At 46.3% G+C, this 144123-nt stretch overlaps 1 protein-coding gene across 1 annotated transcript; it reads right to left on the bottom strand.

Annotated features, from left to right (window-relative positions):
* Positions 1–33978: 33978 nt before the first annotated feature.
* Positions 33979–135382, bottom strand: VOPP1 (VOPP1 WW domain binding protein). The gene is given in 5 exon segments (NM_001131600.1): positions 33979–36421; positions 55384–55520; positions 60807–60884; positions 84285–84343; positions 135277–135382. Coding segments are annotated over 5 exon segments (519 nt in total). The 5' UTR covers positions 135331–135382; the 3' UTR covers positions 33979–36230.
* Between the last annotated feature and the right edge of the window lie 8741 nt (positions 135383–144123).

Here is a 144123-nt window from a genome sequence, read left to right as displayed (position 1 = left end):
AAAAAAGTGGCAGTTGCTCGCCTTACGATGTTCTAGTTGCAGGTTTCTTTTTCTTTCCTTTTTTTTTTTGAGACTGAGTTTCACTCTTGTTTCCCAGGCTGGAGTGCAATGGCACAATCTCGGCTCACTGCAACCTCCACCTCCCGGGTTCAAGCGATTCTCCTGCCTCAGCCTCCCGAGTACCTGGGATTACAGGCGCGAGCCACCATGCCTGGCTAATTTTGTATTTTTAGTAGAGATGGGGTTTCACCATATCGACCAGGTTGGCCTTGAACTCCTGACCTCAGGAGATCCACCTGCCTCAGCCTCCCAAAGTGCTGGTATTACAGGCGTGAGCCACCGCGCCCAACCCTAGTTGCAGGTTTCTATCTATAAGTACATTCTTTTTGATTCCAACAAGACCTTTGGAACCCTGGGTAAGAAGAGCCGCATCTGTCAAGCTCCCGCCTTGTGATGGGCCCTTTGTTTTCACAGCAGCGCTGGGAAGGGGGACTGTTGTAATTAACACTTTCTCACAGACGAGACAGTGCCAGACTTGCCCAGCGTCTCACAGCCCGTGCTTGGGACAGTCGGGTCAGACCCAGGTGCTGCTCATGGTGCTAAGTTGCACCCACTCCCTCTTCCTCTGTGTGCTCGATGCAGGAGGAAAGCCATGGAAACCCAGGAGCGCCCTGCAACATGACCATGAGCACATGGCTAGTGAACAGAAAAGCAGGACGGACCATATAGGGTTGCTTCCTCTGGCCCTGTCATATCTACTACCCCACGGCCTTCTAGGTGGGGAGGGACCCTACAGCCATTTGTCGGAATTGAAACTGCTTTTTAACTTAGTAAGGCAGTTTTCACATCTGTTGCTTCATTTGCTAAATTTACAAAAACAATGGTCCAAGTTTAAAGTCCAGGTTCCCTAAGACGTCTTTACAAACCATCTCCACTCCCGCCCAGGCTCTGCGCTGCGACTTCTAGGGCCCTACCTTTCGTGAGCCTCATAGTCTGGTGAGAGACTGGATGTGTAATGTGGATGGGACCATTGGTGGTCCTCAGGAGGCGTGAGCCCACTACATTGCGTTCAGAATTCTGTGTGCATATGATTACTGACCTGGAGAGAGGGTTCCCAGTTTTCATTAGCGCTTCGAAGCGGTGTATGACCCAAAAAAGGTGAAGTGTCAGGTTGGGGGGTAAAGAATGTGTGTGGGCCAGCCGGGCTTCAAAGCATGGAGCCGGGGGTGCTGTGGGAGGCGGACATGGCAGCAGGATTGGATCAGGAGGTGCCGTCACATTTAGGAAGACCCCTCCTGTGGTGGAAGATGCGGCCAGCAGGTCCTGACTTTTCCACATCAGTGTCAAAGTCCAGTGTGACCAAGTCCCTGGTGCCTGTCAGCCTCTTCTCTGCTTCCTGGTACACAGCTGTGGGCATAGGAAGTGGTGGTCCAGGCAGCACAGTACGCAGCCCCGAGTGAGCCAGCCAGTGGGCTTCTGGAAGGCTATTCCGTCCATTGTCTCCTGTCAGAGGCAGGGCTCCTTTACGATCCTGTTTTAACCAGGCTGCAGCTCCCCAGAGGCTGAGGCACAGTGGCTCTCAGATGCTTGGGGCTATCCTGAGATCAGTCGGCTTCACAAATCTGACTGTCCCCAGCTCCCTCTCCCGTTTGGAGGTGGGAGGCTCGGTTCTTCTGCTCAGCAAATGCTTACGGAGCATCCACACTGTGCCAGGCATTGTGCTGAGTGCTGCGAGTGGAATGATGAAAAACCACCCTGGCTCCTGTCCTCAATCAGCATCACATCAGGCCTGAGGAACCTCTGCAGCACAGTAGAAGCCTTGAGCTGAGCTCAGACTCAGAGGGCCTCCTTCAGAAGGACCCCGGAGTGTTTCTCTGCAGTGAGGTGAGGACAGCTAGCTTCTGGGTGAAGGATGTTGTACGCCTCTTCCAGATAACAGCAGGAGGCAGACCAAAGGAAAGTGGGGGTCAGCTCAGCCTTGCAGTGTGACACCTTGTGTGCATGAAGGGGAAGGTGGTAGTCCCTGTCATCAAGGAGTATATGGTCTACAAAGAAAGTAATAAATACATATTTATATTTTACAGCCAACCCAGGGTGGTGTGTGTTAAGAGCAGAGACTCTGGAGCCTGGGAGCTTGTGTTCACCTCTGAGCTCACCTGCTCCCTGTGGGAACTTGGTCAAGTTATTTCTTGAGCCTCCGTTTCTTTATAAAATCAGGACAGTGGTGATATCTACCTGATTTGATTGGTGGGAGGATTTAAATGACAAATGGGAAAAGCCTCTAGCCCGTGTAAGTGCTCTGATGGGGCAGGTGAAGGTGCTGGTGATTGGCTTTCATGTGAGGAAGCAGACTCGCCTGCCTGCATCGTGGAGGGAAATGCAGATCTGTCCTGCTTCAAAGTCTCATGCCTCATCACAACCCCGTGTCAGTGCTCTGCCTGGCAGCCCTGGGCTTTCAGACAATTGTGCATGAGTGTGTGTGCGTGCGTGTGTGTGCGTGTGCGTGCGTGCACGTGCGTGCGTGTGCATGCGTGTGTGTGCATGCGTGTGTGTGCATGCATATGTGCATTGGTAACTGCCCCAGGATCCTTCAAGAGGAAAAGATGCTGCAGGAGCAAAGATGTCCTAAACCACAGTTTCGGGCTTATTTAAAATCCAGGAATTCAGAGAGACCAGAGACCAGGGTGTCAGCTGCTTTGGTGTTTTCTTGGGCATCCCAGGGAGCTTTCTCTGGTTCTGTGGCCCCCTCCACCCTCCTCATTACTGTACAAGAGAAACTTGTGGCTTTCATAGGATCATCCAGCACATGCACTGCTACTCACATGTTGATAAATATATTACCCCACTCTTAAAGTATTGCCCTAGGAGAATAAAATGTGTCCCGAGCAGCATAATCACACATTCATCTGTAAGTGTATAAGTATTCCTAAAGTTCCAAGAACTGACAAGGCCAGCCTTTCAGACCATTCCTAATGGAGGTGGCAGGGAAGTTACCAAACACTGCTCGGTTGCTGGAAACTAGGTGTGATCCCCAGGATAAGAGAGGGTGACCTACACACATCCTCTTGGCAAGCCAGAGGTGGCCTGGCTCCTGAGGAGTCCCCACAGAGGCCGCCTCGTAGCTGTAAGAAGGGCTGGGAGCTTCTGCAGTGCCTGCTCCCTCACGGCAGCTGAGGAACTTATTTTGAGTCCTTGTGTGCCAGAAAGATGTCTTTCATCTGCTCTGACACTGAAATCATAGTTTGACTGCTTAAAGGATTCTCGACTGGTTATCACTTTCCTACTGATATCTCAAGGCATTGCTCTGCTGTCCTAAACCTTCCATTGCTGCCTGTGGAGATTTCATAGCCATTGGGATTCTTGTTTCTTTGTATTTGATCTTGCTTTGTATGATTGCTTTGCAAGTTGTAGGATTTTCTTCATCTGATAATAGGCCTAGTCCTGGTTCTTAATGGGCCCTTCCAATCTGTAAATTCATGTCTTTCAATTCTAGCAAATTTTCTTGAGTTATTTATTTAATGCCCCCACCCACCCTCTGCCCTTGTCTCTTTTTCTTAAACATCTGTTATTTGGCTGTTAAGCCTCTTAATGTAATCCCTGATTTTCTTTCTTCTGTTTTACACCCCTTTGTCTTTTTACTTTACTTTCTGAGAGATTTCAACTTTATCTTCTAGTCCTTCCATTGAATGTTTCATTTCGTTTTTCTTTTCTGGAATTTATTTTTCATATCAGTGTATCTTTTATATAGTATCCTGTTTGTTTTTTTTTTTTTTTGGAGACTGAGTTTCTATCTTGTCGCCCAGGCTGGAGTACAGTGATGCGATCTCAGCTCACTGTAACCTCTGCCTCCCAGGTTCAAGTGATTCTCAGGCCTCAGCCTCCCAAATAGCTGGGATTACAGGACCCCCCGACCTCGCCCGGCTAATTTTTTGTATTTTTAGTAGAGACAGGATTTCACTATGTTGGCCAGACTGATCTTGAACTCAGGTGATTCGTCTGCCTCGGCCCCTCAAAGTGCTGGGATTACAGGTGTGAGCCACCGTGCCTGGCCCTTCTTTGTATTTCTTGGTTTCGGTGTCTTATCTCTCTGAGGATGTTAATTTATCCAACTGGTTAATGTATCCAACTGAGTAAGTGCTTACTCAGCACCAGACATTATGGAGGCACTTGGAATCCATCAGTGAAGAAAACAGGCGAAGACCCTCACCTGAATGCGTCTGCAGTCTAGCAGTGGGAAACAGACAGTACACATAAGTGTGCACATTTTCTTATATGTTATAAGGTAAAAATGATACAGAAAAAGGATAAAGTAAGCAGGACCAGGGAGACTGATGGTGGGAGGTACACAGGAGGCTCTTTCAAATAGAACGGTAACCATGACACTAAAGTCAACACTCGGAGAAAGTGAAGAGGCTGACAGGTGAATAAGTGCGGACAGGGCGCCTCACACAGAGCAGGACAGGCAGAGGCCCGGGGGAAGCACTTCTCACTCGCTGCAGAATCGCAGGCCTTGGAGAAGGCACAGAGGCTTCGAAGGCCATTCTTAGGAGTTTGGCTCTGACCATGGGTGAAACAGAAAGCTCTGGAGGGCTGTGAGCGAAGGAAGGCATTATCTGGCCCATGTTGTAAAGGGATCACTGTAGGAGCACAGGCAGGAGCAGGGACCCAGGCAGGAGCAGGGACCCAGGCAGCGGGTCCGGGAGGGAAACGGCTGTGGCTACGTAGGTGCAGGTGGTGAGCCGAGTCGGAATCTAGACAGATCTTGAACTGGAGCCAGCAGGACTTCCTGGCGGTCAGGGGCAGAGTAAGAGAGTTGTCAGCTATGGCTCAGGCACAGTGGCCGGACATCTGGCAGGGCGCCACAGGCTGAGGCGTGCAGGTTGGGCTGGGAGGGCCGGGCTGAGATGGAACCCGGTTGTACGCACATTGAGTTCAAGGTGGTTTATTAGAGGCGGGCGAGTCTGGAGTCTGGAGGGAAGCCTGTGATGGAGGCGTCACTTTGGAGTTGTTTGCTTATCGATGTTATTTAAAGGCAGAAGACCTGATGAGGTTACCAGGGAAGTGAGGGAGATGCGAGAGGGAAGGGAGCCAGGACACAGCCCTGGGCCACAGCGGCAGAGAAGAGGAGAAGGCGCCGTCACTGAGGTAGGGAGACAAGAGTCTGTTTCCCTGGAAGCCATGCATGGAGAAGGGAGGGGTCACCTGTGTCAGAGGCTTCTGACGCATGAGACAAAAGCCAAGCACTGGTCATTGGAGTCAGTGTGGAGGTCTGAGGGTGAACTCAGCAGCACAGGCAGCACTTGACAGGAGTTTCGTTGCAAAAGGTAGGACAAAGAGAGTCACAGCTGGTGAGCGAAATAGGGTCGAGAAAAACTTTAAGTTCAGAAAAATAACAGGATGTTTGTAATTTGATGGGAATTATATAATGGGCAGTTGGAAAGAAGGGGTGATATAACACAGGACACAGTGGAAGTGCTGGAGTGACGTCTCCAAGGAGGCAAGGGCCTGGGGGCCGGTGCCCCGGGACTAGAGATCCGAGAGGAGCGCCAACACCACTGTGGATGAACAGACATCAGTTGGCACAAGAGCGGTGGGCACTGCCTCCGACTGCTTCAGTTTTCAGTGAAGTAGGCGCCAGCTCAGCAGCATCTGCTGCCTGAGGATGGAGGAGGCGGAGGTGCTGGGATTGAAGGCAGAAGAGAAAGTGTGAAAGCACCCAGGAGGAGAATGAATGAGCTGTTCTCCAGCTGCATCCTGCCAGAGAGCACCAAGTGGATCTGCCAAACACAGACTGCTGGGCAGGCATCTGATTCATTAGGTCTGGGTGGGGCTCGAGAATGTGTATTTCTAACAAGTTCCAGGATGACACTAATGCCGCTGGCTGGGGAATCCCACACTTCCAGATGACACTGGTCTGGAGGCAGGTTGCATGGTAGCCTCAGGGGCTCCCATGGTCACCGCTGGTGAGAGCGGGTGGCAGGTTTGTGCGTTCCTTGCCAGGCGTTCAGCTTGCCATTTAGTTTATCCGACCTGCTTTTTCCTGCATGTGGGCTCATCAGCTGCCCTCGAGGGTACACATAGTGACAAGCTGCAGAACATTCGTGAGTGGGGACAAAAGCTGAGTGGAAATGCTGGCCGGGGTGGCTCATGTCTGTGAAGCATGATCTGGCTGGACCTTTTAGAGGGGCCCTGGCATCAGTTTCTGGGGTTGGCAGCTCCTGCTGAGCAGGCTCCCAGCCACCTGCCCTTCACAGTGGCACTCTGACCTTCACTCTGGGCAAGAGACCGTCCATTTTACTTTTTCTAGCAAAGGGCATCTGGGGGCTGACTGATATCTAGCCTGCCTTTGAGCCAGCCTCCTCACTGCCAGCCAGAGGCATGGGATCTGGGGCCATGCTTCCAGTGACTGACAGCAGCTGGGCTCAGGGCTCACCTGCTCCTCCGTCCTCCCACCACCTCACTGCTCAGCTGTTGGTCATCACTTGCTTCCTCTGCTTTTCGGCTTCCCCAATTGCGCAGCTGTCTCCTGCCCTCTTGCCCCAGGCTGTCTGTGGGGTACACTGGCAGGCCTACCAGGTCTCATGGACCCTGGGAGGGACCCCAAGCGTGTGCCCAGCACAGGCTGTCCCTGGGCCTGCACACAGACCTGCTGCCCCCATAGCCTGCTGGGTTCGGGGACCAGAGACAGACCGGATGTATTTAAGCCCATGAGGGTTTGCATCTGAGTACTTTTCCTGGGACTCTTCCTGAGCCGTACTGAGTATACGCCGCTGGCACAGTCATCACACACGGAGCAGAACATCCACGCCCCTCACTCCTCCTTGTCCTGTGCCAAAACCATGTTCAGGGATCAGAGAGGGGCATGGAACACACCCAGATGACTCTACTTTTCTGAAATTTTCTCACATGGAATTATTTGGCTAATATCTTCATTTTGTGATTCTATCCTATATGGAAAGCCTATATTCAGTCTTGTCAAATGGAAAAGTTCACAAATTGGGACCATTTTCTGTTTCTAAGACCCCGTAGCCTCTAGGTTGCTTGCCGGCACAGAGCCGCCCGCTCTGCAGATGGCTGTGTCTCCACAGCCTTCCTGGAAGAACAGCCTCAAGGGCTGCCAGCATCAGAAGGACGTGGCTGGGGAGGAAGTAGGAACTGCCATGGCCTGTGGTACAACTACAAAACCAAAAAGCCTTGCCCCTCTCTCCGATTTACCTCCTCCAACTTGAAAAGCATGAGGGCGTCACAGACATCATCTGCTGATGCCTGGAACTCCTGTATTCCACACCCAGAGACAAGTGCACAGTTAAAGTGCCTGGGCAGGTGACGGTGTGATTCACTCACCATGGCAAGAGTGGTCTCCGGCATTAGACTCTCTGGGTTCCAATCTGGGCTTTGCCACCTTCAATACTGCCTTATGGGGTTATTGGGAGGATTAAATAATTTGAGTAACGCACCTAGCATGGTACAAATGTTCAATACATGCCACTTTTAGATTAAATTAAGGATTAAGTGATGGACATCAGACAGTTTTCTAGGAAAAAAAGTTAATCATGGAACTGGTTGCTTCTGTAGCTGCGCCCCATCAGAGAGCAGTAGCGCACCCCCACCCTCACCCTCCCAGGTCATTGGTTCTTTCTGCCAGACCTGCCCCTCTTCCTTGGTTCTTCTGGGAATAGCAGCCCCTCCCTTCAGGGAACTGCTCTTCCCATTCAGATGAAGCAGCTTCAGCACACACATGCCTCACACATGGCTGGCTCTTCTGGGGAGATGTGGAATTTAATCTAAAATTAGCACATTTTGAGTCATCAGTAATGTTCCCAGTGGCCTACTCAAGGGATATAGCAACAGGGATTCCTCATTCTCTTTATTCTAAGCTCTGATACATTTAATGGGTTTAATTGCTTGAGTGCATTTCATTTCTAATGTATAATAATAATATCGGCCATTATTGAGCTGGGCACTGTGCAAAGCACTTGATAAGCATCATTGTATTCAATTATCCTGTTTGGCCCTGTTATAAGCCTGTACGTAGGCTTCTCAGACACAGTTTATGACATGTGAGGCGGCTGAGGGTGGCTAGAATTGCCCAGGGTCACACAGCTAGAGAGTTGTGGGGCAGAGGTTCCATCAGACCTTAATTTATGAGAGTAGCATCCAGACATTTCAAAGTCAAGGATAAAAAACGGAACTAATCTACATTCTCAGAAGGGTGGAGGAAGCCAAGCTATGAGAGTGGACTGGAGAGTGACATCATAGCATCAAGAGCTCTGTGGACAGAGAGCAAAGCAATGCCAGAAGACGTGCTAAAGTCAAAGCATTAAATTGTGTACACAAGCTATATATTCGTGTCTTATAGCCTGTTCAGGCAAGCGGGTTGTCAGTGTCTCAACCTGACAAGGATCTGAAGGAATAATAGAATGCAACTGGTACTGCTTTGTACCCAATCAGTTAATGAGTCTGGGCAGTGATCGTTGGTGGCTCTCTGAAGACAAGCAGACATGCGTACCTTCCAATGGAAATACACACCACTTCTGAAGTAGACCAAAAAAAAAAAAAAACCTAAATCTGATCAATCTTCTCTATCTACCAATTTATAAGAAATACAGTGGCAGAGGGCAGAGGAACATGCTGGAAAATACCATGAGGATGGATGCAAGAGGCTAGGCCCAGAGAGTGGGTGAAGCTGCAAGACAGACATGGTTTCTTTAGAAAATAAAAAGCAGGCCGGGTGCGGTGGCTCATGCCTGTAATCCCAGCACTTTGGGAGGCCGAGGGGGGTGGATCACGAGGTCAGGAGGTCGAGACTATCCTGGCTAACACGGTGAAACCCCGTCTCTACTAAACAAAATACAAAAAATTAGCCGGGCGTGGTGGCAGGCCCCTGTAGTCCCAGCTACTCCGGAGGCTGAGGCAGGAGAATGGCGTGAACTCAGGAGGTGGAGCTTGCAGTGAGCCTAGATCGTGCCACTGCACTCCAGCCTGGGCGACAGAGCAAGACTCCATCTCAAAAAAATAAAAATAAATACAATAAAACAAAATATAAAAAGCAAATGGATTTAAAAAGGGACAAAGACGGAAAATTTAAGTTCAAAAAGATATAGAAATCTCATGCCATGAACCTTATTTGAATCAGATACAAACAATTAAAAAAAAAAAAAATGTGGCCAGGCGCGGTGGCTCACGCCTGTAATCCCAGCACGTTGGGAGGCTGACACGGTCAGATCACAAGGTCAGGAGATCGAGACCAACCTGGCTAACACGGTGAAACCCCGTCTCTACTAAAAACACAAAAAATAAGCCAGGCGGGTGCCTGTAGTCTCAGCTACTCGGGAGGCTGAGGCAGGAGAATGGCATGAACACAGGAGGCAGAGCTTGCAGTGAGCCGAGATCATGCCACTGCACTCCAGCCTGGGCAACAGAGAGAGACTCTGTCTCAAAAAAACAAAAAGCAAAACAATAAAAAACACACACACACACACAAAACAGATAAATGTAAATACTGGTTGGATCTGTAAAGATATAAAGGAATTATTGTCCCTTTTTTTTTTTTTTTTTTGAGACGGAGTTTTGCTCTTATCACCCAGGCTGGAGTGCAGTGACACAATCTCGGCTCACTGCAACCTCTGCCTCCCGGGTTCAAGCGATTCTCCTGCCTCAGCCTCCTGAGTAGCTGGGATTATAGGCGCACATCACCACGCTCAGCTAATTTTTGTATTTTTCAGAGACTGGGTTTCACCGTGTTGGCCAGGCTGGTCTCAAACTCCTGATCTCAGGTGATCCGCCCGCCTCGGCCTCCCAAAGTGCTGGGATTACATGCATGAGCCACCACGCCTGGCCTATTGTAATTTTTAATTCAGATTGATATGTTGCCTGCTGAAATATTTATAGATGAAATGTTCGGGATTTGCTTCAATATAATGCAGGGAAGGGCCAGAAGGAGTGTAGATCCATAAAACAAGACTGGCCCTTTATCTATTGCTGTGTGATAAATCACCCCAATAAGTGACAGCTGCCATACCCGGCCGTAACTTCTTTATTTTATAATTTATCTACTGTAGTCTAGAGCTTTGATGATGGTTTGGAGGCTTGTCCCATGTCATCAGCTTAAGTTAGAGATCAACAGACAAGAGTCATGTTGGGTTATGGGCCCACCTTATTCCAGTATGTCCTCACCTTGACTAGTTACATCTGCAATGACCCTATTTCCAAATAAGGTCACATTCTAAGAGTCCAGGAAGGACATGAATTTTGAGGAGACACTGCCCAACCCAGTACATTCTTCATGTGTGCCTGTTCACATGGCTGCTTGAGTCCCTATGACATGGCAAGGATCCAAGAGAGTCCAAGGCAGAAATTGTACTCACTTTATCAGAAGTCACACACCATCACCTCTACCGCATTGTATTCAGTGTAGAATTGACTGCACAAGGGCACAAATATCAGGAGGCAGAGAGGATTGAGGGCCACTCTGGAAACTGGATACAGGACTCATATCCCTCCACCTGAAAAATACACTCTGCCCTCCCCAGCTCCCATGCATTCATCCCACTGTGGCATCAGCCTCTGCTCAGTTGCTGGGGCACAATGCCTGCCAGCTTCATAGAAACTCTTTTTTTTTTTTTTAATCTAAACAGTTGTCTGAGGCATGACCCCAGAATTTTCTCTTAACAAAACTCTTAACAAGAGATTTTACAAGCCATACCCTTGATTTTCTCTTTATACCATATTTTTCTGACAGTACCTTGGGTTTTATTTTTGCCTGGAAGCCATTTCTTAAATTTGGCATTATTTGCCATCTGGAAGGTCTGAGAATTTTCAAACCAGCCTGACTGCTTTATGTTTAATAGCCCTCTCTTTGGCTTCTTTCTCTGACATTTCTCCTTGCTCTTTATGTAAAAAGAGGAGGAGCCAGACAACATCTTTGACCTTCTGCCTGGAAATTTCCTCATAAGTCACTGGGTTTATTAGGTACATTTTCTATGTTCTCTCTTGGAAGATGTATCTTGCATAACAGAACAGAAGGGGGGAAAACCATTTTGTCATATCTGCTTTAGCACGTGAGGTCTGTATGTCCTCAAAGGACAGGGGAGAGACTGACCCCAGAGTGATGCTGCCACCTAAATAAGGAACTGAAGGCAATTCAAGAGGAGGGCTGTCTGAATGGTTGTTGGGAAGTGGATACCTAAGAGAACTACTATTTTCTCCATTCAATATATGTTTAATGCCATATTTAATATACATATGCATTTAATGCAGTATGTATGCTATAAATATATGTGTACATATACATATGTATCTCTAGTGCAATATTTCATATAAATTTTGTAAGTACAGATTTAATGCTATGTTTCATATTTTCTCCCTAACCCTCTCTTCTCTGTGACAGCTTAAGCCTGCCAGCGTTGGTTTTGCCAACCATGGACCCTTTCAAGAAGGTGGTTTGTGTAGGTGGTGAAGAACTCATGTAATAAAAGAACAGAAAATGGGGCTGATTTTTCTCACTTCAAATTGGCAATTATATATGAGCTAAATCATTATAATTACAACTCATTGTAATTATGGCAAATCACTGTCATTCATTCAAAAACCGTTATTCATTATCATTCACTCAAAATCATTATAATCATTATAATGATTTTCCACATATAATTCCCAATAATACACAGTGTTGGCAAAGACTGGCAGAATTCATAATAATTCTTCTGGAGGTAATATGTGTCAAAAGCCCTAAAATATGTACATATACTTGGACCCAGCAACTTAAATCCAGTATTTTATTCTGAGGAAATAAATGTGGATGTACATAAAACATAGTGACAAGCATGCTCAGCAAAGCATTATTTATAATAGAGAAAAATTAGAAACAGTGCAAGCAAGAAAACAGATTGGAGAAATGTATCAATATCATAAAGTTCAAAATGAAACAAAACACATGGTAAAATTATAAAAGCAAAGAAATTATAAACACAAAATATGGGATAATAATGGGAGTGCAATGAGAAAGACTCATAGGGACCTCATTTCTATTTCTGAAGTGGGATGGGCGTACAGTGTGTTCATGTTATTGTATTTGGTCTGCATCATCCACAATTATGCAAACAAACTGTGGGGCACCACAATAAAGGTTGATTTTTCGCTTGAGCCCCGGTCCTGGAAGTTGGCAGGAGATCTCAGCTCCACGCAGTCGGCCAGGGACTCAGGCTCCGTCATCTTGCATAGCCTGGAATCCTCCGCGGGATCCTCCACACCCAGGCTCCAGAAAGGGAAGGAAGAGCCCTTGGGGCCTGGCACCGCTGCAGGGCCAGATCTGGGGGACTCAGGTCTCCCGTATCCTATTCCAGTGCCCAGCGCGGCCCCAGCTCGCTGCCAGGGCGCTGGGAATGGTGGGCCCGGACGAGGGAGAGGCGGCGCCCCTGGCGAGGAGCAGCATTGCCACCGCAGCCACGCGCAGGACATGCCCACCCTTTTCAATGACATATTTTATTTAAAAGTGAAAAACAAAATGGAAAGAGGGGGTTAAATAAACTGGAACAGTTTAATCGCACTGAAATGCGATGTAATCCTTAGCAGGGAAGAGGGGACCCTTGAAATACCATGAAAAATATTGGAGAAAAACAGACTCCCGTGTGGGTCCCGGGCTGTTCGCCAGGGTGGCAGGCAGTGTGCATTTCCTCTCTCTGCTATGAGCACGAACTATTTTCATAATTAAATAAAAAATAAAGGCATGGGTTTGGTTTCGAATAAAGACCTTGAAGTGCTTGGCAGGTGTCCGCTCCCGGAGCCGCCTCGGGTCCCCTGCTCCTGTCGGCGCCCCTGCCTCAGGCGGTCCTGATCCGCGGCACAGGGGACGGCCGGGGAGGGCCCGCGCTCCTCCCGGGTGGACCGGGACGCCGGCCTTCCGGGCCCGGAAGGCCTCCCATCCCAGCCTCCTGCGGCGCCACTGCGGCCCCGCCTCGTCCGAACCCCTCTCCAGGGGCGCGCAGGTCAGGAACACCCGTCCACCTGCGTCTGCCATCGCCTCGGGGCCTGCCGGTGCCCGGTCCTCGTTCAGCTGCAGCGCCGGGCCCAGGCCTGCACTACGCCGGCATGGGGGGCCGGTCTCGGAGAAGAGCGCGGCCAGCGGTTGCAGGACAGAGAGGGAGACGACGCCCCAGGCCTTCCCTCCCCAGGCGCAGGGGAACCCTGAAGGCAGCTGAAGGTTGGACGAAAAGCTACCCCTCCCTGTGACTGGCTGGGGTCACCTGGAAGGAGCCAGCTGAGCTCCGACCAGGTTCCTGCAGAGGCGTTCTGGCCACCGAGCCTGTCCTGGGAGAGGAGAGCAGCCAGCAGCCTGGTCTCCCGAGGAGACAGGAGCCCTCCACCCCCGCAGACTGTGCCCTCTACCGCCCCTGCCTCGGTAGGTCCTGCCACCCTCCTGCGGCCCCTGCAGCCCCCTCAACACGCCTCCTTCTGGGCATCAGGGATGTCACGGGTGCCAGAGGTCCCAGAGACCTTTAAGTACAAACCTGTCACCCTTGAGGGGAGAAACTTGGGGTAGCACCCAGGTGGTCAGCAGACCTTTGGAAATGCGGTTGGATGAGAAGCCAGGATTTCTGCCCTCTGCATCTTACACTTCTGTGCACCCACGCTGACAAGGATGGTAATAAAGAAAAAGACTAGCAACGATTGCATTTCACCTGCTTCCATTTGCTGAGAGCATCTCACTCCTTCCAGGGACCCCTGAGCTTCCCCTTGGAGGTTGGTGTCACCGACTTGTGGCTGGGGGCACATTTGGGGCCAGAGACCTCAGGCTGGTCCTAGTGTTACCTCCCCGACCTGGGGGTGCTCTTGAGGTCCCACCAGTCCTCTGCCTCTTCTCTTGGGTGTCCCCAGCAGCACCTGGATGCCATTTCAGGGCTGACCACCCAGCACTGCATCTTGTTGTGTAACCACCCAGAACCCAGGAGCTGAGCATTTCCCTATGCACTCTGGTTCTGCGCTGTCCAGTAAATCACTCACCAGCACTACCAGCTCTTATAGCCCTTGAAATGTGGCCGCTCCAAGTGGAAGTGTGCATTGAGTATGTGTTATACAAACTGGATTTTGAATATGGAAAAAAGTAACATTTCTCATTCATATATTTTTATATCATTACATGTTGAAATAATGCTTTATTAGGCTGAATATCATTAAAATAATTTTTTTTGATTTATTAATCTTTGTAATGGAAATTTAAAGCAATGCACTGGTTCACATTATACCTTTAGTGGACAGCACTGGTAAAGAATATACATCTAAAAGCTTTTCCCCATGTAAGCTTTAAAGTAAGATGCAAAATTCCTTTCTTCTACAAAAACATGAAGGATTGTCATTAGTAAGGGCTGCGCCCAGGCAATTTTCACAGGTACACACTTGTTATCAATCTTCTGTTCCCATGTGCACTGAATACTAGGTCTGTGGCAAATGATACCAGCACTGTTTGTGATTTCTGGAGTCCAGGGAGAAAGACAAAGACAGTGCTCTCCAGCATTCCTGTCACTGTTGAAAACAGACCAAGCCACGTTGCTCCTCCTTCATTATACTCTTGACACCTGCACAAGAACATACGTCTTTCTTTGTAAAAGTGAAGCCTGGATCTTCAGGGCTGGCATCAGAGGGAGATCTCCTAGGGAGGAGATTCAACAGGACTCAAATCTAATTCCCTTCACCTTCTTCTTGGGGGTGGGGGGTGTCTTGACAATCATCCTTGCACCCACCACACCATTTGTAGGAGGGCACTGGGCCCCTTCCACACAGGCACAGGAGTGGAATGAGATCCTTTCTGGACACTTCCACACAGCCCATCTGAGACAGGAACATTACAATAAAAAGTTATGGGGTAGGGGGCAAAAGAAACGCCTGAAGTACAGGAATACCTGGGAAATGTTGCAGGTTCAGTTCCAGAACATCACAATTAAGTGAATATTGCAATAAAGTGAGTCATGCAAATTTGTGGTTGCCCACTACATATAGAAGTTGTTTACATTATACTGTAGTCTATGAAGTGCACAACAGCATTATGTCTAAAAGCTACAATGTACATAGCTTCATTAAAAAATACTTTATTGTGGCCGGACGTAGTGGCTCATGCCTGTAATCCCAGCACTTTGGGAGGCAGAGGCCAGCGGATCACAAGGTCAGGAATTTGAGACCAGTCTGGCCAATATGGTGAAACCCCCGTCTCTACTAAAAATACAAAAATCAGCTGGGCGTGGTGGCGGGCGCCTGTAGTCCCAGCTATTCAGGAGGCTGAGGCAGGAGAATCACTTGAACCCAGGAGGCAGAGATTGCAGTGAGCCAAGATCGTGCCGCTGCACTCCAGCCTGGGCGACAGAGCAAGACTCTGTCTAAAAACAAACAAACGAAAAACCTTTATTGCTAAAAATGCTAACGGTTATCTGGGCTTTCAGTGGGTCATAGTCTTTTTGCTGGTGGAGGGTGTTTTCCCATTGTTGATGGCTGCTAACTGATCAGGGTGGTAGTTGCTAAAGGTTGGACTGGCTGTGGCAATTTCTTAAAATAAGACAACAATGAAGTCTGCCGCATTGATTGACTTTCTTTCAGGAAAGATTTCTCTGTAGCATGCGACGCTGTTTGACAGAATTTTACCAATAGTAGGACTTCTTTCAAAATTGGAGTTAAACCTCTCAAACCCTGCCATTACTTTACCAACTAAGTTTATGATATATTCTGAATCCTGTGTTGTAATTTAAACAATATTCACAGCATCTTTAGTAGGAGTAGATTCCATTTCAAGAAACCACTTTCTTCACTCATTCATAGGAAGAAATACCTCCTCCATTAAAGTTTTACCATGAGATTGTAGCAGTTCAGTCACAACTTCAGGTTCCACTTCGAATTATATTTCTCTTGCTATTTCCACCACATCCACAGTTATTTCCTCCACTGATGTCTTGAACCCCTCCATGAAGGGGTTCAAGTCATCCATAAGGTTGGAATCAACTTCTTCCAAGCTCTTGTTAATGCTGGTATTTTGACTGCCTCCCATGAATCACAAATGTTCTTAACAGCATCTAGAATAGTAAATCTTTTACAGAAGGTTTTCAATTTACTTTGCCCAGATCCATGAGAGGAATCACTATCTATGACAGCTATAGCCTTACAAAATGTATGTCATAAACAATAAGACTTGAAAGTCAAAATGACTCCTTGATCCATGGGCTGCAGAATGAATGTGTGTTAGCAGGCATGAAAACAACAATAATCTTCTATGTCTCCATCAGAGCTCTTGGGTGATTAGGTCTTTTGTCAATGAGCAAAAATATTTTGAAAGGAATTTTTGCTGTGAAGCAGTGCACTTAAAATACTAAGCCAACCATGCTGTAAAAAGATGTGTTGTCATCCAAGCTTTGTTGTTCCATTTATAGGATAAAGGCAGAGTAGATTTAGCATAATTCTTAAGAGCCCTAGGATTTTTAGAATGATAAATGAGCACTGGCTTCAACTTAGCTCACCAACTATATTAGCCCCTAACTAGAGGGTTAGTCTCTCCTTTGAAGCTTTAAAGGCAAGCGCTGACTTTTCCTCTCAAGCTATAAAGTCCTAGATGGCATCTTCTTCCAGTAGAAGGCTGTTTTGTCTACATGTAAACTCTGTTGTCGAGTGTAGCCACCCTCCTCAGTGGTCTTAGCTAGATCTTCTGGATTACTTGCTGCAGCTTCTACATCAGCACTTTCTGCTGCACCCTGTACTTCCAAGCTATGGAGATGACTTCTTTTCTTAAACCACATAAACCAACCTCTGCTAGCTTCAAACTTTTTTTCTGCAGTTTCCTCACCTCTTTCAGCCTCCATAGAATTGAAGACTATATCAGCATTGTGTGTCACTGGAATAGCGCTTTTAATTTCCTTCAAGAACTTTTCCTTTGCATTCACAAGTTGGCTACCCAGTGCAAGAGGCCTAGCTTTCAGCCTGTTTCAGCTTTTGACATGCTGAAACATGTTTTCCTTAATAAACTTAACCATTTCTAGCTTTTGATTTAAAATGAGTGACATACAACTCTTCCTTTCACTTGAACACTTACAGGCAATTGTAGGGTTACTAACTGGCCTAATTTCATTATTGTTTATTGTGTGTCAGGGAATAGAGTGGGAAAGAGATGAGGGAATGGAGGGTAAGGCAGTCAGAATACACATTTATTGATTAAGTGCACCATCTTGTATAGGCATAGTTATTGGCACCCTATAGTACAACAGTGACATCAAAGATCACTGATCACAGATCACCATAACAGTTATTTATTAACGAAAAAGTTTGAAATATTGTGTGAATTACCAAATGAGACATAGAGATAAAAAGTGAGCACATGCTGTTGGAAAAAAAATGGCACTGATAGCCTTCCTTGATACAGGGTTGTCACAAACCTTCAATTTGTAAAAAACCCAATACCTACAAAGAGCAATAAAGTGAAGTACAATAAAATAAAGTGTGCCTGTAATATGAATGTACAAAATATAGTGGTTTTTGAGATCTTTTTTGGTTATTTTATTATTCATTTTAACTTATTATAAAATATTTTGAACATAAGAAGTAGAGAAAATAGTATACCAAATCCTCATTTATTCATCACCCACATCCTGTCCTTATTTTTAAAATTTTGTTAATAGACACATAACAATTATATGCATTTATGGGGTATATGTCATATTTTGAGGCAAATATGCAAGGTATAATGATCAAACTAGGGTATTTAGGGTATCTCTCACCTCAGTAATTTATCTTTCTTTTGTGCTAGGAACATTAAAAATTTTCTCTTCTAAATGGATAAATTTCTGGACACATACACCCTCCCAAGACTAAACCAGAAAGAGGCCAAATCCCTGAATAGACCTATAACAAGTTCTGAAACTGAGGCAGCAATTAATAGCCTACCAACCAATAAAAGTCCAGGACCAGAGAGATTCACAGCCGAATTCTGTGAGGTACAAAGAGGAGCTGGTAATATTCCTTCTGAAACTACTCCAAACAATAGAAAAAGAGGGAATCCTCCCTAACTCATTTTATGAAGCCAGCATCATCCTGATACCAAAACCTGGCAGAGACACAACAAAAAAAGAAAATTTCAGGCCAATATCCCTGATGAACATCAATGCGAAAATTCTCAATAAAATACTGGCAATCCGAATCCAGCAGCACATCAAAAAGCTTATGCACCATGATCAAGTTGGCTTCATCCCTGGGATGCAAGGCTGGTTCAACATATGCAAAACAATAAACATAATACATTACATAAAGAGAACCAATGACAAAAACCACATGATTATCTCAATAGATGCAGAAAAGGTCTTTGACAAAATTCAACAGCACTTCATGATAAAAACTCTCAATAAACTAGGTATTGATGGAACATATCTCAAAATAATAAGAGCTATTTATGACAAACCCACAGCCAATATCATACTGAATGAGCAAAAGCTGGAAGCATTTCCCTTGAAAACCAGCACAAGACAAGGATGCCCTCTCTCACCACTCCTATTCAACATAGTATTGGAAGTTCTGGCCAAGGCAATCAGGCAAGAGAAAGAAATAAAGAAATAAAGCATATTCAATTAGGAAAAGAGGAAGTCAAATTGTCTCTGTTTGCAGACAGCATGATTGTATATTTAGAAAACCCCATTGTCTCAGCCCAAAATCTCCTTAAGCTGATAAGCGACTTCAGCAAAGTCTCAGGATACAAAATCAACGTGCAAAAATCACAAGCATTCCTATACACCAATACAGACAAAGAGAGAGCCATATCATGAGTGAACTCCCATTCACAATTGCTACAAAGAGAAAATACCTAGGAATACAACTTACAAGGAAAGTGAAGGATCTCTTCAAGGAGAACTACAAACCACTGCTCAAGGAAATAAGAGAGGACACAAACAAATGGAAAAACATTCCATGCTCATGGATAGGAAGAATAAATATTGTGAAAATCCATACTGCCCAAAGTAATTTACAGATTCAATGCAGTCCCTATCAAGCTACCATTGACTTTCTTCACAGAATTGGAAAAAAACTACTTTCAATTTCATATGGAACCAAAAAAGAGCCCACATAGCCAAGACAATCCTAAGCAAAAAGAAGGAGGCATCACCCTACCTGACTTCAAACTATACTACAAGGCTACAGTAACAAAAACAGCATGGTACTGGTACCAAAACAGATATATAGACAAATGGAACAGAACAGAGGCCTCAGAAATAACACCACACATCTACAACCATCTGATCTTTCACAAACCTGACAAAAATAAGCAATGGGGAAAGGATTCCCAATTTAATAAATGGTGTTGGGAAAACTGGCTAGCCATATGCAGAAAGCTGAAACTGGGTCCTTTCCTTACACCTTATACAAAAATTAACTCAAGATGGATTAAATACTTAAACGTAAGACCTAAAACCATAAAAATCCTAGAAAACCTAGGCAATACCATTCAGGACATAGGCATGGGCAAAGACTTCATGACTCAAACTCCAAAAGCAATGGCAACAAAAGCCAAAATTGACAAATGGGATCTAATTAAACTAAAGAGCTTCTGCACAGCAAAAGAAACTATAATCAGAGTGAACAGGCAACCTACAGAATGGGAGAAAATTTTTACAATCTATCCACCTGACAAAGGACAAATATCCAGAATCTACAAAGAACTTAAACAAATTTACAAGAAAAAAACAACCCCATCAAAAAGTGGGCAAAGGATATGAAGAGACACTTCTCAAAAGAAGACGTTTATGCAGCCAACAAACATATGAAAAAAAGCTCATCATCACTGGTCATTAGAGAAATGCAAATCAAAACCACATTGAGAAACCATCTCATGCCAGTTAGAATGGTGATCATTAAAAAGTCAGGAAACAACAGATGCTTGAGAGGATGTGGAGAAATAGGAATGCTTTTACACTGTTGGTGGAAGTGTAAATTAGTTCAACCATCGTGGAAGACAGTGTGGTGATTCCGCAAGGATCTAGAACTAGAAATACCATTTGACCCAGCAATCCCATTACTGGGTATATATCCAAAGGATTATAAATCATTCTACTATAAAGACTCATGCACACCTATGTTTATTGCGGCCCTGTTCACAATGGCAAAGACTTGGAATCAACCCAAATGCCCATCAATGATAGACTGGATAAAGAAAATGCGGCATATATACACCATGTAATACTATGCAGCCATAAAAAAAGGATGAGTTCATGTCCTTTGCAGGCACTTGGATGAAGCTGGAAACCATCATTCTCAGCAAACTAACACAAGAACAGAAAACCAAACACCGCTTGTTCTCACTCATAAGTGGGAGTTGAACAATGAGAACACATGGACACAGGGAGGGGAACATCACACACCAGGGCCTGTCGGGGGGTGGGGGGCTAAGGGAGGGATGGCATTAGGAGAAACACCTAATGTAGATGATGGGTTGATGGGTGCAGCAAACCACCATGGCACCTGTATACCTATGTAACAAACCTGCACGTTCTGCACATGTACCCCAGAACTTAAAGTATAATAATAAATGTTCTCTTCTAGCTATTATAAAATATATTATTAACTATAGTCACCCTACTGTGCTGTTGAACAATATAAATTATTCCTTCTTTCGAGCTGTAACTTTGTACCCATTAACCAACCTCTCTTCGTGACACCCTGTCGCCCCAACCCCTGCAACTTCCCAGCCTCTGGTAATTATCAATCTTCCTTCTACTTGCATGAGATCACCTTTTTTAGCTCCCATATATTGCTGAGAACATGTGATATTTGTTTTCCTGGCTTATTTCACTTAACATAATGACCTCAAGTTCCAACCCATGTTGCTGCAAATGATGGAATTTCATTTTTTAATGTTGCTGCAAATAATGGAATTTCATTTTTTTAATGGTGAAACAGTATTCCATTGTGTAAGTATGTCTCATTTTCTTTCTTCATTCATTCATTGATAGACACTTGGGTGATTCCATATGTTGGCTATTGTGAATAGTGCTTCAGTAAACATGGAGGTCAAGTGTCTCTGTGATATACCGATTTCCTGTCTTTTGGGTAAATACCCAGTAGTGGGGATGGCTGGATCATATGGTAGTTCTACTTTTAGTTTTTTTGAGAAACCTCTATACTGTTTTTCATAATCACTGTAGTGATTTACATACCACCAACAGTGTGTAAGAGTTCCCTTTTCTCCATATTCTTGCCAGCATTTTTTTTTTGGTCTTTTTAATAATAGTCATTCTAATTGGGGTAAGGTGATATCTCATTGTGGTTTTGATATGCATTTCCCTGATGGCTAGTGATGTTAAACATTTTTTCATATACTTGGCCATTTGTATGTCTTCTTTTGAGAAATGTCTCTTCATGTCCTTTGCCTACTTTTTAAAAGGGATTTTTTTTTTTTTTTTTTTTTTTTTTTGCTGTTGAGTTCCTTGTATTCTGAATATTAGTGCCTTGTTGGATAAATAGTTTGCACATATTTTCCTCTGTTCTACAGATTGTCTCTTCACTCTGTTGACTGTTTCCTTTGTTTTGCAGAATCTTTTTAGCTTAATATAGTCCCATTTGTCTATTTTTGTTTTTGAGATCATAGCCACAAAATTTCTGCCTTGACCTATGTCCTGAAACATTTCCCCTGTGGTTTCTTCCAGTAGTTTCATAATTTCAGGTCTTATACTTATGTCTTTAATCATTTTAATTTTTGTATACGGTGAGACATTAGGGGTCTAGTTTCATTATTCTGCAGATGAATATTCAGTTTTCTCAGTACCCTTTATTGAAGAGGGTATCCTTTCCCCGATACATATTCTTGGCACCTTTGGTGAAAATCAGTTGGTGGTAAATATATGGATTTATTTCTGGGTTTTCTATTCTATTCCATTGGTCTGTGTGTCTGTTTATATCAATACTATGCTCTTTGGGTTACCGTAGCCCTGTAATGTTTTGAAGTTAAGTAGTGTAATACTTCCAGCTTTTTCTTTTTTGCTCAGGGTTGCTTTGGCTATTCTGATTCTTTTTTGACTTCATATGAACTTTGGTACTTTTGTTTTCAATTTCTGTGACAAATGACAATAGTATCTTGATAGCGATTGCTTTGAATCAAGTTTACTTTGGGTAGTATGGTCATTTTAATATTAATTCTTCTGATTCATGCACATGGAGTGTCTTTCCATTTGTTTATTTCTTTCATTAGTGTTTTGTAGTTTCCCTTGTAGAGACCTTTCACCTTTTTGGTTAGATCCGAGGTATTTTATCTTTTAATTATTGTAAATGGGATTGTCTTCTTGATTTCTTTTTCAGCTTTTTCATCATTGATGCATCAAAATACTACTAATATTATATTCTGAAATTTTACTGAATTTATCAGTTGTAAGGGTTTTTCTTGGTAAAGTCTTTAGGTTGTTCTATATATAAGATCATGCTATCTGCAGAAAGAGACAATTTGACTTACTCTTTTCCAATTTAGATGCCTTTTATTTATTTCTCTTGCCTAATTGCTCTGGATAGAACTTCTAGTGCTATGTTGAATAAGAGTGGTGAAAGTGGGCATCCTGTTCTGGTTCCAGTTTTTAGAAGAAGGTCTTTCAGCTTTTCCCCATTTAGTATGATGTCAGCTGTGAATCTGTCATATATGGCCTTTATTATGTTGAGGTATGTTCCTTGTATGTCTAATTTGTTGAGAGTTTTTTTTTTAATCATGAAGGGATACTAAATTTATCAAACAATTTTCTGCATCTATTGAGATAATCATATAGTTTTTTCCTTCATTCTATTGATGTCATCTATCACATTTATTGATTAGCATGTCTTGAACCATCCTTGCATCTTTGGGTAAATCACACTTGATCATAGTATATTATCTTTTTGGTGTATTGTTGAATTCAGCTTGCTAGCATTTTGTTGATGATTTTTATGCCTGTGTTCATCAGGGATATTGGCCTGTAGCTTTCTTTTTTGTTGTGTCCTTCTCTGATTTTGGTGTCAGGGTTGTGCTGGCCTTGTAGAATGAGTTAGGAAAAATTCCCTCCTCTTCAATTGTTTTTTAAACAGTTTGTGAAGAATTGGTGTTAGTTTTTCTCTATAAGTTTGGTAGGGTTCAGCAATAAAGTCATCCACTACTGGGCTTCTCTTTGTTGGGAGACTTATTACTGATTCAATTTCATTACCAGTTATTGGTCTGTTCAGGTTTTCTATTTCTTCCAGGTTCAATCTTGGAAGGTTGTATGCGTCCAGGAATTTACCCATTTCCTCTAGCTTTTCCATTTTGTTGGCATACAGTTGTTCATAGTAATCTCTGATGATCCTTTGTGTTTCTGTGGTATCAGTTATAATGTCTTTTTCATTTCTGATTTTATTTGAGTCTTCTTCCTTTTTCATGGTTAGTCTAGCTAGGAGGTTTATCAATTTTGTGTATCTTTTTTTAAAAAAACACACTTTTTGTCTCATTGATCCTTTGTATTGTTTTTTAGTCTCTGTTTTGTTTTTGTTCTAATATTTACTATACTTTTCCTTCTACTAATTTTGGGTTTGGTTTGTCATTGGTTTTCTAGTTCCTTGAGGTGTACCACTAGGCTGTTTATTTAAAATATTTCTGCTTTTGTGATGTAGGCATTTAGTGCTATAGACTTCCCTTTTAGCACTGCTTTTCTGTATCCCATAGGTGTGGGTATGTTGCATTCCCATTTTCATTTGTTTAAACATATTTTTAAAAATTTCCTCTCAATTTCTTCATCAATCCAGTGGTCATCCAGGAGCATATTGTTTAATTTCCATGTATTTGTACAGTTTCCAAAGCTCCTCTTGTTATTTCTAGTTTTATTCCATTGTAGTTTTAAAAGATGCTTGATTTGATCTTAATTTTAAAATGTGTTGAGATTTATTTTGTGGCCTAACATATGGCCTATCCTGGAGAATGTTCCATATGCTGATGAGAAGAATGTGTATTCTGCAGCTTTTGGATAAAATAAAATGTTTTGTAAATGTTAAGTCAAATTTGATCTAAAGTCCAGCTTATTTATTTTCTGTTCTTACTAAAATCCAGTTAAAATCCAATGTTTCTTTGTTGATTCTTCTGTCTAGGTGATCTGTTAAATGCTGAGAGTAGATTGTTGAAGTCCCCAACTATTATTGTATTGAAGTCTATCTCTCCCTAAGGATGTAATATTTGCCTTATATAGCTGGGTGCTCCAGTGTGGGGTACATGTATATCAAGCATTGTTATAGGTTGGTGCAAAAGTAATTGCAGTTCTCGCTTTTAATGTCAAAAACTACAATTACTTTTGTACCAATCTAATATATCCCCTTGCTGAATTGATCCATTTGTCATATATAATGACCTTTTTATCTTTTTATAGTTTTTGACTTAAAGTCTATTTTATCAGATATAACTATAGCTATTCCTGCTCACTTCTGGTTTCCATTTGTGTGAAACATGTGGAATATCTTTTTCCATCCTTCACTTTCAGTCTGTATGTGTCTTTACAAGTGAAGTGAGTTTCCTGTTGGCACCATATAGTTGGGTTATTTTTAAAAATGCATTCAGTGGCACCAACCCAAATGCCCATCAATCAACGAGTACATAAAGAAACTGTGTTTATATATACATACGTTATATATGTGTGTGTTATATAATATATATTTTATATATATGATGGAATACTACTCAGCCATAAAAAGGAATGAACTAATGGCATTTGCAGTGACCTGGATGAGACTGGAGACCTACTATTCTAAGTGAAGTAACTCAGGAATGGAAAACCAAACACCATATGTTCTCACTCATAAGTGAGAGCTAAGCTATAAGGATGAAAGGCATAAGAATGACACAGTGGACTTTGGGGACTCAGGGGGAAAGGGTGGGAAGGAGGTGAGGGATAAAAGACTACAAATAGGGTGCAGTGTATTCTGCTTGGGTGATGGGTGCATCAAAATCTCACAAATCACCAATAAAGAACTTAATAATGTAACCAAACATCACCTGTTCCCCAATAACCTATGGAAATTAAAAAAAAAAAACGGATTCAGCTAGTCTGTATCTTTGTTTTTTTTCTTGAGACGGAGTCTCACTCCATAGCCCAGGCTGGAGTGCAGTGGCGCGATCTCGGCTCACTGCCACCTCCGCCTCCTGGGTCCCGGTTCAAGCAATTCTCCTGCCTTAGCCTCCTGAGTAGCTGGGATTACAGGCATGTGCCACCATGCCCAGCTAATTTTTGTATTTTTAGTAGAGACAGGGTTTCACCATGTTGGCCACACTGGTCTTGAACTCCTGACCTTATGATCCACCCACCTCAGCCTCCCAAAGTGCTGGGATTACAGACGTGAGCCACTGTGTCCGGCCCAGCTAGTCTATATCTTTCAAGTGGGAAATGTAATCAGTTCCCACTCAAGGTTATTACTGATAGGTGAGGACTTATTCTTGCCATTTTATTAATTGTTTTCTACTTGTTTTGTGCAGCCTTTGTTCATTTCTTCCTCTCTTATTGGTTATCATTGTGGTTTGGTGGTTTTCTGTAGTGGTAACATTTGATTCCTTTCTTTTTCTCATTTGTATCTGCTCCACCAGTGAGTTTCATGTTTTCATGATGGAAATATCATCCTTTTGCTTTCAGATGTAGAACATGTTAAGCATTTCTTGTAGGGCTGGTATAGTGGTGATGAATGCCCTCAGTTTTTGCTTGGCTGGGAAAGACTTTATTACTCTTTCACTTTTGAAGGACAACTTTGCCGAGTATAGTGTTCTTGGGTGACAGTTTTATTTTTCCTTTAGCACTTTTAATGTATTATCACATTCTCTCCTGGCCTGTAAGGTTTCTGCTGAGGAATCTATTAGTCTGATGCGAGTTCCCTTATATGTGATTGGACACTTTTCTCTTGTTGATTTTAGAATTCTTTTTATGTCTGGCTTTCGACAGTTATAAGCTGAAATGTTCCTCAAGCGATAATATACCTTGGGGAAGACTTTTTAGGGTTCAATCTATTTGGGTATCTTTAAGCTTCCTGTATCTGGATGTCTAGATCTCTTCCAAGATGTAGGAATTTTTCAGCTATTATTTCATTAAATAGGTTCTCTATGCCTTTGCCCATCTCTTTTTCTTCTACAACACCCAATATCCAAATTTCATTTATGTTGTCTCATAGGCTCTTTCTCTTTTGTTCTTTGTTCTTCTTTTCTTCTTCTTTTTTTGGGGGGTCGGACTGGCTTATTTCAAAAGACCTGTCTTTAAATTCAGAAATTCTTTCTTCTGCTTGGTCTAGTCTATTGCTGAAACTCTTGATTATATTTTTAACTTCATTCATTGAACCCTTCAGTCCCAGGATTTCTGTTTGGTTCTTTTTTATGGTATCTATCTCTGTTGAATTTCTTAATCAGGTCATAAATTGTTTTTCTGATTTCTCTGTATTATTATTTATTTCTAGTTTTATTCCATTGTAGTCTGAAAAGGTACTTGATATTATCTTAATTTTAAAATCTGTAGAGATTTATTTTGTGGCCAAACATATGGCCTATCCTGGAGAATGTTCCATGTGCTGACAAGAAGAATGTATTCTGCAGTTTTTATTCTATGTTCTCTTGTATCTCACTGAACTTGTCTAATAACACTACTTAAAATTCTTTTTTGGGCATTTCACGTATTTCTTTTTCATTCAGACCTGTTCCTAGAGAATTATTGTGTTCCTTCAGAGGCATTCTGTTTCCTTGCTTTTTCATGTTTCTTGTATCCTTACACTCATACTTGTGCATCTGGTGTAACAGTCTCTTCTTTCAATTTTATGGACTGGCTTTCATAGGAAAAGACTTTTCCTGATAGATGTATCTATAGTATTGGTTGGGTAGGATGCTTTGGCTATTATTTTGGGTGGGGGCAGTAGTTTAGTTTCCATATAATTTCTTCAGCTATAATCAGTGTCAGTGGTATCTGTGAGTTCCTCAGTGGATTGGGCTGTGGTTGTTTGTGGAGGCTGTGGCGAGGCTTTGCGGGGGATGGGGATGCCAGGTGGGGCAGTCTTTGGGGCCCAGTGGTGGCAGTTGTGGGTCAAGCCTGATGATATTCCTCCCCCACCCCCACCCCCCAGCAGTGTGCATGACCTGCTCAGTGGGTGGGGTGGAATGATCCCCAGGACCCTGGACATTGCATGTGGTCACTGATAGGGGCTGTGTCAGTCAGGGCAGGCCTGCCCTTAGGCCCCACAATAATGCACATAGATGCAGGCTACAGCAGGCAGGGCTGGTCAATCCCCAGATGCCTGGACAACATGTGCAGACTCCGGCAGACTGGGCAGGTCTCTTCTCAGACTGGCAGAGGCATGTGCAGATGCTAATGGCAGCAGGTAGAGCAGACTGATCACCAGGACCCAGACAATGTACATGGCAACTGGCAGGGATGACACTGGGCAGTATAGACCTATCCTCAGCTCTCTCAAGGGTACACACAGGCACAGGCTGTGGTGGGTTGAACAGGCTGATCCCCAGGCCCTCAGATGGTATGTCTGGGTACCAGCAGTGGTGGCAGAGTAGGGGGCAGGCCTGTCGGCAGAACCCACAATGGTGCGTGCAGGCACTAGAAGTGGCAGGTAGGATGGGCTGATCCCATGGTCATCTTAACAACATGCATTAGTGTGGGCAGAGGTCGTGGGCAGGTGGCCTACCTGATGGTGCATGCACTTGCCAGCTGTGGTGGGCAGGGCGGGTTGATCCTCAGGTTCCCTTTATGGCATGTTTGGGTGCCGGTGGTGGTGACAGGTGCAGCAGACCTGTTTTCAGTTTCCAGGATGGTGCCTGGCAAACCAGTCCCCAGGTCCCTTGAAGGTATGTGCAGGTGCACAGTGGCCCTTCTGCTGGAGGTTAGGGGATGGGGTTGCTGTCGATGGCAGTGGCCCAACCCAGGCAGCTCTCAGGCTTTGGGGAGCATGAATTTCAGTTCCCTTTGTTCTAGTGACTGCCTCCCCCGTGCACAGTACCACTGATTCCCTGAGGCATAGAATACTGTATGAGTTAGAGTCCTGGGGATCTGGCTATACTGCTGGGTCCAGCCAGTGTTGTGATGCTGCAGCCTTCTGGATGGATGTCAGTTGGGGGATGTCAGAGGGACGTGGAGATACAGGGGCTGCTGAGTCCCAGGGAAGTCTGGTGGAGGCTGGACTCTCAAATAGTGCCATGATGCAGGTGCCTTGGTCTAGGGGTGTGTGGGGGACCCAGAGTGAAGTTCTTCTCTAGACTAATGGCATTGGAGGACTTGAGGATGCTCTTTAGACTAGTCTCAGGGCCCACAAGGGCTGAGGGGCTCTCCTGTGGCTAGGATTTTAAGAGTCAGCAGTGGCAATGTAGACTGCTGAAGATCTCTTGCTTACCTTCTCTCTGCACTGGGGAGTTTCTCCTGGCTCAGAGCTGATCGCAGCTGGGCCAGCTGCTTTGCTTCCCTCTCCTTCCAAGCCTCAGATGTTCCCTGTCACTTCTCTGATGAATTCCATTGTTCTCTTAGAAGCTCCACTTGATATGTGACTGTTCAGTTTTGGTCCTTTGTGCAGAAGTGCCAGGTGTCTCTAGTCAGCTATCTTGAAACTCTTCTCTCTGGATGTACAAAATATTGTTTACACTTTGAGGTTTGTTCTGGGATGCTCGCAGATCTCATCCCATACAGGTAGTGAGGGAAAAAAGAGGTGGTTGCCTAAGGTTTCTCCTTCTAGCTCTGATTGGCTCAACATCCACTGGGCAACACACATCAACCTTTCAAGACAAGGAGAACGGAAGGTGATGTGTGGAGTGGTGATGGTGTATGTGAAAACCCTTGGCTTCCTTTACATGATCATAGTCTGAAAGATGGAGACTACATGGAGAATGTCTCAAGAAAATTCCTCCTTTCACACTCCTCTGACTATACCACAGACCTAGACTCCTCACAGATGAGCAAAAGCTTGGGTGGGAGTTCATTTCTTCTCTGACTGTGCTTCAACTTCTCTTCTCAAGGAATTGTGGAATGAGAGAGAGCAGAGGATTTTTAATATGTACTGATTATCCACTATGTGCAAGCTTGGTATAAACAATAGGTAGTATAATCTCCATTTTAGAGTTGAGGAAACTGAGACTGGAGATTAAATCATTTGCTGGAAGACACAAAGCCAGTAATTAGTAGACTCAGGACTTGAGCAAGACTATCCATCTTCAGAGCCCATGGTCTTTCCATGACACCAGCAATGGACAGTTAGGTCCACAGGGACTCTCTCACATCTACTCTGTGCTCTCATTCTTGGCATCCAAAGAATGTTAGGCACTGAGAACCGACACAGACTGAATGTCTGTGTCCCCCCAAATGTCGTAAGTTGAAATTGAACCCCCAATCCAATGGTGTTTGAAGGTGGGCCCTTTGGGAAATGAAGTCATGAGGGGGAGGGAGCCCTCATGAAAGGGATTAGTGGCCCCAGAGAGAGACCCCCTCACCCCTTCTGCCAAGTGACTGTGCAGCAAGAAGACAGCCATCTACGAACCACGAAGCAGACACCCATCAGACACCGAACCTACTGCATTCCTGACCTTGGACTTCCCAACGGCCTCCAGAACTCTAAGAAATACATTTCCTTTGTTTATAGACCACCCAGCCTATGGTATTTTGTTATAGCAGCCTGAACAGATTGTCACAAGAATTCAAACTACTAAGGATCACTTTAGCTGAGAAATGCTTGGGCGATTGGGTAGAAAGGCTGGCGTAGTGCAAGTTGGGAGAAAACTTTAGAGTCAAAATGGAGGGACTCCTCTCCCCTCCTACAGAGTGACAGAAAGGAGGGAAGAGTTCTGCTTTACGACAAAGCATTTTAAATAGCACGCAGATCCTCTAGAAAAGGATGCAGAGCCACAATGTGGGCCGAGGCTCGGGGACTGAAGGGGAAACCAGAAGCTGAGTTTCTTTCCTCTAGTGCCAGAGAAATTTTCCAAGGTGGGATTGGGATTGTGGTGAATGACCTTGGATTGAGATCCAGGGGCTGTGGGAAAGCCATAGGAGCCCCAGACTATGAACATCTTATTTTTTTAATTTAATTTTTTTAAAAAGAGATGGGATGTCACTATGTTTCCCAGGCTGGTCTCAAACTCTTGGGTTCAAGTGATCCTCCTGCCTCGGCCTCCCAAAGTGCTGGGATTACAAGTGTGAGCCACTGTGCCTGGCCCAACTATGAACATTTTAATTGATAAATTAGAAAATGTTCAAAACACTTAAAATTGGGTAGTGATGCCAACAGCCCGCCTCACCCATGCCAGGAGCCTTACCATGTAAAGCAGTGGTCCCAGCCTTTTTGGTACCAGGGACTGGTTTTGTAGAAGACAATTTTTCCACGGACCAGGGGGTGATGGGGATGATTTCAGAATGAAACTTCCACCTCAGATCATCAGGCATTAGATTCTCCTAAGGAGCATGCAACCTAGACCTCTCTCCTGCACAGTTCACAATAGGGCTCACATTCCTACGGGAATCTAATGCCACTGCTGATCAGACAGGAGACAGAGCTCAGGTGGTAATGCTTGCTTGCCACTCACCTCCTGCTGTACGACCCAGTTCCTAACAGGCCACAGACCAGTACCGGTCTGCAGCCTGAGGGTTAGGAACCCCTGATGTAAAGCACCCCCTTTGTGAGAAAACGAGCTCTGGGCCATTAATTCCTGCAGCCAGTTGCTCTGTGCACATGGGGTGAGGGGCAGGAGGGAGTCAGGCAGGAGACCTCTGGTGCCTGGCACAGCTATTCTCGCAATGGCCATTGGTCAATCTCCCCGGTCCTTTCCACGGCCCCTCTGCTCTCTGTACCTGCTGGCCTCAATGCAGAGCCTCTCTGAGAAACAGCTCCTCCCTCGCCAGCCACCTTCTGTATACAGTTCAACTTCTACCTCCTCAGATCTCCTTCCCCATCAGTCAACCCACCTCCCTTCTCCTATTTCGAAAATTACTCAACATTTTTGTTCTTGCACTTTTTTGGCCTGTTACAGATTTTTTGGAGTTCAATGACATTTGGGAAGGACAGATAAAAGTGAGCATTTGGTTTGCATCTCAAGTCATGACATTTGCCTTGTAAATGACGTCTGCTTCCATTTTACTGGAGGAAGCTGGCCAGGTGGGGTCTCCTTTCCCATAGGTGGCTGTGATGTCAGGTGAGCTGCTCAGCCTCTTCTGGCTTACTTTCTGTCCACATGACAAGGTTCCTGGATGAGATTAGTATCCATCAAACCTGTTCCTGTAATATACCACTTCTATCAGGTAAAATTGATGGCAGGATTCCAGTATATAAAACAAACTAAACTGGCATTTTCTTTTACAGAATACGTACTTAAGTGCTGAAGAGTAACTAAAACATTTTTTAATAGGAGAAAAGGGGCAGTGGCTCACGCCTGTAATCCCAGAATTCTGGGAGGCTGAGGTGGGCGGATCACGAGGTCAAGAGATCAAGACCATCCTGGCCAACGTAGTGAAACTACGTCTCTACTAAAAATACAAAAATTAGCTGAGTGTGGTGGCATGTGCCTGTAGTCCCAGCTACTTGGGAGGCTGAGGCAGAAGAATCCCTTAAACCCGGAAGGAGGAGGTTGCAGTGAGCCGAGATTGCACCACTGCACTCCAGCCTGGCGACAGAGTGAGACTCCGTCTCAGAAAAAAAAAAAAAAAAAGAAAGAAAAAAAAGAGAAGGCCCTGAGAAGGAGACGAGACGTGATGGGGCCTTTGGAGCCCACAGCTCCCTTCTTCCCCTCTAAGTGGCCCATGGTGGCAGTGCTGGCTGCCCCAAGAGGAGGTAGGCAAATTGCAGAGGCACCAAGGAGCTTCCAAGGAAAGGCTGAGGCCTGGCCCTTCCCAGCCGGAGGTGCAATGGTCTGGAAACTCATGAGATGGATCAACGGTCATGGTTACTGGTGGCAGACACACCTCGGAGGGACCTGAAGGTTTGCCTGGATGAGCGACTGGATTGCAACTATGGGATGGGCTGGAGGATGGGCCCAGCAGGTGGCCCAGGATGGAACCCCTCTGGAAGTGCCTAGGCGGGGCCGCGTCAGCTGCAGCTGCAGGTAAGCATGCATGGGACCCCACAGGAGTGGCTGTCAATGACACCAATGTGGAGATAGGTCTGTGGCCTAAGGGCGCAGTGAAGCCCCAGGGTACCATGGGACAGGAAGGAAAATAATGTTTTCCTGCTAAAATGGGCAGGTCAGACCTGTGTTGGAAGGATTTGACTAGAACTGTGTTTAGGATCAATGAAAAGGGAGAGGCAGGTCACAGTATTTGAGGATAAACTAATTTTTACCTTATTCTGGGATCAAAGTGACTATCAATGCTTTAAAATACAGTATATAAAGTGTCAGAAAAGGTACACTAGTTTTTTCTTTTAAAGTACACTAGTTTTTATAGTATAAATAGTTGTAGAATCTAGGTAGCGGGTTTATGAGTGTTCACGGTAATTTTTTTTCAGCTTTTCTGTATGCTTTAAATTTTTCAGGACAAAATGCCTAGAGGTGGTCAAATAACATTTTATTTTGTAGTCGAGCATTTGAGGAACCCCTGGACAACTGTCGGGAAGCCTTCGGGTTAATGAAGCATGACAACTACTGGGCCTCTCCTGAGCCCTTTGAGCTCGAAAATCTCTGCCTTCCTAGGAGGCTCCTCAGGCTCAGCCCGGCCTGAAGCTGATGTATTTGAGAAGCTGATGTATTTTAGATGACTATCATCTAAAACCTCAAAGCCTCAAAAGCTGTTTACATCAGTGGGGCTGCACCTGTACTCTGAGTTAGTTTTATCATAAAAATAGGTCATTTGCAGCTGCCTTTTAAAGGTGAAAACAGATGCAAAATATATAAAAAAAATCAAACAGACTTTCAAAAACCACACACAGTGCCAAGTAGTCAGTGGATTTGTCGGCGCCCTGCCTGAGAACAGCACTTTGATAAAAGGCCCAGCTGCAAGGGTGCAGAATAACAGAGTTGGGAGCACTGCTGCCCTTTCTTTGTTCTGCCTTTCAGGGCAGCCGTCCTCAAATATGGGGTGGGCAGAAGTGGTGTGCTTACTGCCAGCACTGCCTGCTACAAGGAAAAGAACTGTATGGCCTACTAATTTGGGGGAATGTTGGATTAAACAGCATTAAGATGCTTCTCAGACTGTTCAATATACTGGTGTGCACTGCCAGTCTCCCGGGGATGGACACAATTGTGATCCCCAAATGCTCTACAGACTTTTAGGGGAGGGACCATGCTCTAGGACTTGTGCTTTAAGAAGGCAAAAATCAACCAAGCACTGTGGCTCATGCCTGTAATCCCACGGCTTTGGGAAGTGGGAGGATCGCTTGAGCCTAGAGGTTTGAGGCTACAGTGAGTTATGATTGAACCACTGCATGCCAGGCTGGGTGACAGAACAAGACCCTGTCTCTAAAAAACAAAAAGGAAGCAAACTAGAAAATGCTTCTTTGCAAACATTATGTCAATTAGTGATACATCTAAAATACAGCTTGAGAGGCTGGGGTAGGAGAATTGCTTGAGGCCAATAGTTTGAGACCAGCCTGGGAAACGCAGTGAGACTCCATCTATAAAACATATAACATAACAAACATAACATAACATAACATAACAATAATTAAAATGCAGTTTAACTGTAGCAGCTACACCTTTCAGTAGCATCTGTGAGAGAAGTGTTATTTCTGACCAAGCAGAGCTGTGTTTTAAAATGAAGGCTCCCCCCACCTGTGAAAAACAGCCGTAGCTCAAGGTTAACTAATAATATCAACAGTACATTACTTTAGCGATGCTTCTGTCTTCCTACCCACTGGGGACAATTGTCTCCATAGCTTGTATCTTACATTCTCAAATAACATCTAGTTTCTGGTTCCCCTGAGACCAGGTGCATCCTCCACCCACCCCACCCCACTGAACCAAGGATCTGCTGTATACCTTTCCTCATTAGAAACTTCATCGCCACCCTCTTTCCCACTCCCCCACAAAACAATCAAAGCACATGCCCAAATTTATTTTTATTTTGCACACATAGGAAACAGGATCCTATCAAAAGAGAACAAAAAAGAGAAATGAACCAATTGTTGCAGAGGAAAAGCATGCACAGATCTGCTTCAAGTTTACTCTGAACCACGGACGCTCCGGGAATTCCACACGCCAGGAGCTGTCTCACTCCAGGAAGTGGGCACAACCCACCATCCACACAATGGAAACAAGAATGGCCAGGAAATGTCACCGAAGTGGGACTTCCATATGCAGGATCAGCGTTCACAGTAGCACAATTCTAACTAAGTTCAAGGGAAAACAAAATCTGTCTTACCCAAACATGGGAATACAAAATCGTTGAACCCTAGCCATCACTGTCTCTTAACATAAATTTGCTATCAAAAAGACAAATGAAATTTAGTCACGGACCTTTGGGTGCCTATTCAGCTGCACCCGATTCCAGGGGCAGCTTAGTGTGCTTTTTCATTACAAAAAATAAAGGGAGAAACCGACATTAAAAATGCAAAACAAATGACCTGGAGGAAGAGGAGTGTTTGGACCCACGCAGTTGTCTTGGTTGTAAACAGTGAACGTTGTGCTTTGTTGTCTCATTTAGATGGAGGTCTGCAGCATGGGCGGTGCCACGCTGGCAGTCAGCAGTCACGCCAGGGTGGTCAGAGACACTGGTGGCAGCATCTGTGCTTGCAACCGCATTCCCAGGGGTTCTGTTTTGTTCCCAAGTGTTTCCCACAAAATTCCCCAGGAGGTTCTCCGATTCAATGTCCTCAGAGTGGAAAAGCACGGACACCAAATCACTCTGTATCCACTTCCATGAGATGTCTTGATGCTCCAGTTCAATGAGTAACAATTTCTCAAGAGGCTCTGATTAGTTCATTAAAAAATAAGCACCCCCACCTCATTCCCCATGATACAGCACATCTAGTAATCTAGGCACCTCAGCTAAGCTGCGTAGCTCTTAGCACACAGGACAGGTCAGCGTTCACACATCAACACTATTAACTATGCGGCGGAACTAGCTCCCCGCTAGTCGTCAACTACTCAGGAGACTACCTGTGAGATCCTGGGGTGAGCTGTGATTCCTATCCAGGAATGTGCATTTCCAACCACTTCTTCTTTATTCTAATTATGACAACATGGTCAGTGCAGTTGAGTCAGTACTTCTCCTCTCTTTTCCCAGCAAGCTCCTCCTCCTTGGAGCCCAGCACACACCCGCTTAGACCCAACACAACCTGAGAGAGAGACGCCTCAGCTAGTCTCTCTCCCTGGAAGGGTCCATGTGACTTCCCAGCCAGATGTGCCCCCTGCTTTGAAAGCACCCTTCAGAACCCACCACTGGAGCTGCCTGAGGGAAGGAGACCCCCGGGCCTGAGAATGCCCTGGAGAGGCGGTGATGTCCAGGGAAGACACACGCCCAGTCTGATTTCAAAGGACAGGACGCTCTACATGCACTTCCATAAACACACCGAAAAAACGGGTAACAGTCCTTTCTCCAAATCAGACCAAGAGCTCACAAAACGCAGTGTCTCAGTTTGGGGCAGAAAGTGATTTCCCATGAATTTAAATAAATTTGCTTAGTGGACGTCAGATCACTGTCAGGCCTCCGAGGCAAGCCTGATTCTAGGCCCCATCCTGCGGTGAGAGCTGCACGCGCTACCCTTCCCTGGCGGTGCAGGAGAAGTCTATCTTTAGGATATGAACAGAGACAGAAACATGACAAGGGGCTTGCTCTCTCCTGAATGTCTCTCCAACAGCTTCTGGAAGAGGAAGGCTGACGAGAGGACAGGCTAGAGCAGATGACCTGCTGGGCTCAGCTCAGTCGGCTGCTGCTTCATCGGCTGAGCCACCGATGTGGCTTCCTATTAATACCCAGCAGAAGGATGCTTGCCTGGGATGCTCGGCCTAGACCATCTACATGCCACCTGCACCTCCAGCACTGCCTTCTTCCTCTCAGTCTCTCTCCTGTAGATCTGGTCACGCCACCATAAGGACATCAGCCCTTGGGGACTGTCACCACACTACCACCTGAGAGCACAGACTGCGTCAGAAACAGAAGCAACAGAGGAGACACAGTGTGAGTTCATATATTGTCCCCATGGAAAGCCTGAAAGAGAGCTGTGCTTGCTGTGAGGATATCAGAGGAACTGCCCTTAGCAGCCCACGAGACCGTTCCTGGAAGTGAACATCAACAGCGACAGAAAGGCCAGGGAAAGGCCCTCTCCTGTCTCTCCTCTTGCACGTGGGCACCCCACTACTTGGCCTTCACTACCTGTTCGTACGGGGGCGGAGGCGTGTTGCAGTAGGCTGGAGGGGGCGGGCAGGCCACACTCCCCTGGGGTGAGTTGGGTGGGAGCTGGAAAGCCATTGCCATGGAATTCCCGACAGGGTTCATCCCCGGTCCTCCTGGGTCGGTGTAATAGGGCGGCCCCGGCTGCTGGGCTCCTGAAAGACAGACGAACATAGGTGAGCACATAAGGGAAAGCCCCATCACACCCCAAGTATGTGCAGGCTGCAGGGCCAGGAGACCACGCCCCATCGTTCACTCAGCGACAGTGTATGAAGGACCCAACATGCCTGGTAAGGGGGCACCTGGGCTGTGGTGACAAGCAACGCAACAGGCAGGTCCCTGCCCTCTCGGGGCTTTGATTCTACTGGACTACACTCCACGTTACCAGTTCCCACATTAGGGTGGAGGAAACTGGGCCACAGTAAGGTGAGGCCGCCTGCGGTGAACTATCGGAAGAGCTGCAAAGACCACCCAGGCTTCGTGACTCAGCCTGGCATTATCGCAGGAGCTCCACAACCCCTCTGGGCACGCCATTGGCTGGTGACCATTTCTGCAGTAAGGTCTCCATTCTCCCTGCCGGGCTAGCGTGTCCTCAGGGCGGGAGTTACTCACAGGCAGGGAGGCCGTGCACCTGGGCACACATAGCCGGGCTGCAGCTGATCGACGCTCCATGGGTCAAGAGCAGAGCTGCAGACTGACTCCCTAGTGACAAGCTGAGGAGCAGCACACGGGAGGGCACAGGCTGGACACCCGACCCCAGATCTAGCCCTCACTCTGAAGTGCTGTTTTTAGTATGCTTACTGTGATCATGCAGATTAACACTATAGAATTATGCATATGTAAATAAAGAATCAGACAAAACCGTGAAAGTGCTGGGTGTTCCCTGGGTATAGCTGATTTTGTGACAGGACTCAGTGAGGCTTCATTTAGCTCAGGGAGACACTCAAGTGTCAAAGAAGCTGCCCCTGTGTGAATATTGTGTAGGGTTCTTTTTTTTTTTTTGCAATTCTCCCCCTGACACAGTGTGATATAGTTCTGACTCTAGAAACATGCCCATCAAGGTACACAAGATGTCCCAAAGCCCACATAAGTCATACCATGGGAATCTGCGCATGTGCGGAAGGAGAGCATGTAGAACAGAAGCACAGGCCAGGCCTGCACTGTCTCTCACTGAGCGCTCTCACCTGCCAGGAGGGCACTCGGCACAGATGCCACCTGTGTAAGAGGCTGCCTCGCCCTGCACCTGTGCTGTCCCACAGACACCACCTGAGTGAGATGCCGTGTGGTCCCACAGATGCCACCTGCGCTGCTCTGATGCATCTCGCCCGCTGCCTTGGGTGTGTTCTATTTAGAAGTCGACCTACTGCCATTACCATGAGTTTCCCAAGGGCAGAGATTATGTTTTATTTAGATCTGGATCCTGCTATATGTTATACAATTTAAAAACCAAGGATTTTTAAAAAGAGGGCATTGCAATAGTGTAGGCAAGACATGATGAAGGCTTCTGAATATTAGAGAAAAAATGGAGAAGAGAGAATGAGGAACTGAGGGCTGTCGGCAATGACTGGCCTGGGATTGACTCGATGGGGAGCGCACAGTGGGGGAGACAAGGGCTGAGAAGAAAAGGCCCTAGGTTCTGGTCTCAATAAGGGCCCCCCAACAAGCAGGGCAATACAGGAGAACAGGGGCTCTGCAAGAATTAGCGCCTTACTAAGGTCACACTACTGCTACAGCAGCACCAGGACAAGGGCGGGGCAGATGAAAAAGTCCCTGCTGGACTGGAGAGGGCGGAGGCAGCTCTGGAGCTGGAGCCTCCTGTGGGAAGGTGGTGGTGGAAACATGGGCGTGCCCAGGAGAAGGCTGCAGGAAGGAGCAGCACTGAGGCCAGGAAAGGAGCATGGAGTGTCTAAGGCTGATGAGAAGGACGCACAGGCAATGGGAAGATGTGGCAGGAGGTGGTGCACCAGGAGCCAGGGCAGCAAGGGGTGGGAGAATTTTCGGGAAGAAGTCATGTTCTCTCCCCAGCTGAAGAGAGATCGAAATAGGCATGGCTGTGGCCTTGGGGTTGCCGTGCTCTTTCTCTGCAGTTTCACACCATGGTAGACACAGGTCCCTGCTGCAGTAGGGAAAAACAGTCCAGGGTGGGGGTGAAGACTGTAGGATGGGACGGGTGGCAGTTGGAAGGCACGCAGGGCAAGGGAAGGTGCCTTTGTAAGGATGGAAACGCTCGCGCATATGGGCAGGGGTAGGGACAGACACACAGGACAGAGAGAACTTTCAGGGAGAACACAGCTCGGTGAGGGTAAGGGCCTCTGGTAAAGCACTTGGAGCCCACTAGTTGGGAGCTGGTGCACAGGAAGGCACCCGAGACAATGGGCCAGGTGGGCAGAGCCATGTGGGGTGTGGCCCTGAAAAGCACAGCAAGGGACTTGGCCACCACGGGTTTGGCAGAGCGGCGGGTGAACATGGCCGGCAGCCTCCACTGCCAGGCGAAGCAGGTCCAGGTGATTCATTTGCTGACAGGGATGTGGGAAAGGGCAACAGGAGAACTGACCAAAAGCCTCAAGGACGAAGGGAGCAGTGCGTGACGGTCACAGATGGAAGCCAAAATAGTGACAAGGAGCGACAGGCCCACTGGTGCAGGATTCGATGTGGTGGGGACAATCTGCACAGAGGTGACAGCCAGGAGCAAGGGGACTCCACCACCCCTCCCTTCCCTACACGGGGTGTGCCCTGGGAGGAGCCCTTCAGTTCTGGTTTGTGGTTGACGGTTCGGTTAAAGAAAATACACAAAACATTCTAGGAAGAGGCTGGGGTTGCAGGAAGACTTTCTCCACAAGATGGGGTAGAAAGGGTAAAGAGAGGTGAGTAAAACCATGGCTGCCCCTCACGTCACCAGTGTCCATCAGGCCAGCCTGTGCCATGTGTGCACAGTGGGGAATGGCATGGGATGGGGATTGGGCGGGAGAACAGAGGCTCTGCAAGAGTGAGTGCCTCACCAAGGTCACACTACCGCTACAGCAGCACCAGGACTTGAACCCAGTAGTGAACCAGAAAGTCAGACTCTTCCTACGATGACAGGCGTCTCTCGAAACAGGATGGTGAAGTGGGGGAAGAAATTCAGGCAAGGGTGGGATGGGAGAGCCACAGGAGACTGGGGGCATCACGGGTCCCTGTGTGGAGCGCCGTCTAAGAATTAAGGGCCGCTACAGCCAGCCTCCCAGCCGGGCTGCACTCACACCCTCGGCATGTCATCCGTCTCCGGACAATGCTGGAGTCATTTTACTCTGAACGTCATCATCTCCTCCTCACTGGGAGTCTTGGCATGGTTTGAAAGGGAGCTCCAGGCTCAGCAAAGACTGGGAGGACACGCTGTGATGTTAACTGACAATCACCCCTTCTCAGTGAGCTGGCCCAGCTCCGCGGGTGCCAGCGGGCTGGCCAGGCAGCCTGTATTCTTAGCAGGACCTGCCACCTCTCTAGCCCAGCTGACTGGCCAATGGCGTGTCGGAGGGGGCTGGGCCAATGTTTCCTGGGGATGCAAGAGAGTCCAGCAGGCTGCAGAGGGAGGGGTGGAAATGCAGGGAGAGGGAGAGGCGGCTGACAGAGTATGTGGCCCAGGAGGGACAGAGGCCAGGGGCCCAGGGGCCTGACTCCTGACAGCGTTCCAGTTCCACCAGGATCCCCACATCATTTTAGTCAGCTCCTCCCAACCCAGGGCACGTGGGTCTCTGGTCTCACCTCTCCTCCTCTCCAGCCACGCCCTGGCTTCCCTGCTCTGTTCCCTCTGGCCCAGCTGCTCCTCCAGCCATGGGCAGGAGCCTCAACACAGGGCAGCAGGGGCAGAGCTCGTTCCTGTCACCCAAGCTGTGGCAGGCTTGGCCCTACACTCCTCCCCACCAATCACTCATGGGACAGTGAGCTCTCCAGAAGGACAGGGCCTGCTATGAGGGGCTCCTGCCCACTTCAGAGCCTTGTGTCTCACCGTCTGCCCTATTCTCCATCTCCAGCAGAAACCACACTGCCTGGATCCAGTCTGCCCTCCCTGGGCCCTCACTAGATAACACATCCCAGGCTTTCACCATGCAGACCGTGTCTCCTGGAATGCCTGTGACCACCTCATGCCAGGCTCCTCCTAGCCTCTGGTCTGGCTAATTCCCATGTATCTTTTAGTCTCAGCTCAGAATCACCAGACAGCCCCCTCTTGCTGCCTGTCACTGCCTTTCCAGCTGAGCAGGCACCCCTGTCCTCTGGTACCCAGAACAAGGCACGTCTGTGAGTATGCAGCAGTTGCCTAGTATGGTATGATTTTCTGAGCCTTCTGAACACGAGGACAGAGCATCACTCACCCTGGTTCCCTGAGAGCCCAGAATGGCTCCTTGCATGTGGCAGACGTTCCATAAATACATGGGAGGAGTGACTGAAGGGGGGGACGAGTGGTGACTTGGATCTGGACTTTGGCGCTGCCAGATTGTGCTGGGTGTGCATGGGTTTCCTGAGACACACCTGTTTCTGATATGACAGGAGTGACCGGCTGCCCCACTCAGCAAGCCTGTGCCAAGGCCGTGGCTCCTGTCGAGGGGAGGACCCCAACCCCCTGCTGCAGGTGAGGGAGGGGCGGGAGTGTGGTCTTTGTAGAAGAGAGGCAGCCAGGCTATGTTTGCAATGCGGCCACTCATGCTGCAGAACCAGAAACACCAGCATCTGCATCCAGTCTAATCAGTATCTTTGTGTTCATAGCCACAGTGACGGATCCTGCCAGGAACTGGTGGGATGGTATTGAAATATTTGAACATGGAGATGGAGAGGTATTTGGAATATAAAAGAGAATGGATAGAAAATGAATAAACTGTGTACTTGTCAAGAATATGAAGCCTTAGGTGAAAAAATTGGTGACCACACTGGAGAGGCTGCAGTTGAGGTTAAAGGGCAGCGGGGCCGGACGCCGGAGCCTCATGTGAGTAGCTGAGGGACCCTGGCCAGGTGGAGGCAGCACGGCGGGGGAAGCAGCACGCAGAGGCCGCACCCACCCAGACAGCTGCTCAGCTTCTGCTCATTTGGCTACAACAACTCCTCACAGGACACTGGCCATGCTTACCATTCAGGCTCCCACAAAGAAGAGCAACCGAGAGAAGGTGGACCCAGTTCTCACAGAGGCAGAGACTCATTTAGGAAAGAGAAAGCAAGGACACCTCATTCTCTGCATGAAGCCTGTGGACAGAAGACCAGCAGGGCCTGGAATGTGCCCACAGACTTCAGAGATCACAGCAAAGACGTTCCCACAAATCACGGATGATTCTATGGCACATGGCTCTGGAATCGAAAGCACCTTAAAGTCATAACCTCAACTCCTTAATCACAAATAAGCATGGTGAGAACAAAAATGTGAGTGTCCCAAATGAAGCCCTGTGACTAAAAAGCAAAATTACAAAATGAGGTTATTACCAGGAGCAAATACAGAATGAAGTCAGGAAAACAAAGCCCAAGGGAGCTGCAGCTTGAAGCAATGACTCTAACCAAAAAAGGGGGCTTTGCATGTGCACAGAGAATACAGAAGATTAAGAAATAAAACAAATAGCAAAAGACACTACCTTAAATGGTATTCTCTCCCAAGGAGAATGGTTTGCAAACTGAAAGGGAGAGAAAAAAAAATGGGTGAGGGAAAATGAAAGACCAAGATAAATGAGAACTGACCGGATGTTGGGGAGAGCATTCAGATTGCCTGCCTCTGACCAAGTACCTCTCAGTGCAGGAAGCGTGGAATAGAATCAGGACCTCAGGGTCCTATGACATGCTAAGTGCATTTTCCTCACAGATCCATGTATCTCACATACAGCCTGTCATTCTAGACACAGAGGAATGCTATAGGATACACACTATTTCATTTTTACAGATTCAAAAGCGGAAGTCCAAATAAATTACACAATGTGCTCAAGGGACTCTCCTTCCAGTGGACACTGTTGCATCTGTGAGGACTCAGGCGGACCTCTCTCATCCAGGAAGGAGAGCTGGAGGGGGAGGAGCTGAGGGGGGCAGCAGGGGCCCATGGAAGGAGCCCGGCCCGAGGATGCTGCTGAGCCATGCAGTTAAACCATGGCCCTTCCTCTATGTGACTTTCTAGCATAAGAGACAATTCTTTTTATTTTTCAAGCTGGCTGAATTGGGGTATGTGTTACTTGTAGCCAAAAGCCTTGAACTACCTCTTCCAGAGAACATTTTCACAAACAATAGAGGTGTTGCCAGCTCAGTACTGGCATTTCTGTGTCCTCTGAGCTTTCTAGTTGGGTTTGGTTTGAGGTTGTATCTGTTCATTTTGCTAAACTGTCTCAACTCTTAAAAATATTTCTGAGCTCATTCTCCAGGATTTTTAGGTAAGTACTGATAAACTGTTTACAAATAGTAATAGTTTTGTTTCTGCTTCCTGATGGTTGAATATTTTCATTTTAGCCAGAAATTTTAGAGCAATATTAAATATTATTAAATATCAGTTATGATACTAAGCAATCCAATTTTCATGGGAATTCTTTTATAGTTTCACTAAATGTGATATTAGCAAAGAATCTAAAGTGCATACTCAACAATTACTTATGCAACATTTCCCGTTCAAAAGGCATAGCTGGTAACATGGAGCACGCAGTGGAAGGCTTGAGCCTGGAACCCAGGAATTTACATGAGGTCTTTATTATATTAATAAAAGGCCTTACATGGCTAGTTTTGAGAAAGTTTTGATAAGGAATATATATCAAATTGTATTCACAGCCTCTTCACCACCTACTAAGACAATCATTGCTTTTTGATATAACTTATAATGTTAATTGCATGCCTAAAATAAAACGATCTTTTGTTAGGAAGATCATGGTTGGTTATGACGGTTTACTATTTTGACACATTGCTTAATTCAGTTTCCTAAATATGATTCGATATAATTTTATTTTGGTGTTTGTTCCCAAGTTATACTAACTTTACAACATGAATACGTAGCATTCCTATGATTTGCAGTAATTGATACACTCATTAAAATGAATTGTTTCTTAAAAGTTTCAAAAAAGCCATATGAATTTAAAGACATTCTGGGAGATAATTCTTTGAAAATGCCTTCAAGCTCTTGCTTGCCTTTTGAGTTATTGAAATTTTCAATGTCTTTACGCACTTTGGTATCGTACACTTTGCCATCTTACCAGACTTTCCAATTCATGAATACTTCCTGGTGATTTTCAACTCCTTTGAATCTGTACTGTTTTAATTTATGCTTTTATTTTTGTGTTCTTCTCCTTTATTGATTTATCAGGAGGGGAACAAGCAATGTAATTTGCTCTATTGCTTTTTATCAACTGCTAACTTAGATTTATAATTATATTTTTCTGATTTTTACAGTGAATTTGTATTTTACTTATAATTTCTCCCATCTCTACTTCCCGGGCTTAATTTTACCCACTCTTTATATATTTCTGTGACTTTATTAATTTCTAAGCCTCTTTTGAGGACAGCTCAGTTCTTTTGCTTTTTCATAAACTTTTAACAGAATAAAGCTATGAATCTATCAATACCTCTAAAAATTGGCTGAACATGTACTGCATATGCTGTTGCATTCATTTCACTGACGCCTGTGTCCATTTGTGTATTCAACAAAGACTGAATTCTCACTGAGTGCCAGCACTGTTCTGGGCACTGAGGATGTAACAATGACAAAAACATAAAATCTCAGTTCTCATGTTACCTGCAGTTTAGAGAGACAATAAGCAAGGTAAGAAAAATAGGTTAGTTGGTGATAAGTGCTAAAGATGAAAATAAAGCAGGAAAACTGAAAAAAGAAAAGCCAACAGGGGAGGGGGAAGGGCAGTGCCATTTTTCCTTGTGTCTGCAGGCCTCATGAGGAGGTGAAGGACCTCAAGGAAATGGAACTGTTGGGCAGAAGGGGCAGGCAGCAGGTACTGGAGGAGCGCGCCGTGTACCTGGGCGTGTCCATGGAGAAAGAGCCTTTCAGACAGAGGAATGGCTGCCTGGAGGGTCTCAGGACAAGCCACAGGCCAGTGAGTGGCAGCAGGGGAGTGAGCCAGGAGGGACCACAGGAGAGGTCAGAGCCCGCTGGGCAGCCAGGAGGGGTGCTGAGAGAAGAGAGGGCCTCCTTGGCCTCTCAAAGTGCTTCTGTGGCACAGTGGGCCCATGGGAGTGTTGGGAGCACAAGCCCTGGCTCCTGTTGTGACTCTGGCTGCCTTGCTGGAAGCAAGGGGCAGCAAGAGAACCACCAGGGAGGCTCTCATCAGAGTCTGAATAAAGGGTGGTGGCAGCCAGGGTGGTGTCGAGAGAAAAGGCCAACTGGCCTCAAGGCTCCTGGCTGGAGCCCTGCAAGAACAGAGGTGGGGCCTGGAAAGAGGGCGGAGGAAAGAACCAGCACTGCAGGGTCCTCCACTCCCACCTTTTTGACTCAATACATCATTTATGGGACTAGTCTTTTATTTCCAAGTGGGTACAGAGCATGCATTTGTTCATTTACAGACATCTACAAACTGCAGGTGTCCTACTGGGAGTAGTAACTACTGCCCCTCAGTGAGTGCTGACTCTCTGGCCCTGTGCTCAGCAGGGGACACAAAGGAAGTACTCTTAGGATCCCAGCTTCAGGGGCTTGAGGCTCAGAGAACTGAGCAACTTTCCCAAAATTGCCAGAGAGGCATGAAGTTTGAAACAAAGCCCCTAGTATCCGGAGGTATGCAGCTTCTACTTCTATAAACGTATTCAGACACCTTTGTAGTGCAAAATCTAAGCGCTTCTTTCAAATTTCCATTTATTTTTATATTTTGATCAGATTAATGGCAATGCATTGACACTCCTACAGTTTCCATCACTCTGTCATATTTTTACATTTTTGTTTTACATACTTTGAAAATTAATTTAAGACATGACTATTATATCTTCACCTTTTATAAAAGGTGATTTTTATCAGTATTAAAAGGACTTCCTTTTCATATGCATATATTAGTAAATCTACGGAATATTTCTCAAAGAATACACAAAAAAACTGATAAGTGGGAGGAAGGGAACTGGACTGCAGACTGTATATTTCTTCTTCCACTGTATACACTGTACATTGCCTCTTGAGGTACATACATTATCCATTACAAAAAAGAACCTCCTGCCTTTTGGGGAAGAGAGGAAGAAGGGAGGTTTTTTTTTTTGTTTTTTTTTTTTTTCTTGAGACGGAGTCTCGCTCTTTCGCTCAGGCTGGAGTGCAGTGGTGCTATCTAGGCTCACTGCAAGCTCCACCTCCTGGGTTCACACCATTCTGCTGCCTCAGCCTCCCAAGTAGCTGGGACTACAGGCACCCACCACCACGCCTGGCTAATTTTTTTTTTTTTTTTTAATTTTTAGTAGAGATGGGGTTTCACCGTGTTAGTCAGGGCGGTCTCGATCTCCTGACCTCATGATCTGCCTGCCTCAGCCTCCCAAAGTGCTGGGATTACAGGCGTGAGCCACAGCGTCCAGCCAAGAGGAGGAAGGGAGTTAAAAACATGTGGGTATTAGGCACCCAGCCTTCAGGCCGACCTGTTAGGGTTTACAGAGACCATACGCTTGAAACACAGCTGAGATGCATGTGAACATTGCTTTAAGACATCAGGGCCCTAATGTCCCACAAGAAAAGGCACAGACAAACTTAGTGAGCAAGATTAAGTAGAAAATGAAACCCCCACACTAAGTTTTCACTTTTTCTTTCCTAGCTGTATAAATCAGAAGCTGAGTGAAGATAACAGTTTTGCTTGCTGCTGCTGATTTTTTTAAAACAAAAGCAAAAATAACTGTGTTAATAAAGAGAATTCCAGTGCATCCCATAGAGCAGATCCTCAAGCATCTGCCAGAAATTAGAGTAAAAGCAGTCATGTTATTCCAAGAGACGAGCACTAACTTTCACTCCGGCTCTGCAGAGTTCACAGGTGCTCATGCTATTCTTAAGGCTGAACTTGTATGACTGTGGCCAGCACAGCCCATCCTTCAATGCTTGTGTCTTCATCAAACCTGTAGCGCGCTTCTCAGTGCAGGGGGCATCCTGCATCACCTATTTCATCATTCACCTTGCTGAAATACAGACCCTGACTCAGCGGCTCTGGGTGGCGCTGGGGTGAGGGAGAGCCTGCATTTCTAACAGGCTCCAGGGACCATGCATGTCTTCAGGCTGTAATTTGAGCAGCAGGTGCGAGGCACTTGGTAAGTGTCTATGGATCCTGATAACATGTTATGATTACCATCCCTCATTACAGAGTGGGAATCTGAGTCATGAAGGGTAGGTCCTTCCCTTCACTCAACCCTTCAGTAAGTTCCATGAGCTCTGGGCCCAGGAAGGACCCCATTCCTGCTCTGTCCTCACCACCCCAATGCCCCACCCTGGCCAAGTGGGGCAGTGCCTCTTACAGCTCTCTCTTGGGTTCCTTTGCTTAGGTTTATGATTCTCTCCAAAAGTTCTCTTATGCGGCTCTCAAGTCACCTTTGACCCCGCCCCTTCTTTGCTAATCCCTCCTGGTGAATTCCTGTTACTTTCCCATGTCATGCTCTTTAGCCTCTCTCATTAAAGCAGAATATACTTGGATATTGATTTTAACACAACATGTTCGTCCTTTTTTTTTTTTTGAGATGGAATTTTGCTCTTGTTGCCTAGGTTGGAGGGCAACAGCACAATCAGATCACTGCAACCTCCGCCTCCTGGGTTCAAGCAATTCTCCTGTCTCAGCCTCCCGAGTAGCTGGGATTACAGGCACATGCCACCATGCCTGGCTAATTTTTATATTTTTAGTAGAGACAGGGTTTCATGATATTGGTCAGGCTGGTCTTGAACTCCTGACCTCAGGTGATCCACCTGCCTCAGCCTCCCCAAAGTGCTGGGATTACCGGCGTGAGCCACCGCACCCAGCCGTCTTTTTCTTCTTACAGAGGAGTGTTAACACATTCCTCTTCACTGCCATAATATAGACTGTGGATGATCTTCCTCTGTCATGTTTTGTTTTGTTTCCTTGCTGTTTCTTATCTAGTCTGTTTCCCTGCCCTCCCCCCACTTTTTAACTTTTATTACTATCTTTGACAGTGGTTTAGAACGTGGACATGTTGCTTTAGATTTCAAGAGGAGCTACTGTAGAGACATCCCAGGAGCTGTCAAACACAACAGACTTGACTTTGTGGAGATTCATCCTCGTGAGCCTCGTTCCATCCCCTCGCCAGTCTTTCTTCACTGAACCTGGAGAAGCACAGGCGCTTTCCTTTGTGACCTCATCACGCACTTCTCCAACCTACAGTCGCTGTGGGGTGGGGGTGAGCAGCAGTGCCGGCTGGAGCTGCTGAGGACAGCACCATGTCCTCAGTGGAGTGGTCTCTGTGCCAGCCAGCTGGGTGTGGAGTAAGGAGATTATTCGCATGGGATGAGCTTGGGATGGGTGCCCTTGAGAATCCTATCCACCTTGAGATTCTTTTGGCATTTTTTCTTTGAAATAATATAATGAACATGTAGCAAAACTAATTAACAAAAAAGAGAGAGAAAAGGCACCCCAGAAATAGAATGGAGAGAGAAATAACTACAAAGACAATGCTTACTGTAAAAGACGTTTAGAATTCTGTGAACAAGCATGCGTTCATACTCCCTCAGAGTCTCCCGAAGCAACCCACCCTACTGACACGCTGACTTCTGGCCTCTAGAACTGGGGGAAGACACATTCCTGCTGTTTTAAGCCACCAGTCTGTGTAGTACTTTGTGAGGGCAGCCCCGGGACATGAATCCAGTACGCACCTTCTCCTGCTGTCAACAGCACAAGCCCACGTCAGCCCACAGCATGCGACGCAGTCTCAGCACAACAAAACCAGCACCGCTCCCAGAAGCATAATTACTGGAAACATTTTAAAACTGTGCAGGGCTTCTTTTTGTTTGTTTGTTTAGGATTAGCCCTGGGATTCTGTGACCCTATAATTTTTTTCTCCCCTTTTTGCCTAAGTTAGATCAAAGGTAATTAATAACAAATCCCCATGGCCACATGCCCAATTAAGCTCCTGGCTTTGTTTTCAGTAATCATCATCACGTGTGCAGGCCTCACCTAAGCAGCCAGCCCACCTCCCCACCCGCCAGCTTCTCCTCCACAGGGAACCAAGGCTGAAAATACTGATACTCAACAAACAGCAGACAGAAAAACACCACTTCACATCCTTTAAAAGTGTTTTCCCAAGTCATTAGAAGTCTTCTAAAAAAAAGAGAAAACGTGACAGAGAACTGAAAGTTGCTTTAAGGTTGAGAAGGTAAAAGGCAGATAGAATGGAAATGCATGTCATATTTTTGCTGAATTTCCACAGGCAATCTGAATGTGTATGATAAAAGGGACTTCCAAATTCAGCCTTTCACTTTGGGTGGTGCAGCACCCACGTTTTTCTATGAGAGGAGGTCGGAAGTCACTGTTGCCCTGTCCTCATCCCAGAGCTGCAGGCCGGGGACAGCTGCCTCATCACCCCGGCTGTCCTGTGGCTGCACTGTGCTGCCACACAGGGCCCACACAGGGCGCCTGCACACGGGACGTGCACACAGTACGTTCACAGAGCACTTAGTGACAGACGGCAGGTTGGATGTGTAGGCACAGGGACCTCACATGGGGCTGCAGGCCTCATTGCAACAAGGGGCCTCCGGTCTTGTTTGGCCCACATTTTCCCTCATCCGCCCCTCGGAAGGGCTGGAAGCAGCCATTTCAAATATTAATACATTTAGGGAGAAAAGTGCAATGGTAGACTTGGGAGCCAAGGGATCTCAAGGAGGCTCTGCTTCCCAAGGGGAGAGGAATGCAGCCAGCGAGGCGGGGCGGGGGGGCCTGTTGGACCCAGAGCCCGCGTGAGCAAATGTGAGGGAGACCCTTGGTACGTGCAGTGTGTCCCTCCAGATGCAGGTACCTATGAGTGGACCAGGACGGGCCAGGGGCTTGGGCTCCATCTCAGCCCCATCACTGGCGAAGCAGAGGACAGTGGGCAAGGGACTTAAATCTGCTGTAAGTTTCTGTTCCCACTGATCAAAGATCACACATGTGCAAGCTTTGTTGTGAGTAATGTAACAACAGGAATTGCCTACCAATAGGGCAGGCTGTAAAAAATTCTTTTTGAAATACAGTCTGTGCAAACTGTGTTATCTGTCATTATTTATAGTGGCTAAGGACATTAAATGTTTCACATGGATAAAAAAACAGCTGCCGCTTTTGTATGGCAGAACATTCTAGATGTATCCACTTTATGCAAACTGGGCTGTGCAAACCGTAATAGCAAGGCAGACGTCACAGGGAGGGGAGAGGCGGCACGGGGGCTGGAAAGAGAAGTGCTGAGTAAGAATAACGGAGACAGAGACAGAATGTCAGATGGACAGAGCTGGAGGACTTTGTGGAAACACATTCCTGCTGGTGAGGAGGCCCGCCATATTGGGAGGCCATCTCAATTCCTGGGCGTCACAAGGTAAGACAGTTCCCACACCCACACCCCCTCACCCTGACCCTGATCAACCAGTTCCCTTCTGCCATCAGGGATGAACAGGTAAGGAATATTCTGGTAGCTATGAGAACGTACGAATAGATTGGCATTTGTGATTTGTAAACAAAAAAGTATTTCCAGTTAATTTCTTTCAGCAAAACCATAAACTCAAAAATCTCTATCCTGAAGGCCGCTGCCCAGGGCAGGCAATGAGTGTGAGACCCCACAATGCAACAGACCCTTACAAACCCCCCACGGCCACAGACCCTGGGTCCATCTGCCCTGCTGTTTCCAAATGCTGGAGCCCCAGGGGCTGGAGACCGGGGGAGAGGTGGCCTGCAAGGCTGTCCCATCATCATCCCCGCACGTCAGAAGCACCGTCGTGTTGGAAAAGAATGACACTCATTCCACCAGTTCTGAAGCCAGATGTCCTCACAACCGAAGCAGCCCTGTTTGTGCTTGGGCTATGACTTGAGGGTAATTAAACTGTCAAAACACCCTCCCTACTATTTCCATTTTCTTGCAGTTGGTGTCATTTAGTCACTGCAGGCTGACAGACTTATTACAGGATTGAGACATGAGAATGAACAGTCAGAAACCTATAAATGAACTCACCACAAATGGCTGCTGGAAAGGAAGAAAACTATCTGTCGATGGGAAAACTCCCATCCACTTCAGTCACATTAAAGGAAATCATTTTTAAAGAAAACTTGAATCACATTAACACCACAGATTTCATTATTGACTGTCCTCTGCAATCTCTCTCTATGTATCTGTGGGATTCCATAGTTGAACTCATGACCGTTTTTTAGAGGCAGGGTCAAGCTATGTTGCCCAGGCTGGAGGACAGTGGCTATTCACAGGCATAATCACAGTACACTACAGTCTTGAGCTCTTGGCCTCAAACCAACCTCTCACTTCAGCATCCTGACTGGCTGGGACTACAGGTGTATGTCACTGGGCCTGGCTAGCCTCATGACCATTTCACAAGAAACATTATCCAATGCTCTCTTCCCTAACTGCACCTTGATGGTCTTACCGTACCAGCAAATTGTCTTGATCTTGACTATGAACTTTAGTGGCCACATAATATTCCACAAAGAAGATGGACCATAATTCAATCATCGTTTTCTTTGGAGCTCCCTTAACCACCCGCTTGCCACATTCAATCACAGGGGCACCACACTCAGCTGAGGCCACCTCCTGCCAGCCAGCCAGCCAGCCAGCCCGCCCGCCAGCCCTTCCTTCCCCCAGGCCTACAGTGCTGCCTCAGCCTAGGCTTTTACATTTTCTCCACCGTTCTACAGTTCCTAGAGCAGGGAGGATTCTCACCTACACCCTCCACCTGTGTGAACACAGTGGCTGGAGCTAGTTAGCTCATGTTTTCAGAGTGAGTGAATAAATGAATGAAGACAATTTTTTCCTCTCTACCCAGGAAAACATATTGGTGGGACCCTGCCAGCATCCTGATGGGGAAGGATTTGGGGTTGGGCATTTAGGGAGCTCTTTCTGCTGCTGCTGCTGCATCTTGGCTGACACTATATGCACAGATTACACAGAATGAGGAGTGCTTTTCTGTACACCGTTTCATTTTGCAGTTAAGGTGCTGAGGTTTAGAAGGGACCATGGCCTACTCTGGGTCTCACAGACCTCAGGCCTCTTAACTCCCTGACCAGGGCCTCTTCCTCAAACAACAGCTACTCCACACTCCTCCCACTTTCCAGCCTCTGCACAACCCGGCCAGGCCCTGAGCCCTTCGGCCAGCAGCTGCAGCCTTTGGGTCCTGGTTCCTGGGCTGGCCTGGAGCCCCACCTCTGAACCTCAGCCTCATGCTGACTTTGCCAGCCCCTTTCTACCACGTTCAGAGTCCTGCCCCAACCCACACCAACCCCCAGGACCACAATGCTGCCAATTTCCTCCCCTCCCCGACCAGGAGCCTCTTTGCAATGCACAGATTCTCTGCTTTCCCATGCTCATCAGTGATGCTGGTCCCAGCAGGAGTGCCACGCGAGGCCCCCCTACACCCCAGAATATGAGCCACTGCACTCCCCTGCCCCAGTGGATGAGTCTGGGTCCTCTAAATCCCTCTGCTTTTTCATCTTCATTAACAGGCATCCCACGCCTGAACCCACTTCCCCTCTCAGACCAGCAGAGGAAAAACGGGGCTCTGCCGAAAATTCACTAACACCCACCTGCTTTGTGCAGATGCCTGCACACCTTGGCACTGCCCGGACAGCCTTGGGCATGACATTTACCCTGTGGACCACATGTGACATTGGGATCCCTCAGCTCCTCTCTCTCCCTGGACTGCCAAACTCTGTGTGGCCCTTCTCTCAGTCCCCATGCTCCCAGGGCCCACGCCGCACATAGTCTGGGATCTCGGTAGACAGCTGCAGCAGGGTGAAGCCACCCTCAGGGGAGGCGGGTGTCCAGACCAACAACAGCCAGGACGCTGCAGACCCCATTCTTGTGTTCACTATTACTCTGTCTAGGAAACAGCTGAGTTCTTCCCAAGCTCAGCACTGTTAACAAATGATCCAGCCCTGGACCTGACAGGGAAATGATGGAAACTGTACACTACCAGGAGCCCTGGGAGCCTGCTTTCATATGACAGGCTGGATATCCTGGGATCAGCCACACCGTTGCAGGCCTGCAAGAAGTATAAAATGAAAAAGGGATGGCAAGCCAAGTCTACATTTTGGTCAGAGAAGATGCGCTGGGACCAGCAGCTACTCGCTGTAGAGAGCTGGGGGCTTACTTATTCTTAATCCAAATGGCTCTTCCGTGGGAAGCCTTCCTGGAGTTGTGCACCAGATGCAGTCTCCTACTTACATGGTTTCCTAGCATTCTCAACTTTCTCTCCCTCGCGCTCATGATGGTCAGTCACTATAGAGTTGTTTGCGCGAAAGCTCACACGGGTGCTGGAGCTGTGCATGCAGTGGTGACTGAGGGCAGGTGTCCAGGCTGTGCAGTGTTTTGAGCTCCTGCAGGCGCCTCAGCAGGTGTGCAGTAAATACAGGCCAAGACAGCAATTCAGGCAGGTCTGCGCTCCAGGCTGTGACTATGGTTGTGATGTATCCTGACCCTGGTTTACCAGGCTGCAAACCTGGGAGTTCCCGCAGTTCATCCAGCCTGAGGATGAGGGCCGGGCATTTACTTGGTGCCTGAGACCATGAGTCCTGTACACAGCCCCGTGGGGAGCCCAGTGTAAACATGGAGCATTAAAGCTGGTAAAGCCCCTGGCAGGGGACCCAGGGAGAAAGTGGAGGATGTGAAGCAGCCAGAGACAACTTCACTATGGGCACAACACAGAGCGGCACCTTGGAGGAAGGCATTTTCCAGGCAGAAGGAGGGCATGTGCAGGCCTCAGTGCGATGCAGGACTAGAGAGAGGAGGTCGCTCAAACTGGACACAGAAGAGCGGGGATGGGTCTGAGGAAGCTGTGAATGCGTCCTCGGTCCTCAGCTAGAGACTGTGGACCTACACTGTGAGCCAGGTGAGCTGGCAGAGACCCTGCCGCAGAAAAATAGCACGGCCGATGTGCTTCTGTTTTTTGTTTTTTAAGACCCTTCTGATAGCCAAGTGGAGGACAGAGGAGCTGGCGGAGACCAGTGGCCAGCCGGCACTGCTCCAGGGTGAGATAAGGGATGTGGCAGATCTAATGGCCTGGTTGCTGGGGATTCTCCCAGACAAATGGAGCGGGGTTAGGTGGGGTACGGGGCTGTGCAGAACAGAGGGATGGGGCCAGAAAGGAGTGCACATAGGGATGCATTCTCTTCTCGAAACCCTGGCATGCCAGGGTTCAAAAGAATTATGCAGCTGCAGGCACAGTCTCAGCACCTCACCTACTCACCACAAGAGCCCCAGTTCACATGAGTGGTAGACTCTGAGCTCGGCCAGGACCACGGACCAGGGACATGTGGCCTTCTGCACTGGGGGCAGTGGGGCCTCCCATGCCAAGTGGGGCAGGGGCTGCTCTTCCCTGTACTAAAACCTCTCTGACTGATCCAGATGAGACCCAGTGAGTGGCGGCTTTCATCTCTCATTTTAACAGAAATTTTGCACTTTACCCTATGATGCAGCACAAATCTGAAACGATTCAAATATTTCCAAATATCAAAGGCTAAAATCCACTTACGGATTCAAAATGGTACTAACCTGACTGAAAGTTTAAGGCACAGCTCTCAGTGAACTGCTGTGGAAAATATATATTTATATTTTTCTGAGCAACATTTTTAAAATAAAGAAAATTCTTTCTGAAAGGAAAACCCTGTGGAGTATCTGGTGGAAAAAAGCTGTAAAAGAACAAATATGCAAATGACTTTGCATCTTGATAACAGCCTGTTCTCAGGAAAACAGAAGAGAGAAGATAATTTTCTCCTTTTACATTCAATCCTTCTACTTCTCTCCTATTTAAAAACCACTTTATTGAGGTCTGATTGACAGGCAAAAAGCTGTGCATGTTTAAGACCTACAACCTGATGAGTTTAAAGACAGGGGCACATCCAGAAAACCATTGCCACACTCTATTCCATAAACATCTCTATTACCTACAAAAGTTTTCTCTGCTCTTCTTGTTATTTTTGTGTGATAAGAACATATATTAACATAAGATCTACCCCCTCTTAGCAAAATTTTAATTATATATTACAGTTGTATTAATTGTAGGTCCTACGCTGTACAATAGATCTCTAGGACTTATTCATTTTTCTTAACTGAAACTTTGTAAAAGCGAAGGCAACCACTGCTCCTAGAACTGACCACCTATCCACAGTGTGCAATCAATAGAGAGTCCCATCCCCTGGCTCCCAGGTGGAAACTGTGGCTGGGAGCAGGGCGGCGCAGACACCAGCAACACCCCTCTGCCCAGCCTCACTCTACACCTGGCCAGAAGACCAGCGCTCTGATGAGCAGAGCCAGCCCAGTCCTCCAGGACCCTTGGCTCCCCGCTGTCATCAGAAGAGCTCCCTGGCCTGTGTCCTAAGGAAGTCCACACCACCCACCACAGTATGTAGGAGTTTTAGATGGCTAAGGCAATGTTTTACAAGAATTAAGAAACAGCTAATTCATTTTGACCCTGGGATGTCACTTTGGGTGATATGCACTAAACAGACTAAAGGTGACCTGTACAAAAACGTCTATTGCTACGGTCTTTGTAAGTATTTGGAATACTAGTAACTGCACAATGAATACTTGTTGAATGCATGAATAAAAGACAAAACATGAGAAAACAAAACAAATTATCAGCAATAATAAAATATCTAAGCAAATTACCATTTAGTAACATAATTCGTATCTAGTCCAGAAGCATTAAAAATGGCAGGGGTATTACTGCTCCTACACAGAAATTTATATGTGAAATAATGTTTAAGGAAAAGGGCAGAGAGCAAATAATACACTTATACAAACTGCATCACATCACGTGCATATATGGCACACTGATAACTGTAAGAATATGAGGTGACAGGCATGCGATATACCTTACATTTGTTATATGCACAAATGCACAATGGAGCTGGTCATCAGAACTAAAAAAATGAATAACACACCTGAGCTCTCTCTTCTGGCACATTCTGCAGCAGTACCCTTTATAAATGTTGGCAGAGGACACACACTGTGGGGAGGAGAGACAAGGACAGGGCTGGCTGACCTGGGCCGGGATTTGGGGGCTGCCTGGTGTAGGACACATTGAAGGCTGGCTCCTCGATCAGCGGCGGGGGGTACATGCGCCTCCGGATGAAGAAGCCGGCTCCGCAGCAGAAGAGCACGCCCATCATCAGAAGGAACCTGAGGAGAGTACAGACATGAGGGTGGTGCTCGCAGGTGGGGGCCCTGAGGGCTTGGCCCCACAGCTCAAAGGCCTCATGCACTCCTCAGGGGTCCGGGACCAATGACTCCCGAATGCACGGATCAGAAGGCAAGGGCAAAGCTGTGAGGCTCGCACCTCAGACTTGGTCCTCTTGGGCCCATTTTACCCAGGGACATTCCTCTAGTGGATAGCAACAAGTAGATGCTTGACCTGCGGCCTCTGGGACAGCCCCTGGTGAGGCCACCCACACTGAAAAGCACCGTAAAAAAAAAAAAAGCTCACGCAGTCACTTCCCTGTCCATGGCTCTGATCTCAGCTCGACATTTTAGCTAGAATAGGAGATGCCGTCTAAATCCTGTCTGAACGCCATGGCCAATCCAGCCTTGGCCTCGCTGTCTGTCTCTGTTTTCCATTCTTCACTGTCAAAGCACCAAGACAGAGCACATTTATCCTCCAGACCATGTCTCCATTATCACATCAACACCCACAAGGAAACAGAAGTACCCTTCCTGGAGCACACCTTAATTACAGAGAAACTATGGGAACAGAAATACAATCAATAAAAATAGAATCAAGAGAAATACAATCTATCAATAGAAATAAAATACAAACAATAACAGAAGCAGAGCTGAACGCTTTAAGGGTAGCACCTTTGTCCAACTCATCTGTGAATTCTCATTGACTGTCACTTCATCAGCATTCAGTAAATGACTGCAGACTGAACACATGAATGGCTTCCTTCCATTCCTCATTTGCACTATACTTTTTGTTTCTAGAAAAAGAGGAGAGTCACTTTGAGAAGAACTAGTAATAGACAAAACTGGCAAACTGGCAAAACTGGCAAACTCTTGCCCATCTCTGAACTGAAATTATGAGGGAACCCATGGAACTGTCCAGAAGCCATGCAGACACCCACATGGTGAGGGCACCTGCTGCCCTGTGAGGATGGGCACGCAGCAGAGCGGGTCGCAGTCAGTGGCACCGGTCCACATATAAAAGAAGCTTAAAGAGCGTACGACAAAGCCTTTGAGAATATTAACGTGATGTCAAGGCCTTCAGCCAGTCCAAAAGTATTTACTGGATAACCTTGGAAGGCTGAGCAGGGAGAAAAGCCAGAGGCATGAGACAGGAATGACTCAGGAAAGACTGAAACTGTGGCCTCTGTCATCTGCCGTCTAATTCATTATTCATTCAGCAAGTCATCTTCAGGTGCCTGCTATGCCCTGTCATCACACTGATCACAGCAGTGAGTAGACAGGTGATGGCCACCCCCGCCCCCCCGCCAACACTGAGCTTACAGAGGAGGGAGACAGATACCAACCTATACAATTATTTATCTACAACCTGGTAAGTGCTAAAAAAGAAAAACAAGGGATGCAAGAAGAATTCTGTGTGTGTGTGGGGGGGGGGGGGTAAAATATACATAATTTACTATTTTAATCATTTTTAAGTGTATAATTCAGTGCACCAAGAGGTTTGAACAAGGTTATCTGTGGTGGTGAGCAAGACTGGGAACACTGCATTTCTTTTAGTGACAGCTGGGCTGGGCTCTGAAGAACGAGAAGGACAAGCTGAAGGGGAAGAAGGGGCATTCTGGGTGGAAAGTACCTAGCAGGTACTAGGGCTGGAGAAGCTTGGAGTAGGAGGCCTGGAGGCTCAGTCCCCATGATGGGTGGAGGGAGCAGCCATGGGGAGCCAGGAGACCCAAACCGTTCAGGAGTGTGGCAATGTAAGGCTTAATGTCCTCGGCATCAAGAACACTCGCTAAGTTACCAAAGGGAACGGCTTCTTCTCCTAAAATCGATTTCCCTCAGGTGAGCTCAGTGACAGTCTTACACTCAGCACTCAGTCCTGCTGTTAGTATCTGGGTAGAAATACACAAAGCACAGAGAGGATGGATGTGTACAGGGTTTACTTTCTCAGAGCCACTGGCCACTTCCAAGAGACCAGGCTCCCTGGATTAAAAAATGCAGAAGGCACCTGAGATCTTAGTCTTGTCTAAAAAATAAGCTAAAATGTCGGTTCCACTGCCAACAGTAGTAAGAACATTTTGTTTTTCTAGAGAAAAGGAAATGACATTGCAGCTCCCACCTTAGACTAATGGTGAGCAAGCATAAGGTGAGGCTGGAATGGAGTTACACGGGATCCACCTCATCCCTTACTGAAATCATAGTCTGCCGGAGAGCAGGCATAAGGCAAGCCCTGGACAGAGTCACACGGGATCCACTTCATCCCTTACTGAAATCATAGTCTGATAACTTATTCTGTTCATTTATGTTTATTTTAAAAATTTATTTAAAATAATTTTTGGTAGAGACGGGGTCTCACTATGTTCCCCAGTGATCTCAAATTCCTGGCTTCAGTGATCCTCCCACCTTGGGCTCCCAAAGTGCACCACTGTGCTAGGCCAAGAACTTATTTTAAAAGAGAGAAACTAACAAAGGGGCAGGAGAAAGCGCTTCTAAAAACAAGGAAAGAGATGAAGCAGGGTGTTGGCTGGGAGAGAGGAGTAGCAGTAAGAAAGGCAGTTCTTGCAGTGCTGGGGGTACAGGCTGGCTGTTCCCTAGATGTCCACTTTGGTTGCTCAACAGGTTTTGGAAGCTTTCAAAGGGATTAAGAGAGGAAGGTTTGTGCCTTTTTTTTAACATTAGAAGTTACCTGGTTACTTTAATTCAATTTGTTTTTGATTCCTCCCCCCGACCCCCCAGCCCCGAGTGTAGCAGTTCTCAATTCTGCAGTCCCAAGGACTGGTGCAGCTACTGTGCAAGCCCTGCCCAGACCCCACTCAGGACTCCACATGGGACCCTGCTGTGGACTCACCCACAGTGCCACCTAGGCCAGTTCTCGCTCGGGCCAACTGTGCTTTCTGAGTCCACTCAAGGGTGCCATCGGTCCACCTTCTCTACTCTTGATGATTCCATCCAGACCTCCTTGGTGAAAAGATCCTCAAGATCTTAAGAGCTGGCAGGAACTCTGAAGGCATTCTCCCTTCAAAACCTTTGTTTTATGGTCAGGAGACACCTTCAAACGTTGTGGGGCCCAGGCGGCAGAGCAGCTTCTCCCTCTCTCCACCTCCCATCCTGCCTCTCCTCTTCTCCACCAAATGCCCATCCTCACCACAGAAGCTTCCCATCACCTTTTCACACACCCACTCTTCTCACGCTCTGGCCCTGCAAGGTGCTGTCCCTTTCCCCCAAACGCCCTCTCTGAAGACCCAGTCAAAAGCTTTGTAGCTTTCTCCAACTTTTCTGGCTTCAGAAGTTCTGTGCTCTGGCTTGAAAGTATCCACACCTCATTATCTGCTTAGACATCATCTTCTTCAGGAGTCTGCCTGCCTAAAGCCCTCTCCATAAAACCCCAGCACAATGCCTGGTGCATATCAGACCCGATGTTGATTGAGAGAGAAAATGCATGGGGTGGAACCCAGGTGCCCTTTGTATTTCAGGTGAGGCACTGTAAGCTCACACCCCCAGGTGGTCCCTGGCTAAATCGCCAGCTCGGAACCCTGTGTCGGAATCTCAACGTTAATGACTCAGCCCCATCTTCTGGCATCTGGCACTCAGATCTTGCAACAGTCTGACCTTATGCAATGGGACTTGTGGGAGCTTTTCCAAATGGGGCCCACCAAGTCGTCGTGTGCTGCCTCGCCAAGTTGCCCTGCCTCTGACAGGTGACCCTGGCCAGCAGCTAGGAAGCACCTGGCTGCCAGTGCAGCTACAGCTTCTGGGCAGCCCCACAGAAGCTGCCAGGCCCTAACAGTTCAGCTGGACTTTCTCAAACTTCTTTTTGATCATACAATGCCTGAACACTGACAAGCTTTTTCATTTTTTACAAGCATTCTCACGCCCTCATCATCATTCACCTAGTGCTTTAGACCAACCCAACATCCTTACAAGCCCGTTCACAGTTCAGGGTTTCACACTCCAGACGGTCCGCCTCCTTCCACCCCAAGGTCCCGGGAGGAAGCTCCGGAGGCAAGGCCTGCCCTGAAGCTGGGCCTTGCCCCCGACACTGGGCACTCCCCATCTCTGGTACTGGCCCCTCCATCTGGAGATGCACACAGAGCCATTAACCTTTGAACAGTCTTAGGCTACAACAATTCTTCTGTTACAGAGTTTTAGGCAATGGCACCTCTGCAGTGTGGGGACCTGGCACCAGCTCCCTTGTTGTGGGGGTACACCTAGGTGGGGCTTACCGGGCTGGTACTAAGGGAGGCCTGGCCAGCAGCTGTAAGGTCAGGTGAGGCCAACGAGGTGGTGAGGTGATGATGAAAGACGGCATCACTATTAAAGAACATCCTGGTCACCTAACACGTGGAGTCCCCACTCCCTATAGGCTTCCCTAATCAAACCCTGGGCCCAGGTGTTAAGGGAGAAAGATAAAACCGCACAAAAATTCAGGCGGCTGCTGTCACATGCTCAGTAAGGTCTTAAAGCCTCAAAAGGTCAGTAAAGTCAAAATCTTAACATCATAAAAAAGCTTGCATCATGCAGACAGCAAACTCTAAACTTTTTTGAAGTTTAGTGAAGGGCATCACCACTGCATGGGAGAAGAGGAGCAAGCGGGTACAAGAAATGCTGCTTTGGTTTATAAATCCTTTCCCACATGCGCTCTGCCATCCTCTCATCTGAAGCAATACCTGTCATCTCCACAGTCTTAACAGCTGTTCGGGGCACTCCAGCAGGCATCCTGAGGCTCCCGCCCACAGGAGGCTCCCCCCATGGAATGCGCTCCCACCCTTCCAGGATGCTGCAGGCATCGAACCAGTTCCTGCTCAAGGAGCCGACTTTGGACTGCTCTGTATGCACCCCAGAGGAGCTGGAGGAAGCACATGCGTGCAGGCTGCCTATCTTGAAAGCCAAGAGTCAGCCAACACAAGATGGATGGGGAAGAGTCCAGGCAATGAAAACTTGATTGCCTGCCAGTCTCCGGTGGGTGATTTTCTGATTCTTCAAGACAATCAGCCTTGGCTCCATTTCAGAAACTAGCCAAGGAGCTGCTGAAGGATGAGGCTGTTGTCCAGCCACCTCACCAAAAGTAGAGCTCTTCTTCCCACTCCAAAATCCGTGAAAACAAAAACAGGCTTCCCACAAACTCCGTGGATGCAACTGCGGTCATGAAGCCAACCCAAACATACCCATTTTCCTGACCAAGGCTGTCCTTGAGGCCATCACCCAAGCGAAGGTGTCACACCCAAGGCTGTGACAACACTGACGGGGAGGCAGAGCTCTCGGGGTGGGGAACAAGGAGGAGTTGTGACCTACCAGAAGTACCACAGCCTCTGTATGGAGAGGGCCCGCACACAGCACCTGGAGCCACAGCAGTCCTCGTAGGAGCGGCATCTGTGGAGAGAGACACAGGCTGGTCAGCACCGAATTGGAAGCAGCCACCGGACCAGCCGTGCAGTCCAGGCTGGGCTTCAATGTAATCATTCTTGAAGGAAGAAATCAGTAAGAGCAAAAAGGACAGAACTGCCTCCACTGCATTTCACAGAACCAGCAGAGCAGAATGACATCAGCCCGTGGCCCAAAGCAAGGTGCTGAGGTGGGCACAGTCAGTGTGATGCAAAGCCCTGCATTTAACAAGCATCCTGTGTGCCAAATCCAATGGATTCCTTCCGGGAGGTGGCACAACCAAAGACAGACATTAAAGCCCACCAGGAATGCTGCTGGGAGGAGGCTCCACAGGAGCCCAGCACCCATGTGGTGCTCATCTCTGCTGTCTTCAGTCCCCAACTATGGGGAAAAGATGGAAATACTCCACCACATCCACTGAGGCTAAAAGCAGAGGCTGTGGAGTTAGATAAATTGCAGGTGTGGTCCTGGTCCTGCCACTTACTAGTTGTGGGGACTTCTGGTGAGTCTCAGTTTCTCCATCAGCAAAATGGGTGGAACCGCAGGGGCCCTGCACAACATTGATTTAAGTTTTAAGGCCTTTATCACCATATAAAGTGCTGATGGCACTATTACTGCTCACGCTGCCTCCCTCCCCTCATCCCCCAATGTGTCTGAGGTTTCCGGGCCCCTGGCAGGGCATAGCTCTCGGGGGTGTGCTCAGAAGCTGTTCCCAGAGAGCTACCTGAGCATGGGCCCTTGCGAAGGTCTCAGGTGAGGCACTCGGTGCCCTCGACATCCCTGCCCTGCCCCAACCCCATTTCCTCCTTGAAGAGAGAAGATGCCATGAAAGCGCAAACCCTTCCGTTTTACAGAGAAGTTTTCACTAGAGTGTTTTGAGCCCAAGCGGCAATGGATTGGCAGGGATGTGGGGAGGGCCACTTCTCTACAATATTAAACCATTACCTAATTGTGATCTAGGTTCCTGCCAGTTTTTTTCCTTTAAAAAAAAGTACCTGGGAGAAATATACAATTCAGTCTAAGGTCTTGGGCACTGAATGTGTAGATTACTGTAGTACAAATAGGCTTGTTTTATGTAAAGTATGTGTAGAAAACTAGTTAAGATGCGAAGTGAGATAACAGCGACCTGGAACTCAGCAGACCCAAGCTCCAAAGTTGCTCTTCCCTGGTTGTGCACCCAGTAGGCCCAAAGCTCCTGGAGGTGGTGCTGCCTCTCTGTAAACACCCTGCACCCAACGGCAGCTAAATCCTCTATTGTTTCAAGGACAAACTGGGCTGAGAGACACTCCCTCCCCACTCTACCCCCACACCATTCCACAGACAATATGGCAGCATTCATGTACAGTCTTCCCCTGGCCCATGAACATGAATTCCTACCCAGTACCCAAAGTGTTGTGATTTCCATGAAATGCTCCCATTGGCTCCCACTGAGAGTTACCTAAATGAGTGCTCAAGAATGCTGCTGGTCCTGGCCAGGTGCAGTGGCTCACACCTGTAATCTCAGCACTTTAGGAGGCCGAGGCGGGTGGACCACTTGAGGTCAGGAGTTTGAGACCAGCCTGGCCAACATGGTGAAATCCTGTCTCTACTAAAATTACAAAAATTAGCTGGGCATAGTGTGTGCACCTGTAGTCCCGGCTACTCAGGGAGCTGAGGCAGGAGAACTGCTTGAACCCAGGAGGCAGAGGTTGCAGTGAGCCAAGATCGTGCCACTTGCACTCCTGACACTCCATGCATCCACCAAGGGGATACTAGGAGCCTGCTCTGTGCTTTCCTGAGAGTGGAGCAGGGAAAACCCAGAGGAAACCCCTGCTGGGGAGGAGCTTTCTCTCTAGAAGGGGGAGAAAATAGTAAACAAGAAAACGGAAACTGTGTTAGACAGTAATAAGTTCTTCTGTGGTGAAAAATGGAGCCAGCACTGGCAGGCTGAGAGCACGAGGCAGCAGGGTGCTCAGGGAGGATGTGTGCGGGAGGTGACGTCTGAACAGAGAGCACGCAGGAATCCAGTCTGCCAATGAGGGAAGCTGGCACAGGGTCTCAGCGCTTGGGGGCGGGGGGGAATGCTGATGCCCCTGGTTCCACTGCTGCATGCTGGAGATGAGTGCAGGAGCACAGGGTGCGAGGGGGAGTGAGACACCTGGTCTGGCTGTTTCTGCAGGCCAGAGCCCTGCACAAACAGTACCTTCTGCAATTCTCCTAGGCCTTCCCCTAGAATCTCACTGGTGTCGGCTGATCAATGTGTGTGTGCCTGTGTGTGTGGAAGAGAAGGGAGCAGTCGAGGGAGATGAAGGACTTCTTGCTTTTAGGGTGGATGGAGTTCAGACAATTAATTGTAAACTAAAAGAGGTGGGACCGTTTCCTCTCATGAGTGTGCAAAGACAGGCGTCCTCAGCACTCCAGTGAGGTTCATGGTGAGTTTGGGAGTGTGGAAGACAGAATGCAACCATGGCCCGAAGAACTGCACCCCTCAGAGAACACACCCTGCATAATCCCCTCCTCTTCAGTGGGCAGGACCCTGTGAATACCGGATGGCCACTCCCACAATCACAGAACATTCAATGAGATAGTGTGTTATCTAAGTCTCTGCCCTTGCAGATTGGAGATTCTCCTGCTGGCTTTGAAATATTATTAATAGCAGCCACGTGAAAGGGCCATGTGGCCAGGACTGAGTGTGGTCTGCAGTCACCAAGAGCAATCCCAGCAGGACCTCAACCCTACAACCACAAGAAACCGAATTCTGCCAACAACCCAAATCAATTCAGAGGACTCTAAGCTCCAGGTGAGAATGCAGTCCAGCCTACTGCTTAATCTCAGCCTCGTGAGGTGGCCCTGAGCCCAGAACCCAAATGTGCTTTCCCAGACTTGAGATCTACAGAGCTGTGCAGTAATAAGAGTGTGCTGTTTCAGTCTGCTACGTTTATAGTGATTTACTACACAGCCACAGAGTCAAGACGAACACAGCTTACAGGTTATCAGCACTTCTTACCTTATACCAGGCTAAGTGCTTCACAAACGTCTTGTTAATTTTCAAAACATCCACATACAAGATAAAAGTATTATTAGTGCCATGTTTGAAATAAGCTTAGAAGCAAGACATTAGAGATGTTGCACCTCCAGCCCAGGTCACTGTCTGCAGAAGCGAAGAGTGGACTTGGCCAGCATTTCAGTAAAGCATTTTGCACAGACGCTGCCTCTCCAGTAACATGGAGCCTTTCATGACCAAAGGGTCACCTTCTCTATCCCCACTTGATTTTCCTATTCTTCTTTGGCCCTGCTTTTATAACCTGCTGTGGAAATTTCAAAGACCATGGTAACAGAGACAATGTGAAAAAAACAGACCCTTGGGCAAACGACAGGAGGTCCCTGAGACAGGACCCACAGACAGGAACTCAGCAACCACTCTTTAATAGTGCTTGCACGGTTCTTTGTTCAGCTTGGAACTGCATATTGACCAGAAAGATTTCCAGAAAAGCCTGTAACATTTGATGTCAGCAATGCGCTACAATTAGCAGATAACTTAATCATACAGACAAATAATAAAGTAAGATGCGATATTAGGTGAAATGACGGTGTCGATTTGTAGTGAATGGCGGATGCCCCCACAACATTGGCTGTTTTCAGCAGACATCCACACACATGCACAAAAATCTATGTGTGCCAGGCTGACATAAGGCACACTTCTTCACAGCTGCTGCCAGGGAAGCCCCAAGTTAAAAGTGGACAGGCTCAAGCTTCTGGTTTATCCAGAACTGGCTCCATTCATCCTCGTGGAAGATTCTGGGTGGCCCTCAGGCTCAGGTCTCCCTGACTGTAAGGTCACTTTCTGCTGTTAACAGTGCTGGGCTAAGGTCTTTCAGTCCTTGTCTTCTGTCTAGGTGGCACTGGCTTTAGTCAAATGGCTCTTGGCATTTTTACGCCTGATTCTACTATATATTGTCCTCAAGTGATCAAATTCTAGAAGATACAACTCTTATGAAGACCCTCTCAAACTGGACACTCAGCTCACTGCCTAGCCATGAACAGCCTCCTCTGCACGTGCTGACAGTGAGGGAAGGGAGTGAGGGGGGTGCGGAACAGAGACGACAGACACCTGCAGCTTAGGGAGAACTGGCCATGATCCTCTGAGCTCCTGCTAGTTCCCTCCCATTGCTCCACCACCCTCTGCCACCATGATGCTCCTGTGTCTCTCCCTCTTGGGTTTTACTCCCGACTGTAACAGCTCTTATAGTCCGTGCTCCAGCTCCGAGCACAGCCAATGCTTAAGAGGTATTAATACTTGGGTCCCTCCAATGCTGGCAGCCATGCACTTGATATAAAAGAGGAAAACAGGTATACACTAATAAATTCTGTCACTGAATCATTTTTCGTGAGCTGAATTTGCTAAAATGCTTCCCTTTCAGCTTTACACTTGTAAGGAAGCATTTGCTGCCTGGAAACCTAAGCCCTATGGCATTCTATTTCCCATGCTGGAGAGAGCAGACTACCAGCTTTCAGACATATGTAGAGCCCTCATCCAGAATTAACACACATACACCCCTCAGCCTGAGAACATATCCGTCCTAGAATATTTGGAGTATAACGGATTACAAGTTCCTCTTTCTTGGCAAGACACAACATCTATGTGCTCTAGCTCACTTTTCAGAATCCAAATTTGGAACACCAGCAGCAAATACACGCTGTCAACTGATTATCTCTTTCTTCTCTCAAAACACAGGAACCCTTTATGCTCCTTCCATGAGCTGAAGACCCATTCACTCTCTGCATTCTTGCAGCTCATCTGTGGCCCTGGCCCGGCTCCCACTGTGGATGCTGGCAGGCCCCAGCTACTCGAAGGAGCACACAATTACCCAGGTGCTGACACTGTTACCCCTTTTCTCTCTGCTGCTTTCTTCCTTTTGAAGCTGCTGGTAAATTGGGGCCCTAAGCACACACACCTGCTGATGTTCCAAAGAGCTGCAATTACAAAGAGATATTCACTGCAACACTGAGCTTAATTAAAATAGTAAACATTACCAGGCAGTCGAGCACACTGAAGATGCCTATCATGGATGCATCAAGTCAAATACTCCTACTGCCCTAAGCCTCAGAATGGCAATGCTGCTCCCAAGGACGTCGCAAGACTACACCTTTGCAGAACAGATCAGGATGGAGAAAACAGCAAGGGTTTTTCATCTCGTTCTTCTCTGTGTGCCAGATGTATAAACTGTCAGACTTGCCATAGAAAGGAAGAAACATTACTCTTAACTAAATCCGCTCCACAGCATATCTAATTATAGTCCTGAGACTCTGAAATACACATGAGACTTCAAAAGAATGAAAAGATCACGTATAGCAGCAGACATGGGCCCCTGGACTTACTGCCTGTTAGCCAAGTATTCCTTACTGTACCCCTGGATACAAATGTAGATTTCTGCTGAGGTCAGAGAATGGGTAGTCCACTCTGAGCAGCTGCTGACAGGTAATTAGGTATATTACAGAGATAAAATCAGGGTGTCTGGCTTCTCTCCCCTAGTCAATGATAGGACCTGCAGTCCCTGGGATTCGTCATGTAAAAGGAAATGTATGTCTGAGAGTCTACGGGCCACGATTTGGACAGGTGTCAGAGCAACAAACAAATGCAAACAACAGGTAGTCGCTGTGGGAGTTTTTGGAGCCTAAGAAGGAAGCATGTGTTATGCTTAGTACTGCACAGGAGGAAAGAGGGTATGGCCACTGGACACATTTAATTCTTAGCCTTTGGGTTACATAGATCTCAAGAGTATGAAAGGATAACATACTAGGTCAAGGAATGTTCAGTGTTAGTAAAGTCACAAAATCTTTCTATGTAAAAAAGAAAAAAGCCAAAAGTCAGTTTGTAAACCTTTCCATGTGTCGTTGCTATGGATGGAAACTGTCTCCCCCAGACTGGTGTGTTGAAAGGCTACCCCGCAATGGGATGGTGTTAAAAAGTGGGGCTTTTGGAAGGTGAAGCCCTCGTGACAGGGTTGGGGTCTCTATAAGAAGAGCCATGAAGAGGGCTTGCTGCTTGCTCCGCTCCCCACCACGTGAAGATGGAACAAGACAGTGCCTACGAACCACGGACAGAGCCCTCACCAGACACCAGAGCTGACGGCACCTTGGTCTTGGACTTCCAGCCTCCAGAGGTGTGAGAAATAAACACACATTGTTTAAGCCCCACAGCCTCTGGTACTGCTGTTACAGCAGCCTGAACTTAAGCACCACTTTAGCAGTAATTGTATTTAAAAGGATTTATAGAAAAATCATCTCTGCATCTGGTGGAGCAGCTAAAGTCTGAGTAAAATATTCAGGGTGCGGGTCTGGAGACAGAGTTGGTGGGGATTGTAACTTTTTTGGGGAGTTCGAGAATCCAATCCTTTCTCCTGCCTGCAAGATTAACCCTCAGCAAACCTTTCTCTTCACTAAGCACTTGCTGGTACAACAGCTCCTTTCTCCCGTCCAGTCCCAGTCTCTCAATTTGACAGCTGGTCTGTTCTTCTCAATCACACTGCCCCTGTCAGCTAACCCTGCTTTTCACGCTCCTCATTATCACCTGCATTCTCCACAAAGCTGAGCCCGCAGCACATACTTGAAGGAGGCTTCCCAAGTTAGAAGCAGGAAGTACATTCAGGCTTATCACTGGCCTTCGAGATTAGCTACCTATGAGAAATTGGGCTCTCCAGAGAAACTAAACACAGAGCCCTATAAAGTTTCAGCAGAAAACTCCAAAGGATACGTGAGCCTCTGGGGGAGCAGAGGAGGGCTCGGTCCTTAGCTACCCAGTGCCCCAGCAAATCTCCTTGTAAGGACTGCAGAGCTCTGTGCCTCACCTGGATCAAGGAACCCACCCGACCATTCAGTGACTGACCTTCCCCTCCAACCTGCCCAGGCAGATGCTGCCACTCCCTGCAGCAAGGCCCCAGGGCAAGTGCCTTCCATGACCATGGGCACTGTTCCCTGTGCAGAATCCAAGGCAGGCCCCACTAGGCTGATTCATGACTCACACAGCCAGTCTTTCTTTCCAATATCCAAAGGGACTCGCATATTTTCCCAAGCCTTCTCTTCTCCAGGAAATAATGCCTAGCTTGGGCAAAATTATGGTTTCTCTTTATTAGGAAGAATCCCAGTTTACTCTCATTTCCACACTTACTGGAGCTTCAGGCAGGATTAACCTTTTTAACAACTGTGACACAGCCAAATCCTAATAAACCTTCCATCAAAACTTCCAAGTTCTCAGTAAGTTCTGTCTTCCCATGCTGTACGGATGCAGTACAGTCTGGGACCCAAATATAGGACCTTATGCTTATCCATAAAAAGGGCAAACTTATGCAATCTGGCCCATTACTTTTATCCTATCAAGGGCCTTTGGATCCTCATTCTGTCACTCAAGGCATTCACTATTCCTTCCAGTTTTCTGTCACTGACATGGAGGATATGAGTCAAGTTTTGCTGGGACCCAGGACTGCTGAAGGCCACCCAGCCAACTCTGCTCCTCCTCTCTGCGACGATCACACACGACTTAGAATGGCCACGTCCAATAATCCACAGTCGGGTCAGGGAGAGACGAGACTGGGACCTGAAAATGAAGAGGAATCTTTCCATGCCCTGAAGCTGAAATCCAAAACCTGAGACCTTCCCAAAGTCCAGCAGTCTGCCTGCAGAAAGAAAACCAAAGGGAAAGAAAGAAGGTTGCACCACGAAGTGAGTCCTGGCTTAGCTGCAAGGACTCTAGGAGCGCGCAGAAAAGGAGGGTAAGGTGGGAAGACGGAAAGGTGAGGGCCCATGAGCTCAGCCCAACTCACAGCCAGATGCTCTCTACTCAGATGGAGCAGATCAGTTTCAGCATCGGGATTAAAAAAATGGGCAAGTGCATTTTATGGTAGGTGAATTGTACCTTAATTTAGAAAGAGAGGGGGAAGGAAGGAAGGAAGGGAGGGAGGGAGGGAAGGAACCTGTACCTATGATCAACATGGCAAGCCTTCCCTATTTTCATTCAAGTCAATGCTGAAGTATTGATGATGAAGTCAATGGTGAATTCCATTAGAGACGTTTCTTCTATGTTGAGATTTTACTAATCATAATTTTATAAATACAGCTATTATAACAGTTACAAATCCACCTAACTGGACTATTTATTACTGACCTCAGCAAAGATGCTATCAAACGTCTCTATTAAACCAGGACACAGTGTCAGATCACTGATGTCCCGTCTCACGGTCCCATAAAAGACCAACCCAATAGGACCTTAGAGAGGCAAACCCAAATTAATTTCAATCGAGCACAAAACACCCTTTTAATAATTTCGATGCCTTCGAGAGGTCCCCACTGCTCTGGCAACTGCCCTGACAAGCCCACCTCCCATCTCTCGCCCAGGTCCTTCTAAAATCTCAGCCTGGTGGGCTGTTTGTCTCTGGGCACACTGGTGCCCTGGGCATTCCTGCCTCTTCTCTCCTAGACAAGTCATCTGTGATCATCAGGACATTCTCCCACTAACTCTTGCAAGCTCACTTCCCTTTCAGATGACATCACTGCCTCACACTCATCTCTCCCAATGATAAATCTATTATGCAAAAATGTATTACTCATCACCATTTTTTGAGATGGAGTTTTGCTCTTGTGGCCCAGGCTGGAGTGCAGTGGCACGATCTCGGCTCACTGCAACCTCCACCTCTTGGGTTCAAGTGATTTTCCTGCCTCAGCCTCCCGAGAAGCTGGGATTACAGATGTGCGCCCCCACGCCCAGCTAATTTTTTATATTTTTGGTAGAGACGGGTTTCACCATGTTGGCCAGGCTGGTCTCAAACTCCTGACCTCAGGTGATCCGCCTGTCTTGACCTCCCAAAGTGCTGGGATTACATGCATGAGCCACTGAACCCAGCCACAAGCTTCTTTTTTTTTGAGATGGAGCTTCGCTCTTCTTGCCCAGGCTGAATTTCAGTGGTGCGATCCTGGTTCACCGCAACCTCCACCTCCCAGGTTCAAGTGATTCTCCTGCCTCAGCCTCCCAAGTAGCTGGGATTACAGGCATGCGCCACCATGCCTGGCTAATTTTTGTATTTTTAGTAGAGACGGGGTTTACCCATGTTGGTCAGGTTGGTCTCGAACTCCCAAACTCAGGTGATTCGCCAGCCTCAGCCTCTCAAACTGCGGGGATCACAGGCACTTTGAGCCACTGTGCCCGGCCCCACAAGCTTCTTTATAACATTACTTAATACACTTATGCATTTCCAGCCTTAATGTGGCATAACCTCCTGGGTCATATCCTGGCTTTGCCTTTAGGAGTCCATCCTACCCCAGGAAAGCTCTCTCATTTGAATGAGGCAGCAGAAGTCCCGGCCCATACATGTGGATAAAACTCAAACCAGGAGGAGGTGGTTTGGGCAGAACTCCAGCAGCCTCAAGACACACCTGTGAGGAGTGCTGTGGAAAGCAGTGGCTCTCAGCACGGGCTCACATCAGAACTGTCCAGCAGCTTTAAAAACACCCGTGCCTGCTGGCTGGGACATGCTCCTCAGGAGTTTTCAGTACACAGCAGGGCTGAGAACCAAGGACCTAAATCTGGAGCCCTCTTGCCTGTGACTCTTGGTGCTGGGAAGGAACATGTGGTGGGTGAGCTGGTGGGTGGGGGGTGTTGTTCTGGCTTTTCTGAGCAGGTGTATTTTGTTTTAACAGCTTTATTGATGTATACTTGATATACAAAGAGCTGTGTATAATCTGATGAGTTTGGTCATATGTGAACACCCAAGATACCACCACAATGAAAGTCTAGGCATAATCTGATTACTTGCAATATTGTACGTCTGCGAGAAAACAACATTTTTAATAGAACTTTCATCTTTCCGAACACAAGATTTTAGACCATTTTATCTGTCTTGCTTTCAAGTCAAAAACTTCACAGACCTGACTATGAACTCATGGTTCTTTCTTTCCTGTCAACCTCAGTTGGTAATCCACATGATGTCAGAATTGTCCTCCTGGCCTAACATGGTTTCCCTGATGGGCAGGGAGGTGCCTGTGTGTTGAGACGTATGGCCTCATTTTGATGATGTTTCAACTTTGATTTGGTCAACACATCCCACGGCGAAGTCAAACATCTCTGGGTTCTAAGGAGGGGGCCATCACTGCTTTGATGAGGCCTGAGCCCGAGATGTTGAGGGTGGGAAGATGGCTGCCCTGTCAATCATTCCTTCAGAGACACAGTTATCACCAGAAAATATCTTCTCTGACTTGTATAAACCCCAACTAGTTGCATTCAGGGTGGCATACAGGATTTACCTAGGGAAATTTTACTTGTATTTCTACCACGGGAGAAAGCATTATAAATGCTTACTAAAATCACTAATATTAGCAGACCAAAGGGGGTAGAAAGTGCTCATTTCTTTGCTATTTTAACCCTTGAGTAGCTGCTGCCTTGGAGCCCAGATGCACCCAGAGTTAAAGTGAAGAGGTGAGGTAAGATGGGCCAAGAAGCTCTTAAATTACTGCTGAACTTTGGTAACTACGGAGTTTTTTGTTCTGTTTGTTTGTTTTGACACAAGGTCTCACTGCGTCACCCAGGCTGGAGTGCAATGGTGCAATCATAGCTCATTGCAGCCTCAAATTCCTTGGCTTAAGTGATCCCTTCACATCAGCCTCCCAAGTAGCTAAAACTACAGGTGCACACCACCATGCCCAGCTAATTAAAACAATTTTTTGTACAGATGAGGTTTCACTATGTTGCCCAGGCTGGTCTCTAACTCCTGGCCATAGTGATCTTCTTGCCTTGGCCCAAAAGTGTTGGGATTACAGGTGTGAGCCACTGCACCTGGCCCAGAGTTTTTGAAACTCCACCTTTGTGTTTCTGGGGTAGAGGTTTTCCCTCTGTCTCCTTTCAGTAAACTGCTGGTCATTTAAAATTAGTTCTATTCAATCCCATCCTGAAAAACAATCCTCCTAGTTTCTGGTTGACTAAATATAAGGTTAAAAAATAAATTCTGGCCATATGTCTCTTTCAGAAACACAGTTACTACCAGAAACCACCTCCTCTGGAAGGTGTTTTTCATTTTCCATACTAAAGTGAAAAACAGAAGTCTGCCTATGAGCTCAGAAGTCTGCCTATGAGCTCACAGTGAGATCCTGTCTCTATAAAAAAATCTTTAAAATTAGCCAGACGTGGTAGCACATGCCTATAGTCCTAGCAACTCAGAGGCTGAGGTGAGAGGATCGCTTGAGTCAAGGGGTTTGAGGCTGCAGTGAGCTAGTACTGCACTACTGTGTTCCAGCCTGGGTGACAGAGCAAGACCCTGTCACAAATTTATTATCAATTTTATTTTTATAATAAATTTCCTATCATTGAAATCACACAGGCATGATAAATACTAAAGTAATGAGCTGAGTTTGGCAATGAGATCAGGAAGGGAGATAAGATTCTAGTACCTAAAAAATCTGGAAACCTACACTGAGGTTCACACCTGGTTTACTTTCTCAGGTCTATTTTTACTTGAGTTGGTCTCAGTCCATTCAGGCTGTTATAACAAAATACCACAGCTTGGGTAATTTATAAACAACAGAAATTGATTGCTCATAGTTCTGGAGGCTGGGATGCCCAGGATCAAGGCCCAGCAGATTCAGTATCTAGTCAGGGCTCCCTGCTTCATAAATGATGTCTTGCTGCTGTGTCCTCACAGGGCAAAAGAGGGCAGGTGAGCTCTCTGCAACCTCTTTTGTAATCCCATTCATGAGGACAGAGCCCTCATGACTTAAGTCACTTCCCCAAAGGCCACCTCTTAATACTAATACATTGGGTGTTAGGTTCCAACATAGGAATTTTGTTAAGGATACACATATTCAGACTATAGCAGCTGGTTTGCTGTTATAAGCAAATGCTCAGAACTCTTAAGTCTACATTCCAGCTCTGGACTACATTCTGCCCTCTTCCACCTCTGCTGCAAAAGTGAATTGCTCACTGGCTCCATTTCCTGGGTATTCTGCAAGAACTCCAAACTCCACATGCATATACGACATTCTCTACTCAGTCTTCTACTGAATCTTTCCCAGAACCTATTCTTTTCATGGTCTCTCTCTGTCCTCCCAACCAGAAACCTCTGATTTATTTGACTCCCTTCACCTCTATATTGACTCTTCTGTGAGATGCTTTTCATGCCCACCGCCTGTTCCTCTGCCCTATTTCTACAGGAGTCCGACTCTGTCTTGCCTTTACTACAACCACAACCTCCTCCCCTTTAGACCAGAGGACCATGTCGTCATACTGTTCCTAGACCAAAATGAGGGTCAGGCTGCTATTTCTTGTGGCCCAATAATGAGATGCAGATGAACTGGAGAGGAAGAGAATTTTTATTTCTGCAACCAGTTACTGGTAGAAGGCCTGGAAATTATGGCCAGACCAACTCAAAATTACAAAGTTTTCCAGAGCTCATATACCTTCTAAGCTATATGTCTACCTGTAAGTGTGCATTCATCTAAAGACATAAGTGATTAACTTCTTTTAAATTATAACTAATGTCTGAGTCCTCAAGACCTTCTTCTGGAGCCTCAGTAAATTCACTTAATCTAAACGGGTCCAGGTGCTGGGGTGATTACCCTTATCTTGTCTCCTACTAAATCACAGAGGTTTGGGAGTTCATTCAGACCCGCAATAAACTTGTTTGTGGAGGCCTGGGGAGTTTCTTCAGACACCAAATAAAACTTATTTAATCCTAAATGGGTCATGTTAAGAATTCCTTCATTATTTTGTCATGCTTTAAGGCCCAGGAAAGGCCTAGGCAAAACTCCTGGTGGGCTTTTGTTACACCCCAGCCTTTATATAAGGGCACTGGCTTTTTTTTTTTTTTTTTTTTTTAGCTTTTAATATTTAACTTAACCACTCAGTCAGTACTGAAACACTTGTTATGGAGGCCTGTGTTGGTGAGACCTGGCCTGCCACAATGCTGCATGCAGGAGGGAGTCTTAGCCCCTCAGACGGCGTTTGAGACTCTTCTTGCTAGGCTTCTCCCTCCTTTTCCCATCTCATCTCCTGCCATCCACCAGGCACTCTGGACTCCAGCACCATGGTCCCCACTGCACGCTGCACCTTCATGTTCCCATGCCTGCACTCCTCCCAAAGTCTCTGACTGCTTCGCCCCGCTTCAAAGATCAGCCCTGTGAGGTCTCTCCCAACACCATCCCCTGCCCTCCCCGATCTGTCCTGCTCCACCCTTGGCAGGACCCCCATTTCTACAGTTCTCACCATGTGCAATATTGCGGTTAACTGTTAGAGGCCTCTGTCTTCTACACCAGACATGAGCTTGAGATCAACCCCATCTCATTCCTCTATGCATAGCCTGGGTATCCACCTTGGTTTCGGAACCTTGTAAAGGTTTATGACTTAAACAGAAGGGATGTTGCAGCAGAAAGGGAAATCAGCAAAGATGGAAACAATATGAACTCAAAGCATACAAAGGACACTGATTAAAATGTTAACACAGTGCTGGTGGGGACAGTTTGAAACAGGTGCTCCCAGGCAATGATGGCCTATTATCATGATGACCCTCAGGGAGAGCAGTCGGACAGTATTTAGTAGAACATAAAATAAGTATAAGCTTTGATTCAGCAATTCAATTTCTGCAAATTCACCCCATATAATACAGCCAGCATTTAAATATATGAGACATCATACCAAATGGAATTTTTAAAGACTATAAATAGCCTCATGTCTGCTCAAATATGTTCTTGCTACCCAGTGAATTATTAAAAATTTGTTTATGAGCACAGCTTAAAATTTTAGAATGTGAAAGAAAAATATCTTGAATCCCCAAATCACTAAGCTAAAGGGAAAATTCAAGCTGAAACTCCTCAGGGCAAACCTGCCTCCCATTCCATTCAAAGTCATCCTCTGCTCACTGAGATAGATGCATATTCTGATTGCCTCCTTCGGAAAGGCTTATCAGAAACTCAAAAGAATGCAACCGCTTGTCCCTCACCTACCTGTGACCTGGAAGCCTTCTCCCTGCTTCCAGTTGTCTCTGCCTTTCTGGATGAACCAATGTACTTCTTACATATATTGATGACATCTCATGTCTGCCTAAAATATATAAAACCAAGCGGTGCCCCAACTGCCTTGGGCACGTGTTGTCAGGACTTCCTGGGGTTGTGACACGGGTGCACATCTTCAACCTTAGTAAAATAAACTTTCTAAATTAACTGAGACCCGTCTCAGATTTTCTGGGTTTACAAGAATTATAGACAAGGAACTGAGAACCTTCAACAGTTAAACAAAACAAAAACTCCTAAATACAGGCACTACCTGTATAAATGAATGATGAGGCATCCCCAGGAAATATTCTGCTACTATCAAAAAGCATGAGGGGCTTTGTATACTGATTTAGAAGCATATTCACAATGTATAGTTAAAAGGAATCAAGTTCAGCTGGGCGCAGTGGCTCACACCTGTAATCGCAGCACTTTGGGAGGCTGAGGCAGGCGGATCACTTGAAGTCAGGAGTTCGAGACCAGCCTGGCCAACATGGTGAAGCCCCGTCTCTACTAAAAATACAAAAATTAGCCAGGCATCATGGCACATGCCTGTAATCCCAGCTACCCAGGAGGCTGAGACAGGAGAATCGCTTGAACCTGGAAGGCGGAGGTTGCAGTGAGCCGAGATCGTGCCACTGCATTCCAGCCTGGGCAAGAGTGAGATTCCATTTCAAAAAAAAAGGAAAAGAAAAATAAATCAAGGTCACATTTTAGGGGTCTAAAGTTCTTAAGCAGAAGATCAGTGAAAATTTCTCCCTGTTATAGAGAAGGTGTCTTCAACTTACACCAGGAATCTTCATTGATAAATCCAACAAGAACTGAGAGAAAAGAAATTCTGCTCTTGAATATCTGCCCCCTCCAGGCTGCAACCCGAAGGCTGTGCTCCATCTCCTGATGGCAGAATAGTGAGGGTCTGCAGCAGGTGTATGGAGCACTCAGCCAGGGAAGCGCCCCCGCCCCCACTGCCCTCTTCCACGCATCCTGGAAGACCCCAGTGCTGCAGGAAGAGAGCTCAGCGAAGGAGTTCAGCTGACTTCTGCACAGAGGGGCCTCCCCATCAGGCTCAGAGTCTGTCCGCAGAGCCATAAAGGGCGCCTGCTGGTCAGAGGTGACCTTGTGTCCAGGGAGCCTGGGACTGACTCTGGCACCTGCGCCCCTAGCAGGCAGGTAAAGTGGCCCAGCGGTGCTGGCTCTGCCAACCTTGTCTCTGGATCTTGATTTGACACCTGTGAACAGCACTTCATCCACTCACAGCATTAATTATTCACAGCAGAGAAATGAACCCAGAGGCAGCCAACAACACAGGGTAATGTAAGCACTTTAAAAAGAAGCTTTACGCTCCAACAGGAGACTTGGGAATAGGGCCTGAAAGCAGCCTGGTCAAAATCGATAGTGCTGGCAGGAATGGGCTCTGCCTCCTGCTGGATAAGCCCTGGACCCTGGGCTCCTCCAGGACAGGCCCTGCCTCCCTCATCGCTAACTTCCCATCATCCCTACACACTGGTTCCCTCCCACTTTAGTGGTGCTCTGGAAATTACAGGTACTCAGTAAGGCATGAATGACACTGATGATCATATTCCTTGATTCTGTTTCATGGATCCTATCTTCCCCTTATCCAGCGGTTTGACAACACGCAGCCATCCATTTTTTCCCTTCCATGCTCTCCTTTGAGCTTGGCAGTGTGTGAATTCCCTATCGTCTCAGTGGAGTTGACTTCCGAGATGCTTCCCCACATTCTTTCCTTCAGTGGTACCTAGATCTGACGGAAAAACTAAAATAAGTGAGCAAACAGAACACCCAGAACCCAAATGCCCTGCAGCTCTGCCCCATCCATGTGGCAGCCAGAGATATGACCAAGTCATGCAAAAGACCTCTAAAGATGCTGCAGGCCCAGGGAGACTTAGCATCTCCTGGTGTCAGCTGCCATGTCAGTAAAACTAGATGAGGATGGTCTTAGGGTTTCCCGGCATTCTGAGAACGGAGGTAAGTAAAGAACCATCTTTGGGGCCAAATCTTTTCCTCTTCCCAGCTCTTCAAAGGGCCACAGGGCTATTTTCACTTTTAAATCATTGGTGTCAAGAATACTCAACCATTTCTAACCCACCCTCAATTTTCTGCGGGACAGAGATTCATTTCAATTCACAGTAACAAGAAATTTGCACATCTAAATAGCCAGCTCTCTCTGGCTTATTAAAGTCACATGAAACAGTCATCATCTGAAGTCTGGGTAACTGTCAGAAAGCACCTGATATGTCTAAGGAGCCACGAGATCTGGTCCAGTGAAGCCAGGCTCCCAGATCCACCCTAGCGCCTGACTGGGAGCAGCGCCCTTTCTCACACCATCATATCAGTACCAAAACCTGCAAAAGAAAGAAGACTCACTGGCTTGGAAGGAGAGATGAGGTGGTCGTTTTGTACTTGGCAAGCAGGCTGGACCCTTAATGAGCTAAAATCCATCTCCCATTTGTCGCTTGTCTCTGCTACAACACACATGCCTGCCAAGCCATTCATCTTTTATTCTCTAGGCTATAAATTATTCCGAGCAGCCAGACAGGGTGTTGTGGAATAAGCGGGATGAGACCTTGAAGGTGATCTAGCACAGGAAACTGGGGCCCAGAGAAGTTGGACATTTGCCCAAGATCACACAGCAACCTGATGGCACAGCAGGTCTAGAGACGATCTCTTGAACTCCAGCCCCTTAAATATTTTCCATCCCCAAAGAATGCTTTCAGAATCACTCCGTCTCCAACCCTCCTTAGGCCACCATTTGTCTCCGTTACTAAAGGTATACTGAGTGCCTTCTATGGGCCAGGCCCTGAAGGGCACAGAAGGTATAAAAATCAGCAAGACAGGCTCCCAGTCTAGGGAGGAGACACACAGGTGTTTTATTTCAGCAACAGTAAGTCCAGTGAAGGAGCATGGTACCCATGCACCAAAGAGGGGTATGGGCCGCAGAGAGGGACCGTCATCCCCAGCTCTCTGGAGATGACACTGCAGCGTGCTTAGGCAAGCACTCCACAAATGTCAGCCATTGCATTCCCAGGCTGTGTATCTGGCAGACTCTGTGTCTCAGCTAGCCTGGGACAACTCAGGGCCGTCCTCTGCTCTGTCCTGCTGCAAAGGTAGATGCAAAGCAGTGGGCAGTCTCAGCTGTCCTTGCAGTGAGCTGGGGCCGTGCAGTGCTGCTGGAATGGGCTCTGCCTCCTGCTGGATAAGCCCTGGACCCTGTGTGACACACTTGCACCTCTGTCAGCTGTGGAGGAGCCTCCCGAGGTCTCTGTCCACACTCTGGCATACAGGCACGCCCTGTCACCTCCAGCCTGCTGCTGCCTCCCAAGCCACCGCCCTCTCTCTGCTCTTCCGCGCACCAAGTCGTCTCAGGGGTGGTGGCTGTAAGCCGGGTGGCCTCTGGGGGGCTGAGGAGCACCTGGGCTGGAAATCTCAGTGGAGATGGTGACGTTTCTTATAGTCACTGCTCCTGACCCAAGAGGCCTCCCACTACCCACAAAGAGGTGGTGGTGTCCATTCAGGCACCGAGGAAGGCCCAGGTAACCTCTGGCAGATATCAAAGACGGGCTGGGAAAGGCCGCCTCCCACAGCATCCCCAAGAGCATGACTGACAGCGAGGTGAGTCTGTCCCCTGGGGCAGAGGTCCCCAGGTAAAATCAGCGGACCCATCAGCCACCTCTGGGCCCAGAACCCCCGGTCTTCTCCAAGCTCAGTGTTAAAATGTGCCAAATGAAATTGCAAATATTAGGGAGAATACAGGCATCCCAAATAGTGACTGAGTCCTTACTCTGTATCTCACATGCACAGTAGTATTTATACTGCACAGCAACCCAGTGCAGCAGGCACCACGACCACACCTTTTTTAAGAAAACTGAAGCCGCAGGCTGAATAGTACCTGGAGCTACCTCCTCCCATGCCACTCCACTTCCCCTCTGTGCCACAGGAGCAGCAGACACAGACTCTGTGACAGGCAGGAGCTCCCTGTCACCGGATGAGGGGGATTCAGTGCTCCCTGCAGACACCTGGACATCGGACTGAGTTCCCGGATGTGGACCTGTGTCTAGGCTCTTCTCTGACAAACGCCACCTTAGTCGGCAGCAGTTTCTGGACTGACAGGGAAGTGTGCTGTTTGCTGCTTTGGATCCTGCAAGACATGCTCCTCGGTCAGTTCCTACCTTTATCTTCTCATCTCTGGGCTCCAGGAAGCTCGCACGGTGGCCCCTGTTTCAGGCCGTGCTGGCAAAGGAGCTGAGGGAGCGAGGCCCAAGCAGAAGCTCGACTCGAGGAGAAGGCAAGCCAAGGGGTGGGAGCTGCTGAGGCCACACAGCCACTTGCTATTTTTAAACCACATGTTACTAAGAGTAGACACCTAGTAAGCCCTGAACCAAAGCACAGAAAGGCACATTTTAATCAGAGCTCTTGGAAGGGCAGCTTGCAACAGGAAAGGCAGGTAGTGAAGGGAAGTGAAGGGGGAAAGAAACATTATTGGAGGGAACAGGAATGTGTTGCTTTTCTGTTCAGATCCCGAAGGGTCTTTTTCTTCAAAAATAAGAATATCTTGTTTATACATGTAATACACAGTCTTCCAGACGAAATGGAAAAATATAAAATTAAGGAAATGAAATAAACCTTGATGCAGGGACAGGGTAGAAAGAGAGAGACCATTTAGCACAAAGAAATCAGAACAGGTAAGAGTAATTTTGTATGTCTAGGTAGCTACAGTAGAAAACCTACATTTCATTAAAAGAGATCAGTCTCTGTTAGCTTACTAACTGGCACGCTGGAATGAAATGCAGGGACAGGCAGAGTGGGGAGAAGGCGGCTGCCACCTGGGATTTCCGGTGAGACAAAATGAAATCAGGAGGACAAAATGAAATCCGGTGAGGACAAAATGATCAAATATAGGAGTAAAATCTCTACAACAAGTTTGCAACCTAGATGTTCCCTCCTCAATGCATTCCGCATGGTGAGTTACACTCACAAAACAGAGATGTTGTTTGAAATATATTTTCTGCAGGAGAAGGAAAAAAAACAACCTCCAACAAAATAGGACGCCACCTTGAGTCAACATATTTGTAAGGAATATCTATTTTGGAGAATCTTAGCACTTTACCCAGGTGAAATGAAATGTAGAATATACTGGAAATGTACTTTTTAGATGAGATCCATTATATATATACATATATATATATATATATATGTATATATATATATATATATATTTTTTTTTTGAGACGGAGTCTCGCTGTGTAGCCCAAGCTGGAGGACAGTGGTGTGTGTGGCTCACTGCAACCTCCGCCTCTGGGGCTCAAGCTAGTCTCGTGCCTCAGCCTCCCGAGCAGCTGGGACTACAGGCTTGTGCTACCATGACCAGCTAATATATATATATATTTTTATTTTAGTAGAGACAGGGTTTCACCATGTTGCCCAGGGTGGTCTCGAACTCCTGAGCTCAGGAGATCAGCCCGAGTCGGCCTCCCAGAGTGCTGGGATTACAGGCATGAGCCACTGTGCCCGGCCTAATTTAAGTTTTTTTTTAATGTGATGTTGAAGATGCTTCAGAAATGACTAGTCACTCTCACATGACTATACCACTGCTGCATGAGGCATAGGTCCCTTCCCTGTCCTGCACACCACAACGCACCACAACTGACACGTCGTGGGCCCTCCACAGACACCTGTGGATGGAATGAATGAAGTGCAGTCATCACCATCCCCGGGACAGCACCCTGCACACTGGCCATGTGTCCAGAGGCCAGGCTGGCAGCAGTGTGCAATGACAGCCTGCCAGCCTCCCCTGCATCCCCACCGCCTGAGGCCCCCAGCAGCAGGGCGAGCCTGGGCTGGGTGTGAGCCTCCAGTACCTGCACTGCCTTCTCCACCAAGGCAGCAGAAACCACAGGGGGCTTCAGAGATCAACAATAACGTACCCCTCAAGGTTAACTCTAGGGCAGCTGTGCCTCCTGCAGGTCAAGCACTTCCAGTGGGGGTGTAGCTACCGTCTCTTGCTTGCAGCAGACCTCTCCTTAAGCAAGACTGGATGGAGTAGAATATAGCTAAGCAATTTCTACTCATTTCCCTTTAAGAAAAATGCTTCATGACCCCAACTTGATGGACAGTGGAGAAGACAGCTTTGGAGAAGACAGTTTTTGAGTATTAAATATCTGGACCGGTGAGGGTATTGGACAAGCCACCCCATGTGTGCTGGCTGGCCCCAAAAAAACAACTTTCTCCTTGGTACCACACTGGGTTCACTGCTGTGTCAGGACACTGTCGTCCCTCACATGTGCAGGGAAGTGGCACACTAAGTCTGTAGCACTAATCTCATGAGCATATGTAACAGAAAGGTGAGCTGGCCTTGGGTAGGTTATGTTCTTATGGGACTTCTCCACTGGCTGTGTGCAAGCCCTGTGCCTCAAACCTGGCAGGTCAGAATTCGCAGTCACATCTTACAGAGGAAGCAGCTGACAATGTCACGGAGCTGGTAAACAACAGAGTGGAGGGATGGGAAGGCTGGTGCTAGACAGAGGTGGGGACCACACACGCAGGGAAAGTGCTTCATGCTACTGCACGGGTCACTTTAAAATGGTTAATTCTGTTCTTTGAATTTCACCTCAGTTAAATAAAAAAGTAACAGAGCAAATATGTGAACTCTGCACGAACATGATTACAAACATCAGGTGGCACACGCTGGGCCAGGCAGCAGGGTTATGGAATGCACAGGCCACAGCCCCATCCTGAAGCACTCACTGAGTGGTGCAGTTTGCTGGTGTTGTCAGCACTCTCTCACAGCCAAAACAGCAGGGGAGGAACAAACTCTTATGGGGACAGGGAACTGAGTCAGAAGAGGCTCAGAGAACTGAGGAATGATCAAAGGTCCCCTACATAGGTTGGCGCTGCTGACTGCATGGTGGGAACTGCAAGGAAATGCATCCACTCAACATCAAGGATGGCCGCTGTGTGCCAGGCACTATTCTACGCTTTGTTGGGAAGCCAAGTATTTATAACTTGTTGCACTCATGAGACTCATAATAAAGAAGGAAGATAAAGCCAGACGCTCTCTTGAAAATCTACTGTTAAAAGGACATTGTTCCTGATGGTTTTAAGCAAAAAAGTGACAAGGAAATTTACAAAGACGTGTGCACTGGATGGCAGAAGAGGTTGAAAGGAGACTAGCTAGAAAGTTTCGGCAATGGTTCAGAGGGACATTCGCAGATGTGGATTCGGGTGAGGACACTGGGAACAGAGGGGAGAAACAGAAAGACCAGAGGCAGAACAGAGAAGACTAGTGGGTGGGGCTGGGGTTTCCTGGCATCATGAGATCAGAAGACCTTAATTCACGTACAGGGCACAGGACAATGCCGGGGCCTCGAGTAAGTACTTAATAACTTGTTACCTGCTGTTACTCTAACCCTGAACTTCGTGTTCTCACGGTGACTTCACTTTTCCATTTTTCTGGACAGTGCACCTAGGGAGCTCTGGATCCTTCTCCCCACCATTGGAAGAGAAAAGCGCGAAAGGAAACTGGGCCACAGGCCTGAGTGACAAAAGCAGGGCTTGTCTTTGTATTCCCTGTCTGCAGTTCAATGCAATGCAAAACACTTTCAAAATATGCAGGGAACGAGTGAATGAATAAAGAACAAATGAATAAGTCAATACAAGAACAGCAATGACCTCTGACGCCCCAGCTCTGACAAAGCTGATCTATAAAACAATTGGAGAAACAGGTTTTTAAGGAAGAGTACACAGAAGGAGGCGAAAGGTCCACATTTGCGCAAGAAGCTGAACAAGGAAATAAGGCGTACTGATGAAAATTCATTACACTGAGAAGAACCAAAATATTTTCTCTTCCTGTTATCCCACAACCACCTCTCTTCAACCTGACAATTCTGTAATTACAGCCCAAGTCCTTATGCTGCTGCTTTATTTTCCAAGTGGGGTCTGTCTTTCCGCAGCTGCAGAGGCTTCCTTCCAGGGCCCCCACGCCACGGGGCACACTGACTCCTGCTTGTCAGTATGAAACCAAGATGACGAACATGGCCAGCTTCCGCGTGCTTTACCCCCCACTCACAGATACACAGCCCTTCCCTCCTACACTGGGCTCCTCAAGAATGACAGGTAAGAGGCTGGGCGAGGTGACTCACACCTCTAATCCCAGCACTTTGGGAGGCCAAGGTGGGCAGATTGCTTGAGGACAGTAGTTCGAGACCAGCCTGGCCAACATGGTGAAACCCCATCTCTACTAGAAATAGAAAAATTAGCTGGGCGTGGTGGCACACGCCTGTAATCTCAGCTACTAGGGAGGTTGAGGCACGAGAACTGCTTGAACTCAGGAGGCAGGGACTGCAGTGAGCCGAGATTGTGCCACTGCACTCCAGCCTGGTGACACAGCAGGACTCCATCTCAAATAATAATAATAATAATAATAATAATAATAATAATAATAGTGACAGGTAAGAAAAATGTATGTTCTGGCAGATTAAAAAAATAACCCTTTTTCCTATTATTATATATCTCCTATCCAATTACCCTATATGCTAGAATACAGTGTTTCTGCTAGACTACAATATATATGCCTGAAGAATCTCAGGTTTTACAAAATTCAACACTAAAAATAATAGAGCTTTCGGGAAAATTTGGTTAGGGCATTCGACTCAATACCTAAGGAACTTCAAAACAGAATCAAAAACAGTGACTGATAACCTGGAGAGTTAATGTGGTCACCGAGGCAGGTGGCTCCACAGGGCTGGTGGCTACCACAGCAGATATTACAAACACATGAAAACGACAGGAAGAAAATGCAGCAATGCCCTCATTACAGAAAGACTGGCAGACACTGACAGGGCACTGGAAGGATTATAACCCATTCTGAGCCAAGAGCCACGAGAGGCTGTGACAGCAGCTCTCTGGCAAGGAGGCCTCAGAGACAGGCGATCATCGTGATCTCCTACACATACGCACAGACACACACACACTGTCACAGTGGCTCCGCTGAGGACTGTTTCTTGTCCCGCTCAAGGTCATAAGTCTGCTCCTTTGATCCTTGCTCTCTTTGCCTAGGAAAATGTGTATAAGCCAACATAACATTTGCCTTCCACAGACATCTCGCCCCCTTTAAACCCTCACATGTGAGCTCACCTGCACCACAGAACAGGGCACAGGATTTCAGGCTGTCCTCAGCGTAACTGGTTTGAGTGGGCCAGACACCACGGTGAGGTCACCTGCTCATCCCCCAGCGAGGCAAGCCTGGCACCACAGCAGAGGCTGGGCCACGCCGGGCTTTCCCCATCCCACACCCAGAACTTTGGCAAGACAATTCCCAGAGAAAGGTGTGGCCACAGAATGAAACCACAGAAAGGTGCAAATACTTACATATAATAGGTTGGATAGAGTCCTTCAAAATACCAGCAATGCTTTTTGGCTTCTGTGCACTGCAAATAGAAGCAAGAAAAAGTTTGTCAGTACTCAGGAATCTGCATGTTGTTGAGAAGCTCTCACAAAGGCAGCAAAGAAGGATGAGAAGACACAGCTTAACCCATGAAAAGCTGGGATATCGGGGCAGACAATGCATTACAGGGAGAGCCGCCCCCTTTCTCATGACTTTCTATTTCTTTAAAACATCTATTTTTCTATTTTTTCGTAGCCTTTCACATCTCTATATACACTGAGTGTCAGCATTTTATTAAAAAGGTAAATTAAAGACAATCCACTGTTTAAAATGTACTTGGTATGATACTTCAGATCACACAAGAATGCTAGAAATAAAGCACTGCAAAGATTGCCACTGCCCGCCAATTTCTGTTTTAGAAAGACATCTCCAATAGATTTAGCATTTCTAGAGCTGTATATTTCAGAACATGCTAAAGCCGCATTCCGACCTACGTCTGCAAGATGCTGCAAGTCACGGTTCACTCGTTGCCCTCTCATGTGCAGGAAGAGAAAGAAGGAACAAGGAAAGAGAATGGGAGCCTCTCCTGGGCTTTCCAGGTAAGTCCAGCTCCTAAAATCCCAGAGGCAGGGCCCAGCCCCACAGGGCAGGGCAGGGCAGGGTGCGCACAGGCATCGGAGCAGGGGCCAGATGCCACCTGGAGGCTCTCACAAGCCTCCAGCAAGTGAGGCAGGCCAGCACCCCCACTGCTCAGGGAGCTCTCTATGCAGAGATGCTCTTCCTATCTGAACAAGGCTTTTCTAAAATTATTCCATTCATGCTGTCATTTTTGTTTTACATTCACAACTTCCTGCCTCCATGATCTAGTTTATTGGCCCCCACGTGTAAATAAAACCTTCAAAACATTATGGTGCAAAGCTCTCAGCAGCAGGAACACTGGCAAAGGCACGGCAAACAAAGCTTTCTTTGGGCGAGGCAGGGCCGTCCTGCCCAAAGCCCCTTCTCCGGTGGGAGGGTGGCTGGATCAGCTCCCTCTTAGCCTGTCCACAGCCCCAGCAGGTGTACAGCAATGCCCTCCTGCCACGATTGCCCTGCAGCTGGAATGGAGTTAGAGACAGGCCCCACATCTACAGTGGCATGCCATGGGAGAGGTGAGTGCCAACGTCACGCCAGCGACATTCGATGGGTAATGAAAATGACATGAACCCCTGGATTTTGGAGAATGTGCTTTAAGACACTCAGAAGCATACTCAGGCAGCCTGGAGTGACCTAGTTTTATTAATGGAAAATGAGTTTTATTTAGACTAGGTTAGCTCCTGTCCAGTTTAAGAAATGAAGCTCAGACAGCTGACAAAATCAATTTATTTTGGCACAGAAGAGCAATTTCAGGTCTCTGCCCCAAATTATAATTCATTTCACTAGAATCTTCTGTGACAAACAGGGAAACCAGGTCTGCCTTCCATGTGTCACTTTAAACGGGTCTCCCTTATTCTCCATCACCGCCACCGACAGCCAAACATTCCTGGAACCTGACACTTAAGTTCCACACAATCAAGAAGTGAGGCCAGGGAACATCAGAACTCAAGCCTGAAGCCCCCCACCTGCCTGGGGCCTGGCTGCTCCAGGGCTGCTCCGCAGAGACAGGCCACAGCCACGCAGCCAGAGCCAGGCGCACGGGCTGGCACTGGAAATAAGGACAGGCTCTGGCCTCCACAGAGGCCTTTTCTGCAATTCCTCTTGGTCTAAAGCATTCCCAGATCCAAAACGGCCACTTGATACTCTGGCAGCACATCTCCATCACTAATGCATTGCATTTCAGAAAGGACTTTTTCTTCCAATCAGACAAAATAATGCCGCACTTCTGAATGCACGTTGTCTCTGGGATACAGGTATATGAGGAATACCACTTTACAAATTTAAGGCACCAGGGCCCTTGGTGGGTGTCTTCTTCTGGGTCACACAGCTTCTCTGTGGTGGCAAAACAGAGAGCCCCCAGCGCAGTGTCTTCTGGACTCACGAGAGCTCCCCTGAGGAACCCACTCTGCCCACCTCCAGCAAGAACAAAGGCCTCTGAAAACTGGTGTGAGATGATCCCCAAGATACAGTGTTAGTGAAAAAGCATAGGCAAAAACAAAAACATACGTCCAGTATGCCATCCTTGATGCAAAAGGAAACGTGTACATTTGGCCTGCTTTACACAAAAAGAATCATAGTTTGCACACATCAAACATCACATAGTTTGCAAACATCACATGTATCCCATAAATATGTACAATTATTACATACCAATACTTTTTTTTTTCAAAAAAATCACAGGAAGGACAGAGTAGGTGAAAATTGATCATAAGAACTGGGTCATTCTTGTCATACCCAACTAACAGAGTCGAGGCCAGAGGGGCAAAGCACTCAGGTCATTCTCGGCAAGCCTGGCTGCTGAAACTGCCTGCCCTGACTCTCAGACTAGCTTACCCAGCCCCATCACACACCAATGAGAGCTTGCACACCAATGAGAGCTTGCCAGCTCCCCAAAACTTTACTTAGTGCCAATGAACAACTCTCTTTCAAAACAATCCCTTACATTTCTCCTTTTTATAAAACTTCCAAAGTTCTCTTTGTTTTTCACACATACTGAAGACCACCCAGTATATGGCCCAGACTGCAATGCTCACTTCCTAAACAAAATGTTTTAAATTTAGAGATTTGTCTCTGTAAAAGCTAATGAAAATGCTTACCTGTGGAGGGTGGGTGGGGTGGAGTGGAAAAGACAGGGACAAGAGCGAAATTCTTCTGAGTATATCTTTTTATGTAGTTTGACTTTTGAAATGTTTTTTCAGATAATAAAGTAGAAAGTATTTTTTAAAACCACTTCTCAGACTGAAAAGATTTATAAAAGACTATCATGACATGACCACACATGTTCCCTTTAGGCCAGGGGCAACTAAGCAGGGTAGATGCCTGTGAGGTCAGTGCTCACAGGAGACTCGCACAGACACTCACTCTTCTGGGGGCCCTTCCTGGGGCCCTCCCAGGTGAAGGGCACCATTTCCATCCTACTCTTCTTCCCGCATTTTTCTGGGATATTCCCTAACTTCAGAGCTGCCTACTTGTTGGTTACCCTTGCTCAGTTACTTGCTAACAACCTTTTATCATTTCTCACTAAGCTACCCAAATAAATCATATTTTGAAAAATTTAACCCCAGTTTGTTCCTTTACAAAAACTATTCTTAAGAAAATATTAAGGCTACACTTCTTGAAACAGAAAGCACCTTTAAACAGAGTTACCTTACATTAAAGTGTAGTTCCATTTTGTTGCTGCTGAAATTAGTGTGTTTGAAATTTGCTAATATCCTGGAAACTGCTTCACTGTTTTTGGTAGCTGGACTTTTGTAGCAGCTTTCTCCTGAGGAATGCCAACATCGTAATAATACACACATATACTATCTCACTACAGTTAATGCATGGCATGATTCCATTTGACAGCCAGATAACATGAAGAATGCAAAGTCACAGGTCTCATTATTCAACTGAAAAACGCCAAAATGAGGATGCAGAAGTCCTGATAATTGTTGTTGTTGAGGCTTTCCTTCAATAAATGCTTGCTAACTGAACACCAGGTGTCAGAGTCAGCTTGCCCAATCCAGGAGGACGCAGCCTTGTGATGGGAACGGAGACCAGGAGGTGGAGAGGCACACGCCTGCCCGAGGAGCCCAGGGTTGAGAGCCGGGTGCTGCCAAGTCGAAGTCTGATGAGAAAGGCAGTCTCTGCCTACCAAGTCCAAGCTCCAAATCCAGCACCAGCACCAGGACTCAGGACAAAGCCAGATAGCTGGAGCTGTGGTCAAAGGGGAGTTTGCCAGGGACAAATAAGAGGGATCTTCAGAGTACTCCCAATCACCAGCAGGCACGCAGATGTGGCCTCACAAGCAAGCGGGAGGAGGCAGAAAGAAGGCCCTGTGCTGGGTCACATGGAAGCACCAGAGTCAACGGGCAAAGGGGAACCCACAGGGAAAGGAGGAGCTAAAGAACCAGAGCTCTGGGTTCTGACCGTGACTGCAACCTGCCAGCCACACCACCAGCCAGTCTGGGTCTCAGTCTCCTCGTTTGTAAGAGTACGGACTCTCGGCCAGGTGCGGTGGCTCAAGCCTGTAATCCCAGCACTTTGGGAGGCCGAAGCAGGTGGATCACGAGTCAGGAGGTCAAGACCATCCTGGCTAACACGGTGAAACCTGTCTGTACTAAAAGTACAAAAAAATTAGCCGGGTGTGGTGGTGGGCGCCTGTAGTCCCAGCTACTCGGGAGACTGAGGCAGGAGAATGGCGTGAACCCGGGAGGCGGAGCTTGCAGTGAGCCGAGATCGCGCCACTGAACTCCAGCCTGGGCGACAGAGTGAGACTCCGTCTCCAAAAAAAAAAAAAAAAAAAAGAGTACGGACTCTCTTCCCTGCTTTATGAAGAAACTGAGATTGCATCAAAATGCCTGGCCAGACTAGGGCATCGTTTCCTGATCCCACACCAGCTAGCACCTCTGTCCCTAATTGTGTCGTCTCTGGAACAAACAACTTCCAAGGCTCATCTTACGTGGTACTCTATCATCTCAGCAGAAGCAATGCTACCAAACCTCTCGAGAACAAAGGTTCTAAATATGTAATGCCTTACATGTGTACAGTATTTAGTTTTCCAAAATCTCCCTAAAAGGAACAAACCTCTCTAAAAAACAAAAAAACAAAAAAAAACCTTAAAATGTATGGGAACTAAGGGGGAAAAAAGTGAATTTCCAGGTTTTATGCCCACTCTGAAAAGTCAGTCTACCCACATTTTGTGAAGATACTACTACCATGATTTCTTAAGGATCAACCATCTCTGGTAACAGAAATTATGTGTGTGAGGAGAGGTCAACTGCCTTCTGTTACCTAGCAGGCATCCTCAGTTTTCAGAACGCTGTCCTGGGCTCTGGGAAAACAGCAGCCCTGCATAAGCACCTGGGGGATATTCCCTCCGTGTGCAGAGCAGAGACAATATGCAGAGCCACATGCTTCTTGAAGAGCTCATGAAAACAGTAACATACAACTTACAAACTATGAACACGGCAGAGGGTGTGGGCTCACGAGGAAACCTTCAGGAGCAACTCCCTTGAGGGGATCAACAGTTCACACTGGAGAGGCCTGAAAGATGTCTCTGCTCAAGGAAGATTCTGGACGCCCGTGGTTCAAGGACTAGGGTATCTATAGATGTAGTTAAGCCATCCCAAATATAGTTATCCCTATTTAGGCAGGATCTAAATAAGCCCCAGAGAATAAACCCTTGCTGATCTCCATTAGTAATCCTCATAGTGACATAAATTACTCCTCCATGTGTGCTGAGTGAGGAAGGACGCAGGACAACACTGATGATGAGTGCTTCTCCCTTTTCTATCCCAGGCTAAAACAGAGCCGCACCACAGGCAGGCACAGCTGACTTGGCAGGAACTGAAGCTTGTGACTCTGGGACGTGAGGGAGTGGACAGCAGGGTCAAGGATCCAAAACAACATAGATTTTACCTAAATTCCACCTGTTCTGCTTTTGTTAAGTTCAGGGGATAAGGTGAGATCTTTAGATAAATAGCAGACAAACTTGCAAACCAGCAGCTCACTGACAGGACTTGTCTCACTGACCTCTGGAAAGTAAGGATCCTTATGTTACTTATCACAGCAACAGCTTTGGCCAACAGTCTGTCCCGGGCCAGAAGTCCAGGGTTTGCTTCAGGATGGTGGGACGGCCCCAAAGAAGATCAGCTCAAGGACTCCATCTTTTTCAAAAGGGAGGGGCCCCCTGCTGTGCCTCACACTGCTTCTGCATTCATCAAAAGCAGAACTTGACACACAGGCAATGAGATCCCAGCTGCTTTCAGCTTGAGCCCAATTAGAGTGGGCTCATTACACTCCGCACAGGCTGAGAACAAAGGGAGCCTCGCGGGTGCTGGCAGTCTTGATGCTCAGGACCAGGGACAGAAGCAGAGGGCAGGGAGTAGCCTGCTCAATGCAGAGAGAAAATCTATGCAGGGAATGACAGGCGATTATCTCAAGGTCTCTGAATTTCAATTAATAAATAGGACCGACCATGCTTTAAATTCCTATACTGGAATTTCAATCAGTTCCCTAAATGCTAATTACTTAATCCCCAGGTTTATGGACATTTTGTTTCTCAGGAATGTCTTATCTCCAAGAAACCTTGATTTTTTAGAGATAAGAGTATGAGGATTCTCACAAGCACCATTTCTTAGAGGGAAGAAAGCAGATAAACTCTTAAGAAAATAACAGAAAATAAAAGATCCCCCTGTCTTATAGAAGAAACCACACCTGAAATTCATACACAGCCAGCAAATAACGATCAGAGATGAGATCCGGGGATGCAGGCTGTAAACCTTAAATGAATCCCAACCACAGATCCCGGGGGAAATTCTGTCAACTCTCCTAGACTCTGAACAGCTGGTCTGCTTTACCTGCTTTCGTGTTCAATAGAAGGACAGGGGAGGAGACCTCCTCACGGCCCCTCATTCCGGTAGGTAAAAAGCCTCATCCCCAGCAGGTGACAATTAATCAGTAACCAAACTTAAAAGGTAGAAGCAGAGGAAACTATCCAAATATAATAGGGCTGATATGTTTTATCAATAAAGACTTTACATGATTCAATGAGCAAAAGAAAAATTCCAACAGGAAAAGTGATAGATATGAGAATTTTTCAAAGAAACACAAAAGGCCAATAAACCTATTTTAAGAGACAATATTCATTAATAACCAAATATAAATTACAATAGTATGGTTTTTAACCCATCAAATTGGTAATAAAAAAATTCCATAGTACCCTTTGTAGACAAGACATAAGGGAAAAAAAATCACATAATTGTTGGGAAAATAAAATGCCTCAAGAGGACAATTTTTCAATATATATCAAAAATCTTTAAAATGTACGTAATTTCAGCAAGTTTAAACAATTGAGAACAAATGTTATTTAAAAAACTAGAAATAACCAACATTTTCAAAATGGGTTTTGCTAACAAAATTATAAGACATCCAAAAGATGTATTTGTAGGTATTTACTGTCAGAATGTAGACAAACATAATGAGGAATATTTTGCTAAGAAAAAAAGGTAAATAAAATAGTACATCTAGAATTGTATTTTTTGTTATACATTACAGGAAACAGAAAATAATATGGAAGGCCATGTGCAGAAATACCAACAACTAATTATGTGTTAGTTGGTACTAGAGATGATTGTTTTCCACTATACATTTTGTTAGTCTCCAAGTTTCCTGTATGGAACTTGTACATTTTATTTTTAAATCTCTATTAAATTTTACTTTAAAATGCAGACCACTTAGTACCCAAAAAAGAAGTGAAAACTGGATATGAAAAGATATTTAAATCAGCCTGGTCAACATGGTAAAACCCCATCTGTACTAAAAATACAAAAATTAGCTGGGCGTGGTGGCGCATGCCTGTAGTCCCAGCTACTCGGGAGGCTGAGGCAGGAAAAATCACTTGAACCCGGGAGGCAGAGGTTGCAGTGAGCTGAGATCGCACTACTGTACTCCGGCCTGGGCAACAGAGCAAACTCTGTCTCAAAAAAAAAAAAAAGAAAAATATTTAAAATAAGAAAATATAACTGTTAACAAGAAAGAACATTCTCCAGCTAGGAATGAAATAAAAACTAATAGATAAAGTTTCTGAAATAATATACAAGGCTAGAAAGGGTGTACTCAAACAAATACAGAGTCAGCAATTAAAGCTGTATTCATAGAAAGTTTATCATGGAAAATGTTTATTTCATATAGTTAATTTAAAACACATTATATATATTTAATTTCAACAATGTAAAAATAAACATTCATAGGAGAAAGAATGTAACAGCATAAGCCTAAATTCACAGTGTTATATTTGGATGGTGTGATTTCTTTTTAAAATATCTCTCTACTGAAGCCTTCAATTCTGATGATAGAGGCTGCTGTGGCAAGAGACAAGGGACACATAAGAGTCCTCAATGGGCCGGGCACAGTGGCTCATGCCTGTAATCCCAGCACTCTGGGAGGCCAAGGCTGGCGGATCACAAGGTCAGGAGATGGAGACCATCCTGGCTAACACAGTGAAACCCCATCTCTACTAAAAATGGGCATGGTGGCACTCGCCTGTAGTCTCAGCTACTTTGGAGGCTGAGGCAGAAGAATCACTTGAACCTGGGAGGCGGAGGTTGCAGTGAGCTGAGATGGCGCCACTGCACTCCATCTTGGGTGACAGAGCAAGATTCCGTCTTAAAAAAAAGAAAAGAGTCCTCAATGAGTGCAAAGGACTGAATTCGCTGCGAGACCCAACACACATGTGCACCCAGGAGCTCCTACTCATGCCCGCTGAACAAAAGCGTTCTGAAAACTATGCTATCTTTTAAAACATAATTATCAATATAAATCACAATTTATGATACTTGGATCAGGTGATCCAAGTTCTAGCTCAATTTACTTAGGTTTAGTTTATACACTATAAAATCACCCATTTTCAAGATATAGTTTGATGAGTTTTAGGAAATGTATACAGCTGTGCCTCCAACACCCCAATCCAGCTTCAGAACCCTTCCTTCACTTCAGAGAGTTCCCTCATGTTGTTCTGCAGTCAATTCCAACTCCTACCCCAGCCCCCAAGCAATACTGATCTGCTTTCTATCTTTATCCATAGTCTTGCCTTTGCTATACGGTTCAATTAAAGAAAATCATACAACTTACAGTCTCTTATGTCTGGATTGTATGTTGCTGCATGTATCAGCAATTCATTCCTTTCTAGTGTTGAACAATATTCCATTCTATGAAGACACCACATTTTGTTTATCCATTCACCAGCCCATGGACATCTGGGTTGATACTGCATTTTGGCTGTTATCAATAATGCTGCTATATCCATTTGCATACAGGTCCTTGCATGGACAGATATCTTAATTTCTTGGGTACACACCAAGAAAAGCGGAATGGGTATGTACATTCCACTCCAAGACCTGGAGTGGAACTTCCAGGTCACACAGTAACTCCTTACATAACTTGTTGAGAGACTGTCAAACTATTTTCCAAGGCAGCTGCACTACTTTACCTTCCCACCAACAATTTAAGAGGGCTCCAGTCTCTCACATCGTCACTAACACTTATTATCTGTTTTTTGATATTAGCCATCTGGTACTGTACTGGTATCTCATCGTGATTTTAGTTGGAATTTCCCTAATGACCAATGATGTAGAGACTCTTTTCATTCCAGCTCAATCAGAAGGCAAAAAACAGTAGCTGCCATACATGGAATGCCTGTGATCCACTAGGTGCTTTTCATGTGAAATCTCACTTAATTAAGATCGTAACAACCCTGAGAGTTAGGTGGTTTACAAAAGAGCAAACTAAGGTCTCAAAGAGGTGAATTGACTTGCAAAGGTGACACAGGAGCAAGCTGAAAGTCGGCATTTGACTTCAGGTCTGTTGGTTTCCAAAGTCTGTGTGCTTTCTGTGGCAATGTCTAGAAGCTGCAGTTTTCTGTGTCATCATAATCCACGATCCACCCTTTGGAATGTCTGTCACATCGTGTGCATGGAACTGGAATGAGACTTATTGTAGGCATTATTTTGCTGTATAGAAGAAAACTAAAATGACTGAATCCACGTGAAAGACCCTATCTCCATGCCCCCAAAATAACCTTTTATGAGTTATTAGGAATTGTACCTTTCAGCATTCCTCAACTCTCAACACTGTCAATTACTACATCTCCAGGAGCAGAAATCAAACACAAGTGTGCCCAGCAGCTTTGCTAAGGAAACTGTCTCTGCAATCAGCATGGCCAGCCCACCAGGAACAAACCACAAGAGAAAGGAAAGGAGCAAAGTCAAGGAGCCCAAAGCCCACCAGGGTGCAAACCATGAAGCATCCTTTCACTCTCAGAAATCACTTTTTAGCTGCCAAAAATACTTAGAGGTGCCATTTTAGGCACAGAACTATATAAAATGAATATAAGGCCTGCAGCCAAAAAGGTTCATGTGACAAATTTTCCAAATGCCACAAAACATCATTCATTCAAAAAACTGATGAGTGGGAGACTTCATTAGAATGGCCTGAAAGCAGCGATAACAGATGGAAATATCAGTGCTACTGTTATCTGCTGGCAATAAATGAATATGATAAACCTTTGTTATGGGCTCAATTCCAACAAAAGCAATGAACCGGACCAAACCTTTGAATGCTCTCCTTAAAGGCCTAATCCAGAATTTTTTTTTTTTTTTTTTTGAGAGGGAGTCTCACTGTGTCGCCCATGCTGGAGTGTAGTGGTGCGATCTTGGCTCCCTGCCTCCTGGGTTCAAGCGATTCTCTTGCCCCAGCCTCCCAAGTAGCTGGGATTACAGGCACGCGCCACCACACCCAACTAATTTTTTTGTATTTTTAGTAGAGATGGGGTTGCACCCTGTTGGCCAGGCTGGTCTCAAACTCCTGACCTCAGGGGATCCGCCCGCCTCCCAAAGTGCTAAGATTACAGGCATGAGCCACCGCGCCCAGAAAAAGTCATCTTTTTTTTATGTAATTGTGGAGTGCAAGAGTAACATTATGAAAAAAAAGTCAACAGATCAGCTCTGCCACCTCCTAATCTATGATTTGGGCACCCGGCTTTGATGATCTCATATATGTCTGAGAAGAGTAACAGGCTTGTTGTTTCCAACTACTATGCCCCCAAAATGAAATAACTGAGATATGTACCAAAAGACTACTCTCCTCCAGCTGGGCCTAAATCTTGGCCAGCAGATCCAAAACTCAACCACCACACTTAAGAGAAAATATCAACTTCTTACCTTTTGCAGACAGAAATGCCCAGAAAGATTAATAAGTGGAGCAGCTTCAAGAGCAAAATGCCAAAAAATGCATAAGGATTTTTGCACTCAGGTTGTGCACTACCCTACCTATTTGACTTCTATTTTAGAAGAAAAGTGTGTTGGATTCTCTGATGACATATATTTCTGTAAATCTAGATTCTAACTGTAAAGAGCATAAGAAATTGAAAAGCTGAGATGTGACTAAAGTCTGACTAAAGGCTGAATAAATGATGGTGCCACCCACAGTTAAAGACAATGTGACTTACTAGAATAAACACACACAGCACCTGCCGCATGCCTGCTTCTGTGCCTGAACAGTGACCCAACCACGGTCAGGTCACTGAAGGTCTCTAAGCTTTGGTTCTTTGTCTACAGAATGGAGAGAGGTATTTCTGTCTTGCCTTGAGGTTTACATGAAACAGTGCATGCGAACCACCTGGCTCATGCCCACTATTCTAGGCGCCTCCTGCTAAGTCGTTACATTGTGTGCTGTGTCCATTTATTCTTGAGAATCATGGTCAAGTAAAGCTCAACCTAAAGATGCAGTTAACATTCTCTACAACCTACTTTTGTGTCTCTATGGAGAGTGAGAATATGGAACCTGTGATCCAAAATGAATCAGAAAAACAAACAAACAAACAAAAAAACAGAAGTTTAGAAACTACACTAGTTACAACCACCAGCTTGGAAATGATACCCTGGAGTGGAAAAATATAGCTCAAAGCAATCTGAGGGAGCCTCCTCCCCTTTCCATGGAAGTTTTCATGGCTTCTGGCACACCCTATCAGCATTCTCTTCCCAGGAAGGTACTGGGAAGCACTGCCACGTGTACTCCTCTCATTCCTTTTCACTACTATCAAATTCCACAGCCCCTCAATTCTGGTAATATGCATTTTCATTAAATCTGGTAATATCTAACCTGGAGTCAAAAAGCGATTTCTGGTGCTTAGGAGACTTTCTATTTCTTGTCATGAATTGATTTGTTATAAATGTTAAGGGACTAAGCTGTTACAGCAAATTTGGGGAGAAAGAGAGTCAGTTTCACGTGTTGCCCCAAAGCAGCATCTGTGTATTAGAAAATATTCAGGGAGTCTCTGGTGGTGTGGAGGCCTAAGCTAAAACCAAGAGGACTGAGAACATATGTGCCAGGAAGGTGATTTTGATGCCAGTTGTCTCTCTCCTGAACCCAATCAACTCAATATTTCTGTTTAACACAAACTCACACGAGTGCCTCCTAAAAGCTGGTTCAGTCAGCCGCCTCCAGGTCAGACCAGCGAGGATGGAGGCCGGTCACTCAGTGTTGTCTGTGAGTGCACGGAAGGGGCAGTGTGGTGCTCCTGAAAGGCCGTGCCCAAGGACAGCAGCAGAGATGCCCCTGCCTTCCCGACTCAGGAAGGGCACCACTGTCCACCCACAAGCAGCTTCCAGAGCCATCACTTATAAATATTTCTTCTCTCATTTAGATTTCCCTGTGCCAAGAAAAAAAAAAAAAACCTGCCTGCTCTGAGTCAGCCTCAGAGATGACCGTGGTTGACTGTGCTGTCTGCCATCTGCTTTTAACCACGAAAGAGGAAGCAGCTATGTGGGATACCACATCAGGGAACCTTCCGGACCTAGGGTCTCACTGCCTGGAAACTCCCCTGAGCTTCAGCTTCTTCAGATGGGAGGGACTCTGCTAACTCAAAGAACCCCTCATACTACCCACCAAAGGAAAGTCCCCATCAGGGAGACTAGCAAGGCAGGCTGAATGTAGAACGGCACTAAGGTTAGTCCTAAATCCCTACCTGGCTTTCCCTCCTCCGTCATCAACATAGTGATGGGGTGAACTTCGATGATGTTGTCTGGGGACTGACCTTCATATCCTCTGATCCTCCCAGTCTTTTCTTCTTACCTTTTCTCGTACCCAGTGTGTGGTGGGTGGGTAGGGAGGTAGATGAGTGAAAACACCCACAGGAAGGAGGATGGCAAAACTCAGGTCCAAAAGCAACAACTCTGCCTCAGTGTTGTAAATAAGCAACAGCTTTTCCACCCAAAACAACTCATTTGTGCAAGGTTACCAGCAAACTGTTCAGCTATAATTTCTAATAGCTGTCACTGTGTCCTGGCTTGTTAAAATCCGTGAAGGAAATCATTTCATGTAGCTTTTTTTTTTTTTAACGAGATGGAGAGAGAAAAGAATGGTAGCAGAGTAAAACAGCAAGTGCAAGCAGATGACAGAAATTTCTACAAACACTTAATAGACAGACATTCCTTAGGCCTAGTTCAAATATCTAAATTCCATTGGGGGACTTGGCTGTCAAAAGATAATCATCTCTTGCTTCATTTCTCATATAATTTCCTAAACCCTTGGGTCTCAGCTAGTGCAAGGTCCTGTCATGGTCACCTGTGGCTTGGGCCAATTCTCACTTCCCCTGGAGGGCAGCTGCGTGTAGGGAGCGGGGACTGCCCAAAGTTTCACTCTGACTGGAGATAAACTTAACATCATTTCTGCATTAGTCATTTAGAGCCCTGGGCTCAGTACTTTCCCCCAACTGGGTTTCTACTTTTGAGCTCGCTCTGCAATTTCCCCAAATCTGACTCAATTCTCTCTGGGCCCAGGGAGCTGTCAACAGCCACTCCTCCCCACCCATTTCTCCAGCTGTAGCCCTCTTGCAGGTGTCCTGCCCACAAAAGAAAACCAGCATACAACGCCATGCAGGGCCCACCCTGAGCTGGGGACCCTCTGCCAGTTGCCACCTGGGATCTCTGCCAAGTGCCCAGAAGAACCTCACACCAGACATCTCTAGAGCTGAGCGCTGCTCCTACCCAGTGCTCTGGACTTTGGGGAAAGTACCACCGCCTACTAGCTCACTCCAGCCACATGCTGTCCCCAGTGCCTCCTGTCTTCCCACTCCATCCACGTGGTCAAGCCTTGTCTCTCCCCAGGACATTCCTGCCTTGGCCATCAAGGAGGCCAGCGTTGCTGGCATCAAAAGCCAGGGGGTGAGCTTGCTGATGGGAGAAGAGGAGAACAGGAAGACACAGTTGAAGAGTGGTAGAGCCTGCAGCACCTGCCCCAAGACCACTGCCACATCCAAGCCTGGCCACATGGCCTCTAGTCCCAGGGCCTGGCTGGGGGACTCCTGACACTGCACCTGCCCCTAAACCTCTCAGCAGCCTTGACAAAGCTCAGGGGGTTATGCAGGGCTCTGTCAAAGAGAACAGGAAAGGAGGGCACACAGCACACCAACTCCTGCTAGAAAATCTCCAGGGGCTCCCCATTCACTGTGGGTTTCTCTTTGCTTCCCCTTGAGGTCACAAGTTCCTTTCTTCTGAATGCAATTTTATCTTCAGTGGGCTTCATTACACAAACAAGCAAAAAGAGTGGGGCTGACTGATCAGGGCAAAGCTCAGTGAGCTCAGAGGGCACTAGGGCAGGCTCCCCCTGGAAACCCTGCTGCCTCACTGAGGGTGAAGTACAGACCCCAGGGAGTGTCCTTCTGGCCTGGCCGCCCCCCATGCCATCAGCTCTTCCTGTCTCTGCCGCTCCTCCCAGTCCCCTGCCCCGCAGCCATTTCCATCCGTGCACCTCTAGAGAACCCTAGGTCTATTCACTTCCATCTGGAACACACTTCTTCACAGTTTCCACCAACGGAGCCTCAGCCTCAGTGTCACTTGGATGAAAATTTTTGAGACTTCCAGAAGGTGAGTTGTTAGTTTTCCCCTTGGGGCTCTGATTAAATTTAACTCTCAGCACTTCCGCTTACAAGGAATCTTCCCTTCTGTGAACTTATTTGGTCCTAATGAGACCATGGGAAGGAGCAGGCTGCCCTCAGCCAGCAGACATCCTCAGCACTGTGTCTGCCATCCCAGGATGCAGTCAGGGGCACTGTCCCTCTGTGCAGAGGCTGGGCAGGCAGACACCAATCTACGGCAGGTCTGAGACTATCTCCAAAGACCGTGTTCTTTCCCTGATGACAAGCGACTCTTTCCTACACCTGACCCACACTCTGTGCCAAGCGAGGATCATGCACTCAGGGCCCTGGCTCCTCCTGCAGGGTTGGGTCTTCAGGAGCTCCTGAGGAGTAAGGGCCCTGCCTCGGCCACCCTGTTGGCCCCAGTGTCTGACCCAGGCCAAGTGTTCAGGAAACCTTTGGTGGAAATGCTCATATATCCGCTTCCTCCTCTGCCTGCTCAAAAGTTGTACTTGGATTTGACTATACACCCTGAAGTGTGGAGACTGGCCCTGACTGCCAGGCTACACAGGCTGATTAAAACTCAGGCAAGGCCAGGTGTGGTGGCTCACGCCTGTAATCCCAGCACTTTGGGAGGCCAAGGCAGGCGGCTCACCTGAGGTCAGGAGTCTAAGACCAACCTGGCCAACATGGTGAAACCCCATCTCTACTAAAAATACAAAAATTAGCCAGGTATGGTGGCGGGCGCCTATAGTCCCAGATACTTGGGAGGCTGAGGCAGGGGAATTGTTTGAACCCTGGAGGCACAGGTTGTAGTGAGCCGAGATCGCACCACTGCACTGCAGCCTGGGTGAGAGTGACACTCCGTCTCAAACAAAAAAAACAAACTCAGGCAAGATTTACCACCATGAGGACAGAGAATTTAGGAGCACAATATGCTAATGGAGACAAAGAGAACTTCATTGTGTCTCTCAAAACATTTTCCTAGAGGAAGATGGGAGAGAATGAGGGCAGAGCACATGGCACACAGTGGGACTGAACAATGACACTGATATAAAAACAACTCGTGTTCACACCAAGGAGCACTGGCCCAGGCACGGAGCGTGACCACAGGGGCAGCGTATCTGCCACATGGAAGGGCGCACCATACCCAGTCTGGTTGAGGTAGGCACCCAGCCTCACTCAATAGGGCATTCAATGTAAGTGTCCACAAATGCAAGAGACAGTGAACAGAATGGCAGCCAGACCGCATGAAATGCAGAGCTCTTGAGGCACCACCAGGGGAAGGTGGGGCCTGCCTGGCCACAAAACCTAAGACTTCAAGTCATGTCTGAGAGGCTGAGAGGATTAAGGAAGGGGCTTTGGGGAGGGGCCGGACATTTTCTGACGAGAAACGCAATGCAGATGGTGAGTCCAAGATCTCTCGACCTGACCTGTCTAATTCCCTGACCCTGGTCTGTGCCTGTGTGGAAGGCTCTGCCCCTCTATCCCGGCAGCACTGACCCTGCCCTGTCCCAACCAGGCCTGCATTCACTTCCTTCGGCTGAATACACATATTTTGTACCCCGAACACCCACGGCGTGCAGCAACATCTGGGAAGCCAAGCAGGAATCTCACTGACGTCTCTCACACACCTCAGCTGGCACTCTGCCCCCACCGCTGGCTCTGGAGCAAGCAGAGGCCGACAACTCAGACCACTGACTTCGTGCTCCAGCCTTCTGGAGGAAACACATGACTGCCCACCATGCTCCTTTCCCAGAACTGAAGCCCAAACTCTGGGCCAGGCTTCACAGCAAACTGAACCACCAGCCGAGCAAGGACCTGAGCGTGTGAGCCTGTCCTTCGCATTCTGCTAGGCGGAAGGATGCAGGCAGCGCACCTCCTCTGCAGCCAGTCGCCCAAGGTCCTGTCACTGCTGGGTCCACGCAGCCCTCCAATACGGAGCACACATAAATAAAGCTCTGGCGCCCGCAGACCCTGCAGTATCCTCCTCTGTTGAGTGGTGAGAACATCTACCATGGAGGGTGCTACAAGGATTCAAGAAGCCAGCGTTTGTGACAGTGTGAAAAGCAGGTCCGGCCCCCAGGCCCAGGCTTCCAAGGAGCATGCACTTCCCACAGCCCCCACTTCCCCTCCAACTTCCACTACTCCAAACCCATGAAAGGGGGAACTGCCCACAAAAGTTCATTCTCCCCCAAACCACTTACTAAGTGCCAAGTGGCCCCACCAGGCAGAGATGGAGGCCAGTGTGAATCTGGGCTGTCTCCTGCCCACCTGCCATTCCTCTCCACCAGCCAGCGAGGAGGCCCCAGGAGCCCCCATTCAGCTCACACACCCAGACCCAAACATTGCCTCCAGCCTGGCCCGACCACACTAAGCTGCCCTCTGCCTCTCCCACCTTAGGGCTTCGAGACACCTCTTTCACCAGCTGAAGTGGTGGAAAACTCTTCCTGCTGATCCCCTCTAGAGACCGTTCTCATTGCAGAAGTGTTTCTGGAACATGAAGTGTTGCAAAGTCAGTCTATTTTGCTACAAACCACCCTGAGTAGCGATTTGCAAACACTGTCCCTTATGCAGTCCGCACTTGGGAACTCTCTTCTCCAACTGAGCTACACTCTCTGGTCCTTCTCTAGGTCCAGGTAAAGATGTAGCCACAGTCCTTCCAGTCTGCAAAGCATTATGAAGCCGCAAAGAATAAATCCAACATCTTATTCAGACTTATTCTTGAAATGAACAACGTTTCGTTCTTTGCTAACTCCATGCTCAAATACCCTCTCAAAATCTAAACACAAGCCCTTCCTGCCAGGCTACACAAACCACACAAAAAGAACAACCCTGTGGTCCAAAGACTGAGGATTCCACAGTCCAACTGAGGATCACTGTAAACTGCTTTACATGGTTTAATGACAAACATAATAATCCATCTATACAATCTTGCAAAAGCACAGAAGACAGATACCCAAGATTTTCCCTGAGCATTGTGTGTAATGACAAAAACAGCTACAAACGACTTAGCTGTTCATCAAGAGAGGGTGGATTAAAATGAGTCATGACCATTCCTATAAAGGAACGCTTTGTAACTCCAAGGGGAATGCTTTGGGTTTGAGCTGCTGATGAGGAAACATCTCCAAGCAACATTTCTTTAAAAAAAAGGAGAAACAAGATGCAGAACACTGTCTATAATATGAACCCATCTGTCTACTTTTAACCAAATATTTGGGTATACAATCTTAAAAAAAAAAAGTTGCACAAGAAGCTTATCAGAGAGGTATGCCTCTTTCTCTGTAGAGGGTCTAGGATTGAGAAGGTATTGGGGAGGGAAAGGTTTCATTCCTTAAAAAAAAAAAAAAAGGGAGGGGCGGGGTGCTGGGTGTGATGGCTCACGCCTGTAATCCCAGCACTTTGGGAGGCCGAGGCGGGCGGATCACCTGAGGTCAGGAGTTCAAGACCAGCCTGGCCAACATGGTGAAACCCCCTCCTCCACTAAAAATACAAAAATTAGCCGGGCATCGTGGCACACGTCTGTAATCCCAGCTACTCAGGAGGCTGAGGAAGGAGAATTACTGGAACCCGGGAGGCGGAGGTTGCAGTGAGCTAAGATCACACCATTGCACTCCAGCCTGTGCAACAGGAGCGAAACTCGATCCCTCCCACCAAAAAAAAAAAAAAGTACGCGTATTCATTGTATTTAAAAACTTAAAACCACCAAATCAATTATCTATGAGAATAAGGAACAAGATCAACACACGAAATCCCCAGATGATTTAAGAATTCCATTCCAGTTGGTATTCACCCCTTTACCCCAAAGATTCAACCAAACTGAATTCAGCTTCTCCCCATTCCTCTCTCTCTGCCTGTCCTTAAAACAAAACTAATGAGCTGTTAAAGGGCCACATGTGAGGCTGAAAGGGAAGGAAACAAAGCATGTGAATAATTCACAACTGGATCATCAGCCCCGCTGTGAGCTCAACAGCCCCTGACACGGATGGAGTTGAGTCCCTCTGGAGGTGGCGTGCTGAAGGGAGACTGCCTTCCTGCGTGGACCTGGGACAGAGGTGGCCACAGGCAGGCTCAGTAAGTGGTTGCTGAACCAACTATATGGACAGGAACCAAGACTCAATGGATAAACATGTTATATATACACACATATATGCATATTTGTCATACACACAACATAACAAACGGGCGCATAACATGAGCGCTGCACACACACACACACAGCCTCCCAAATAAGGAAACAGCAAGAACACTCATGAATTAAGACAGATAATCCCCAACTTAGGGATGGTTTAAAATTTAGGGCTCATTTTCTCACGGAAATGATGGTATAAATGTTGGTGAACTTCCCTGGCTAGATAACACATGTCTGTTTAGCTCATAAAATAAATGAACTCCCAGCCAGGTGCGGTGGCTCACGCCTGTAATCCCAGCACTTTGGGAGGCCGAGGAGGGTGGATCACGACGAGGTCAAGAGATCGAGACCATCCTGGCCAACATGATGAAACCCTGTCTCTGCTAAAAATACAAAAACTAGCTGGGCGTGGTGGTGCGTGCCTGTAGTCCCAGCTACCCGGGAGACTGAGGCAGGAGAATCGCTTTAACCCTGCAGGCGGATGTTGCAGTGAGCTGAGATCACGCCACTGCACTCTAGCCTAGCGACAGAGTGAGACTCCGTCTCAAAAATAAATAAATAAATAAATAAATAAATAAAAATAAATGAACTCCCATTCCATCCTTGTGCTTGATTGCCCCAGACTGTCTGCTGAGGAGACCCCACGTGCCCTCAGGGAGGCTGCCTGTTTAGACCTCTGGCCATCATCAACATTGCTGTGCTTCTGTTCTCAGCAGCTTCAAGGGCTGACCTCCACCTGGTGCCCAGCCGAGTACACACGTGGAGCATAAGTTCCATGTGTATGGACTCAGGGCTCCTCCAGACACCACGGGCGCTGCCCTCACAGAGCACTCACCTGCAGGCTGCTTCCCCTAAGCGTCAGGTCTTCACCTCCGCTGCGGCCTCAACGCAGGGAATTTACTATTGAATTCACCGCCAAGACAACACTGAGACAGAGTCGATGCCACCATTTTACGGCATTGTTTATTTTTATGTCTGGCTTAGATCTCAAAAAGGGTCTGAGAAGACTTACATAAATTAATACCATTTTAAAATACAAGGAAAAAAACAACACCAAAAGCAAAAGTAATGAGAAAAAAATACATAAAGTGGACTACATTGAAACTTAAAATTCTTGGGCTGCAAACAATACCATAAAGAAAGTAAAATGACAACCCGCAGAAATGGGAAAAAAATACTTGCCCATTATCTAGCTGATAAGGAACGTATTTAAAGTCTTACCGCTCAATATCAAAAACAGAAGCCATTAAAAATGGGCAAAGGAGTGACTGCTAGTGGGTACAGGGTTTCTTTGTGAGGTGATGAAAATATTCTTGATTGTGGCAATACTTGCATAACTCTGTGACTATATGAAAAACCTCAGAATTGTACACTTTAAGTGGATGAATTATATGATATTTAAATTCTATCTTAATAAACGTTATTTTTTAAACGGGCAAAGGATTTGGATACACATTTATCCAAGGAAGATAATGCAAATAGCCAATAAACAAATGAAAAGAAGCTCAACAACATTAGTCATTAGGCAATTACAAGTAAAAATCACTGTGAAATACCACTTCACACCCACTAATATGACTATAATAAAAAAGACAGACAATAACAAGTATTGGCGAAAATGTGGAATATTTGACCCCTCAAATGTTGGGAGCAGAATGGTGCAGCTGTTGGGAACAGAATGGTGCAGCAGCTTTGAAAATCAGTCTAGCAGTTCCTCAAAAGGCTAAACAGTCATCACATAACCTAGCAATTCCACTTGTAGATATTTATCCAGGAGAAATGAAAACATATGCCCACAAAGACCTGTACACAAATGTTCACAGCAGCATTATTCACAATAGCCAAAAAGTGGAGACAATCCAAATGTCCATCAACTGCTGAATGGATAAACAAATATGGTGTATCCAGTTATTTAGCAATGAAAATGAAGTACTGATTCATGCTATAACACAAGAGAAGCCCGTCCTAAGGGACCACGTGTTACATGATTCCATTTATATGACATGTCCAGAAAGAGTAAATTTACAGAGACAGAGAGTAAATTAATGGTTGCTCAGGGCTTGGGTAGGGTGGGCTAGAATCAGGAGTGACTGCTAAAGGTACAAGGTTTCTTCTAGGAGGAACAAAATATTCCAAAATTGGATTGTGATGATGAATGAAAAACCCTGTGACTGTATTAAAAATTAAATCATACAATATAGATGGGTGAGATGATGGCATGTGAATGACATCTCAACAAAGCTGTTTAAAAACATAAGACAAATCCAGCATGTATTTTTTTTTAACAAATTTGTATGGATTCCTAATAGTTGTACATATTTATGTGCTACACATGACATTTTGATACAAGCATACAATGTGTAATGATCAAATCAGAGTAATAGAAATATCTACCACCTCAAATATTTACCACTTCCTGTGTTGGGAACATTCCAAATTTTCTCTTCCAGCTATTTTGAAATATATAATTAATTCTTGTTAACTACAGTTGCTCTACTGTGCTACCAAACACCACATCTTATTCCTTCTAACTGTATTTTCATGCCCATCAATTAACCCCTCTCCACCCCTGTCTCCCCACTACCCTTTCCAGCCTCTGGTAACCATTCTTCTTTTCATTACCTTCATGAGATCAAATATTTTAGCTCCCACTTATGATTAAGAACAGGCAGGCTGTCATGGTGGCTTATGCCTGTGATCCCAGCACTTTGGGAGGCCAAGGCGGGCAGATCACTTGAGGTCAGGGTTCAAGATCAGCCTGGCCAACATGGTGAAGGCCCGTCTCTACTAAAAATACAAAGTTAGCCGGTCGTGGTGGTGCACGCCTACAATCCCAGCTACTTGGGAAGCTTTAGGCAGGAGAATCACTTGAACCCTAGATGCAGAGGTTGCAGTGAGCCGAGATCGTGCCATTGTACTCCAGCCTGGGAGACAGAGCAAGACTCCATCTCCAAGAAAAAAAAAAAATACAGGAACAGGCAATATTTGTTTTTCTATGCCTGGCTTATTTCACTTAATGTTCTCCATGTTGATCCACATTACTGCAACTAGCAGGATTTCATTCTTTTTTGTTTTTTTATTTTATTTTATTTTATTTTTTTGGAGACAGAGTCTTGCTCTGTCGTCCAGGTTGGAGTGCAGTGGCATGATCTTGGCTCACTGCAAGCTCCACCTCCCAGGTTCACACCATTCTCCTGCCTCAGCCTCCTGAGTAGCTGGGACTACAGGCACCCGCCACCACGCCCGGCTAATTTTTTGTATTTTTAGTAGAGACGGGGTTTCACCGTGTTAGCCAGGATGGTCTCAATCTCCTGACCTCGTGATCCGCCCACCTCGGCCTCCCAAAGTGCTGGGATTACAGGCGTGAGCCACCACGCCCAGCCTAGGATTTCATTCTTTATTATGGCTTTATAATATTCCATTGTGTATATAAAACCACATTTTCCTTATCCATTTGTCCACTGATGGGCACTTAGGTGGATTCCTTATCTTGGCTATTAACAGTGCTGTAACAAACATGGGAGTACAAGTATCTCTTCAATATGCTCATGTCCTTCCTTGGAGAAATGTGTGTCCAAATCCTTTGTCCATTTAAAATACCTGGCAATGAGATTGCTAGATCATAAGGTAGTTCCATATTCTTAGTTTTCTGAAGAGCCTTCATACTGCTCTCCATAGTACTAATTTACATTCCCACCACCAGTGTTTGAGAGGTCCCCTTTCGCCATATCCTCACCAACATTTATTTTCAGTCTTTTTGATAATAGCCATTTTAACTGAGATGAGGTGATATCTCATGGTTTTGATTTGCATTTCCCTAATGATTAGCGGTGTTGAGTATTTTTTCATATACCTGTTGGCCATTTATATGGTTTTTTTTTTGAGAAATGTCTATTCAAATAATTTGCCCATTTTTAAATCAGATTATTTGGTTTTTTGCTATTGAGTTGTTTGAGCTCTTTATATATTCTGGTTATTAATCCCATGTCAGATGAATAGCCTACAAATATTTTCTCTCATTCTGTGGGTTGTCTTTTCACTTTGTTGATTGTTTTCTTTGCTGTGCAGAAACTTTTTAGCTTGATGTAATCGTATTTGTCAATTTTTGCTTTGGTTGCCTGTGCTTTTGAGGACTTACTCAAGAAATCTTTGCCTAAAACAATGTCCTGAAGCATTTCCCCAAAGTTTTATTTTAGTATAATACTTTCATAGTTCCAGGTCTTACATTTAAGTCTTTGTTTGATTTTCAGTTGATTTTTGTACATGGCGAGAGATAGAAGTCTACTTTCATTCTTCTGCATATGGATATACAGTTTTCCCAGCACCATTTATTGAAGAGACAATGTCCTTTCCCCAATGGATGTTCTCAGCCCCTTTGTCAAAAATCAACTGGCTGTAAATGTGTGGCCCAGCATGCTTCTGTGTTAATCTGTAAAACACATTCTTAAAAGATTTTAGCTGACCAAAAGCAACACAAGAAGAAGAAAATATGATGAAATTGGAACAAAAGAAATGCACACAATGGCATGGTTTTCATGGTTTGGGGCAGTAGGGCTGGTGGGGGAAGGAGATGGCCCCACACTTAGCTCCAGGCTCCTGAGGGCCAAGGCAGAACGGGGAACGCTGTTAGTCACAACATCACGGTGTCCATCGGATGAAAAAAACTTGTGAGAAAAGATAGTGTTTCCTAAGAAAACAGTCTTTCTGATACTGGAATGTGCTGAAAACTTCTTTTTGGGTCTTCCCAAAAAGAACACAGCTCCAAGTGGCGTGGAAGAGTGGGGGTTTCAGGGAGGACCTCACCAGAGGGGAAACTGAAACTGACGAATGTAATCTAACATTTAAAACTCTGGAAAGTGTTGTTGAAGGCTTCCGCAGAGTTGGTGGAGACCGTGGAACTCAAGCAAACATCTGAAATAAACTAAGCTAATGAAACCACGAGGCCATTTTGAACTCAAGGAAAATAAAAAAAGTTGTCCAATAAAAGCGCAATTTTAGTGTTCTACATAGCTCAACAGTCAGCAAAACGTAGTCATCATAATGATACTAAATGTGGATTTAACCAGATATTTTATGTACATTTTACTTTCTCGTAATAGGTACTGATATAAACATATATACTGAGAGGATAGAGGAAGAGAGATTAAATAATGTCTAGCACTGTTAAATCAAGAGCTAGAAGGTATATGTATTATTTTAAAATGTGGAGGCAAATAGCAAAAGAACCAGCTAAATAAGAGTTGAAAGTAGTTCTTCTGAGAAGCAGACCACAATGGCGGGGCATGGGGAAGATTGTGTTAAGCTCTGACATTATTAAACTTTCCATTTATATGCATATATTACTTTATTTAAAAATGAAATAAACTTGTTGAATACAGGAAAAGTCACTTATGGTCAATGTTCCCTGTGATCACTATTTCTTCAAAGGGGCACAGGTAAGACCATGCTAGAAGAAAACTCTTTCATCAGGCGGGACATCCCACTGGGTCACTGAAGCCCCCAGTGCTTTGAGGTCCAAGAACGTGCTGCTCTCCCCTGGGAGGCCTGTCTTGATGTCAGGATCCCACCAGCCCCAGACAAAGCAGCACACAACTGACCCGTGGCAGGAGGGAGGCACTCAGAGGCGCAGCCAGGAGGGAAGAAGCCTGCTCTCCCCCTCCTCTTTCTGGCCCAGCATGCATGGCTGAATTCACCTTAGGATAAACACAGGTATGACTACACTCCAGTATGACTAGAAAAATAACACAGGCTTGACTGCAGTTGGAATCACAGCTTGTGCGCCACACTGGTTACACATCCCCCGGGACTTAAGAGGGATCCACTGAGCTGAACACCACCTGCTCATGCTCTGTGCCTAAGGCTCCCTGTCTGGCAAGCCCCATGGAAGCTCACAGATCTGTCATTTGTGGAGAGCTGCAGCTCTTGTGTTTAAAAAGGAATGATTTGGCTGGGTGCAGTGGCTCACACCAGCACTCTGGGAGGCTTAGGTAGGCAGATCCCTTGAGCCCTGGAGTTTGAGACCAGCCCAGGCAACACAGCAAGACCCGTCTACAAAAAAAAACACAAAAATTAGCGTGGTGGCACGTGCCTGTAATACCAGCTATTCAGGAGGCTGAGGTGGGAGGACCAACTGAGCCTGAGAGGTCAAGGCTGCGGTGAGCTGTGATTGCACCACTGCACTCCAGTCTGGGTGACAGAATGAGACCCTGTCTCAATTAAAAAAAATAAAATAAAGAAAAGAAAAAGTGAAAAAAAGGAAGGCTTTACTGAGCCCAGCTGTTCAATCAGCTCACAGATACTCACTAAGCACTCCACAGCTCTGGCCTGTGCTAGAAGCCAAGGACTCAGTCATGAGCAGGGCAGAGGTGGTGCCATCTCCTGAGCTACAAGACAGTCAAGGGCGATGTAGACAGGATGTGGCCCATGAATGAAGATATAATTCCCAGGTAGCTCACTAAGTTGAGAATAGTTGTACAAAGAGAGCACTCAAGGGAAAGGTGGAATTATATGCTCTATGGACCGTGAGGTGGTAGGACGCAAGAAGTTTTGGCCTAAATCAATACACCATGATGGACTGAATCTCCCAACAGGAAAAGGGACGTCAATGGAAAAACTGGAGAGATCCAAATAAAGCAATTTTAATTAATAGCAATATACCAATGTTGGTTTCCTTTTTAGGCAAATGCAGCATGGCAATGTAAGTTGTTAAATTAGTGGAAACTGGGTTATACAGCAATTCTGTATTTGCTTTGCAAATGTGCTTTGCAAATTTTCTATAAATCTAAACTTATTCCAAAATTAAAAGTTGATTTAAAAAATATACAAATATATTGTGCTCCCCCGCCAAGAAATAAGTGATACCAGCACCACCACCACCACCCCTGAATTAAGGCCCCAGCTTTGAAGCACAGAGCCCAAAGGGAGGGGCGATGGAGCGGAGGCGAGCAGGCTGAGAGCTCAGGCCATGCAGACCCTAGGAGACTAAGCCACCGGATCAGGTCTGTATCCTAAAACCAACAGGAAGCACCTCCACAAATGGGAGCTACAGGCCTTGTCCCCAGTGCCCCTGAACATGGAGAAGGACAGCCTTCATTTCACTGATGAGCGAGCCAGAGCAGAGATGACTCAGCAACACAGCTCTCTCGACCCACATTCTGCCAACCGCCCAGACTGGCAGAAGGCCATGCAATTTGTAATCCCTCTGACCTGAATTTTAGCAGCCCCAGGTCAGCTGTTAAGACTTGGGAGAAGCCGACAGAGCTGTAGGAGGGAGTGGTGGGTTGGGTCTTGATTCCACTGTTCTCACCTAATGCCAGCTAACATCCAGATCCAACCCTGTCCCACCTCTGAGGCTGGGGACGGCGGACAAAGAGGCTCCAGGGGTTCCACAGATAACAGGACCCCAACAGGACTGAGGCTACCTTCCCCCTGGGGCTACATTCATTCATGTAGAAATGAATAGGAAGAGTAGCAGGCAAGGTGGGCTCCAAGGCTTTCTAAGGTTGATGCCATACACGCACCAAGGCTGGGAGTGAAATTTGGGCTAATTAACAGTGACACGTAAGTACAGGAATCTTTAATTTAAACATAAGCCTCTGCGTACCAATAAACCTTGCCAACTTTTTGGGAGTTACAGAATCTCATGTAAACTTGAGAAACAACAGGAACACACCTTTTACAGAGAGCTCTGGAACACGGAACTAAGTATGCCCATCAATGCAACCCTTTACTTGACTGACAAACCAGTCGAGTTGGGAATGATCGTCTCCTACTAGCTACCAATAGACACGTTTTGTTTGGCCCATGATAGCTTTGAGATAAAGAAACTTTACACAAAATCTAGATATTCAATTTTTCCTGAAAAATCCAAAGACTCATTAACAATCAGCTAGACCTGAGTGGTACCTGGTTCCCTCTTCCACGCCATACCTTTCACATGGTGAGATCTTTTCCATTTTACCACACTTCCCATCACTCCCTAGTAGATGTGGCTGGGCAGGCTGTGCCCTGAGCCTGCAGGCATGTGCATTTACCACCCTCTGCACAGAGAATGTCTCTTCTTCCAACTTCTCTTAAAAGTACACCAGCAGTTTCAGTCACCTGTTTGATTCCCCTCCAAGGGCTTTCTAAAAATTTCCACCAAAATACCCCTGACAGTCACCTAAGACTGTGACCGCAGATTCTGGGAATGGGAGCCAGGTGAATGGAGACGTGGTCTTAAATCACACTCAGTGGGATGCAAAATTTCTTTGACACCCCAAGCTTTACCTTAGAAGTTCACGCCCTTGCATTCTATTTCGTTTACACATGTTGTATTCTACTCCATTACATATTTGCATTAAATTTCACACATAATGTTTTCAATTATTTATCAATTAAAAGGTTGCCTTTAATGCCCAACCCCTAAACATGTCAAATAAAATGGAGCCTCCAGGAAGATCTGCCAGGTTTATGCTGCCTGTGTCTTCCCCTCCTCCCAGCACACCGCAATGACTAATTTGAGAAGAGCAGCTGCTGACCACCTGGTCCTCAGAGGCTCCGCCCTCTGCCCCTCAGGACTCGGGGATACCCCGGGGGATCCCTGGCTTGCCTCCCTGTTTTCTCACATTAGAGCTGGGACGCGTATCTGTCTTCACTTACAGGGACCTGCATTCGTTCCACGAGAGGCAAACCTACTACTTACTTAGCATTCAGATGAGTCCCACACTCCCAAACATGCTGTCTGCTCTGTGCAGGCCATCCAGCAAGATGCATGGGTGTGGTGAACACGCCTGCTACTGGGGAGTACAAAGCTCTCTTTCATGCACAGTTTCTAATGGGCTCTAACCATCTTTACTTTTATTAGCCTTGTGCTTGGGTTTACCACATTCCTCTTGGCCCAAGACTACCTTCAGAAATCTGGGAAATATAGTCCATAATCACCAGCACTCTTGCTCTGTAGATCATAAGTAGACGAAAGATGAAAGAAAACTGGCAAGCAACTGGGTTCTATAACAGGCATTGCAGGATCATGAGATCCCAGCATTTCCCAAACCCAACAAAATCCACAACCCTGGGGGGATGTTGTTTTATCATCATTTATATCTAGAAAGAGCCCAGGGTGACCACAGTGAGACTGGCCATCTGGAGGCACAGGGCCTGAGGGCAGACCCACCTATGAGGCATGGAAGTTGGGAGATTTAAACACAGGAGAAAAACAGGGAGGGGCGTGCCTAGCAGTGAAAACACCACTTCCAAGAGGCTTGCCAACAGACAATGGGCAGTCCAGGCAGCTAGAGACCAGGTACTCCAAATGTGCCTAAATTACCTAAAGGTTTGACAGGGGAGATAGGACCAGTTCATCATAAACCACTCCAAAACACTGAAAGCATCCAAGGGCCATTTACATAGACAGTCATGGGGCAAAAAGATGAACAAGGGGTCTAAGCTTCCCAATAATCTGCCCTTCTCAGGGGAAGTGGCCCTCACGATCAGGCATACAGACTCCCTTGGACTAGTTAGACTGACGGCACATACACAAGCCCATGGCTTAATTTCTCCTAAGATCCCCAAATCTGTAGCCAGTCTGGAGTCTGGACAAAAGGTGAGAACCAAGTGAACCTGAAACACTGCTTCTGCAACTGGGACTGAACCAGACCTCAATATTCTACAGAGACCTTTTCCCTTTCTCCACTGTCAAAAAAAGGCTCGGCTCCACATTCAGCCGTCTGCTGCAGGTGGCCAGCAGGAGCAGGACACACTGGCGGACACTCTGCAGTGTGACCAGCTGTGTACCGTTGGCCCTGGGCAGTTACCCTGGGAACAGAAACAAGCGGAGGAAGCACCTGCAATGAGCAGAAGCTCATTTACTTCCTTTCCCCAAACAGTACGCTCTAGGCACACATCCACTTAGACAAAGAACACCTCCTTCTTTCCAGACAAGAGAGTATGCACACATTCTGCAAGAGATCCCCCTTTACAAAAATCCCACATATTAAAATGCCATTGCTCCCCTCCTCCATGAGCGGTGCTCTCAAATCTTGCTTGGAAAAAGACTTTTTCCCACCCCCATCCCCATCATGGTCACTGCAGAGACTGCCTACCCTGACCAGGAAAACCAACAGTCCCTGGTCATCCACATCATGAGCCAGGCCTCTCCTCAGCATGATAGCCTGAGTGCCACCATGGGCCGGGCCAAGGGGACTGCACAGCCATGCACAGGCGCTACTCCCCAGAACAAGGGAGGGTCCTGGAAACGCCAGCGCCTGGGAGAGGGAACAGCATTTCCTTCACTGCATCAGTCCAAGGACTCCTTGCAGAATCCACTTCCTGGCATAGCAATAAAGCCACCATAAAAGCCGAAGGTGCGACACCAGCCCAACAGCAGCCACTAGGTGCCGCAGTCCGGCAGGTGCCACCGTCTGGAGAGAAAATCTGCCAACACAGATTGTAAACAAACGTACATAAGTGTACATAAATAAGGGCGAAGATCCAAACATTGTAACATAGGCAACAGTTATTTTTGCCGTAAGAAGCAATGATAGAATATTTAACCCCATGGTCTCGTACACTGCTGAAGGGAATATAAATTTGGTTTGAAAAAAGCTTTCTGAAAGTTTGCAGTCTGGAAATATATATCAGATGTCTTTAAATCTGTCAGTAAGCTCTGGTCTAGTCATTCCATTTCTAGAAATCCATCCTTTAAAAAAGTCCAAAATGTACAAAGATGTTCATTTCAGCATTCTCACAATATACAAAAATGGGAACAAGTTAAATATTCAATGGCAGGAGCACTCGCGAGTCCATCATTAGCCCTATCGCAAAGTATTATACAGCCGCTAACGGGCTGATGGGTAATTTTTAACGGAATGGAAGTGCTCGTGACAGAAGGATGCACGATTGACTATATGTTAACGACCAGTGTATGAAAACTGCGCAGAAAATGGCTGGAAGGAAAACATGACCTATTTTCGTGTCTTTATATTTTTCTACTTTCCAATTATTCCATAATTAGAATGCATTAGGCTTATTTTCATAATAAAGCAATGAAATTTTAGAGTCAGAGACTACACTGGCTTGAAGGAATCAGGGCAGGCTTCCTGGAGAAGGCTGTATTTAAAATGAGAACTGAGAGACACACAGTGAGGACAGCCTGAGAAGAGGGAAGGGCATGGTGACAGGCGAAGGGGCACATGACATGACAGCATGAAGACACTGAGTGCTCCGGTTGGGTTGGCAAATTATCTCCCTGTTACGCAGAGAAAACAACAAACAATGAGCCCTACCATCCTGCAGACATAATTTCCCTCATCAGCCATGGCATTCTTCCAGACTTCTCTACAGCAAGGCACTCCGGGCTGTCGCTACCAAGAAGACGAGCAAGGCTTCATGTGAAATAAACCTATTTGCCATGCTTGCTGCTGTTTCATCACTCCTAGAGTCAATGGAAATTTTCACTGACATCAAAGTAATGTCCTGGAATGTTAGGACGTGGAGCACCAGAACCCCATGTGCACACCGTACACCTGTGCTGGCAAATACGTCTGGCAGGGCTGAAACAGCACAAAATGCTTTCCCTTCAAAATCAGGTTCTGAGTGCTCCCCAAAGCATGCCTCGAAAGTCAATTCTCCCATCAGACGCAAAGAATTAAATGCACAAACACTTGGTGTTTCTTTCCCTCAGGAAATCTGTCAATAAGCTCTGGTCTAGTTATTCCATTTCTAGAAATGGAATAGGTCACCTTGTTTTTCCCCCTTCCCTTAGGAAAAAGGGAAAGAAACTCCAAGTGGGGAAGGGTTCAACACGGTCAGGGTTGAGGTGGAGGAAGAGGGCCTCTCTTTCATCTTACACACAGTGGGAAGGAAAGCAGAAAAAATTTGAAGGAGGAAATTATCAAATACAAAATAAATGTTGAAGGCTGGGCGGGGTGGCTCATGCCTGTAATCCCAGCACTTTGGGAGGCCCAGGCGGGTGGATCACTTGAGGTCAGTAGTTCGAGACCAGCCTGGCCAACATGGTGAATCACCGTCTCTACTAAAAATACAAAAATTAGCCACGCATGGTGGCGCACGCCTATAGTCGCAGCTACTTGGGGGGGTCTGAGGCATGAGAATCACTTGAACCCAGGAGGCAGAGGTTGCAGTGAGCCTGCAGCCTGGGCAACAAGAGTGAGACTGTGTCCAAAAAAGGTGTTGACAAGGTGTGGAGGTGGAGGGAAAGCCCTAGGAGCCAGGTTAGCCAGGTCAGGGACCAGTGACCCTATGGAAAAGGAAGCAGTGGGCCTACAAGGGTCAAGGTCTGTGCCTCTGCTAGTTATTAACATGCACTGCATGGGCAAGGCAGTCCACTGAGGGACTGGGTAAGATGGACAAATATAAGCACCTTTTGGATTTAGAAACAGCAATGACAGAAAGAAGGTAATTTAGCTGATTTTAAAACCTCCGTACAAAATGCCTCTCCTCCCAAGAAGCTCAGACTATCGCAAAATGCTGTTCTCTTCATAGGAATGGGGTGGGAAATAGTTTCCCATTCCTGGCTTAAATCAAATGGCTGCCTCTATCAGAAAGCAGATGACACATATTAAGGATGCCAGCTACCCCTTATTAGACACCCAATATTTTTCAGACCTACACACTCACACAGGATGGATCTCCATGCTTACACATGCCCAGCAACACAAGCATGATTTTCCCAGGGTGACAAATGAAGTCTAGGAAAACGCTAAGTGATTGATGCCTCAAAAGAAAGTGCTGGAACCAGGTCTGTGTGGCTCCAAAGCTGCCCTTTTCCTACCACATGACACCGCCTTCCAACAATGGGGGGCACTCAGGTCCTGGAGCCCCAGCCCTACCGAAGGCAGGAGTCTGGTCGCCAGGTTGCCGGCACACGGAGTTCATGCAGAGAGGCAGCAAGTGGAGCCTGTTCTCCTAGGAGACCTCCCATGGGCTGAGTCACTCAGCCATGCTCAACCCAGAAAGGTGACGGAGCACTATGGCAACACGACAGGATTTCCTCCTAGACTAAACTCCTGAACCCAAAGAAAAAATTATACATGCTGCTAGCTGCAAATTGCTGACAAATGCTAAGGCGCTTTAGGAAAAGACATGCAACCAAAATCTGTCTGCTGCACCATTCCAATCAAAGTCAGGTGGGAGATTTTTGTCTGGGTTTCAGTGTTATTGCTACAGCAAAAATGACAAATGCTTGACAATATAATTATGACTGTCAATCTTCCTAAAATAAACTTGGAAACATTCAAAGAGTAACAGTATAGGCAGACAAGTTAATTATATCTCATAATCTCATTTCCAATATATGTGTTGCCCTAGCAGGAGGCATTGTTGGAAAGGAGCTGCAGTTCGTCTGTCATACAGGCTATTTTTATATTTTAGATTCATATTTTAGTTCCAACACCTAACAGGATTTTATTGGGGATACATTTTCATTTCTACTTTTGCAGTACTTGGGAGGAGTCACCAGTAAAAACCTCTTTAAGGGGACTGCTTCCCAGAGTGAGGAAAATAAAAAGACTAGCCTGGGGAGCAACGGGCTGTTTTCCCATGATACAGACCCAAAGGTCACTAGGCTTGGCTATAAACTCCAACTCATTTACCATAAAATAAACAGTATTTAGATTATAGATCTAGGCCTAACATTTCTGGTTTTGGTTTAAATATATCCCTTAACGAAACCAATGATACAAATTAGGAGTCAAAAGTAAATACTCTTCTCAACCCTTCCAGAAGCCCCCACTCCCTGACCTCAATCCCTGCAACCCCACCCCTACCACACACACACCATGACTGCTTCCTTCCATCACATCCCAGATAAAGAGCTCCATCCTCAAGCCCTGGTTCCCCTGATATCTCTGTGCTCCCTTCTCCTGCACTCTACACACACACACACACACACACACAGACACTCACCCTCTTCCTAGGCCTAGCAACCAGGAATCATTTCCTTTCAGACTGCAGCCGCACAGCAGGGCTGCTCCCAAGTCTCTTCTGTTCAGCGGCACAGGCTTGCAGTGCACAACTCAGAGGACAACATTTACAAAGACCACACTGAGGAAGGCATGTCCTGGAGGGATCCATCGTGGCAACTGTAGCTGCTACCTGCCCTGCTCAACACTTAACGACATTAGACCTCTTTACTTACCATCCTTCATGGTTGCCAAAATGCAAAAGCTTATCCAAAATTGTGATTACTGGTAAAGAAGAGAGACAGAGAGGTATGCCAGTAAGAGTTTTATCTCTTATTGAGAGATAGGCTCTAAAACTTTCCAAGTGGCTGGTCAATCCTAAAATGAAACAAGGATACATATGTGTGATGCCTGCTGCCTCCTTATCTAATATAGCACCTGGTTCAGGGCAAGGGCTGTGGAGTTGCCAAGGTCGGGAGAGGGCAGCCCTATCTCGCTCCATCCAGGATCTCACAGGGCACTGAAGAGCACTGGGAACTAACTTGAGGGTGGCTGGAATTTTTCCCACAGCCAATAGGGTACCATTAGTGGATTTCAAGAAGAAAAGTAACAGACCAGAGAAAGGTTTCAAAAGCTCACATAGGCAGAATGGAGAAGAAACATCCCAAGGACTGTACATGAGGAAAATGGCCTGGACTGAGTCAGGAATAGAGAAAACGGGGCCTGGGAGAGGCACATTCTAGAAACTTTGAGTAAAAAATCGCAGAACTTGGGTTGCCAAGGATGTAGGGATGGTGGGGTTTCTGGAGCACTGTCCTGGATGGGAGGCAGTGCCATGGACTGACATAGTACCAATGGGCGGAGCTTTGGGGAAAGGGTGAGCTCTGCTTCAGATACACTGTCTGAGGCCTCTGGGCCACCCTGGAGGAGGTGTCTGTTAGACAACTGGGTGGACAGGGGCTGGAGCTCAGCAGGGAATTCTTGGGCCAGAAATATAGATTTTGGAGACATTCACATAAACAACTGTCACTGAAGATTTAGATGTAGATGAGATTCCCCAGGACTTTTCACAGAATGAGGAGAGGAGGAAGACCTCACCCAAGCGCAGGAGATATCAGCATGTGAGGCTGAGATGAGGGTCTGGGAATGGAGAAGGAAAGCTTCCGAGGTGGCTGCTTTTTGCCGCATCTCACGAAAGAGAAAATCAGGTGAAAGGTGCTGTTTACAAATTAAACCACTACACTGAATCATGCCTCTAGGCCAAAAGAAAAATCCATCAGAAACTTAAGTTACATAGAGAAATATACTTTTTAAAAAGGAACCAGTCTTAAAATAAATTTCCAATCTGCCTGTAGAACTTGGAGAAGTAGTGGAGGGAAAAGGAGAGATGGAAGCAAAGCGCAGGACCAGGACGGGGACCAAAGCCTGAAGGGGGAAGGGACAGGAGAGGGAGGGTGCTCTGCATGGACAGCTTGCCCTCCCGACCACCCCCCAGCTCAATCGCTGGCCCCAGGGAAGCAGACTGCATGACAATCGCTCACTTTTAGCACTACTGTTTCCTCACACGTGAAAGCTGGAAAGAACAACTACTGCCTCTTTTCACTGCACAGATGACCTATGCTAAATCCCTTAACTTCTCAACCTCACTTTGTGCATCTGTAAAATGAGCGGCAACATGTAGCTTCTGGGGCTACCATGAGGGACACAGTGGGGATAACCACTAGGACACTGCCCAGCACATTTTAGGTGCCAGGTAAGATCCAGCTCTTAGTGGGCATGCCATTTGGGTCCAGGGTATTATTCTAAGCAGCCCTTCTCCTTTTCCTAAGTATCAAGAGCTCCTCAGGCATGGGCTCCTCTTCATTTCGCTAGCGCACACCTCATTATTATTGAAAACGGTAGTAGTCATCAATTACCACTGACACAGCAGGAGGCTCTGCTGGGAACATAGTTCTTTATGAGAATTTTGAAACAATAAACTAAATTTTGCTCACATAGTTCCTGCTTACAAAAACCTTTCGGGGACTGCAGTATCACAGAGACTGCTTATGCTGGACTCCCTTCAGTGAGCTCTGTTGATGAACACAGCACAAAGCAAATAAATATAAACGAATGAATAACCCCAATAGCCATCAGCAAAACTCACTTGTTTTCTTTTCCATGTGTTCTAAGATGTTTCCCCATAGATTTCCCCTCTCTAATAACCTGTATATGATAATGAGAACATGGGTGTGTGCTGGAAGCCCCTCTGCTGCTTACCTATGAGGGGCCCCAAGCACTCAACGTATGAAGCAGAAAGCTGCTGCACTCACCTAGTGCCCCTAAGGGCAGCCTCTGCTCTCTCCCAGCCACCTGCTGAGCTCCTCTGAGACCTTCTGAGCCCAGCCTGCCACAAAGGACTGGGCAAGTGCAGGCTACCTAGCAAGGCAGGAGGAGGTGGGAGAGGCAGGGGCTCAGACCAGCAGGACAATGACCCTGACTCATTCCACCAGGTCTCAAGGCCACAGTGAGCCTTGCCAGTTCCTTCCTAAGCCACCCTCCAGTTCACAAACCTGTTCTTCCACTTCTGGATTCCATGAGCCAAAATTCTCATCTTCCCAATTTCCACAGCCTATTTATAATAAAGACACATTACTTAGGATAACATGATGGAGTTTCTCAGTCTCTTAATAACCAAAATGCATAATGTGAACCAGCAACAGGAACTCCCTCTGGGACAGGCCATGATGGAACCTCAAAGAGGAAAATGCTATGATTATATAAACTTTACACATTGGGGCCTTTAAGAACATACTCTGAAGTCTGTGAAAACAAATAAACCTAAAAGCTGTTGGAACCCCCCCAAAACAAGCTTTGAGAGAAATGTGAATGTGATCTGAGTCACATATGGTTACAATTTATGTTTCTCAGATTATAGATAACTCATTTTCTTCTTTTTCTTGCTCCGTACATTGACTAAAGAGAAACCATGTCAGGGTCAAAAGCCTCCTGCCCTCTGAATTAATGACCCTTGTTGTAGATTAACTCCCCCTTCATTGCCTTGCTTCGCTTAGACCAGATGAAAGAAAACCCAGGACTATTACACACTCTGTTAAGAAAATGTTAAATATGCCCTCCCCAAAAAGAAACACCACCTACAGCCAATCAAATTGCTATAACATACACACCAACCTTGTATGAATAATGTTGTAATCCTGCTAAAAACTCCACTGTCTCAGCCCACATAAATGAAGCCTTCACTTCCTACTTCAGAAAACTGACTCCATTTCTTCGGAGTTGGTGTTTCTGGGTGGCCTACCTCACACTTTGCACTTATTTAAATGCTCTTTAAATCACATTCTGACCCCTTTCATTATTTTAGGTTGGCAAGTCAATCTGCTGAGGTTTAAATGCTAGGTCCAACTACAGAAAATCTTGAGAAAGCCCCAGTCTCCTGAGCCACAGTCCACTCATCTGCAAAATGGACAGGAGGGCAGCACGGAGCCTGGGGCAGGGGTGGGAAGGCTGCACAGATGAAACACCATGTGCTTACTTAAAACAATGCTGCCACACAGCAAGCACCTGCCAAGCGCTGGTTATCACATTGCCACCATCATCTGGAGAAATAAAATAAGGTTGGAAAGTTTAAAAAAAAATACTCAAACATAACATGTTTCAAAAAAAAAAAAAAGGTCTTAAAAAAACCCCATATGCTAGCAAGAAGGCTCCTATGTCTGTTTGTATTTCAATCGCTGGCTTGACTTCCAATCTGAAAATTCCGATTCTTCAGGACCCATCTAACACCAACCCCACCCAAAATGAGTGCCCCATTAGAAAATATTGGAATATTGTGGGGATGGGAAAAGGAAGGGGCCAAGTAACACTGCCCAGCCATGACAGAACAAAACACATACATAAGAAAGACATGCTGGATGCTGACTGATTTGCATTTTGTGAGGAGCTGCTGCAACCTACACACGACCACAAGGGCAGGACCGACCCAGAGAATGGCAGAATGGAAGGTGGAGCAAATGCGAGGGTGTGTAGAGCCTCTGAACAACCCAGGCCCGGGGCCTCCAACAGAAGGACTCCTAATCATGCCAGATAACGAACTTCCTCCAAGTCTGCACTACTTGAATTGGGTTTCCTATCACTGAGGGCCAAAAACATTCTAATCAATATGCGGTTTAGTAAGTACTCTGTGGGGCGTTGTAAGTAGAGACAGACAAGAAAACCCTTCAACAGAGGGTGGAATGGCGTTGCGTGGGGTTGGGAGGAGGGGAAATTAGGTATTTGTCAAAAAGTACAAAGTTTCAGTTATGCAAATCAGTGAGCCCTAGAGGGCTGCTGTGCCACAGAGGTCCTGCAGTTAACACTACTCTACTGTGAACTTAGAAATCTGCTAAGGGGTAGACCTTATGACACACAATAATAATAATAATAACCAGACAGCAGGAGGAAACTTTTAGAGGCTTATGGCATAAATTGTGGAGGTGGTTTCACGGGTGCATACTTATCTCCAAACTCATCAAGCTGTATACATTAATTATGTGCAGCTTGTTGTATGTCAAAACAATTAAATACAAAAGAATGAATTTTAAGAAAAAGAATATCCTTCATATTTTTAACATGTTCTTTAAACTTCCATCAGACAACTAAATGAAAACTCATACAAATAATGTGTTTCTCACCTGCTAACCTGTTCAGGTGTGCACACCTGCAGGGGTGACAGATGATGCTTTAATCAGGGAGAGGACCCTGCCACCCCAGAGACACCCTGCTAATGCCAATTCCAACCATCTCTGCTCAGCCTCCAGAGAGACCAGGCATCCCTGTCCAGAGGCTACTGTGCTGTGTCAGGTGCTGTAAAGTCTCTTCACCTCCCAGATCCACCCACCCATCCATCCACATCCCACCCCAGGCTCCTTGCAGACAAAGACCCAAAAGACAGAGTAAAAACTTCAGACTACATACAGCCTCAAACACAGCATGGCTACAGGGTGAACACCAAACCCTGGCATCATTATCATTAGTAAAGCTGACTGACAAAGAGCTATTTTAGTGTTCTGAGACCTCTTCAGCAATAGTAATGCAGAGTTGCTAAAAACCAAAGAAGAAAGCAAAGGAAAGATCAGTGTTCAAGGTTAGTGACAAGATAGCCTCACTGAAAAGTTTAATACCATCCTGCATTTCCTTCTGAAGACCTAACTGTATTAATTTTATTTGTGCCCAAAGCTTTGCAAACAACTTAGCTATATATAAATCACTAAGTATCCAGTGGATAGTAAGGGTTTTTTAGTCTGGTCCCTCATCCTCTGGACTGATGGCTTCAATGAGATCCTGAGGCATCCATCAAAACAAGAACCATACACACAACGGAATTCAGATAAACAGGGTGGAGTTTAAAAAGGTACTGATTCTAGTGGTGACAATCATCACTAAATAAATCCACTTCCACTCTTGGCAGCTTCTCTGAATACATCACTAGGTCATGCTGACACTCAGAAAGGGACCAGAGACTCCTAATGAGGATACCTACCCTTCCCATCTTATGGAGGAACGTGAGCACTGCCCATTAGCAAGCCCCTGAGAGCAGCCGCTGCCCCCAGAGCTGACCGTGCCAATGGGCCGACCAACAGGCCACCACAGTGGAAGGACTCTGATGCCTGACTCAGCTGGCCAGGGCCCAGATGTCGTGATTTTGAAGTCCAGCTCCTTTTCTGCCAGGAAGTGATAAAAGCATCAATTGTATCATGTAACCTGTGATCTCAATTTGTCCAAGGCTCTCATTATGAGAGAAAGCCTTCTCCCTATCTGCGATTTAACTTCTCATGCAATTCAGAAAGTCAGAGGTGAATCTCAGCTTCCACTGGGGTGACCAGCTATTAATAAAACCAACACATATTTTTCCTGTGTCATTCTACCAAGAACTCAAAGCATGAAACAGACCTACAACCTATGTTAATGACTCCATCCCAACCCAGGGCACATGCAGTGGAACTGGCAAGTTCTCACTCACACCACTGCCCATGTCAGCCCCAAAGAAGAACCTCAGAACGTGGCAATGGAGTATAAAAACCTTTACTGGCCAGGCGCAGTGTCTCACGCCTGTAATCCCAACACCGCGCGAGGCCGCGGCGGGCGGATCACCTGAGGTCAGGAGTTCCAGACCAGCCTGGCCAACATGGTGAAACCCCATCTCCACTAAAAATACAAAAATTAGCTGGGGATGGTGGTGCACGCCTGTAGTCCCCGCTACTTGGGAGGCTGAGGCGGGAGAATCGCTTGAACCTGGGAGGCAGAGGTTGTAGTGAGCCGAGATCATGCCACTGCACTCCGGCCTGGGCAAAAGAGTGAGACTGTCTCAAACAACAAACGAAAACAAAAAAACCTTTACAACAGTGATTTCACTAAAATATCCATTTTAAGCAGTATTTTTTTTCAACCTTGTGGCAAGCAAAGTAATGCCACCTCCTGCCCACAAGGTGTCATCATCCTAATCCACAGAACCAGGAATGTCACCTTAGGTGGCAAAAGGAGCTTTGCAGACGTGATTAAGTTAAGGATCTTACAATGAGGAGATTATGCTGGGTAATTCAGGTGGGCCCAATGTAATCTCAAGAGTCTTTACAGTGACAGAGAGAGAAGCATGAGAGAAATTAGAAGACGCAGAATCGCTGACTTTGAAGGGGAGGAAGGGACCACCAGCCAAGAAACACAGGCAGTCCCTAGATGCTGGGACAGGCCAGGTAATGAATCCTCCCCGGAGCCTCCAAAAGAAACACGGCCTGCTGACATTCTTGAATTGAGCCCACTGACAGCCATTTAGGACTTCTGACCTCCAGAGAGGGAAGATAATAAATGTGGATTGGTTTAAGCCACCAAGTTTGTAGTCACTTGTTATAGCAACAACAGGTAATGAACACAGAGGTCACAGCAAGTTCTTCTCTAGTAGGCCAGCAGCCTCACTCTCCCTTCTCTGCACCTGTCCCATACCCTCACCTCACTCCCATGTCAACCTCTACTTTTTTACCAATACGCCGTGTTCATTTTCCAATCCATCAACCCTCTTCTAATTTTACACACTCAAGAAATGACCCTAACATAGCCATCATAACAATAATTCCCCAAAATCCTCTCACTCATGATGCACTGCCATCCTGCATCAATCCCCAGTCTGGCAGCCACCTTTCTACCTCCCTGCTTCCATGCTGCTAGGGGGCCAGTCAGGGCAGCTGACTGTATCCAGGACTGCCCGAAATGCTCACTCTGCACCCCAACTATGGATGTTCTGAGATGCACATGCACAGCTTCCCAGGACCCTCATCACAACCGCTGTGTGACCTTCACCATGACCTGGAGGCCCAGGTCCTTCCCAGCTTACCTCTGTGGCTTACTTCAACGCAAAGTTCCTGACATCCCACCCGGGTCGCCAATCTTTCCCCACTGAACTTCAAGTCTATGTGCACCTGTCCTCTTGATGACCTCCTCATCTCCTTCCTCACATCCCCACTCCCCTTCCAAAGGCTAACCTCTACACCCAAGCTCCCAAGCCCATCCCCTCACTGTGCCAAACCCTTCTGGAACAGAAAGGTCCTCTAGGAGCTTAAGGCCTAAAGAATTTACCGACCAGGGCGGGCACGGTGGCTCACACCTGTAGTCCCAGCACTCTGGGAGGCCAAGGCGGGCAGATCACAAGGTTAGGAGTTCAAGACCAGCCTGGCCAATATGGTGAAACCCCGTCTCTACTAAAAATACAAAAATTAAGCAGGCGTGCTGGCGGGCACCTGTAGTTCCAGCTACTCGGGAGGCCGAGGCAGGAGAGGGGGAGGCAGAGGTTGCAGTGAGCCAAGATCACGCCACTGCACTCCAGCCTGGGTGACAGAGCAAAACTCTGTCTGGAGAAAAAAAAAAAAAAGAATAATTCACAGACCTCCACACCCTCCCCCCCCAAAAAAAAAAAAAAACCAGGCAGTTACAGTATCTGAGCTCAGAGCATGTGGGAGTAGCTTGCCCGGGGAGTAGCATGCCCAAGTCAGGGACTTAACTCATACCTAAGTGGACAATGAGAGTAGCCTTCCATGACACCACCTGAGGGTCTTCAAGTATGGTGGGAGTTGAAATGGCACAGTCAAAGGGATGGGAAAACAGGAAGTGAAAGTATGGTGCCTTCAGGACCCACAGCAGTCGGTTCAGTCTGCTGGACTGGATGAAGACTTCTGATCCTCATCTATCCATCAGAAGAAATATGCATCTGTTAAAAAATAAAGATGACTAGGCTCCAGGTGCAGGTAATTGTTCAAAACTCCCTACCTCATTCTAATGCACAGCCAAAGCTGAGAATGGCAAGGAAGTCTCTGTAGATACTGAAAGCTTTCCAAGGGCACTCCTCCACACTGCTAAAGGACTCGAATTCCAAACCTTCAACCTCCATGGGTCTGCTTTCCTAAAGCTGACTGCCTGAGACACAGGCCCTGGTCCAGATGCTGGTCAAGTGACAGTGCTAATTCCCTGTTTACAGTCACCCTTCTCTCCTTTTACAAAGAAAGGCACACCTCCCTCCCATTTCTAGTCTTACTGGGATGTGCTGGTCCAGAACTAAAAACTCTCTCAAGTATCAATCTAAGGCCACTGAAAATACTGGTAGTGACACTGTTAAAGAGAAATTGTTCTGACACTTGTCAAAAATGGTAAGGCTTTATTCAAGACTATTGCAATAGGGGTCAATCTATCACAACAGAGAAGAGAGACTGACCTCAACTCCAAATACAACCAAAATGAGTGTGAATTCACAGCCAAGGAGCAGAGTGAGGGGGTCAACGGATACAAAATTGCTAAGAGGACAGGCATGATGGGTAGAAGTAAGGAGGAATTCTTGCTGAAGAGAGCCTAAGGTGATCAGATATTAAGGGTGAGGGGATGACTTGGCAGGACTCTTGCTGAAACGGAGCTCCATTGAGGACAGACACAGAGGGCAAGGTGGAGGCCTAGTGAGAAGAGGGCTCAGAGGATCCTAACCAAAGTTTGGTCAAGGGGAGAGTTTCTGTCATCGCACGCCTTGCATCTCAACTGGTTTCAAATTCTTTGCTTTCAATTAAATTGAAAGATGACCTAATTGTAGATTACTATGCGGTTTGGGCACATCACTCGGAAGTTCAACATGAAACTTTTTCCATTTCCATCAGTTATACATGCCCTAACTTGAAACATCCTTGTCCATCTCACTCAGAAATTTATTTCCAGTAAATTTTACAGTTTATGTTTAATAATATTCAATTGGTAATATATGTATAGTGTCAATCAAATGTGCAATAAAAATGATAAATCAATTAGTCATTTTTAAATTTTTTGGAGGTATATCTGAGGAAATGTTTTAAAAATTAACTTGGATACAGATTTTGTTACAAAAAACGACAGACCGAAACTAGACTTTCAAGCATAAATATATTTTATTAGAAGAAAACTCTATAAAGTAGAAATTCAAAAAAGGAATGCTATATTTGCAACCATTATTTGCATATTTTTAATAAAATAATCAGTATCAAATTGCTAACGGTATTTAGATTCCACTGAATACATTAAAAGACTGATATTATAGTTTAATTTTTAACAATGTTCACATGAGAAATCAAATCTATTGTAACCATTTAAAATCTATGATAAACAAGATCACACAGGTTGAGTATCCCTTACCTGAGATGCTTGGGATCAGAAGTGTTTTGGATTTTGCATCTCTTTGGATTTTGGAACATTTGCATATACACAGTGAAGTATCTTGGGGATGGGACCCAAGTCTAAAGACGAAATTCATTTATGTTCATATATATCTTACACATATAGCCTGAAGGTAATTTTATACAATATTTTTAATAATTGTGTGCATGGAACAATGTTTTGGCTGTGATCTGTCACACAAGGTCAGGTGTGAAATTTTCCACCTGTAACATCACATTGGCGCTCAAAAAGTTTCAGATTTTGCAACACTTAGGATTTTGGATTTTCAGATTAGGGTTGCTTAACCTGTATGTTCCACTTAAAATTATGTGAGAGGGTATATAGTTTTTGAAAATTCCCTAAAAGAGTATAAGAGCCAAAATTTTGACAACCTTTGAGCTAGAGAAAGCTGCTCGATTTGGGAGGAAAGAAATAAGAAGGAAAGAAAGGAGAATTCCTGAAGAAATTCTAAGGGGGAAAACAGTGTTTGGAATTTATCTTGAGGGCAGTAGAGAAGAACAGAGGTTGCAGAGATTTAATCTAAGGGAACACCATGTTGTTTTACACAGCTGCCCTTAGGCTATAGGAACCTAGCTTCACAGCTTCACTCACCGCAGGCCTGGCTTCTTTTCTCTCCAACTAAAGGGAAGGAGGAGGAACTAGGAACTAGGACCTTCTTCAATAATAATCTCATCAACACACTCTCTCTCTCTCTCTCTCTCTCTCACTCGCTCTCTCTCGCTCTCCTCTTCTCCCCACTCCCCATAAGGGTTTAGGATCTGTCCCCACCCTCTCCATAATGCCATGTTTTGGCCCTTGATGACACTCAGATCACAAAACACCAAGAGAATGAGGCCAACTAAAGAGCTAAAGAGTTTCACTCATCTTTCCTCCCAGTACTAAAAGTCAAGCCGTCACCTGAGTGGCTGCTCAACCATCCTAGCAAAAGAGATGGCTACGGACCCTTTTTTTGTCTTACCTAGGGCAGAAATTAAGAGCCAACTATGATCATAATCACAGTCTTGCTTTCCCTTGTTACGGACGCTTGTGACACAGTTTCTTCTTAATCTAGTCACAGATAATAACAAGCAAGCCCACTTTTTAATCAACAGGATAAGGAAACCCTCCCTCCTGTCCGAGGTGTGCAGCCACCTGGGCACAGCAAACTTGCTTGGGAATGACTGACAATATAAATACTCTGTTAATCCACCCTGGGCCACAAGTTCCAGACCAAGTAGGGAATCTTCCAAAGGGCCTCCAGCAACACTGAGGGATTTCTCTTTACAGGTGAACGTCAGTGGGAGCTTAGGTTTACTCAAAGACTCCCAGGCAACTCAGAAGGAGTTGGGATTCTGTAATACATGGTCATGGCACCATCCAAACGTGACTCCTAACGACCACCAGATATGCCCTATGCTTGAAGCAAGCAATTGATTGATTTCAAACCTGATTTACAGGATAATATCTCTTTGTTCTGGTCTGAGGACATCGTTCTCTTGTTGACAGTTTTGAAGTATACAGCTGTACTTCCTGAAATTTTATATATATATGCATTAGTCACTGCCTTCCTGTCTTCATTGACCATTTGATTCTTTAACCCTGACAAGGGAAGGTCACTGTTTGCCAATTATCGAATCCGATGGCCTTCTGCAAGGCCTCTTCTCTACTGCTCCACAGTATCTGAATGCAGATCACCTTCGCATTTAGACACCCTCCTCCCGCATTCTAGACTCATTTGTTGGATCTCTTTTCACCAAGGACAGATCATCAAACACTTCAAAACCAGCATTTAAAATTAAACTCTGACTTTTTAAAATTAAGGATATCCTTACTCTCCAAGTCAAAATTTCAGTCATCCATCTCCACCCAGAATCTCTGTATTTGACTCTGCTCTATTCAACATGTTTGTTAATCAGTTGGATAAAACCAACAGGAGTATAATCAAATCAGTCCATGGTACAAAACAATACGGGACACTGGATTTTAAAAAATAGTGTTCAGACAGATGTTGACAGGCTTAAGTAGATGAGATGAATGATTAATGTGAAATTGGAAACAATGTAAAGTCCTCAATTTAGGTTTTTAAAAAATAATAAACAGCTCTACAACTATTGTGAGGTGTGGTGGGTTGGCAGCAGCACATGTTAAAAAGATTTCGGTCTCACTGCAAACTCTGGGTGAATCTCCTGGCTGCAGGGGTGGAGGTGGGAGGACGCACTAGTATAATTTTATCTGCTTAATGACAAGGGCCAAAGGTTTTGATGTTGCCAGTCAGACCACACCCACAGAACAGAGCTTCCTATTGTTCAATAAGTGCCAATGGGGAGGACGTGGAGGGGAACCAAAGGTTTCAAGACAAACCACAAGAAACACTGGATTCACCCCAGCCCACTTAACACTGGCAGCTCCAAAACCAATCTCTGATCCCAAGATCACAGGAGAGTGCAACCCAAATACCACAAACAGACAGCAAACAGGCCCTGCAGACCTCACAAAGGTGCAGCAGCTCATGAAGCCAATGAAAGTGACAAAAGATCTGGCAGTCAAGCCATTTAATATGAACCAAAAGGTGGCCAAAGGAGAATGATATGAATAAAAAGGACAAAGAGAAGCTGGAGGTGGGGGTGGTGGGAGTTTCCAGATTAGTGCAACGAATTCTGGGGAAAAAACTTTCACTATGATCATGCCACTGAAGTCCAACATCAAGTGAAGACTGTCCTATGTGCATTATAGAATTTTGTCAGGAAAATTACACTGTCCCCCCAAAATGGACTCATCATTCTAAAATGAGTACTCAGAGACTGACCAATATGGTGAAACCCTGTCTCTACTAAAGAAAAAAAAATACAAAAATTAGCTGGGCTGTGGTGGCGTGTACCTGTAATCCCAGCTACTCAGGAGGTTGAGGCAGGAGAATGACTTGAACCCAAAAGGCAGAGGTTGCAGTGAGCCGAGATCGTGCCACTGCACTCCAGCCTTGGCAACAGAGAGAGATCATGTCTCTAAATAAATAAATAGATTTAAAATAAAATAAAATGAGTACTCAGGATGAAATTAACTTTTATGTTTACAATTTGATATTTGTTTTTTCAAAATAAAGTCCCAACCAAACTTTTTTTCCACTTTGACTAGGAAATATTGATCCCTGATTCACATGGATTAATGGCTCAGTGGCCTTTTTGTAGGACCAATCATTTTCAGATATTGAGGACATCCTTGTCACCATCCAGTCCAAAATTTTCAAACTGCAGCTATGAGGATGGTGAGATGATTTAAAACCATGTTTTGAAACAACAGAAGGTGAGGCCTGGAAAAGAACACACACACAAAATGGGACCACACAGCTGTGTTAGAAGACTGAGGGCCTGTCATTGTGATATTTCTGAAAAGCCCATGAGTGCAGACCCAGGACCAGGCTGAAAATACTGTCATTTCCCCTCAATATTACAGAAAACTTTAACAACTGAAGTTGCCCCAAAAAGTGATACTTTGTCTTAAGACGCAGTGGGTTTCCATCACTAGAGGTGCTCTGCTGCCTTCCAGCCCCTAATCAACTGCCTCTTCTTTTCCCACTGCCGATCTACTCAGCTCCTGCCCACAGGGCTCTTACCACTGACCGCTTTACTCATTCAAGTCTCCACTGAGTCCCTGCTCTGTGCCAGGCATGGTTCCAGCAACTAAAGATATGTCAATCAATAAATCAGAGCAAAACCTTTGCCCCTAAATTGCTTACATGGTAGAAAGTAAATTCTGTCATATTTTAAAGACAGTTATGAGAAGAGGAGGATATTGGTCAGAGTAAGGTAGACTAGGGAAAGAACTGAGAAGAAATTTTAAATAGGGTGGTCAAGACAGACCTCACTGAGAAGGTGACATCTGAGAAGCTTCATTAAAAGGACATGATAGAGTGAGTTCTAGGAAATGTCCTTGCCCTGCAGAGCTAATCAAGTGAGCACTAGCCTAATCCTATCCTTGCCATGTATTTCTAAGTCATTTACCCCCCATTAGCCTTTATAGCTGTGCCCAAAGCAAAAGAAAGCAAAAACCAAGGAAAGCCCCAGGTCTGGGCCCAAAGCCCACAGGCCTCCTCAGACACCTGGACCCAGGCTTTCCCCACTTCAGAGCAGAGCTCTTGCCAGCCGGTTCATTTATTGCTGCCACTTCTCACCCATGACCACCTGGCCTCCCGTGGAGTTTCCAGAGACAGCAAACTCCCTGCAGGATTCTTTTTCATTCAAATTGCATGTTGCTTGGTTTCTAAAAACTCTAAGAGTGGGCGGGCTGAAAGGTTTATTTCAGGAAATTGGCAGCCAGGGACTGCCAGATTTGTTGGAATTCCAGGGCACAAAAGACATTTGGCAAGAGACAAAATACACTCTTAAACATAACTCGGTTCTAATTTCCAGACTCCCAGGCATCAAAATACACAGAACTTCAGAAAAATACTCAGTAATCTTATTATTTTTCCCTAGTTCAAAGATAATGTCCACTTTGCAACCCTCTCTAAGAGACAACTGTTCCTTCTTTTTTTTTTTTTTTTTTGAGACAGAGTCTCACTCTGTTGCCCAGGCTGGAGTGCAGTGGCGCAATCTCCGCTCACTGCAAGCTCCGCCTCCCGGGTTCACACCATTCTCCTGCCTCAGCCTCCCGAGTAGCTGGGACTACAGGCGCCCGCCACCACACCCGGCTAATTTTTTGTATTTTTAGTAGAGATGGGGTTTCACTGTGTTAGCCAGGATGGTCTCGATCTCCTGACCTCGTGATCCGCCCGCCTCGGCCTCCCAAAGTGCTGGGATTACAGGCATGAGCCACCGCGCCCGGCCTGACGACCATTCCTTTTTCTAGTCCAAGAACTGTTCTTTTGCCCAACAGCATTGAAGCACAAGGCAACGTGGCTTAAGTGTTTCCAGCTCTTGGTTCCTGGGAAAGATCAGAAAGATAATGAGAGCAGTCCCTTAACTAAAATGAGTCTACCTCTTTGGAAGCAGAGGCACTGGTATTGGTGAATTTTACACTAAATAGCATACTATACATTTCTGGGCTCACTTCAGTAAGAACAGAGCCCTTGAAACAAATACTAAGTAGATTTCAAAAGTGTAACCAACCAAACCTCTAGAAAGAGAATGCAGTGACAATATCTAGAAAACAATGCACACAACAAAAAGCCCCAGGGAGGTGCATATGCTCAGGGCATCATTACTCTCAGGATTCAACTGAAGTGTAGTCAGTTTTAAAACCTTTTCTTTTCCTTTTAGTTTCTAAGGAGTTACTGTGTGAAGGCCACTGGGAATAACTTCAGCAGGGCTACTAGGAGACAGCTTAGTATTTTTACTCTTCCTGTAAGGATTGTTTGCAGGATCTCACTTCAGCCAGCTGGCGGAACAGAAGCATAGAACCTTAGCATTTTATGAACCAAAAAGGCCTCTGAGGTTCCCTACTCTTAGCCACCCTTGAGAATCTGCCACATTCGTGGCCTGGGTCCCTGGATCATAACCAGCTGGCACAGAGCAACAGGGGAGAGGGAGATAAAATCAGGGCCCTCACTGGCTGTGCATGTAATTCACAGGAAACTCTGAGTTAATAGAAAAGGTCAGTCCAGTAATAAGCTTCCAAGAAGCCTCCCTAGGAGAGGGATGGTGCTGTCAGCTGCTGCCGGTTCCTCCCTGAAGCCCTACCTGGGCTTCAGGAGGGGAACACAACCAGGGTTTCTCAGGAGAGTCCTGGTGATGCCCACTGTCCAGGCACAGCTCTTAACAACATCCGATTTCACTCTTCAAAGTGTCACCGTTTGTAGGCTAAATCACATAGTCTTTCTAAGGAAGGCTGACTGAGTTTCTAAGGGGAATACACTTTCTAGGGCCACCACTGTCCTCACGATGTACAGCATGCAAATTCCTAACATGTTCCTGTGTGCGCAGACGGCAGACGAAGCAGAGCATCGAGGCGGGGTACACACTGGAACCAGAATGCCCGGGTTAGCATCTTAAGCCCTCACACTTAACAGCAGTGTTAAATGTTCACTTCCCATTTGAAACAAAAATGAAGATAAAAGTAATTGCTAGCAGGATTAATGAGATAACCTGTAACATTTATAGAACAGTGCCTGGCAGTTACCCTAGAGCACTCTATGAATGTTTGCTAAGCAAACCTAAATATGCAGTTCTATGTCTAACAGGTAAGTAAATTTCTATAAAGGGATGGTGAGGCAGGGGAGGAAAGCCCTTCTCAAAACAGTCTTTGGATTGCCCTTCCTACTCAAGGACCTCTCACTAACACAGAAATCCCTGTGCATGTGAGATTCTGGATGGTGCTAGATAGGGCCAGGGTGCTGGGGGTGGGAACAGAGTCACCACTGCCACAAGGCCACCCCTTAATTTCAGGTGGTTTATGATCAACCACGTGGCAAATTTATACACTGAAACCAGCTCAGGCAGAACAAAGGAACAAAGACAAATGTCCCAGGTTGCAGCCGGCAGTCAGAAGCCAGAAGCCACCAAATAGCTCCCTGGGTTGCTTTTATGCACTCAACCTGAAGAGAACCATTTGCCATGGCACATGCTCCACACCTGCGACTGCACATCCATGCATGTGATTCAGGACTTCAGAAGCATCACAGGTATTCATCAGAGCACCCCACCGGAGATGAAAAAATCTCAAATATAAATCTCATACATAAAATTTCATGTGATAAATGATCAAGAACTCTCCTTAACTCCTCAGAGAGATGCCTCTCCAGCACAAAGTGGTGGTACTTAGGATAATCATGTCAAAGTAGGTGACATCGCACTGTCCCCTCTGAAACAATCATCTAATATTTGACTGTGAAAGTATCATCTGAGGCATTTAGGTTTCAGTTTTACATCACACTTCTGCCTTTGAGGTCGTTTCAGCTTTGCAGACATGATCTGAACTCCTATTAAGAGGATACATTCCTATGCAACGAAACAGCTATTTGGGAAAGAATGGAGTCACTGACGCCGTCTAGGCTACATATAGGGCACAGAACCACTCACACAGAAGGCTTGGGAGACATGGGTGGCACAAACTAGAATGAAAGAAACGCTAAATAATTTCATCAAGTGCCGATTAAAAAAAGATTGCAGGGCCGGGCGCGGTGGCTCATCCTGTAATCCTAGCACTTTGGTAGGCCGAGGCGGGCGGATCACCTGAGGTCAGGAGTTCGAGACCAGCCTGACTAACAAGACGAAACCCCGTCTCTACTAAAAATACAAAAATTAGCCAGGCATGGTGGTGGGCGCCTGTAGTCCCCGCTACTGGGGAGGCTGAAGCAGTAGAATAGTTTGAACCCAGGCGGCGGAGGTTGCAGTGAGCCAAGATCGTGCCATAGCACTCAAGCCTGGGCCACAGAACGAGACTCCATCTCAAAACTAAAGAAATAAATAAATAAAGATAAAAAATAAAGATTGCAAGTATAGGTACACACATTAAGGTACACGCACATCTGTTTTCATGCGATTAGTGGTCTCTGATTCACTTCTTTGTTCTCTATGGTGAGTCACTCAGAGAATGTGATTCCTAAGGTTCTAAAATTCTGAATAAATGGAAAGAATGCAAGCAGAGGCACTCCACAAAAACATTAAATACCAAGCTAGGGGGATATTTCCGAACAGAAACAGGAAGTCTCGGCTATGGCGGAGCCTGGAGCAAGGAGAAATTTGTCCACCAGCCTTCCTTTCAGGAAAACACTTTTCCGCCAACATTTTGTAATAATTACTTTTTAATAAAGGGCGAAGACAAACTAGAAATTTCCAGCACCAGTCTCTAACTATTAAGGAAGACAGTTTCACAACTTCCTAAAACAGAGGCATGGGACTCATTACCTATTTACTTTGACTTCATTAATTTAATGCAAATTTCCTTCAGAATAATGAAGCTAAGGAGAAAGCTGAACAAACCCTGATTCAGACTGGACACCCCAGAATTCCTCCAGTTCGCATTTTAAGGAACCTGCTTTAGTGAGAAGTAGGTGGATCCAAGGTGCATCCAAGGATGCAATTTCACAGCCAGGAGCAGCCGCGGTCCCCGCCAGGGCTGCGGTCACGGGCGCTCGCACCCGGGAGCCGCTCAACAAGTTCCCCGCCGGCTTCGGCTCCGCAACCCCCCCAGCCAGGCTCTCCGCGGAATTTCCTCCCCGCACCTAAAGGCTGCACTTCATTTTCACACGCGGGAACGCCTCCTCCCGCTACTCACCTCCACAACTCCTGGCACTCCCGCGACACTTCCCCACAGTCCCCTCCGCCTGCTCTCCTCACCCCGGCTCGGTACCCATCCTTTCCTAACCCCGAACTGCCCGGCGCCCCGGGCTCTCCGCGCCTGCGCCGCGCCCGAGGACCACCCCCGCCCAACCCCGGGTCCATCCGATCCTCGGCCCTCAGCGGCGGGGAGAGGGGGCGGACGGTGCACAAAGGTCACCCCGAGCTAACGGAGGCGGCCGGCGCGGGAAACGCGCTCACCCGCAGGGTGGGGGCGGGGTGCGAAAACCGAAGGAACGACGGAAGGCGCGGACCGGGGCGGGAGCCTCCCCGTCACCAGGGTCCCGCACCTCCCAGCTCCGGGAGGCGCGCAGGGCTGTGGCTCCCCGTTGCTCCACAGTCTGCGCTCTCAGGCAAGGTCCTCTGGGGTGCCTGGGAACTGCGCGCCCCCAGCCGCCAGCATGGTGGGCGCCGCGCCTCCGGCAGCGCCCGGTCCCCGGCCCCTACCTCCAAGAGCAGCCCGAGCAGCAGCGCCGCCACCTTCGCAGGCTGGCGCCTCATGGCTCCTCGCGTACTCTCCAGCGCGCCCGGACGCCGGGTCGCAGGCGCGGTTCGCGACTCGGCCCCCGCGCGGGGCGGGCGGGCAGACTGGAGCCGGCAGCCGTCCCGGCGAGCGCTGGGGGGCCCGGCTGGGAGCGGGCGGAGCCCCAGCTCGCCGCGCTCCGCCCCCGGCCGCCGCGCGCTCCCGACACGCCCGGCCGGGCGCGCGCCCGCGGGCTCCCAGAACCCGAGGCGCGGCCTGGGGCGCGGCTGCTGGGCGAGAGGCCCGCGAAGCTGAGGTGCGCGCGCCGCCGGCGGGAGGAGGTGCTGCACCGCCTGGCAAATGGGAGGGGGACTGCCAGGCTCTCCCTTCCCGAGGGAGGTCGTCCTATCGCCCTTGACTACGCCCAGGAAGGCTTTTAAAAGCAGCAGAGTCTCCGCGGGGGGAAGCTTGTTCCCTGAGAGGTGGCCATAGACGAACCCACTGCTCAGTCTGGTATCCCGAAGCTGCTGCGCTCCTAGCTGTCCCTGCTGTTCCTGCGCGCAGCGAGGGCAGTGCCTGCACACCCACGCGTGATGGGAAGGCCGGCCTGGGGGTGGGAAGGCCCACCGAAATAGATGGTCCCCACACCTCACTGCTCCCTTGGATGTGGCTATTTTTTATGCCAGTGTCCTCCTGCGCTGACCCTACTTGAACTTGACCGCAACCGGCCCCGCCTTGCAGGCCACCCTCCCGCAGCAGAAAACTGTGCGGAGCTCGCGCTGTCCTCGCCTCCGCTGACCCCACCTCCACGTCCTCACAGACACTATTTTTTCACGACACAGCTCAGATCCCACCTTCTTCATGAGGTTATTCAACAAACACTATTAAACTTGTAAGATATATCAGATCCTGAGTTGGAGGCCGAGAGGAGGACTAGAAAACTGCTCCCGTAGCCTAGAGGGAAAGAGAGTCGCTTAAACCACCTGATGCAGAATGCTGAGTGCGGAGACCAGGAGGTGGGTGCATCACAGAGGGTCATAAAGGACATGAACTGCGCAGCACAGGAGGTGGAAGGAGGGGGTCACACAGATGTCACCCGAGGCAAGTCCCCAACTCTTTCCCAGCTTTCAAAGCCTCATTTGATTAATATAGAGCATGCACCACCTGACTATACCTGTCAGAGCCAGAACTTACAAGTAAGACAGAAACAATGCCTATGGCCTTCAGTCGTGCTAAGGCACCTATCTGACAAGCCTGCCAAACGCCATTGAACTCTAGTAGTTTTGATTTACTATTTACAATGAGGACATTTTACAACTCTTTTTAATGGAAAAGTTAACTTGTAGAAAACTAAGCTGAAAGCTTGTTGTGTGTTAGCAAGACAAATGTTTTTCCAGTGGGGACAGAAGTGATCTCGTCCTGTAAAAATGCAAATGGGCCAGGCAGGTTGGCTCATGCCTATCATCCCAACAGTCTGGGAAGCTGAGGTGTGAGAATTGCTTGAGCCCAGGAGTTCGCCAACCCCAGCCTGGGCAACATAGCAAGACCCTGTCTCCATTAAAACGTGTGTGTGTGTGAGTGTGTGTGTGTGTATAAGACAAATGACCCCTGCTTAAGGTGAGAATCATAACCAGCTTCCTATCTGATTGAGCCACTTCATTCCCGGCGTTTCCTTTATCTTTTCTCCCTGCTTTTGACTGTGTGTGTAGGTCAGTTGCCTGTATTCTCCTTTGAAGCACCTTTGTCATCCCACTGTTTCCATCATTAATGGGTTAAAATGGAACTTTGACATGTGTCCACGATGTATTCGTGTGCAAATTGTGGTTCTGTTGCATTGTGAGCAACCTACTCGTGTCTGACATAACCTCCCTCCTGCATCTCTATCTCTGCCTAGAAGATTGTTTTGCTGAGCTCGACTTCCTGTAATTTGTGCATATTTTTTTCCAGGTATAAAATTAGAACTGTGACTCTGCTTTCACCTCAGTCTGATACCTCTCCTGTGTGCTCTCTGTTTGGTCCTGAATGATGTGGTGGTTGCTTGGCATGGTTGGAGGATGGGGTGTAGGCTAACCAGCCAGGCTGTTTCCTTGAGCACAAATTATAAGGGCATCAGATACCACTGAAAAAGTTAGAAGATAAAGCTGCATTCACTAGAACAACTGTTAAGAGTGTGATTTGGGGTTAGAAGAAAGTTCTTGATGAGTTGTTTGGGGCAGGACTGGACATGTCCTGGTCTGCTCAGCTGCCCCTGAGGAGTAAGGACCCAGAGCCTGGGGCATGTGTGTTGCCAAAGGAAACAAATAAGAGAGAGCCTGGGCTTGACCTGTAGCTTCCCTGCAAAACTGTGGCGTCTACATGAATGATGAACATGTATTTTATTTATTCAATAAATATTTATCTACATCTGTTTTGGGCCAGGCACTATTCTGGACATTTCGGATACAGCCCTGAATAAAATAGACAAAGCAGTGGCATAAAAGGCAGAGTGGCTGCTGTCATGCAGATTTCAATCTAGTGAGGGGTAACACAGAATAGAATAAATAAATAAATATGTATATAAGTGCCAGAAAAAAAAATAAATTGAGTGAAACATTTGGAAGGTAAGACTGAGTGTAATTAAAAATACAAGTGTCGGTCGGACGCAGTGGCTCATGCCTGTAATCCCAGTACTTTGGGAGGCCGAGGTGGGCAGATCACCTGAGGTCGGGAGTTTGAGACCAGCCTGACCAACATGGAGAAACCCTGTCTCTACTTAAAATACAAAATTAGCCGGGCATGGTAGTGCATGCCTGTAATTCCAGCTACTCGGGAGGCTGAGGCAGGAGAATCGTTTGAACCTGGGAGACAGAGGTTTTGGTGAGCCGAGATCGCACCATTGCACTCCAGCCTAGGCAACAAGAGCTAAACTCTGTCTCAAAAAAAAAAAAAAAAAAAAAAGAAAGAAAAAATAGGAGGGCCAGGCCAGGCCCCTATGGCAAATTGCCAGGAGCAGAGACCCAAAGGTAGGAAAGGGGGCAAAACAAGACTATTAATCAAAGCTTTGAGGCAGGAAAAACAGGCCTGAGGAATTTCCTGACGGGATCGGTGAGGCTGGAGCTCTGTGCTCCCTTACCAGGGATAGAACCTGAATTCAAAGAAGAAATGGACGCTCAGATTTGTAGTCCATTATAAGGATCTTGGATTTAGTTCTGAAAGAAATGGGATATCATTTGAGGATTTTGAGCTGAAAAGTAATGTAATCTGGCTTAAGCCTTCAAAGCATCAGCCCTAGTGCTGTGTAGAAAACAGACTAGGGCAGCGTTGGGAAGGGTGGAGGGAAGGGCAGAGGCTGGAAGAGCAGTGAGGAGATGGATGTGATGTTGATACCAGTGGGCTAGGGGAGGTCCCCCAAATGCCAGGGGACCTTGACCTCAGCCAGTGTCCAGGCTCTTAACACCATCACGAGAAGGAATTCAAGGATGAGTCGAAAACAGTGAAAGTATGATTTATTGCAAAGCAAAAAGCACTCAAGAAAGCGATTGCTGGCATACTCAAGAGAGAGTTGTGCAAATGGAGTTTGGGGCTGCTACTACCTTTATGGGTTTCTTTAATCAAGAGGTGGAATATTCATGAAAATTTCTGCGAAAACGTGGAGAGTTCTTGGAACTGTGATGCAACCCATTTGTACACCACATATGAGTGTTCTTGGAACTGTTATGACACTGGTGAGTGTGTGATTTAGTATGTTAATGAGTGTATAATGAAGTCCTAGGTGAAACCTGGGTCAAACCCAGTGCTATGTTGGATCCAGTCAGTCTTAGCCAGCTTGGTCCACACCTTCGTTTTTCGGGGTCTTAACAGCCCATAGCCTCTAGTCATGTGAAACTGCTGCCTGGAATATTTTTATTCTCCTGTGATCACCCTGTTTTATTATTGTGTCAGTGTGGTCCTTGTGCCAACAAAAAAGAGTCAACCTTTGTAAATATTTGAAGAGATTTATTCTGAGGTAAATATGAGTGGCCAAAGCCCAAGTCAGTCTCAAGAGGTCCTGAGAACATGTGCCTGAGGTAGTTGGGTTGCAACTTGATTTTATACATTTTAGGAGGACAGAAGTTACAGGCAGACATCAATCAATACACGTAAGGTGTACGTTGGTTTGGTTTGGAAAGGCAGGAAAACTTGAACTGGGGATTAGGGGGCCTTCCAGGACATAGATATTTTCAAAGATTTTCTGTTTGGCAATTGGTTGAAAAAGTTAAGTTATTATCTAAAGACCTGGAAACAACAGAAAGTCGTGTCTGGGTTAAGATGAGGCTTGTCCCACCTCCTGTCCCATCATTGCCTGAACTAGTTTTTTAGGTTTCCTTTGGGATTCCCTTGGCTGAGAGGAGGGATCCATTCAGTTAGTTGGAGTCTTAGAATTTTATTTTTGATTTACACTCACACTCCCTGGTGTCTGCATTCAGCACTCTGTATCACAGTTGTTTAAGTGGCTATTTCTCCAATTAGATTCCAGGCAAGGGATGAGGTGACTTGTTGTGTTAAATCAAGTTTAGCCTAAAGTTCGTACATGTTTAAGTTCAACCTAAAGATTTTTCTGTTCATGGTGAACTGTAACAAGTGGAGGTGGAAACAAACCATAGCCTACACTTGTGCCAATCAACAAGTTTTGGCCAATCAAATGTAACTAAGTGTTCAAACTGTGTTCAAATAAGGCAAACGCTGAGTTGCAACCAATCCTGCAGTTTCTGTACCTCACTTCTGTTTTTTGTAGATCACTTTCCTTTTTCTATCCATAAATCTTCCACCATGTGGCTGCGCTGGAGTCTCTGGGCCTACCCTGGCTCAGAAGGCCGCCTGATTCACGAATCGTTCATTGCTCAATTAAACTCATTTAAATTTAATTTGACTTCAGTTTTTGTTTTTATTTATTATTATACTTTAAGTTCTAGGGTACATATGCACAATGTGCATGTTTGTTACATATGTATACATGTGCCATGTTGGTGTGCTGCGCCCGTTAAATCATCATTTACATTAGATATATCTCCTAATGCTATCCCTCCCCGCTCCCCCCACCCCACGACAGGCCCCAGTGTGTGATGTTCCCCACCCTGTGTCCAAGTGTTCTCATTGTTCAATTTCCACCTGTGAGTGAGAACATTTGGTTTTCTGTCCTTGCAATAGTTTGCTGAGAATGATGGTTTCCAGCTTCATCCACGTCCCTACAAAGGACATGAACTCATCCTTTTTTATGGCTGCATAGTATTCCATGGTGTATATGTGCCACATTTTCTTAATCCAGTCTATCATTGATGGACATTTGGGTTGGTTCCAAGTCTTTGCTATTGTGAATAGTGCTGCAATAAACATACCTGTGCATGTGTCCTTACAGCAGCATGATTTATAATCCTTTGGGTATATGCCCAGTAATGGGATGGCTGGGTGAAATGGTTTTTCTAGTTCTAGGTCCTTGAGGAATCGCCACACTGTCTTTTACAATGGTTTAACTAGTTTACAGTCCCACCAACAGTGTAAAAGCATTCCTATTTCTCCACATCCTCTCTAGCACCTGTTGTTTCCTGACTTCTTAATGATCGCCATTCTAACTGGTGTGAGATGATATCTCATTGTGGTTCTGATTTGCATTTCTCTGATGGCCAGTGATGATGAGCATTTTTCATGTGTCTGTTGGCTGCATAAATGTCTTCTTTTGAGAAGTGTCTGTTCATATCCTTTGCCCACTTTTTGATGGGGTTGTTTGATTTTTTCTTGTAAATTTGTTTAAGTCCTTTGTAGATTCTGGATATTAGCCCTTTGTCAGATGGGTAGATTGTAAAAATTCTCTCCCATTCTGTAGGTTGCCTGTTCACTCTGATGGTAGTTTCTTTTGCTGTGCAGAAGCTCTTTAGTTTAATTAGATCCCATTTGTCAATTTTGGCTTTTGTTGCCATTGTTTTTGGTGTTTTAGTCATGAAGTCCTTGCCCATGCCTGTGGCCTGTATGGTATTGCCTAGGTTTTCTTCTAGGGTTTTTATGGTTTTAGGTCTTATGTTTAAGTCTTTAATCCATCTTGAATTAATTTTTGTATAAGGTGCAAGGAAGATATCCAGTTTCAGCTTTCTACATATGGCTAGCCAGTTTTCCCAGCACCATTTATTAAATAGGGAATCCTTTCCCCATTTGTTGTTTTTTTCAGGTTTGTCAAAGATCAGATGGTTGTAGATATGTGGTATTATTTCCGAGGGCTCTGTTCTGTTCCATTGGTCTATATCTCTGTTTTGGTACTAGTATCAAGCGGTTTTGATTACTGTAGCCTTGTAGTATAGTTTGAAGTCAGGTAGCATGATGCCTCCAGCTTTGTTCTTTTGGCTTAGGATTGTCTTGGCAATGTGGGCTCTTTTTTGGTTCCATATGAACTTTAAAGTAGTTTTTTCCAAATCTGTGAAAAGAGTCATTGGTAGCTTGATGGGGATGTCATTGAACCTATAAATTACCTTAGGTAGTAGGGCCATTTTCACAATATTGATTCTTCCTATCCATGAGCATGGAATGTTCGTCCATTTGTTTGTGTCCTCTTTTATTTCATTGAGCAGTGGTTTGTACTCCTTGAAGAGGTCCTTCACATCCCTTGTAAATTGGATTCCTGGGTATTTTATTCTCTGAAGCAATTGTGAATGGGAGTTCACTCATGATTTGGCTCTCTGTTTGTCTGTTATTGGCATATAGGAATGCTTGTGATTTTTGCACATTGATTTTGTATCCTGAGACTTTGCTGTGAAGTTGCTTATCAACTTAAAGAGATTTTGGGCTGAGACGATGGGGTTTTCTAAATATACAATCATGTCATCTGCAAACAGGGACAATTTGACTTCTTCTTTTCCTAATTGAATACCCTTTATTTCTTTCTCTTGCCTGATTGCCCTGGCCAGAACTTACAATACTATGTTGAATAGGAGTGGTGAGAGAGGGCATCCCTGTCTTGTGCCAGTTTTCAAAGGGAATGCTTCCAGTTTTTGCCCATTCAGTATGATATTGGCTGTGGGTTTGTCATAAATAGCGCTTATTATTTTGAGATACGTCCCATCAATACCTAGTTTATTGAGAGTTTTTAGCATGAAGGGCTGTTGAATTTTGTCAAAGGCCTTTTCTGCATCTATTGAGATAATCATGTGGTTTTTGTCTTTGGTTCTGTTTATATGATGGATTATGTTTATTGATTTGCGTATGTTGAACCAGCCTTGCATCCCAGGGATGAAGCCCACTTGACTGTGGTGGATAAGCTTTTTGATGTGCTGCTGGATTCGGTTTGCCAGTATTTTATTGAGGATTTTTGCATGGATGTTAATCAGGGATATTGGTCTAAAATTCTCTTTTTCTGTTGTGTCTCTGCCAGGCTTTGGTATCAGGATGATGCTGGCCTCATCATATGAATTAGGGAGGATTCCTTCTTTTTCTATTGATTGGAATAGTTTCAGAAAGAATGGTACCAGCAACTCTTTATACCTCTGGTAGAATTTGGCTGTGAATCCATCTGGTCCTGGACTTGTTTTGGTTGGTAGGCTATTAATCATGCCTCAATTTCAGAATCTGTTATTGGTCTATTCAGGGATTCAACTTCTTCTTGGGTTTAGTCTTGGGAGGGTGTATGTGTCCAGGAATTTATCCATTTCTTCTAGATTTTCTAGTTTATTTGCATAGAGGTGTTTATAGTATTCTCCGATGGTAGTTTGTATTTCTGTGGGATTGGTGGTGATATTGCCTTTATCATTTTTTATTGCATGTATTTGATTCTTCTCTCTTTTCTTCTTTATTAGTCTTGCTAGTGGTCTATCAATTTTGTTGATCTTTTCAGAAAACCATCTCTTGGATTCATTGATTTTTTGAAGGGTGTTTTGTGTCTCTGTCTCCTTCAGTTCTGCTCTTATCTTAGTTATTTCTTGCCTTCTGCTAGCCTTTGAATGTGTTTCCTCTTGCTTCTCTAGTTCTTTTAATTGTGATGTTAGGGTGTCAATTTTAGATCTTTCCTGCTTTCTCTTGTGGGCAGTTAGTGCTATAAATTTCCCTCTACACACTGATTAAATGTGTCTCAGAGATTCTGGTATGTTGTGTCTTTTTTCTCATTGGTTTCAAAGAACATCTTTATTTCTGCCTTCATTTCGTTATGTACCCAGTAGTCATTCAGGAGCAGGTTGTTCAGTTTCCATGTAGTTGAACGGTTTTGAGTGAGATTCTTAATCCTGAGTTCTAGTTTGATTGTGCTGTGGTCTGAGAGACAGTTTGTTATAATTTCTGTTCTTTTACATTTGCTGAGGAGTGCTTTACTTCCAGCTATGTGGTCAATTTTGGAATAAGTGTGATGTAGTGCTGAGAAGAATGTATATGCTGTTAATTTGGGGTGGAGAGTTCTGTAGATGTCTATTAGGTCTGCTTGGTGCAGAGCTGAGTTCAATTCCTGGATATCCTTGTTAACTTTCTGTCTTGTTGATCTGTCTAATGGTGACAGCGGGATGTTAAAGTCTCCCATTATTATTGTGTGAGAGTCTGAGTCTCTTCGTAGGTCTCTAAGGACTTGCTTTATGAATCTGGGTTCTCCTTTATTGGGTGCATATATATTTAGGATACTTAGCTCTTCTTGTTGAATTGATCCCTTTACCATTATGTAATGGTCTTCTTTGTCTCTTTTGATCTTTGTTGGTTTAAAGTCTGTTTTATCAGAGACTAGGATGGCAACCCCTGCTTTTTTTTGTTTTCCATTTGCTTGGTAGATCTTCCTCCATCCCTTTATTTTGAGCCTATGTGTGTCTCTGCACATGAGATGGGTCTCCTGAATACAGCACACTGATGGGTCT

Source organism: Pongo abelii, chromosome 6, assembly GCF_028885655.2.
Source record: "Pongo abelii isolate AG06213 chromosome 6, NHGRI_mPonAbe1-v2.0_pri, whole genome shotgun sequence".
NCBI classification, from domain to species: Eukaryota; Metazoa; Chordata; class Mammalia; order Primates; family Hominidae; genus Pongo; species Pongo abelii.
This window is presented reverse-complemented; position numbering and strand designations above follow the sequence as displayed.